Here is a 144,179-nt window from a genome sequence, read left to right as displayed (position 1 = left end):
CATTTGTAGCTCGGATTATATCGGTTGGCGCTAGCCCCCGCGGACCCACTTCTCCCCAACATACCGGAGTCCGACACTTTCGGCCATATAATAGCTCATACGGGGCCATTTTAATGCTCGCATGATAGCTATTGTTATATGCAAATTCGACCAAGGGTAAATGGACATCCCAACTACCCCCAAAGTCAATAATGCAAGCCCGTAGCATATCACCCAATGTTTGTATTGTTCTTTCGCTCTGCCCATCCGTTTGTGGATGGTAAGCAGTGCTAAGGAACAATTTAGTCCCCATCTGTTCTTGGAATTCACGCCAGAATTTCGAAGTAAACCGAGTATCTCTATCTGACACAATGGATATCGGTACCCCATACCTTGCTATGATTTCATTGGTGTAAACCTCCGACATTTTCTCGGACGTATAAGTCTCACGAATCGGAATAAAGTGAGCACTCTTAGTTAACCTATCCACGACTACCCAAATAGCATCAAAGCCACGACTTGTTTTAGGCAGTTTGGTCAATAGGTCCATCGTAATTTGCTCCCATTTCCAAACCGGGATTTCTAACGGTTGAAGTTTACCATATGGTTTTTGGTGTTCTGCCTTGACTTGTAGGCACGTCAAACACTTCTCCACGTATTTCACCGTGTCCCGCTTCATTCCGGGCCACCAATAGTTTTGCTTCAAGTCATGATACATCTTGGTCGCTCCCGGGTGAATGGAATAACGGGATTTATGAGCTTCATCAAGTAGAAGCTTTTTAACCCCACATGTGTTAGGGACCCAGATTCTATTAAAGCGAGTCTTCAGGCCGTGACTGCCTACCTCTAGGTCCTTAACTTGGCCGATAATTCTTTCCTTTTTCCAGTTTTCCGCCTTTACAGCTTCATCTTGTGCTTCTCGAATTCGTTCTAGCAAGCTTGAAGTCACAACCAGTTGCATTGATCGTACTCGTATTGGGGTATAATCTGTTTTGCGGCTCAGCGCATCGGCCACTACATTAGCCCTTCCTGGGTGATAACGTATTTCACAATCGTAATCCTTCACCGTTTCCAGCCACCGCCTTTGTCGCATATTTAACTCCTTCTGATCGAAGAAGTATTTCAAACTCTTGTGGTCGGTGAATATGATGCACTTTACTCCGTACAAGTAGTGCCTCCATATTTTTAATGCAAACACTACCGCCGCCAACTCGAGATCGTGCGTAGGATATTTCTGTTCGTGTATCTTTAATTGCCTCGAGGCATAGGCTATGACCTTGCCCCGTTGCATCAATACACATCCGAGCCCCGATAGTGAAGCATCCGAATAAACCTCCATGTCTTCAACTCCGTCCGGTAGTGTTAGTACCGGAGCTTGAGTTAACCTTTCTTTTAGCGTTTGAAACGCTTTCTCTTGTTCAACACCCCAAATGAATCTTTCTGTCTTTCGGGTCAGCTTGGTTAATGGTGACGCAATCTTGGAGAAATCTTGAATAAATCTTCTATAGTATCCCGCAAGTCCCAAAAAGCTTCTAATTTCAGAAGGGTTCTTTGGGGGATTCCATTTTGACACCACCTCAATCTTTGACGGATCCACCAGTACTCCGTCAGCACTTATAATGTGGCCAAGAAATTGTACCTCTCGTAACCAAAAGGCACATTTAGAGAATTTTGCGTATAGCTTTTCTCGTCTAAGGGTTTCTAACACTTCCTGTAGGTGATGTACGTGTTCAGCTTCACTTTTCGAATATACCAATATATCATCGATAAACACGATGACCGACTTATCCAGCATTGGTTTGCAAACCCGGTTCATGAGGTCCATGAAAGCCGCGGGTGCGTTTGTCAGCCCGAATGGCATCACGAGGAATTCGTAATGTCCGTATCTCGTGCGGAAAGCCGTTTTCGGCACATCTTCTTCTTTGACCTTTAATTGATGATACCCCGATCTAAGGTCAATTTTAGAAAACCAACTCGCACCTTGTAGTTGGTCGAATAAATCGTCTATCCTCGGGAGCGGGTATCGGTTCTTTACCGTGAGTTTGTTTAACTCCCGGTAATCGATACACATGCGCATACTCCCGTCTTTCTTTCTCACGAACAATACCGGTGCGCCCCAAGGAGACACACTCGGCCTTATGAATCTCTTGTCAAGCAGGTCTTGGATTTGGGACATCAGTTCTTGCAATTCTGACGGCGCAAGTCGGTACGGGGCTTTTGCTACGGGTTTCGCGCCCGGAATCAATTCGATCCCGAACTCTACTTCCCGTTCGAGCGGTATCCCCGGCAAATCTTCCGGAAAAACATCTTCATAATCTCGTACTACCGGTACATCTCCAATTTTTCGTGATTCTTTTTCGGGTTCATTAGCGTATATCATAAATGCTTTGCATCCTTGCTTCATTAGCTTGTGTGCTTTCAACATTGAGCATACAATGGGATTGCCTCCTTTCTCGCCATAGATGGTGACGTGTTTCCCGCTCGGAGATGTCAGTTTTATCTCTTTACGGAAACACACGACCTTTGCATGGTGTCGAGATAGCCAATCCATCCCAACGACGACTTGAAATTCTCCCATCGACATCGGGATTAGATTTATCAAATATTCTTCATCATCAATGCTCAATTTGCAATTTTCACATACATCGCAAACAATAAAACTTTTATTATTACCTATCTCTACTTCTAAGGGCACAGGTAATTTAGTTAGAACAAATGAAGGATGTCGAATAAATCCATATGAAACAAAGGATTTATTCGCACCCGTATCAAATAACACACGTGCAGGAATCGAGTTTACAGTAAATATACCTGAGACCACGTCAGGTTCAATCTTTGCTTCAGCGGCTGTTAGTTGAAAAGACCTTGCCTTGGCTTTAGGGGCTTCACCCTTCGATTCCGGCCCATCCTTCTTTTCAACCAATTCCGGGCATTCAGACTTCTTATGACCCGTTCGATAACAATTATAACAAACCGTCACCTTCTCTGGGCACGATATGGCTATATGTCCCGTTTTCTTGCATATAGGACAAGGCTTATCCTTGTAACGACATTCGCCTCTATGGCCCTTCCCGCAAATTTTGCAACTTGGTGACCCGCCTTTCGTATCAGATTTCCTTGAGCTCTCACTTGTTCGTGCCTTTTTAGTAGGGCTGGGATTTACATCATGTGCTCTCCGTTCACCCCTTTCGATACTCTTTTTCAGCTCAATTTCCCTTTCCCGAGCAGCATTAATAATCTCGGTAAGGTCTCGTATTTGGAAGGGGTGATAAACTCCCTATACTCGGCACTCAACATGTTATGATAGTAGTATATCTTTTGTTCTTCGTTTGTCACTAGATCGTCACAAAACTTCATTTTGTCCATAAACGTTGCCGTGATCTTGTCTATGGTCTCGTTTTTGTGCCTGAGCTGCATGAATTCTTCCTTGATTTTATTCATAACCGCTTTAGGGCTATGATGCTTCAGAAATGGCGTCTTGAATTCATCCCAAGTCATGACCTTAACAGCTTCAATACCGATCTCTCTCTTCTTGTTATCCCACCAGTCTTTTGCTTGATTTCTTAGTTGACCCGTACCATAGGCTACATAGTCATCTACATCACAATGGGTCCTCTCGAACACCCCTTCGATATCACTTAGCCATCTTTGGCACACTATCGGGTCAACCTCCCCATTGTATATTGGTGGTTTACAGGCCATGAATTCCTTGTATGAACAAGGTTTCCGTCCTCCATGTTTTTCCTTTTCAAGTTTTGAGTCATCTTCTAATTTCTTGATTCTATCTTCTACCATTGATAGAACTGTGTTTTGAATTCTATCAATGAAGCTTGTCAGACTGTTTTCGATTGCCTTTCCAACCTCTTCGGCAATCACTTCTCTCACTTGTTCGGTGACTCTTGGCACCGCATCATCATTACCTTTATCAGCCATCTCTATTTCTGAAATGTTTACACAAGTTGTTAAAACATTTCATTTATAACACATGATGTTCTTGTTTGATTCAATCAAGTTCATAACTTGATTTAATTGCTCTTGCTTTATTTCAATCAAGTCCACGACTTGATTTGATCGTTCTTGTTTTTGATTCAATCAAGTTCACAACTTGATTTGATCGTTCTTGTTTTTGATTCAATCAAGTTCACAACTTGATTTGATCGTTCTTGCTTTTGATTCAATCAAGTTCATAACTTGATTTGATCGTTCTTGCTTTTGATTTCTTGTATTTAAATGGGCTTACTTGCTCTTTTCATGCATATTTGTTCATTTCTCATTCTTTACGTAATATAAAATTTATTAACAGAAATTAGTTCTTACCGGATGGTCGATCAAGCTTGAACCGAACACTTATTGACAACCTGTGGCTCTGATTACCAACTTGTTACACCCTCATATTTATACTAGAATTAATAGCTAATTTATACCAAAAGATAATAGTGTAACATAAGTTTCAAAAAAAGTTACACTTCTTAGTCCACTAAGGACTAAGATAGAACGTACTAAGTGTGTTTAAGAATTTGTTTACAACCAAAGAACGACAATTTAACAAGTTCAAACATAGCGGAAGCTTCGAAGTGGAGTGTTCGGTTCATCATCAAGTCGTTTGATCGCCATCCATGTGACCACCTAATTACCTAAGAATCAACAAATAAGTCATTAGCTATGACGTTTATGAATGATAAGATTTCAAGGTTTAACTTCACTTTGAAACAACAAAAATATAAAAGTTTTCCAGGCTTCACCGTAATTTACGGTGCCACCGTAAATTACGGTGAGTGCTGGAAATTCCTGGATCCACCGTAACACAGTAGAAAACCACCGTAAATCATTGGTCTCTACCGTAATTTACGGTGACACCGTAAATTACGGTAGCACCTGGGAATCCATGTTTTTGTTTGGTTTGAGCAATTCAACCAAAATCCCAACTCTCGGGTTTCAACATTCTGCATTATCAATGTAGTAAAAATCTGATATTTCTAGTACGTCATAATATATCCACTACATACATCAATTTATCATGTTTGGAATGTAAATCATGTTTTATTTGATTATTTGACCCGTTTGGCTTGTCTATGGAATTCCTTCCTTTATGACAACTACCAACGAGTTTAATTCGTTATTCAAACAAGTATTCAATACAACAATGCCTTCGCTTCAATTCAAAATAACTAGAAACTTTGATAATCAACTACCATGATCTAATCTCACATAATGTAACGAGTCATGTTACATACCTTGGCGCACGCCCTTCAAACGAGAATCACCACCGGCTTGCCCGCTCGATGTCCCGGTATCTTGTCCTATAGAGTTCATTTACAAGACACGTTTAGAACCCTCTTTAGACATCATTTCACATAATGTACCGAAACATCTTAATTAGGCGTTAAGGCTTCAAATTTCTATTTATCAGCCTTCTTTGAGGCATTTCTACAAACACCTTGAGGGCAGAATTTTTATATCATTACATTTCAAGTTCTTAGCTCACTTTTTGGCTAACTCATCATCAACGAAACTCTCACAAAGCATGTATATATCCTACTCTTACTGGAGTTTATCTTCTATGATCAATTTACACTAGGATAGCCAACTAAACCCTAGTGTTCATCATTATCATGTAAAACCCATAACCCACCTTCAAGGTGTTCATGGAATTTTCCTGAATTTGGTCATGGTTTAGCATGAAATCAGTTAGGTTTCACTTCTAATCACCTTATCAATTCTAATTAAACCCAATAACACACATGCAACATAAATTTTCAGATTTTCTAAAATCATGAGAAATTCAAACAAGGAATTAACACAAGTTTTTACATACCTTGGAATCCTCTCATGATGAGGATCACTAATCTATGTTTAGATTTCGTTTTTGATCAGATTTGAGCTTTCAATTTGATGGTTTTGTGAGTTTAGGGTTTTGGAATGGGGGTGTCGCCCCCTACTGCTTTCTGAGCGACCAACACTCCAAATTTTGGAGTGTTTGGTTACTAATTGTAATTTAGTTTTAACTTTTGACAATTCCAGCCCCTCTACTATGTTCTACACATTATTTAGTAGGCTTTAACCTTTCATGAGCTATTTCTAGTCTATCAACTAACTAGATTAAAAGTTTCTAGTTAGTAAACTCCCGTTTATTTATAATTTATAATTTTAACATAAAGCTTTATATTTTCGGGGTGTTACAGTTTTGCAGACCTATTTAGACTTAATGCAACTTTAAACAGCTCGCAATCGCGTTATATCCGATTATCCACGACGAGACCTCATTCTTAACACATCGCTTTCGTCTATCCTGTACTCATGATATTCTTACACGCGCAATTGTGTATTTAAAATCAATCGTTCGATTTTATACTCCCATTATTCTCCTTTATTCTTTGTCTTATTCAAACCCCGTTCGCGATCTAGTCTCATCTATTCTCTCTGTTGAATCTTTGGATGTCGTCTTTTCAAGAGTCTTCCTATTAGATTTCGAGGACGAAATCTCCTAAAGTAGGGGAGACTGTAACATCCGTCAAAAAGGATTCATGAAATCCGGCCCTTTTTGAAATTCGAATCCTAACCTTGAACCAACGGAAATTCTTCGCGAAGTAAATAACCGTCGAAAGTGTTTTTTTTATAATTATTATCTGTGTAATTAATTATTTATTTGTCAAAAGAAATATAATAATAATTCAATATAGTAAGTAATTAGTTAATTTAACTAACTTAAAAGGTTATTTAGATAACCTATTTAGTTATAGGAAATCAAAATATCAAGTTAAGTTAGTTATTTAATTAACTCTTAAGTTGAGGGGCTATTGGTGTAATTATTTGAAAGTATAAACAAAATCTAACCCTAACCTTATTTGTATCAGCCGTTACATACTTCTACCCCACCCATCTTCATCTTTTCAAACTAGACATACACACTAAAAATAAAAACCAGGTTCACACACCCCCTTGTCTCTACTGGTTCGATCTCTGCTACCGGCGACACCCCTTCCTTTCCGGCAAGCTCGATCAACACACACACACACTTACCTATCTCCCTCGCTGATGTCCGACGGTTGGCGAACCAGGGGCGTCGACGCTTTTACAGTGGTGTCGGCCACCACCCCGGCTACAATCACAACCACAGCCCCTTCCCCCTCTCGCGACGACGTAGGTGATAAACGACGGCGGCAGTGGTGGCGTGCTTGGTTCCGGCAGTTCGGGTCTTGATTTGGGCTCCGGGTTGAGTCTCGCAACACAGTCCGTTCAGGTTTCGGTTCAGCCGTGATTCAAGCTTGGTTCGGTTCATTTTAGTTCGAATTCTAGTTTGGGTTTTTACTTCGGGTTCATGCTCGGTTCAGGTCAACAGCCTTGGGTCGGGTCAGCGACTCAGTCAACGGATCAGCCCAGTTTATTTCTGGTCTCGGGTCTGGTTCGACTCAGGTACAGGGGTCGGGTCGGTTGCAGATGGCTTCGGTTCACCCGGTTCGGTTCGAGGTTCAGACTCGAGTGCAGCCTCGGTTCAGATTCGATGTTCGGCTCTCTTCTTCAGTCAACTCCAGTCAACTGTGGTCAAACACAGTCAACACCGTTTCGGTATACCTTTCTTATTTCTTGATCTCTCGTTTGATTCCTCTATTACAAATAGTGTAGTTTCTGATGTTTTAATCATCCAACTGAACTGAAAATCTAATAATTTACTGTTGAACCCTTTTTTTTATATAACTTCAGCATAGGCTTTGATCATTTTCATGATAAAATTTATCGAATTTATACAAAATACACCGTAAACATGATGTTTGATTATTACTGTTAACTTAAAGTTGGAAAGAAAATTATTACAGTGGACATTTCTTTTTATTTGTCTATATTCTTTTCTATCTAATTAAAACCATAAGCTTAAATCGAAATAGTTAGCAAATTATTTTTATATAAATCATTAATCTATAATCAAAATACTAAAAACTTCAAACCTAAATATTAATAAGTCCGTTACGCGTTATTGTAATTATCTAGAATAATCGCTCCCGTTCGTTCGATTCCTTATTTTTTTTACTCGTGCGATATGTTACAAGGAATCGCAAACGCAACCACTTGTAATCTCAAGACTTCGTCAATTCCACTCTCGGTTTTCGTGGAACCTTACGCAAAACAGTGAGTATACTCGATCCCTTTTTCCCCTTTACACTTTGGGATGCAACATGTATGCCTATTCAAAACAACTTTTATGCTTAAACAAAACATACTCTATCTATGAACGAGACATGAAACTATTGTGAATATTTGCTATGCTTGTATGCTCTATGAACGATTTGGAACGTTATATGCTCATTAACTTTGCTAGCCCACCTTAACAATTATAGCGCTATAGGATTGACGCCCCGCCCGTTATTCTTGTGGGTATTGTTAAGTTAAACTTTACCATCCCGCTAAACCTTTGGGATTAGGCTTGTTATGCGTTGTATTCTTGGGTTTGATCATATTGTACGCCAAAAATTGCATTGCTAGTAAATTTATTCATTATGTAACATGTTGGATATGAGTTTTTATTCTATTATGCTATGTAGTCAAACGTGTATACTCGCCTTTGCTTTTGCATTGAACTCTATTTAATACATGTTGCAGGTTAAATGTTGAGGTGATATTCAAGATGAAACAAGATTTAGGGTGGACTAGATACACACCTAGATTAATTTATCTTTTATTGTTATGATTTATGTTGAAACAATGTTGTTATCTTTATTTGAATTTTGTATGACATTAGTATTGGAAATGAAAGTTGAATTTAATTAAATATTGTCACATAGTGTTATGAAGTCTCTTGCAATCTATACACACTTCGTCTCATCCCGATGTTTCCGCCATCGGTTGGGGTGTGACATTCGGGGACCCTAACTAGCTCAGAAAAGTAAAAACAATGTGTTTGACAATATTTTTATGTTTCGGGTAAAGTCCGGTTGTTCGGTTGGATGTTGATCCGTTAAAGTGCTAAATTAGTCTTTAAAGTGTCTTTTATATTACTTTTAGTGACACATTTAATTTCCCAACACTTTGGAAAGTATCTAGGACTATTTTGCCAAGTTTTTGCACTTTACTAATATTGTTAAATGTTGAATTTTGGTTATTTAGTGCAGAATTCTGCACTTAAAGTATGTTTTAGGCACTTTCCGGCACTATAATTATCACCTAGTGACGCAGTTTTATGGTCCTCACCTCCCTACACTCACTATTAGTGTAGTATTCTATTTCTGGCTCATACTGGCCTAAAAAACAATGTCTATTTAGGTGCTGGCATTGTCAGCATGTCTCTGGGTTATCCGCTCACTGTGCTAACTGTGCTTTGTGCATCAAGTTTGTCACTAATGTTTGTGTGTAAATAATAGAGTGACAGTATAAAATGTGATGCATGGGTATGTATGTATTGGAAAACAGAAAGCAGTTTAATCACAGTTGTAATTAAGCACAGTCATTAAGCATAAATTAATTATTAATTAATTGTACGGATACCTGTAAATGTGAGGGTTGTCACATTCTCCCCCCGTTAAGAAAATTTCGTCCCGAAATTTTAAGTTTTGCTTCTGGTTGTAGGGGTCTTGGGAAATAAATGGGGGTACTTTTCTTTCATACGATCCTCACGTTCCCACGTGAATTCTGGACCATGTCTTGCATTCTATCGAACTTTGACGAGCTTGACACTACTCCTGCGTGTCTTGTTTATCTTCCAATCGGTAACCCCAACTGGTTCTTCAACAAAGTGGAGCGCGTCGTCGATATGAACCTCGTCAGCAGGAATGACAACTGTCTCTTGAGTTGGACTCTTCTTTAGGTTTGATACATGGAATGTATCATGAACACTTGTATGCTACTAAACCAACCCTCTTCAGAATCTTGAATGGACCAATGTAACGCGGATTCAACTTTCCACGCTTCCCAAAGCATGCTACACCCTTCCAGGGTGAAACCTTCAATAATACCATATCTCCCTCCTCAAACTCTAGAGGTTTACTTCTTCGGTCCGCACAACACTTTTGTTGATCGCGAGCCGCCTTGATGCGCTCTCGGATCTGTGCAATCTTGTCTGTCGTCTCCTGGACCAATTCCGGACCAACCAGTTGCCTATCACCCGCATCAGCCCAACAAATCGGTGATCGACATTTGCGTCCATAAAGAGCTTCGAACGGTGCGGCTTGAATACTTGCATGGTAACTGTTATTGTATGAAAATTCAACCAATGGTAGGTGAGTGTCCTAACTTCCACCTAAATCCATTACGCAAGCTCGCAGCATATCTTCTAAAGTCTGGATCGATCGTTCGTTCACTCTGTCCGTCTGTTTGCGGGTGAAATGCTGTACTCAGATTCAGTTGAGATCCGAATGCTTCTTGAAAGGATTGCCAAATCCTTGACACAAATCTTCCATCCCTATCAGAGATGATTGAGAGAGGCACTCCATGACGTGCAACGATCTCTCTCATGTATATCTCAGCAAGTTTGCTCGTGTTATCTTTCTCCCTGATGGGCAGGAAGTGCGCCGATTTTGTTAGACGGTCCACTATTACCCAAATCGTATCGTGACCTTTGGGCGTCCTTGGCAATTTCATTATAAAATCCATTGAAATCTGTTCCCATTTCCATTTGGGTATTTAAGGTTGCTGCAGTAGACCTGAAGGCTTCTGGTATTCGACTTTCACTTTGGCACACGTTAAACATTTACCAACGTATACGGCAACATCACCTTTCATCCTTGGCCACCAATAGAGATCCTTAAGATCTTGGTACATCTTATCCGCTCCTGGATGAATTGAGTACTGTGACTTGTGGGCTTCATCGAAAATGACCTTTCTCAATCCACCAAATAGAGGGACCCAAATTCGTTTCATGAAGCACAAAGTTCCTTCCTTGTTTGGCGCCAACTGCTTCTCCATCCCATGGAGATACTTATCCTCAATATTCCTTTCCTTGAGAGCTTCTTATTGCGCGGCACGAATGCGCAGTGAGAGATCCGTCTGTACAATCATCTCTATAGCCCTAACCCTTATGGGCTTGATCATTTCCTTTCGACTTAGGGCATCGGCGACCACATTCGCCTTCCCTGGATGATACTTGATCTCACAGTCATAGTCGTTCAACAGCTCGACCCAGCGTCTTTGTCTCATGTTAAGCTCCTTTTGGTCGAATATGTGTTGCAGGCTCTTATGATTAGTGAAGATTGTACATCGCTTACCGTACAAATAATGTCGCCAAATCTTCAGCGCAAATACCACCGCGCCTAATTCGAAGTCGTGCGTGGTATAATTCTTTTCGTGAACCTTCAACTGGCGTGACGCGTACGCTATAACTTTTTGTCGCTGCATCAACACACATCCCAAACCTTGACGCGAGGTGTCACAATATACCACGAAGTCATCCGTTCCTTCGGGTAGCGATAAGATCGGTGCATTGCAAAGCTTGTCCTTCAACAACTGAAACGCTTCTTCTTGTTTGTCTCCCCAATCGAACTTCTTGTCTTTCTGGGTAAGGGAAGTTAAAGGTTGAGCGATTTTTGAGAAATCCTCAATGAACCTTCGACAATAGCCAGCCAAACCTAAGAACTGTCGGATCTCGGTTGGCGTCTTTGGAGTTTCCCAGTTCTTTATCGCTTCGATCTTTGTTGGATCCACATGGATTCCATTTCCATTAACCACATGTCCAAGAAATTGGACTTCGCGTAACCAAAACTCGCACTTCGAGAACTTGGCATACAACTTTTCCTTTTTAAGTAGCTCCAAGATAGCTCTTAAATGCTGTTCGTGCTCATCGTTCGTCTTCGAGTAGATCAAAATATCATCGATGAACACAATCACGAACTTGTCGAGGTACGGCTTACAAACTCTGTTCATCAAATCTATGAAAACGGCTGCGCGTTTGTCAACCCAAACGGCATTACCAGAAACTCATAATGTCCATAACGAGTTCTAAAAGCAGTCTTAGGAATACTTTCCTCTTGTATTCTCAGCTGATGATAACCTGATCGCAAATCGATCTTTGAGTAGAAACTTGAACCTTGCAGCTGATAAAATAGGTCATCAATTCTTGGCAGAGGATATCTATTCTTGATTGTCAACTTGTTCAGTTCCCGGTAGTCGATTCACATGCGGAAACTACCATCCTTCTTCTTGACAAACAATACTGGAGCTCCCCAAGGTGAGAATCTTGGTCTGATAAATCCCTTGTCTAACAACTCTTGAAGTTGTGTCGACAACTCCTGCATCTCCGAAGGCGCAAGTCGGTAGGGTGACTTAGCCACAGGCGCGACGCCTGGAACTAAGTTGATGTGGAACTCGACTTGTCTTTGGGGCGGTAATCCTGGCAAGTCTTCTGGGAAAACTTCAGGATATTCCTTTACAACTGCGATGTCTTCGATCTTCGGCTCAGCAGCTTCCTTATCCACGATGTGTGCCAAGAAGGCAACACATCCCTTCTGTAAACACTTTCTAGCTTTCAGATAGTTAATGATTCTTAGAGGCGTATCGCGCTTCTCTCCATGGACTATGATCGTCTCTCCATCTTCTATTGGGATGCGAATGGTCTTTTCGTGACAAACAATCTCGGCTTTGTTGCTTGACAACCAATCCATCCCTACCACCACGTCGAAGCTTCCCAACTCGACTGGTAATAGATCCAAAGTGAACTCGCGTTCTCCCAGCTCAATTATGCATCCTCGGACAACTTCATTCGCTTCAACTAGCTTTCCATTAGCCAGTTCAATTGAGTATGAAATATCTAACTTACTAGCAGTTAGCCCAAGCATATTCTTAAATTCTAATGATACAAAGCTATAATCGGCACCAGTATCAAACAGAACAGATGCAAAGCGCTGATTTATAGGGAACATACCAGTGACAACGTTTGGATCCTGGCGCGCCTCCCTTGCGCCTATGTTGAACACTCTTCCACGGGCTTGATTCAACTTTGGGCATTCCCTCTTAAAGTGTCCAATATCCCCATAATTAAAGCATCCCGGTCCTCGACCATTTCCATTTCCATTTCCATTTCCAGCTTGGGTGTTGTTTTGGTTGCGATTTCCATTCCCAGCTTGATTCGCAACATTTCCACGGTTTCCATTTCCGCCATTTCCTCCTTGTTGGCGGTTTCCATTACCATTCCCATAACCTCGATTACCAACACGCCCAGCACCAGTCCCGGCTCAACACGTATCCTTCGTGTGACCGTTCCTTCCACATGACTCGCACTTTCTCAGTCTGTACTGACCAGAATGATGGCGCTGGCACGTATCACACTTGGGCAGCGTACCCATGTAACCCTTTCCTTTGTTCTCAACACCGGTTGCAGCTCTGGCCGATGTGCTTGATTCACCCTTCTTGTTCACATTACTTGTACCTTGCTTGAAGTTGGAAAATTTTCGTTTGTTTTCACCAGACGACTCCACATGAGTCTCTTTCTTCTTCTGCTTAGTAACTGAAAACTTGTTCAATCGAATGGCTTCCTCAGTAAGAGCCACACTGAGATCAATGGCTTCTGTGATCGTTGCAGGCTTGGATGTAGTAACCATACTCATGATCTGAGGTGCCAATCCCCAGATAAAGCGCTCAACTCATTTGAACTCGGGTGTGACCATGTACGGCACTACATGGGACAAATCATGAAATCTCTGAACATAGTCTGCAATCTTGGGGCCTTCCATTTTTAGGTGCCAGAACTCAGTCTCTAGCTTCTGAATTTCAGCACGTGAGCAGTACTTCCTTCTCATGAGCTCCTTCAGCTCATTCCATGATAACGCATAAGCAGCAGCTTCACCTAAAGTTTGCACTTGCAGATTCCACCACGATAGGGCTCCATCCAGAAACAGCCCTGAGATGTAGGTCACTTGTTGCTCGGGAGCACACTTGCTCATCCTTAGGACAGAGTCAGTCTTTTCAGTCCACCTAACAAACGCAACAGCACCTCCTGTGCCGTCGAAAATCACGGGCTTGCAATCGAGAAATTGCTTGTAAGTGCACCCTGCACAAATGTTAGAATTTACAAATGGTATTAGCGGACGTGTGATGTGCACAAAATTCAACATATAAATTACATCAATTGTGGCATAAAACTAACCCTTTTTAGTACTAATGTTGGAAAAAGTGTGCTTTTGTCTTCCTTTTGTATTTTCAGGATTAAATGAGCTCAAATGAACAAAAGAAGCAAAAATACAACTAAATCTAACATAAATACAAGAAAAGGAACAAACGTGGCATGCACGATCTCCCGACAGCATCTTCCCAAAGCAAAACAAGATGGCAGAAGACTGAACACGCCCCGTGCTCAGTGAGCACGGGGGCGTGCCCAAGTGTCAGCAGAAAAGACAAAGTGATAGAAGCTTCTACTACCCACCACGGGGCCGTGTTCAGCGGGCACGGGGGCGTGGTCAACTGTTGCAGACGCATTTAATGAAATTGCGAATTGCAATTAATGAAGAGAGAGAGTCGGATGGACACGGGGCCGTGCCCAGTGGACACGAGGCTGTGCCCAAGCTTCTGTTCAGCCTATAAATAGGAGTGCTTGGAGCTCTTGCAACTCATCCCTTGGCACACCACCTCTCTCACACTTCACCCACCACCCACCACCATCACAATACCATCATCCACCACCATCATCCATTGTCCATCATAGAGTGTGTGAGTCGTCTCGGGATCCAAGATTGATCGTAAGAGTTCTTGACAATCAAAGGCCATGTGTCACACCCCGATTTCCACGTGTCTCACCGGTGGGCCCGGTAGGGGATTACCGTGACGTAGTTGGCAACATTATAGTCAAACCAGACAATATATATGAATGCACAACGGAAGCATAAAGATAAATATGTCTACGCAGAGGTTTATTGAAAAATAAGTCCACGCAGGGACCAATACAAGATAGATATCCGCGCAGGGACTAAAAAGATAAGTCCACGTAGGGACGGAAATACGATAAATGTCCACGCAGGGACTAAATTGCAATACAACATTACATAAGGAGACTAATGGTCTCGTTTCTTCCTTCCCTTCAGTAGGTTTGCAAGGCCCTTGAGAAATCCACGATTACTCTTTCGTTCTTGTTCGAAGTCTCGTTCCACTCGGTTTAAACGGTGGAGTATTTCTTCTTGCTCCGGGGGAGAAAAACGTGGCTGCTGTGCCGGTTGCTGAACCGGGGGTCTAGGAGGTATTGGATACCCATGAGCTGAGTAATCTGGTCTCCAAGAGGTTCCATGAAGGGCATTATAATTAGCCGCTACCACATATGGATCGGCATCATAGTTATAGTTGTAGTGCGTGTGGGTCGGCTGCTCAAACGGATTGTATGCCGTGGAAGCGCCGTACACTGGTATCGGATTGTCATATCCGAATGGTGGCGGAGGTGGTGCAACTGGTGCAGAATTCACCTCTGCAGGGTGACCAGAAGGTTCCCCTAATTGTGGTTCTTCCTCAGGTACTGACGGAAAGTGACTAGCACTCGAGTGGCGAGGGGTGCTGAAATGGAATTCCCCTCCTCGGGTAGACATCCGTGCTCCTGATCTTCTACGCCTTGGCGGATCTGGAATTACTGGTTGAACCGGTGGCGGTGGCGGTGGCGTAACTGCCACAAACCGCGAATCCTCAGAAGGATCCTGTTGTTGCTGTTGATCGTGAGGCGAGAAATGATGTGAAGGTGTAAAGTACCAATTATACTGGTCAAACCTCGCCTGGTAGCTGTCGGGACCTTGATAGGGCGTTCCATGAAAGGATGACCCATCCGAGATCTCGATTGGATGATTGGGAGTACCCCTTGCAGGCTCGACGGGGTCTGTATCCTCGTCCATATCCACTGCATTATCTTCAAAAAAGTGATCCTCTGGTCCTAAAGGGTTATACCCTATTGGCTCTTGGACATAATCCGCCGGGTTAAACTGTCCTATGAAGAAAGGTGAAGGATCGCCATAAGATCGGTGCGAAGCAGATCGCGGTAGAGGTATAAAGGATGGTTGAGGGTTATTGGGATTGTTTTCCGAATCTGGTCCGAATGAATGGCGGTATGAGGGTGTTGAGCTATGCGAGGTAGAATGTCTCGCAGGTTCAAATAGGTTTCTTCTTCGTCTCTGTGGTTCCTCACTCCTTGTACTGGAAGGAGCTCGCATGTTCGAAGGTCCAGCTTCGTGATCATTGTGAGTAATGATCGTTCCTCTGCCTCTTCCTCCTCTTCCTCGTCTGATTGCAGGTGGCATATTTCCTGCTTTCAAAACTTTAAATAACAATAAACAATAAAAGACAAACTGGAATAACAATTCGAATTTTCCCTATGTTCTTGTCTAGACTCAAGTATGTGCAATTGTGTAACTGAGATTAAACACAAAGGCTAGTGTTTAATTCACTCAGTGTTGGCTCTCTCGAATTTGCCCTATGCTCTGATACCAACCTGTCACACCCCGATTTCCACGTGTCTCACCGGTGGGCCCAGTGGGGGATTACCGTGACGTAGTTGGCAACATTATAGTCAAACCACACAATATATATGAATGCACAGCGGAAGCATAAAGAATATGTTTCAACATTAAGTGTAATATCAATGTATCACCATTGTTGAAATAATATTCCACAGGGGATCAATGAAAATAACAAAAGTATTGTTCAACAGACTTCAGGCATCTTAAGCTTGCGAGACTTCTAATGATGCTAAGGAGAAATCCCAGCCAATTAAGCATAGTACCTGCATTTAGTCTTTTTGGGGAAAATACGTCAGTTTACACTGGTAAATACATTCAACTGACACTTTTGTAAAATGTTTAATAAATTTGGTTTAAATGCACAAGGCACAAACTCTTTATAACTTGGGATAATTTATAATTAAATCTTGTAAAGAATAACATGTTACTATGCGTTCGGTCGCCCGAGTCGTATCGGGTTAAAGTTTAATAGACACACCACATAGTATAAAACCGTGGCGGGTAACCAACGGCTACACTTTTATAGTTATGGACATAATGCCGGGTGTACGCCTACACCGGGATGTCAAGGTCGTGGCCATTCGTAAATGCTGCCAAGGATATCCGGGACATGGTTATTAAGCCCCCAAAGGCGTAAAGCCAACAAAACAAGTTTTTAAACGGGTCACATTGATAATACCCAACTACTAATGAGTTGGGGTCAATCGCCCGACCAAGCGGTATTTTAAATACCGTAACCCAAGCCCGTATAACGGAAAATAAGTTAAAAGTATTTACCTTTGCAAGTATAATTCCTTAAATTGAAATAAATTGCAGATAGCTTTTACTGGTCCCCTAATCTGGAACGAAGGTTTAAATTAACCTATTAGAATCCTAACGGGTCTTTAATTTAGCCGTAGCCTAGACCGGTCAGTTTCTAAGGATAGTTACGGTTTAATTGCGTGAAAGGCGAAAACTGTGAATGGAGTGTGATTTTGACCCAACAAGTTTGAAGACTTGTTTTATATGGGTATAATAATCATACTCTGGATTTTGGGGTCCAAACAATATGGTTTGACCCGTTTCGGCTAACTTATGTAAACTAGTTACATAAGTCGAACCGTGCGCGCTAAAGGCGCAACGGGTAACCGTAGGAGTCCTACACTGTTTTCCTAAGTCAATATGCTTTAAAGAGGTTATGGTATCAGTAGGATACCTTCCATAATGCCCGTAACGAGATTAAGTTCATAATATTCCCCGTAGGGGTATTTCGGTCTTTTTAAAGATTATAAAAGAGGTTTATGAGTTCTACAAGAAATCTGAGTTTCCCGAACAGTTTATAAAGTCTAAAATACTTTATTTATTAATTAAAATCAGTAGCAACTGGAATCGGGTCAAAAGACCTTGTAGAACTCAAGTTATGGCCGAAAAGGGTATATTCGGTATTTACCGAACCGTTGCCATAACCGCAGGTTATGAGCAGGTTAAAAATAATTAAAAATCTTTAAAAGTCCCAAAATATTATTTTACATCAGTGAGTAAAAGGTTTGGTGTTGAAATCTGGGTTTAGATAGGCGTTATGATAATTGCGCTATTTAATTACTAAAGTTTCGCAATTTGCGCTATTTAGCATAACTCCTATTCTGGACCTCGGATTGATATGAAATTTTAGGGACATGCTTAGAAATTAGTAACCAAGGTTATGATCCTTTCACATGTCCGAAATTCTCGTTTTAATTTAAAAAGGGCGTTACGGTCAACTTTTAAGCACTTAACGGAAATGTGTAAAAGACTCGGACAAACAACGAACCGGTCACAGAGGGTTATACCATCATATAACCTGGTCCTAAGAGAGTCCTAAGGCATATCTAAACCAAACTTTAACGGGTCAGAACTAGAGTCAATGCAAAAGTCAAACTTTTGCGACTTTCGGCTCCGAACCGGGTCTAAACAGAAAATGATCGGATCAAACAAGCTTAGACTAGTTTATATACTTATTATCATGTTTTATGAGTGTTCAAACAGGTTACATATCATCTACATTACAGATTATGCAAGAAATCGCAAAATGACATTTCTGTTGACTTTTTCTAAGCACCTTTGACTCGACATTCGGACTAGTTAGAGTGGGAATCAGAGGGTGCCCTTTTAGGGGTTTAATGCCCACATGATTACCATGATAAAACTATCTTTTATTCGATAAACCACTGGACCATTCGTAATTTATCACAAAGTCAATCATTAGTTACGACGGATTGACTTTTAGACTAAAACTAAGGAAAAACGAAACCACAAAGGGTTAGGCAACTTACAGAAGTTTGGTGCACGACTAAGAATGATAGAGGAATGCTTGAGAGCTCCAAGAATGATCAGAAGGCAGGTTTTGAGGTGTGATTCAATTGTGCACAATGCATTGGCTTTTATAGTGAAAAATGAGGCTTAGGATCATCACAACTCACCCTACATTGAGTCATGGATGATCAGCAGGTGGCCCTTGGTGCTAGGGGGCAAGTAGAGGGCGCCCATGCTTCAATTAATGCTCACAAGTTCGTTCACAAGCCAAATCATTGAATCTGTCCAAAGTTTCTGCATCTGGGACTCGTACGCGGCCCGCATTAGATTTAGGCCATATGAACGCGGGCCGCCTGGATCTTCATGTCAGGAAACGTATCTACAGGTGGCTCGCGGTCCGCATTGACTTGCTTGTTCCACTCAGGCGGGCCGCCTGAGGCCTGATTTCCAAGATTTTCAAATCTTTTGTAATCATTAACCTGACTTTTCGGTTTCGAAGGGGTAACTTTGCGATTTGGCCCTCGATTATTTACCGTTAAGGGCCTCGTGCCTTTTACCCGCACTATTAAGTCCCCAGTTAGTTTAATTACTATCCGAAAAGCCTTAACTTTTATTGTTGACGCTTTTAACCCCTCTCATACGAATTTGATCATAACTTTCTCGTTTTAAAACGGAACTTCGCAAAATTTATATAGTATATTCTAGTGAGTATATTTTCTGTTACAAAGCCTCAGGTTCGTCAAAGGGTCACTCAGAGGTATAATTAAACATGTTGACATAGTTAACCCCTGTAGCTTGTAATCTCTCACTTTCTTCCGCGTTTCGCTCCGTACGATCCATGATTTATTCGTTTGAAGGTACGAGCATCGTTTAGGGTTACTATACAGTATATTTACCCTTTGTTGACATTTATAACCCTCGAATTTACATACTTTCAAGGTTTGTCAACTTTAGTCCTTTATTTAATATTTAAGGCCACGTGTAAACTCATGACACGTGTTAATACATTATTGGACACAAAATTTCGAGGTGTTACATCCTCACCCCCTTAAAATAAATCTCGACCCGAGATTTACTCAAACAAATAAGGGTATTTTTCTTTCATCGTGGCTTCAACCTCCCACGTGAATTCGGGACCTCTACGGGCATCCCACTTGACCTTCACTATAGGTACATGCTTCCTTCGAAGCTTCTTTACCTATCGATCTTCAATCGACAAAGGTTTCTCCACAAATTTCAAGCTCTCATCTATATGCACATCTGTGTGTGGGATCACCAATGATTCATCAGCGAAGCACTTCTTTAGATTGCAGATGTGGAACACATTGTGAATTCCATTGAGCTCCTCCGGTAAGTTTAGCTTATAGACAACCGACCCGACCCGTTCAATAACCTCGAAAGGTCCTATGTATCTCGGGCTTAGTTTGCCTTTCTTACCGAAACGCATCACCCCCTTCCAGGGTGATACTTTTAGTAACACTTTTTCACCTACTTCAAAGTGAAAATCTTTACGCTTTGGATCCGCGTAACTCTTCTGCCTATCCCGGGCAGCTTTGAGACGGTCTCGAATCTGGACAATCTTGTCCGTCGTCTCGAAGACTATCTCTGGTCCTGATAATTGGACATCTCCAACTTCCGCCCAACAAACAGGCGATCTACACTTTCTACCGTATAATGCCTCGAAAGGCGCAGCCTTAATGCTGGTATGGTAGCTATTGTTGTAGGAGAATTCGATTAATGGTAGGTTCTTATCCCAACTACCACCCAAATCGATAGCACATGCACGTAGCATGTCTTCCAACGTCTGAATAGTACGCTCACTCTGACCGTCTGTCTGAGGATGGTAAGCCGTACTAAAATTCAAACGTGTGCCCAAAGATTGCTGGAAACTCTTCCAGAAATGCGACGTGTATCTAGTATCCCGGTCAGAGATAATAGACACAGGTATGCCATGCAAGGCTACAATCTTATCAACGTATAACTGGGCTAACATGTCGGAGCTATAGGTCTCCTTGATGGGTAAGAAATGAGTTGACTTAGTCAGTCTGTCGACTATAACCCATATTGTGTCATTTCCTTTCCTTGTCTTGGGTAACTTGGTAATAAAATCCATAGTTACGCATTCCCACTTCCATTCAGGAAGTTTAGGCTGTTGTAGCAAGCCAGATGGCTTTTGATGCTCAGCCTTGACTTGCGCACAAGTTAAGCATTTTGCTACATAAGCGGCTACAGACTTTTTCAAGCCTATCCACCAATAATTTGCCTTTAGATCCTGATACATCTTATCAGCTCCTGGGTGAACAGAATATTTGGAACTATGGGCTTCCTGGAGGATAACATCCCGTAGTCCTCCATAAATCGGAACCCATATTCGTCCATTCAATCGTAAAATTCCGTCCTTGCTAAGAGTTAACTGCTCCTCAGTTACTCCTAACTTTTCTTTAGGATAGTTAGCTTCCAACACAGCTTCTCTCTGTGCAGCTAACAACCTTTCAATCAAATTATTCTTGACTTCAATGCTCTTGGCATTGATTCGAATTGGTTTCACCCTTTCCTTTCTACTCAAGGCATCAGCGACTACATTCGCCTTGCCGGGATGATATCTGATTTCACAATCATAATCATTTAAAGTTTCCATCCAACGGCGTTGCCTCATGTTTAACTCCTTCTGATTAAACAGGTGTTGAAGGCTCTTATGATCAGAATAGATCACAAACTTGATACCATACAGGTAATGCCTCCACAGTTTTAGTGCGAACACAACGGCACCCAGCTCCAAGTCATGGGTGGTGTAATTCTTCTCGTGCACCTTTAACTGTCTCGAAGCATAGGTAATAACCTTGCCTTTTTGCATGAGCACACACCCCATTCCAGTGTGTGACGCGTCGCAGTAAACTACGAACTCTTCGGTACCTTCAGGTAATGTCAGCACAGGAGCGTTGCTCAGCTTTTGCTTCAGAATATCAAAGGACTCTTGCTGCTTAGGGCCCCAAACAAATTTTATCTTCTTCTTGGTCAGGGAAGTTAAGGGCGCAGCAATCCTTGAAAAATTTTCAATGAATCGCCTGTAGTATCCTGCTAATCCCAGGAAACTACGAATCTCAGTAGGCGTCTTTGGCTCTTGCCAATTCATGACAGCCTCTACTTTAGCGGGATCCACCTGGATACCACGCTCACTGACAACGTGTCCTAGAAATTGGACTTCTCGTAGCCAGAATTCACACTTGGAGAATTTGACATAGAGTTTCTCATGATGTAGAAGTTTGAGAATACAGCGAAGGTGTTTCTCATGGTCAGCTTGGTTCTTCGAGTATATAAGAATCTCGTCGATGAAAACGATGACGAATTTGTCCAAGTACGGCTTGCAGACGCGATTCATGAGATCCATGAACGCAGCCGGTGCATTTGTGAGCCCAAAAGGCATCACTAGGAGCTCGTAGTGACCGTAACGAGTCCTAAATGCGGTTTTATGTACGTCTTCATCTCTGACTCTCAGTTGATGGTAGCCTGACTTCAAGTTAATCTTCGAGAAATAACTTGCCCCTTGTAGCTGATCGAACAAATCGTCGATCCTCGGCAAAGGATATCTATTCTTTATCGTGACCTTATTAAGATCGCGATAATCGATGCACAGACGCATCGATCCGTCCTTCTTCTTAACAAACAGGACAGGTGCTCCCCAGGGAGACGAAATAGGTTTGATGAAACCTTTAGTTAGTAGTTCATCCAGATGGGTCCTCAACTCCTTCATTTCGGTTGGTGCTAACCTGTAAGGTGCTCTAGCAATAGGTGCCGCTCTAAGGATGATATCGTTCCTGAATTCCACTTGCCTATCTGGTGGTAAACCAGGTAGATCTTCAGGGAAAACTTCTGGATACTCCGCAATGACAGGAATGTCTTCTATCTTCGGTTTAGGCTCTTCAATAATCACCTGTGCCATGTAGATGACACAACCCTTCTTTAGACATTTTGAAGCCTTGAGCATAGTCACTTGCTCAGGCAATCCGTACTGGGTATCTCCCCGAATGGTAAGCGATTCACCAGACGGAGTCTTTATCACTACCTGCTTTCTGTTGCAGACGATTTGGGCCTGGTTGTGAGATAACCAGTCCATACCCAATACTAGGTCAAAACCGGCCAATTTAAAGGGAAGTAGAGATAGAGGAAAAGAGTGGTTCTTAATGGATATCACACATCCATCTAACACAGTGGAGACGGTTTCTATGGTGCCATTTGCTAGCTCTACCTCATAATTCACATTTAAGGTTTTGACATGTATATTCAGCAATTTGCAGAATTTATGATCTACGAAAGACTTATCAGCGCCCGAATCAAAAAGTACTCTTGCAAAGATATCATTTACGAGAAAAGTACCTGTGATCACGTTATCATCCAGCACTGCTTCTTTCGCCTCCATCCTGAAGACTCTAGCATTGTTCTTCTTGGCCTCTTCCGGCTTCTTGGCATATTTAGGGCAGTTGCTTTTAATGTGCCCCTTCTCATTGCAGTTATAGCAGGTTGCATCTTTTATCTTCTTGCAGTCCACGGTCTTATGGTCCTTGGACTTGCACAACCCGCAGGAATACGACTTCGACTGAGTCTGCGAGTTCGATTCAAGCCTACACTTTCCAAAGTGATGTCTTTTGCAAGTCTTGCACTTGGGCTTCTCACCAGACTGTTGCCCATCCTTCCTTGACTCCGAACCCCTCTTGTTATCACCGTTTCCACGGTGTTTCTTGCTCAACCTCCGTGAAGTTTCATCTTCACGCTTTCTCTTTTCAGCTTCTTTGTTCCTTAGCGATCTTTGTCGGATCGCATCCAGAGTAAGGGACAAAGATATATCGGCTACAGATCGAAAGGTCGCTGGCCGAGAGGCCTTCACGCTTGCCTTTATTTCGGGGGCTAACCCACCGATGAAACGAGCGATTCTTTTTGGCTCGGGGGTTACCAGATATGGAACCAACCGGGACATCGTGTTGAAGCTCGTTAGGTAAGCTAAGGTTTGTCATCACCAAGGTCAGGAAGTCAGTCTCTATCTTTTCAACCTCATGTTGAGGACAGTAATCTCCTTGATGAGAGAAACGAATTCCTCCCATGTCATGCTGTATAGAACAGCCTTTCCCGAGGCCTGAACCAACGACCTCCACCAAGCCAGGGCCTCGCCCTTGAATGATTGAGACACAAACTTTACCACGTCTCTTTCTGCACAGCCGCTGATGTCCACCACGGTGTCCATCTCGTCAAGCCACGTCATACAATCGACCACTCCTTTCTCCCCAGTGAAGTCCCAGGGTTTGCATGATACAAAGTACTTGTAGGTGCAGCCTCTGGCGCGAGATGCGTCAGTATATACTCTTTCTTGACGGACACTGTTTTCATTGGACGAATGATTATCATCGTCCTTTTTAGGCTTGGACAGCGGTTTGCTGTGAGATTTTATGTGGGTTTTTGGCTTTGAGTGAGGTTTGGATATGGTTCTGCTCCGAGATTCAGTATATTCCTCATATTGTCGATCCAGAGCTGCCTTGACAACATTATCGACAAGAGCTTTCAACTCTGCGCCCGTCAGATGAACCTGGGCGTTATCATATTCGTCTTCTTTCGAGTGGCTATTTTCTCCACTAGGGTCAGCCATGGTAACTTGAATCTGTTACAGAAGATAACGAAAATTTTATTTAGGAGTTTATTATGGAATTGTCTTTTATGGCAATTCATTAACCATGGTAAACAGAGACCATATCTGGTTAATTTGTTACTCACTTTTATTTAGGATTTGAATATAACTTATCCTAATTACAAACAATATTGCTAGTGGCATAAAAGCCTAGTCACGAGGACGTTTTTATAATATTAGCCGAGATTACAGAGAATCAAGGTATGAAGGTTTGAACCGTAGTCCTTTTACCCTTTCTGACAGGGAGTCATAGACCACCACTGTCCTTTGTCTTATATGACAATAATTATGGCCCGTAGGCACTACATCACTAATGGATGTTTAATAAGTTTGGCCCGTAGGCACTACATCACTAATGGATGTTTAATAATTGATCATCTTTATTGACGATTTAACCCATGATTTTCAAATCATCAATTTGGGCTTTGGAATCCTTAAAAGGATTCTTATACAAGAATAACGCGTGCGATTTCAACGAATCACATCTGCCATGATCGTTAACATGATTACAGAGGTTAACTTGCAATTTGAATCTTTTAATCAGGTCTTACCATCTTGGCCGGATCTTAAAAAGACACCTGGCTAGGTTTCACTCTTAAGAGTCTTTATTTAGGCAGATTTAAATTTAAAAGGAATGATTTTTGATTTATTTCATATATAGTAATAACAAAAATGAAATTTATAACATAACATTCCATAAACTTCAAATACGATTACACGCTGCCCTAAACGGGACTTTATAATTAAATAACTACCTACACAGAGGTTTATTGAAAAATAAGTCCATGCAGGGACCAATACAAGATAGATGTCTGCGCAGGGACTAAAAAGATAAGTCCACGTAGGGACGGAAATACGATAAATGTCCACGCAGGGACTAAATTGCAATCCAACATTACATAAGGAGACTAATGGTCTCGTTTCTTCCTTCCCTTTAGTAGGTTTGCAAGGACCTTGAGAAATCCACGATTACTCTTTCGTTCTTGTTCGAAGTCTCGTTCCACTCGGTTTAAACGGTGGAGTATTTCTTCTTGCTCCGGGGGAGAAAAACGTGGCTGCTGCGCCGGTTGCTGAACCGGAGGTCTAGGAGGTATTGGATACCCATGAGCTGAGTAATCTGGTATCCAAGAGGTTCCATGAAGGGCATTATAATTAGCCGCTACCACATATGGATTGGCATCATAGTTATAGTTGTAGTGCGTGTGGGTCGGCTGCTCAAACGGATTGTATGCCGTGGAAGCGCCGTACACTGGTATCGGTTTGTCATATCCGAATGGTGGCGGAGGTGGTGCAACTGGTGCAGAATTCACCTCTGCAGGGTGACCAGAAGGTTCCCCTAATTGTGGTTCTTCATCAGGTACTGACGGAAAGTGACTAGCACTCGAGTGGCGAGGGGTGCTGAAATGGAATTCCCCTCCTCGGGTAGACATCCGTGCTCCTGATCTTCTACGCCTTGGCGGATCTGGAATTACTGGTTGAACCGGTGGCGGTGGCGGTGGCGTAACTGCCACAAACCGCGAATCCTCAGAAGGATCCTGTTGTTGCTGTTGATCGTGAGGCGAGAAATGATGTGAAGGTGTAAAGTACCAATTATACTGGTCAAACCTCGCCTGGTAGCTGTCGGGACCTTGATAGGGCGTTCCATGAAAGGATGACCCATCCAAGATCTCGATTGGATGATTGGGAGTACCCCTTGCAGGCTCGACGGGGTCTGTATCCTCGTCCATATCCACTGCATTATCTTCAGAAAAGTGATCCTCTGGTCCTAAAGGGTTATACCCTATTGGCTCTTGGACATAATCCGCCGGGTTAAACTGTCCTATGAAGAAAGGTGAAGGATCGCCATAAGATCGGTGCGAAGCAGATCGCGGTAGAGGTATAAAGGATGGTTGAGGGTTATTGGGATTGTTTTCCGAATCTGGTCCGAATGAATGGCGGTATGAGGGTGTTGAGCTATGCGAGGTAGAATGTCTCGCAGGTTCAAATAGGTTTCTTCTTCGTCTCTGTGGTTCCTCACTCCTTGTACTGGAAGGAGCTCGCATGTTCGAAGGTCCAGCTTCGTGATCATTGTGAGTAATGATCGTTCCTCTGCCTCTTCCTCCTCTTCCTCGTCTGATTGCAGGTGGCATATTTCCTGCTTTCAAAACTTTAAATAACAATAAACAATAAAAGACAAACTGGAATAACAATTCGAATTTGCCCTATGTTCTTGTCTAGACTCAAGTATGTGCAATTGTGTAACTGAGATTAAACACAAAGGCTAGTGTTTAATTCACTCAGTGTTGGCTCTCTCGAATTTGCCCTATGCTCTGATACCAACCTGTCACACCCCGATTTCCACGTGTCTCACCGGTGGGCCCGGTGGGGGATTACCGTGACGTAGTTAGCAACATTATAGTCAAACCACACAATATATATGAATGCACAGCGGAAGCATAAAGATAAATATGTTTCAACATTAAGTGTAATATCAATGTATCACCATTGTTGAAATAATATTCCACAGGGGATCAATGAAAATAACAAAAGTATTGTTCAACAGACTTCAGGCATCTTAAGCTTGCGAGACTTCTAATGATGCTAAGGAGAAATCCCAGCCAATTACGCATAGTACCTGCATTTAGTCTTTTTGGGGAAAATACGTCAGTCTACACTGGTAAATACATTCAACTGACACTTTTGTAAAATGTTTAATAAATTTGGTTTAAATGCACAATGCACAAACTCTTTATAACTTGGGATAATTTATAATTAAATCTTGTAAAGAATTACATGTTACTATGCGTTCAGTCGCCCGAGTCGTATCGGGTTAAAGTTTAATAGACACACCACATAGTATAAAACCATGGCGGGTAACCAACGGCGACACTTTTATAGTTATGGACATAATGTTGGGTGTACGCCTACACCGGGATGTCAAGGTCGTGGCCATTCGTAAATGCTGCCAAGGATATCCGGGACATGGTCATTAAGCCCCCAAAGGCGTAAAGTCAACAAAACAAGTTTTTAAACGGGTCACATTGATAATACCCAACTACTAATGAGTTGGGGTCAATCGCCCGACCAAGCGGTATTTTAAATACCGTAACCCAAGCCTGTATAACGGAAAATAAGTTAAAAGTATTTACCTTTGCAAGTATAATTCCTTAAATTGAAATAAATTGCAGATAGCTTTTACTGGTCCCCTAATCTGGAACGAAGGTTTAAATTAACCTATTAGAATCCTAACGGGTCTTTAATTTAGCCGTAGCCTAGACCGGTCAGTTTCTAAGGATAGTTACGGTTTAATCGCGTGAAAGGCGAAAACCGTGAATGGAGTGTGATTTTGACCTAACAAGTTTGAAGACTTGTTTTATATGGGTATAATAATCATACTCTGGATTTTGGGGTCCAAACAATATGGTTTGACCCGTTTCGGCTAACTTATGTAAACTAGTTACATAAGTCGAACCGTGCGCGCTAAAGGCGCAACGGGTAACCGTAGGAGTCCTACACTGTTTTCCTAAGTCAATATGCTTTAAAGAGGTTGTGGTATCAGTAGGATACCTTCCATAATTCCCGTAACGAGTTTAAGTTCATAATATGCCCCGTAGGGGTATTTCGGTCTTTTTAAAGATTATAAAAGAGGTTTATGAGTTCTACAGGAAATCTGAGTTTCCCGAACAGTTTATAAAGTCTAAAATACTTTATTTATTAATTAAAATCAGTAGCAACTGGAATCGGGTCAAAAGACCTTGTAGAACTCAAGTTATGGCCGAAAAGGGTATATTCGGTATTTACCGAACCGTTGCCATAACCGCAGGTTATGAACAGGTTAAAAATAATTAAAAATCTTTAAAAATCCCAAAATATTATTTTACATCAGTGAGTAAAAGGTTTGGTGTTGAAATCCGGGTTTAGATAGGCGATATGCTAATTGCGCTATTTAATTACTAAAGTTTCGCAATTTGCGCTATTTAGCATAACTCCTATTCTGGACCTCGGATTGATATGAAATTTTAGGGACATGCTTAGAAATTAGTAACCACGGTTATGATCCTTTCACATGTCCGAAATTCTCGTTTTAATTTAAAAAGGGCGTTACGGTCAACTTTTAAGCACTTAACGGAAATGTGTAAAAGACTCGGACAAACAACGAACCGGTCACAGAGGGTTATACCATCATGTAACCTGGTCCTAAGAGAGTCCTAAGGCATATCTAAACCAAACTTTAACGGGTCAGAACTGGAGTCAATGCAAAAGTCAAACTTTTGCGACTTTCGGCTCCGAACCGGGTTTAAACAGAAAATGATCGGATCAAACAAGCTTAGACTAGTTTATATACTTATTATCATGTTTTATGAGTGTTCAAACAGGTTACATATCATCTACATTACAGATTATGCAAGAAATCGCAAAATGACATTTCTGTTGACTTTTTCTAAGCACGTTTGACTCGACATTCGGACTAGTTAGAGTGGGAATCAGAGGGTGCCCTTTTAGGGGTTTAATGCCCACATGATTACCATCATAAAACTATCTTTGATTTGACAAACCACTGGACCATTCGTAATTTATCACAAAGTCAATTGTTAGTTACGACGGATTGACTTTTAGACTAAAACTAAGGAAAAACGAAACCACAAAGGGTTAGGCAACTTACAGAAGTTTGGTGCACGACTAAGAATGATAGAGGAATGCTTGAGAGCTCCAAGAATGATCAGAAGGCAGGTTTTGAGGTGTGATTCAATTGTGCACAATGCATTGGCTTTTATAGTGAAAAATGAGGCTTAGGATCATCACAACTCACCCTACATTGAGTCATGGATGATCAGCAGGTGGCCCTTGGTGCTAGGGGGCAAGTAGAGGGCGCCCATGCTTCAATTAATGCTCACAAGTTCGTTCACAAGCTAAATCATTGAATCTGTCCAAAGTTTCTGCATCTGGGACTCGTACGCGGCCCGCATTAGATTTAGGCCATATGAACACGGGCCGCCTGGATCTTCATGTCAGGAAATGTATCTATAGGTGGCTCGCGGCCCGCATTGACTTGCTTGTTCCACTCAGGCGGGCCGCCTGAGGCCTGATTTCCAAGATTTTCAAATCTTTTGTAATCATTAACCTGACCTTTCGGTTTCGAAGGGGTAACTTTGCGATTTGGCCCTCGATTATTTACCGTTAAGGGCCTCGTGCCTTTTACCCGCACTGTTAAGTCCCCGGTTAGTTTAATTACTATCCGAAAAGCCTTAACTTTTATTGTTGACGCTTTTAACCCCTTTCATACGAATTTGATCATAACTTTCTCGTTTTAAAACGGAACTTCGCGAAATTTATATAGTATATTCTAGTGAGTATATTTTACTGTTACAAAGCCTCAGGTTCGTCAATGGGTCAATCAGAGGTATAATTAATCATGTTGGCATAGTTAACCCCTGTAGCTTGTAATCTCTCACTTTCTTCCGCGTTTCGCTCCGTACGATCCATGATTTATTCGTTTGAAGGTACGAGCATCGTTTAGGGTTACTATACAGTATATTTACCCTTTGTTGACATTTATAACCCTTGAATTTACATACTTTCAAGGTTTGTCAACTTTAGTCCTTTATTTAATATTTAAGGCCACGTGTAAACTCATGACACGTGTTAATACATTATTGGACACAAAATTTCGAGGTGTTACACCATCTTTGCCTAAGCTCTTACATCACTTGGTGAAGACAAGTGTTTAGTGTAATACTTTTTATTTTTAATCTTTTGCACTTTTTAATTGGTTTTGTATTAATGACTTTAATTACTAGTTTCTTATGTTGAAGGTGATTCTTCCTTATTGTTTGTCCGTGGTGTCTTGGCATTATTTTACTGTCTATATAAAATAAAAGATTTTCACCATTCATATCTCCACAGTCTATATGGAGGTATGTTGGCTACCTGGTCGGGGGTTAAGGGAACGGTTTGGTAAGAGTCTTGCCATTGTTCAGTGTATAGATCCTGCAAAGGACCTGGATCAAATTTAGTAGGACCTCCTTCAATACCAAACAATATTGGATGGCGGGGGTCCAAACTCTTTGATCCCCTCATAAGTTAAACTACTATTAAAACTTTAACCCGGCTACTTAGGACTGTATCTCTGCTGACTCAGACTACTTAGCCGAGGGTAACGTCGCCTTCAAAAGAGGGGCCTACCACGTTATGCATTAATAACTTAATTAATTATCTTTCAATAATCCGACCCTTTAGGATTGTATCCTTGCTGACTCAAACTACTGGGTTGAGGGTAACGTCACCTTCAAAAGAGGGGCCTACTACAATAACTAAGATAATCTCTTAAACAAGTGCAAAAGTGCGAAAATAATCAAAGGTTATACTACACACGAGTCGGATCCAAGTGATTCATCTTGTCTATCTGTTTTTACTTTTATTTTCTTTTTTCAGCATTTTAGTTAGTTTTATTTTTCTAGTTTAAAAATCTTTTTCTAACATTTTGATTTGATTAGACGTTGAGGATAAACCGGTACTAAAAGCTCTTGTGTCCTTGGACGACCTCGGTATCTTACCAACACTATACTACGTCCACGATGGGTGCACTTGCCTATATGTGTGTTTAGTGTTAGTGAGTATCGTGTTTATAAATTTAAAACTTGGCTAAAAAGTGTAAAAGGGCGTAAAATATACACCTAATATATATAACACTTCACACGCATCAACGTGCTATAAATATCCAAATGTATCATAGTATATCTCAAACGACTTAACATTACCATTGGATGGATTGTTATTGCCCGTTGTTGTTTGAGACATTTCCACTCGTCTCTGCATGAGAGGCAGCGTATTGTGCGATAGCTGCGGCAATGATCCCTTGGAGTTCCGCCTCAGTAGTGGGCATGCGCGGGTCACGTCTTGGAGGCATCTTCTAAAAGATGATCATGTTGGTCAGGTCATAGTAAGTAAATAATATGCGTACGTAATAACATTCAACAATCACATAACATCACATGTTATAAAATTAAAACAATTAATCCAACAACGCATATAATGAGAATACTGCGATTGTGCTATCATAAAATCAAGACCACAATACAATATTTACAAGTTTTATAACTGTATCGTACATCAAAAGTGACTAAGGGCCACATCACCCTTGTCTGAACTATCTAGCCATCTACAACAACCAAAAGCTAAATATCAAAAGTCATGAAATCAAAATGCGGTCTTCAAGGTGCTGTATAGTTGGCACAATCGCGGTCTTCTCACCAAAAGTCTACCTGCATCGAACCAAAATGCCTATGCTGATGGCGGAGGAGGAGGAGGAAAACGAGAGAAAAGCAAGCGATGCATGTGTAACCAGTCCTCCTCTAAGGCACGACAGACGCGCAGCAAATATGCAATCTGCTGCTCAGATGTCAAGAAAGGAACGTCTGAATTAGGGGAAAGTGGATGAGGAGTGTGCGGTGCTGCAAAGGGGGTCTAACAATGGCAAGGTGGTCGTGGAGCTCTCTCCAACTCCTGAATACGACGTGTCAATGCATCCTGTTGCATCATCAAGGATGTAAGTATGTCCTCCGTAGTGTACCCAACATGGTACGGGTGGTACGGATCAGACAATGGCATGCTACGGATCAGACAATGGCATGATAGGGGGCGTAGTCCATAAAAATGGCTCGCTCGATGGTATGAAAGATGGTGCAGTAGGTGGTGCAACATGAGGAAACTGAGATGTGAACGGTAAAGATGATGACAACACGGGTGGAACAGAAACAGGCGGCTGCCTCGATAACCCCTCTCCAGGACGAGGTGGCGGTATGTCCTGGAGGAACGTAATGGGAAGATCAGTGCGATGAACATCCGTGGTGTGTGCGGGAAACAATGGAATGTCAGTGGGTGCAGAAATAGGTGCTACTGGAGGAGTAACAGGTAGCACAAACGGTGGGTAATCGTCATCATCATCGATCCACCCGTTGCGGGTGTCGGCGTAACGAGGATTTGTGTGAGCAGCAAAAGGTGCACGGTCAACCAATACCGGCACGGGATCAGGTAACGGTGCATCAACAACAGGATCATCCACCAACGGTGGAGCAACAACGGGAAGATCAGTGATGTGCGTTAGGTGTAATATGTTTAAGGTATATATTTTAAGCCCTTTTTAGCCAAGTTTTAAATTTATAAAACACGATATTTACTAACACTAAACACACATATGGGCAAGTGCACCCATCGTGGACGTAGTATAGTGTTGGTAAGATACCAAGGTCGTCCAAGGACACAAGAGCTTTTAGTACCGGTTTATCCTCAACGTCTAATCAAATCAAAATGTTAGAAAAAGGTTTTAAACTAAGAAAAATAAAACTAACTAAAATGCTGAAAAATAAAATAAAAATAAAACAGATAGACAAGATAAATCACTTGGATCCGACTCGTGTGTAGTATAACCTTTGATTATTTTCGCACTTTTGCACTTGTTTAAGAGATTATCTTAATTATTGTAGTAGGCCCCTCTTTTGAAGGTGACGTTACCCTCAACCCAGTAGTTTGAGTCAGCAAGGATACAATCCTAAAGGGTCGGATTATTGAAAGATAATTAATTAAGTTATTAATGCATAATGTGGTAGGCCCCTCTTTTGAAGGTGACGTTACCCTCGGCTAAGTAGTCTGAGTCAGCAGGGATACAGTCCTAAGTAGCCGGGTTAAAGTTTTAATAGTAGTTTAACTTATGAGGGGATCAAAGAGTTTGGACCCCCGCCATCCAATACCTTTGGGTATTGAAGGAGGTCCTACTAAATTTGACCCAGGTCCTTTGCATGATCTATACACTGAACAATGGCAAGCTCTTACCAAACCGTTCCCTTAACCCCCGACCAGGTAGCCAACATACCTCCATATAGACTGTGGAGATATGAATGGTGAAAATCTTTTATTTTATATAGACAGTAAAATAATGCCAAGACACCACGGACAAACGATAAGGAAGAATCACCTTCAACATAAGAAACTAGTAATTAAAGTCATTAATACAAAACCAATTAAAAAGTGCAAAAGATTAAAAATAAAAAGTATTACACTAAACACTTGTCTTCACCAAGTGATGTAAGAGACTTAGGCAAACATGGCCTTTGATTTTCAAGAACTCTTACGATCAATCTTGGATCCTGAGACGACTCACACACTCTATGATGGACAATGGATGATGGTGGTGGATGATGGTGTTGTGATGGTGGTGGGTGAAGTGTGAGAGAGGTGGTGTGCCAAGGGATGAGTTGCAAGAGCTCCAAACACTCCTATTTATATGCTGAACAAAAGCTCGGGCACGGCCCCGTGTCCATCTGACACTCTCTCTCTTCATTAATTGTAATTCGCAATTACAATAAATGCGCCTGAAGCAAGTTGACCACGCCCCCGTGTCCGCTGGGCACGGCCCCGTGGTGGGCAGTAGAAGCTTCTATAGGTTTGTCTTTTCTGCTGCTTCTTGGGCACGGCCCCGTGCTCGCTGAGCACGGGGCGTGTTCAGTCTTCTGTTTTCTTTGTTTTGCTTAGGAAGATGTTGTCGGGGGGTCGGGCATATCACTTTTGTTTCTTTTCTTGTATTTATGTTAGATTTTGCTGTCTTTTTGCTTCTTTTGTTATTTTGAGCTCATTTAATCCTGAAAATATAAAAGGAAGACAAAAGCACACTTTTTCCAACATTAGTACTAAAAAGGGTTAGTTTTAAGCCACAATTGATGAAATTTATATGTTGCATTTTGTGCACATCAATCCGCAATGGGTATATCATCAACAAGAGGTGCAATGGCTGGTGCACCCATATCAGGCGGTGTAACAGCTGGGGCATCATCAAGAACAGGGTCATGGTTAACATCAGGCTCGGGGGCCAAGATGGGCTCAGGATCAACAAGATCCTTGACAAAATCAGCAGGAATGTCAAACAAAGGATCAATAGGAGCTACGGGCACCTCTAAGGGCTGGTCCATGTGAATAAACTCCATATCATGATCAGGATCGAAGTCAGGGGAAAGACTGGATCAAAATCATCATCGACCTCATGGTCAAAGTCGAACTCATGTGACGGACCAGGTGCAGCTGACATCGCCATGTCGAGGTCGGCGTCAGAAGAGTGATGCTGCACACTATGGTCGTGCAAAGACGCAGATGCCACAGACTCCAATGAATCTGGGACAGGTGAACCAACAGGAAGCTCCTCTACAGGTGCCTCAGCAATAGGAAGGATAATGTCGGCATCAATCGGGGCCCCGCCCTCATAGTCGTCCTCAGGCGGACCCTCCTCGAACAGATCAATGTCGTCATCAGATACGACATCAGTGGTGCATCCACCACGGGGAAAGCAGCAAGCGGAATGGGAGCAGGGATCACCGCAAGAGGTAAATTCCCAGCAGGAATGCCATCAGCAGGCTCAACTCTGACGTCTGGCAGCGCGAATGGCTGGAAATCATCGTCATCAGTGCTGGTGGTGTCTGATGTGTAGACCTCTCGCTCTGACGGAATCTCGTCATCTGAAACGATCGACATAGGATCCAAGGTGTCCGATACTCCTGTGTCTGAAGATGATGGCATGGTGTCTGTAACACAACCACACATATGCACAAATATCAACATGAAATCAAATAAATATGTAAGTCACAATAATGCAAACAAGTAATCCTCCTGGTCTCTCTAGACTACCCTCCCAGCCTCTCAGACTGAACTTCCTAGCCTCTCAGACTAACTCCCTGGCCTCTAAGACCAACCTCCCAGTCTCTAAGACTAAACCTCCCCAATCTCTAAGATTGAACCCTTCAGTCTCTAAGACCGAACCTCCCCAGCCTCTAAGGCTGAACCTCCCTCAGTCTCTAAGACTGAAATATAATTTTTGAAAAAGTGTTTTGTGCCTTTTATTTGTAAAAATGTTTTGTGCACTGGATCTGGACGTTTTAGTGTATGCAATGTAAAAATGTTTTTGTGAGAGCCCTAGTGATCATAGTCTAGACTCGAGAAAGAATCCTAGTTCGCTATGATCGATGCTCTGATACCAAGCTGTCACACCCTGGCTTTTGCGGAAGCGTGAGTTTATTTGGTGTGACTTCTTAATACCATAGCAATTATCATAACCATGCTATATGAAAATAACCATTCATAAAGTTTTAAAAGTTACCACGACAACATTGTTTTAAAAAGTCGACACATAAAAAGAAATACAACCATGACATAAGTTAAAAACATGTTCATATGATACGACAAAAGACTTGACTGAAAACAAGGTTTAAGACTTGTAACCCGTCCAGGCAAGGGTCACACTTCCTAAACCCAGATGACATCATTATTCCTTACGCAGCTTGACGTGATTGCATACCTTGCCAGATTCACTAATTTCCTGAAATACATGTAGTTTGAAAAATCAACAAAAAGTTGAGCGAGTTCATGTAAAAGTGAGTATGTATAAACCTTTAAAGTATGTATAAAAGTCCTTGGTATGTAGCAATAAGGAAAAAGAGATCACCAATTGGTTGCAAAGCCACTGGTATGTGTGAGAAAGTGCAGGAAACTCAAACCTAGCAAATTTGTTACCGGGCTTCGGCTGGAAGACACAGTCACCTCTATGGGCCGCCCCGGCCTCACGGGTGTGGGCTCGCTACACCCAAATAGATCTATCACTCTTGTGTCCCTCGGTCCTAACAACGAGGATTAATGGCCTCAAGCGTTGTACCCACCCCAAACATGATCTAGTAGTATAAACCCTCCCTACGCTAACCATACCATGTAAATAAATGTTTGTAATAATTGTCGCATGTATTTCACCCCCGAAGTATAAAACTGAAAACAGTAAAGAGAAAAGGGGGACATGAACTCACAGAAGTGCGTATCCTGAAACGTCAATCTCAAACTCGATCCGCTGCGTGACGACCTACACGTACTAATGCCTATTAGACGGATGGCCGTGCCTTGGCTTAGGGTTTAACGTTCTTGGAAAAATAGTTAGGCAACTATTTCATATTCACACTTCTTAATTATTTAATAAGTGTATTTTTTTCCTTCCCAAGGATGGGGGATTTTATACATGTACACTTGTAATTTTCGAAAAACATATTTTAAGTCCCACTTGGAAAATATATTTAATTTACTTGTCTAAAACAGTTTAATTCAAAAATATATATATTTATCCCAAAAATATTATATTTTACCTCATACATTTTCCAAAATAATACTTTATCAAAATATACGTATGAGAGTATTTTCCGAAATATACATAAGTTACGTTTTCGCGTGTCGTAAAGCAACAATACCTGTGTAACTTAAATATTTATTTTGTGAGAGCGTTGGTATTATTTTGGAGTCGTAATTTCATGGTATTTTCAAGTTATATTATTTTTACCCTAAAAATAATATATCTAGTGCACAGAATAACAAACAATCACACAAGCGTTTTATTATAAAATATATATATTCTAAATATATAATTATCAAATTTTATTTACGAAAATCCACCTCCGGTACTTGGTCTTTTTGTAATAAAAATTTATGGCGAAGTTTATTTTGAAAACCAAGTTAAAAGTATATTTGTAACCATTTGTTAGAAAAATATTTCTAAGTGTTGAAATTCTAGAAAAATTTCGCCAGAGTTCCCTTTGTAAATGGAGGCGTCCATGCTTACTAGCATATCATTTTCTTTTGTAAAATCATTCAATCAATCATCATCCAACAACATACAATTTCTAATCATCAATCTTGACAAAAATAAGCAGAAATCATAAACTTATGAACTTGATATATTTATAAAAGCAAGTAGTAACTTACTAGCATGATTAGTGAGTCTTGTTACTTTTAAAAATGTGATTAGTTTCTTAAAAACTTTATTTTTAAAGGATTTGAACATTTACAACTTCTAGTCATGATTTCCAAAAATATTTCTTTGTGAAATTTTCTTGTTACACAAGTGTTTATACACTTGTTTACTTACTAAAAATGTGTTTAGTTCATACAAGATCAAAGTTTTAACAAAACTTATATCTTTCGCTTGGTTTTTTCGAAAAACCACTCATAGATCTTTAGATCTACAAGTTTACAACCCATTTTGATTCTTTATTTTTCAAGAAACATGTATGTAATCAAGTTCATAGCTTATGTGTGGATGATTTCATCATCCACAATATTTTTAACCTTCACATCTTGCTAGTTCATGTCTTTAAACATGATCTAGCAAGTCTATGTGATGAACCATATTATTCTATCTAACAAACAACATACACTAAGCATAACAACACAAGATCAACATGATTTCATCATTACTTTAACCATTTTTCATCTCTAGTTAGTTTATACTTCAAGACTTTGATTATGTTCTTTAGAGTTCTTACATTTTCACCATTCTTTTTACTATTAACCACCAAGAATATGAACAAGATGAAGATCTAAAGCACTTACTATTAGCACAAGGCTAGGGGAGAAACAAGGTGAAAAAGTGATGGATAAAAGGAAACAAGAGCGGTCCTTGAGCTTCCGAGTACACCAATCTTACTTGTTCGATCTCTAGCACCCTTGGATATATATGGATTGCTTGAAAAAGACTTGAAGGTGGTGGTATGATGGTGTGGTGGTGGCGGCCGAACTCAAGGGAAGAAAAAGGAGAAGAGAGCTTTGTTTGATGTGTGTTTGTGAATGAAATGCTCAAGACTTTAAGTGCTTATTTATAATCCAATTTCATGTTTATCCATCATGCATTATGCTCTTTATCCTCCAACATTATCAAATAAAATAATGAAAAGAATGGTGGGGATGTCCCCACATCCCATGACCGTCGAGGGGGGGGGGGGCTATAGGGTTGGGATTCAATTGATCTAGTTACCAAGTCTAGTTAGGATTTTAAAGGTTAAGTTACTATATTAAGGTGTGTTAGGGTGTTCGGGGACCCTAACTAGCTCAGAAAAGTAAAAACAATATGTTTGACAATATTTTTATGTTTCGGGTAAAGTCCGGTTGTTTGGTTGGATGTTGATCCGTTAAAGTGCTAAATTAGTCTTTAAAGTGTCTTTTATATTACTTTTAGTGACACATTTAATTCCCAACACTTTTGAAAGTATCTAGGACTATTTTGCCAAGTTTTTGCACTTTACTAATATTGTTAAATGCTGAATTTTGGTTATTTAGTGCAGAATTCTGCACTTAGAGTATCTTTTAGGCACTTTCCGGCACTATAATTATCACCTAGTAACACAGTTTTATGGTCCTCACCTCCCTACACTCCCTATTAGTGTAGTATTCTATTTCTGGCTCATACTGCAAAATATGTTATTGCTATGGGAGCATGTACAATTACAGGGGGGATGTTCAGTACCGATTCTTATAGTACTGTTCGTGGAGTCTGTTTAGGTGCTGGCATTGTCAGCATGTCTTTGGGTTATCCGCTCACTGTGTTAACTGTGCTTTGTGCATCAAGTTTGTCACTAATGTTTGTGTGTAAATAATAGAGTGACAGTATAAAATGTGATGCATGGGTATGTATGTATTGGAAAACAGAAAGCAGTTTAATCACAGTTGTAATCAAGCACAGTCATTAAGCATAAATTAATTATTAATTAATTGTACGGATACCTGTAAATGTGAGGGTTGTCACAGTTTTATTGCAGGATGATGGTGATAAAAGTGTTGATATTATTTCTTATGGTGCAATGTTTAGTCCATACAAGTCTAATCTTCAACGTGAATTTAGTGAAGATATAATTTTAAGGGTTATTTAATCTTTTTTTTAACTTTTGTATTCAATTTTTGTCCTTTTTAAGGATCAAAAGTTTGAGACTCAAAGGAAGAGATCCAAGAGACTCTCTGAATGGAAATGACGTGAGGTTATTAATTTAGACGATCTGAAGACAATGATAAAGAAGAGGAATTAGAAGATACTCCCGATTCAAGCACAAACCAGAAAACCCGATTAAAAATACCTCGAGTGTCAATTCAGAAGCGGAACAAATTTCATGCGGTCTAATATGAAATATATCAAGTGTTTTTATGTTTTTTTTTCCATTTTCAGCTGTTATGTTTGATCTAGACGTATGAATAAAGTTTATTTTATATTTGAACTTTATTTTTGATGTTAATATAATGCAGTTATTGACCATATTAATAAATTCAAAATAAAGTTAGTATCCTAAATTTACAAGTCAGCTAAACTTATATAAGTTAATATCCTAAAGTTGCAACAAATAAAAATTGCAGTTAGATATAGTCAAGCTGAAATTATAAAATATTGCAGTTATTCTTGGATATTAATCTAATAATTTGTAATTCAAAATTAGAAAATAATAAAGTAATAAACTTTAAAGCTAAAAAAATGAACTTACTATGATATGAAGTTAACAAAGATATAAACTCTTAACATCCTATTTTTTACAAAAATTGTTTTTAAAATTTTGTAGAAATATAATTTTTTATATATATAAAAATGAAATTTAACAATTAAAGTTAAAGGTGTAAAACGTATTTACGAGTCAACGACTATTTTTTTTTTATAAAAACAAAAATTTTAAACTTTAAGTTTATTGGATGAGTACCATGTGGATATTTAAAAAATGTTATGAACTTTAAAGAATAATATTATAAACTTTATCATTTAACCAACAAAATAAACTTACTTTACAACTATAACAACTTATCTTTTATTTTTTTGTCATTTGATTATCATTTTTTTTTATAAAAAGACGAAACTCTACATGTGTAAAAGAATTTTTACTTTATTTATAAACAAACGTTTTGTTTATATAAAAAATAATTATTTTATAAACATTTTTTGTAAGAAGTTATATAAATAAAATACTCCAGAAATTTACAATCTTTACTAAATAAATACTAAATTGTGTTGCAAGTTTTTAGGAATTATAAGTTCAACTATATTGTTATAGATAATATTAGTCAATTTTAAAAGAATTCTTTACCAACTTGACTAGATACAGTAGATTGTGTTGCATATTTTTAGGGATTATAAGTTAAAAGTAGACTCATATAGATAAGATTAGTTAGTAACTAAAAATCTAAACATAGTATGATACAAAGTTAATAAAAATATAAACTCTTAACTTCCTATTTTTTATAAAAACATTTCTTAAAATTTTATAAAAATATAATTTTTTTATATTTGTAAAAAATAGAAAATTCACAATTTAAGTTAAAGCTCTAAAACGTACTTACGAGTCAAATACTATTTTTTATTTTTATAAAAAAAAATTTAAACTTAAAGTGTGTTGGATGAGTACTATGTGTATATTTAAAAAAAGTTATGAACTTTAAAGAATAAAATTATACTTTATAATTTAACCAATAAAATAAACATACTTTACAGTTATAACAACCTAATTTTTTTTTGTCTTTGATTATTAATTTTTACAAATAAAACAATATTTTTTGTCTTTTGATTATTCATTTTTATAAAAAAAACAAAACTTTACATATGTGTAACGCTAATGACTTATATCCACCACAAAAATGTTATCATAAATATTATACGAATAAGAAAACTACGAGAAACGAATGCCGCAATCCAAAGTGTCGCCTGCCGCATCGCGCAGGCACCCTACTAGTAATTACAAACATATGACCACATCCCCGTACAATCCTTGTTCTCCAACTCGATCCCCGTTGATTTGTCCATCATGATAATCCAATTATCTGCGGTCACCATACATAATCAACACGTTAAATAGTAACATCATATACTTTTAAATAAATACTTAATAATAAATAACCGCATATCCATCTATCAATGTATAAAACTTCAAATGGGAAGTTCTTCGTATTCATTCCTTACATCGAGCCTCAAATCTTCGAGAGCCCAATACTTACATACCTGCATTTCTAATTTCATTCTCAATAACAAAACAGTTAGTAACACATACCCTCCAACGTATTGAAGAATTCGCATCCTCACATGAACACGTAACATTGATCTATTTCATTAGAACACATCACGTGAAAAACACTACCATGTATCAACAAATTTCAGTACCGATATTTGAAGGTAAAAACAGGTACCGAAACCCCAAATTTCAGTACCGAAGATATTTTGGTTCGAGAAATTTGGTACTGGTATTAAACTGGTACCGATTCCGAACTGGTAATCGGTGCCATTTATTCATCCCTACTTGAATTTATATACAAAAGATTAGTTTTATTTAAATTGTAACATGCAACTTAATTCCCACATATTAGTGGTTTTATTTAAAATAACTGGTAACTAATTTGCCTTATATTTCTGATTTTATTTTGATATATTAAAAAACCTAATGTAAATATTATATTTAATTAAACAAGCCGAATCAGAGGCCACAACCGCCCTCCTACACCAATGATAGCACATGAATACGATTCACATCGTTGTGTTTTAAATAGACATTATAATAAGAGTAACTAATAATTAAATTTCCCACCAAAGTAGTTACTCCCCACTTTTCATTCTAACAAAAAAAAAATTGTCATTTATTCATATATAAGTTACTCTCTCTGCAAATCAAGTACTTATTAAAGGGGTATGTTCGGTATTAGGAATAAATACAAAATGAAAAATAAATAAGAAGGGTGAGAAAGATTTTAGTCTATTGGTCATGTATTTAGAGGGTTGTGATTAGTGTCCGGGGAAAAATAGTGAAAAAGCATAAGGGAGATATCCTATATTTATTAACTTTCTATATCAACATGTCAATTTCCCCCATCATTTTAAAACCTCTATAGCTTTGGAAAAAATAGTGAAAAAGCATAAAGGAGATATCCTATATTTATTAACTTTCTATATCAACATGCCAATTCCCCCCATTATTTTAAAACCTCTATAGCTTTTCATATGATATTTAAAAAAAATATTCACCATAGCGTTTTTTTACATTAATATGAGTATGATATTGCTATATAAAAATGAAATTAAAATTTTAATTTTTATTGGTTTTCCTTTATATTGTGTTAAAGGTTCTGTCAGTGTTTTTTTAACTGGTTTTGGTCATTATGTTTTTTTACTAGGGTTTCTATACATTGTGTTATCAAAACCTATAACACAATGTTAATTTGGGTTATGTGCATTATGTTTTTATCAAAACCTATAACGCAATGTATGACACAATGAAGATGGTGTCATATTTGGGTTTTCTATATATTGTGTTACTGGTTCTGATTATTTTGTTTTTCAACTGGGAGAGTTTTTTATACATTGTGTAATAGGATTCGGTTATTGTGTTTAGTCTGATATCCACTGTGTTTTAGTATGTTGTCAATTGTGTTTTTGTTTTGTTGTCCATTATGTTTTAATCTGTTGTTTATTGTGTTTTTGTTCTGTTGGCCATTATCTTTTAGTTTGTTGTTCATTGTATTTTTAGTCTGTTGTTAATTGTGTTTTAGTTTACTGTCCATTATATCTTTTATTTGTAGTTAACTCAAGTGGTTATTATTTACATGGGGTATTTAGGTAAATATATACGAAACTACACGGTATTGTGTTTTTTACAAGGAATTGTGTTTTTACAAAGGCATTTAGTTTTTTTATAATGTTGTGTTTTTGAATAAGATTGTATTTTTATGTAACATTGTGTTATTGCCATTGTGATTTTATATGTGACACTTCGGGTTTTCCCGAACAACCTTCTTGTACTAGCACGGTGTGTGCATATATTATTAAATGGAATTTTGTAAATTATATGGGTGTGTTATGTGATCCTTGTATTAAACTATGTGCATGTAATACACACACACATATATATATATACGGCTATAATAGAGAGCCGAGACCAACGAACCCGACTCGAGACCACTCGGTCTCGAGTAAACAGTAAAGGTTGGGCCGGATTAGGCCATACACCCCTTTGAGCCCACTCGAAACCCTTGTAGGGTGCACCACCCAAACTGAATATAAAGCCCCTCATCCACCTTCTCCATTACACTCTCACACACTTTCTCCCTCACTAAAACCCTAGAAACTACAAGACCTCCTCTCCTTTCTCTCGGATTCAACCGGCAACAACAAGGAACCTCGGTCAAGCTCGTCATCATCACTCGGACACCTCATTTTCTCACCTTCTTTCTTGACTCGGTACCTTTTCATCAACCGGTTAGCATCTTTGACTTTCACTAGGTGTTTATGTGTATAATAGTGCTATTTGCTTTGAATGATTGAAATGAGGGATGATATGTGTGAGCTCTTGATAGTTGAACAATGAATGATTGATAGGGTAGAGTGTTTATGATCATCCGATTTATGTTGTTAGTATAGGTCATAGTGTTTAAAACAAATGTTACATGATTGTTGCTTGTGAAATGCATGTTTGAATGTGTTGAAGGTTTATTGATTTGCTTCTATGTCCACGTGAATAAATCAGTGAATCATAGTGAATGTGTTGGTTGAATAATCAAGTTATGAAAACCCTAAAATGATGAACATATGATGAATATGTGTTGAATGTGTTTGAATGTTGTTACAAATATTTGAAAAACTTGTTGTTTGATCCATTTTGGTTAAGTGTTAGACAAGGGAACATGTTTGTGAAACCTTATTGGATAGTACTTAATGGCATGAAATCAGAATTCTGTTGCATAGTACAATTCGGGCAGATGCATCAGAATCAGCAGGTAAACGACTCGAGACCAACGGTTGCGACTTGAGACCATGGAGCTACAACTCGAGACCGCAACGGTTACGACTCGAGACCTGGGCCAAGCAACTTCAAAACGGACTTCAGGGACTCGAGACCGTCAAGGTCTCGACTCGAGACCACATCGTGACAACTCGAGACGGGACTCGAGACCTCCGAAGTTGCGAGTCATGCCTGCACCACTCGAGACCAGCCATTACAAGTCGAGACCTCCTGGTTGCGACTCGAGACCGCACGTTCTCGAGTCGAGACCACCTTGTCTCGACTGGGCTGCTCACTTTAGTTATTGGGCCACAACGTGATTTGTTTGGGCTGTCTGTTTAACTGAACTATGTGTTAGTTGTTACTGTTGACTGATCCAATAGTAGAGCAGGCCCAATAACTCAACATGTAACTGTGTGTATGCATGCTATGTGTTAGATTCTGCGTAAAATATACGTGACATTCTCTGTACCCAAACCTGACCTATACTGGTAACCATGTTAGGACGTGGTGACCAGCGTGTTTGACAAGTAACCTAATCTGCCGAGCAACCCAAGGTGAGTTCACACACTAAAAGCATGCGTCCCAAGTAGGGACACGGACAAACTGCCAACTTTGGGAAAAATACTTTTGAACTATTATTTCCGGGGGAAATCCGAATGGGTATTTACTATCTCCGGGGGAGATACGTTTGGATATTATTTATAAATCACAACTAGCCAAGCTAAACGAAACTCTATCACCTTAAGTCCCTGCTTACAGTACCGATTAATCGCCGGGGGTGAACGGGTTATTAGTTGATAGCGCTATTAGGTTTGACAACCTCACACCGTGACCGGGGGAGATCGGGCGTGAACTAGTAGACCTTGCATCTTGGTCAATGACGATAGACATTGACTCGGGGCACAACAACTTTCCATCAACAGTTTTGGTATCTACAGTTTAGTGAGCTTACAGATGGGGTAGCTCCCCACAACGTGATTATAAATGCTTTATCTAAACAACTTACGTTTTCGAAAACTAAAACTTGACACCTCGTGGACTCGCCAACATTATGTTGATACCCTACTGCATGCTTTGTAGGTACCCAGTGATTCAGGAGCTTGCAGCTTGCGGATGTGTAGTGGTCGTCTAACCCTTGTGTTGGGTTCTAAACAAACTTGAACTAAGAATCTTGTTCTAAACTATTTTGCCTATGCTTCCGCTACTTATCTGAACTATTATTTAAACTTAAAACTTTTGAACTTTGACTATGATATTTGCTGACCTTGTGGTTGGTGAGTATTACTTATGTTATTTAATTATATTGCTCAGTATAATTGGTGGCTGGATCCTGGTCAGTCACGCCCCAAGCGGTGGTGTTCCGCAGGTGGATTTTGGGGGTGTGACATTATATGAAACTGATTTTTGTAGTTGTTTGTGTTTTATATATAGCATTGTGCTCTACTATAGCATCCTGTTTTTGTATAAACCTTATGTTTTACGCAAAAAAAAAACACAATGTAATTATTAATACAATGATAATAACACAATATTATACAAAAAATACAAGCATTTGTAAAATCAAAATTCATTGTAAAAAACACAATATGAGATGAGCTCCATATGATGGTTAGTATCAAAATTTTTTGCGTGGATGTTGAATTGTCGAAATTGCAAAATGAAACCTGGTCGAAAGTGATATCTTTTCTGCCCGGTGTGTCTATGTCTTTGTGTAACACCTCGAATTTTTGCGTCCAATAATGTGTTAACACGTGTCATTTGATTACACGTGGCATTTATATTAAATAAAGGACAAATTTTGACAAACCTTAAAAGTATATAAATTCGAGGGTTATAAATGTCAACAAGGGTAAATATACTGTATAGTAACCCTAAATAATGCTTGAACCTTCAAACGAATAAATCATAGATCGTACAGAAGCGAAACGCGAAAGAAAGTGAGAGATTACAAGCTACAGGGGTTAACCGTGTCAACATGTTTAACTATACCTCTGAGTGACCCTTTGACGTTCCCAAGGCTTTGTAACGGTATTGTACACTCACTAAAATATAATATATAAATTTCGCGAAGTTTCGTTATGAAACAAGAAAGTTACGATCGAATTCGTAGGAGAAGGGTTAAAAGCGTCAATAATGAAAGTTAAGGCTTTCTGAATAATTAATAAACTAACCAGGGATTTAATAACGCGGGTAAATATCACGAGGTCCTTAGTTGTAATTAACCGAGGGCCAAACCGCAAAGTTACCCCTTCAAACCCGAAAGGTCAGGTAAATCATTACGAAAGATTTCGTTATTAATTACCAGGATTTCGTAATCATTACAAAAGATTTAAAAGTTCTGAAAATATAACCTCTCGCGGCCCGCGTGAGGTTTTGGCTTAAGTTGAGGCGGGCCGCGAGCCTCCTCTTTTGCACGCCTGAAGTTTGAATCTCAGGCGGCCCGCGTAAAAGTAGCATGGATTCTCCATGCGGGCCGCGTGGGACGCCCAGATGCAGAAACTTTGTATTTTCTTGCCTTTTGAGCATTATGAACGATCAAACATCAATAAATGAGGCATGGGCACCCTATACTTGACCCATAGCTCTAAGGGACACATGCCCATCATCCATGATCAGCTGTAGGCTGTTGTGTGATGATCTTGAGTGCATTGTTTCACTATAAATAGGCTAGTTTGGGTTCATAACATTCACACAACTCAAACACTCCTATCTGATCATTCTAAGAAGCTCTCTAGCATTCTCTTCTGCTCTCTAAGCAAGATACAACTTCTGTAAGTCGTTCACACCCATTTTGGTCATATATTTCCATAGTTTTAGCTTATAAACTCAACCGTCGTAACTAACGGTTGTCATAGCGATAAATCACAAATGGTCCAGTGAATTGTCGGATCAAAAGTAGTTTTGAGTTGGTATTTATGTGGGTAATAAACCCCTAAAAGGGTTCCCTCTGATCATCATTCTAACTATGTCAAATGTCGAGTCAAACGTGCACTTAAAAAGTCAACAGAAAGCTATTTTGCCGTTTTGTACATAATCTGTAATGTATATGTTATGAAACCTGTTTTGATGATCATAAAACATGATATTAAGAATATAAACTTGTTTACGCTCGTTTGAATCGACCATTTGCTATATTGACCCGGTTCGGAGCCGAAGGTCGCAAAAGTTTGACTTTTGCATTGACTTCAATTCTGACCCGTTTTAGTGAGGTATAGATATACCTTAGGACTCTCTTAGGACCAGGTTACATGATGGTATAAACCTCTGTGATCGGTTCATGAGTTATCCGAGTCTTTTGCGCATTTCCGTTAATCGCCTAAAAGTTGACCGTAACGCCATTTTGAAAATAAAACGAGTATTTCGGACACGTGAACGGACCAGAACCTTGCTTATTAAATTATAAGCATGTCCTTAAAGTTTCACGTCAATCCGATGTCTAGAATGAGAGTTATGCTAAATAGCGCAATTAAAGTAAACTTTTGTAATAAACGGCGCAATTAGCATAACACCTATCTAAACCAAGATTTCGTCACCAAAACTTTTACCCACTGTTATAAAATAATATTTTGGGAATTTTAGAGATTTTTAATAAATTTTTACCTTGCTCATAACCTGCGGTTATGGCTACGGTTCGGTAAATACCGAATATGCCCTTTTTTGCCAAAACATGAGTTCTACAAGGTCTTTTGACCCGATTCCAGTTGCTACTGATTTTAAATAATAAATAAAGTATTTTATACTTTATAAACTGTTCGGGAAACTCAGATTTCCTGTAGAACTCGAAAAGCCCTTTAAAAGTCTTTAAAATGACCGAAAAACCCCTACGGGGCATAATATTAACTTAAACTCGTTACGGGCATCACGGAAGGTATCCTACTGATACCACAACCTCTTTAAGGCATATTGACTCAGGAAATAAGCGTAAGACTCTCATGGTTAACCGTTTCGCCTATTGCGCGCACGGTTCGGCTTATGAAACTAGTTTTCATAAATTAGCCGATACGGGTCAAATTATATCATTTGAACCCCAAAATCCAGAGTGTGAACCTTGAACCCATATAAAACAAGTCTCTGAACTTGTTTGGGGCAGAATCACATTCCATTCTCGGTTTTCGCCTTTCACGCGATTAAACCATATTTATACTCCGGAACCAACCAGTCTAGGCTACGGCCAATATAAAGACCCGTTAGGATTCTAAGAGGTTAATTAAAACCTTCGTTCCAGATTAGGAGCACAGTAAAAGCTATCGGCGATTTAATCAAATTAAGGAATAATACTTGCAAAGGTAAATACTTTAACTTATTTCCCCTATATGGGCTTGGGTTACGGTATGTTAATACCGCTTGATTGAGCATTATATTTTTCCATCGCTTAGGTGGTTAATTAAATAATATGATCGGCTCATTTAAACAGTTTTGTTTCTTAAAAGCCTTTGGGGGGTTTAATGACCGTTGTCCCGGATATCCTTGGCATCATTTTACGAAATGGCCACGACCATCGACATCCCGGTGTAGGCGTACACCCGGTATATATTGTCGACATTAAATTAAAAGACGTAGCCGTTGGTTTTTATACTACGGTTTTACGCAATGTGGTGTGTCTATAAATCTTTAACCCGGCACGACCCGGGCTACTGAACGCATAAAAGAACATGTAAAACGTTCACAAGATTTTAATAATTTTCCCAAGTTATAAAAGAGTTTGTGCCTTGTGCATTCAAATCAATTTTAATAAACATTTTCAAATGTGTCAGTTGAATGTATTTACCAGTGTAAACTGACGTATTTTCCCCAAAATGATTAAGTGCAGGTACTATACGAAATGGGCTGGTATTAGCTTCCTAAGCATCACGAATAGTCTCGCAAACTCGATGCCGTATCTGAATGAACAATATTTTATTATATTTTGATCCGCTGTGGATATATTCGACTTCTGTAATACATTTGATATTACAACCAGAGGTTGAAGTATATATTTATCTTTAAGCTTCCGCTGTGCATTTATATAATTGTGTGGTTTGACTATATTGTTGCCAACATCGTCACGGTAATCCCCCACCGGGCCCACCGGTGAGACACGTGGAAATCGGGGTGTGACACTTTGATGATTGGGTCATCTGTGCACTATATCAATAATGGATATAACAAGTTCATTATAGTTCAAGAATGTGGTGAGATTGCTGAGAAAAACGTAAGGATAAAGGAGATGTATTACATTAAACTTATAATAAAATACTATATGTTCATTGTTATCATAGACATGTAATATGTATATATCTTTTTTTTGTTAATTTTATGGTGATAACAACTCCTATGTTAATCAACTTACCAATAACGAAGCGAAGATGTTAAATTGCGTTAACTAAATAACAAAACTTGAGTTAACATGCTTAAACCACTGTTGCACCTCCTAATCCCAGTTGAATAAGAAGTTATCATGATCATAAATGTAAACATAGTTTGGATGTTCTTAATCTTAAAAACCCATCCCAGCGAGTTTGGATGGTGTTAATCAAATTACAAATAAGTAATTAAATATAGAGAGTAAACTGCCATTTTGGTCCTTGAGGTTTGGTCACTTTTGCCACTTTAGTCCAAAACTCAAACTTCTTGAATCTGGGTCCATATGGTTTCAGTTTTATTGTCATTTTGGTCCAAAAGTAAAATCTGGTCATATTTGTCTAAGAAAATTATGGTGCTTTGTCCTTTTCCTCAGGGCAAAATGGTCATTATAATTTGTATTATTGATGCGTGTGTAGTGTAATATATTTTTGATGTATATTTAAGCCCTTTTTACACTTTTAGCCAAGTTTTAAATTTATAAAACACGATATTCACTAACACTAAACACACATATGGGCAAGTGCACCCATCGTGGACGTAGTATAGTGTTGGTAAGATACCGAGGTCGTCCAAGGACACAAGAGCTTTTAATACCGGTTTATCCTCAACGTCTAATCAAATCAAAAAGTGAGAAAAATGTTTTAAACTAAGAAAAATAAAAACTAACTAAATGCTGAAAATAAAAATAAAATAAAAACAGATAGACAAGATGAATCACTTGGATCCGACACGTGTATTAGTATAACCTTTGATTATTTTCGCACTTTTGCACTTGTTTAAGAATTATCTTAGTTATTGTGGTAGGCCCCTCTTTTGAAGGCGACGTTACCCTCAACCCAGTAGTTTGAGTCAGCAAGGATACAATCCTAAAGGGTCGGATTATTGAAAGATAATGAATTAAGTTATTAATGCAAATTGTGGTAGGCCCCGCTTTTGGCGGTGACGTTACCCTCGGCTAAGTAGTCTGAGTCAGCAGGATACAGTCCTAAATAGCCGGGTTATAGTATTAATAGTAGTTAACTTATGAGGGGGTCAAAGAGTTTGGATCCCCGCCATCCAATACCTATGGGCATTGAAGGAGATCCTACTAAATTTGACCCAGGTCCCAAGCAGGACCTCTAAACGCTGAACAAGGGCAAGACCCTTACCAAACCGTTCCCTTAACCCCCGACCAGGTAGCCAACATACCTCCATATAGACCGTGGAGATATGAATGGTGAAAATCTTTTATTTTATATAGACAGTAAAATAATGCCAAGACACCACGGACAAACGATAAGGAAAGATCACCTTCAACATAAGTAACTAGTTATTAAAGTCATTAATACAAAACCAAATAAAAAGTGCAAAAGATTAAAAATAAAAAGTATTATACTAAACACTTGTCTTCACCAAGTGATGTAAGAGACTTAGGCAAACATGGCCTTGATTGTCAAGAACTCTTACGATCAATCTTGGATCCCGAGACGACTCACACACTCTACGATGGACAATGGATGATGGTGGTGGATGATGGTGTTATGGTGGTGGTGGGTGGTGGATGAGGTGTGAGAGAGGTGGTGTGCCAAGGGATGAGAGAGAATGAAGCCAAGCTCCTCTATTTATAGGCTGAACAGAAGGCTGGACACGGCCCCGTGTCCGCTGGACACGGCCCCGTGCCCGTCTGACATTCTCTCACTTCATTAATTGTAATTGCGAATTACAATTAATGCGCCTGCTGTACTTTCACCACGCCCCCGTGCTCGCTGGACACGGCCCCGTGGTGGGCAATGGAAGCTTCTACTGGTTTGTCTTTTCTGCTGCTTCCTGGGCACGCCCCCGTGTTCGCTGGACACGGGGCGTGTTCAGACTCTGTTTCTTCTCTTTTGCCTTGGGAGGTGCCGTTGAGGGTCCGGGCAGTCCACTTTTGTTCCTTTTCTGTATTTATGGTAGAATTAGTTGTCTTTTTTGCTTCTTTTGTGATTTTGAGCTCATTTCATCCTGAAAATACAAAAGGAAGACAAAAACACTCTTTTTCCAACATTAGTACTTAAAAAGGGTTAGTTTTATGCCTTAATTGATGTGATTTATATGTTGCATTTTACACACATCAAATACCCCCACACTTGAACTTTTGCTTGTCCTCAAGCAAAACTCTTTAAATGTGGCTTACACTCCCAAATGGAATAGGTAGAAGAGAAGTTTTTTAGCTTGTCCTAGAGTGTCGGGAATCCAAGGTTTTTATAGGTTTTATTTTTATTTATTTACAATCCTATTCGTTATGATTTATTTTGAACGTTTCATAAGATGAATTACTTATTTGGGCATAGCATGCCTTATTAAAATTCCATTTATATACAAGTTCACATACCTCACGGGAGATCACTCAACACTCGGCCGAAGGTGTATATTTTAGTGAGTCACTCGAGAGCGGCACGGAACTTACGTATTCCATAGGCTTGCCAAGCAATCAATCCTCCTCCTTTTTAACTTTTTACCTTTGTAAATATCAAGAGGACTTTTTGGGTGAAGGCTTGGGTTTAAAGGTGGGTGGTTGGTTAGTGGTTAGTAAAAAGGGCGAAAATCGTAACAAGCGTCAGTTTTCGTGAAGTACCTTTTTTTTTTTTTTTGAAGTATTTCTCCAAACAAGCTTTTATAGCTTTTGTTTGTTTTTGACTTCATCATCATTTTTTTTTTCGATCGTCACAAAAAAAAGGTGAGTTTACGAAAAAGCGAGCTTGTTACTAAAATAAATAGAAAAAAAATAAAAAGGTTTTTTTTTTTTTTTGGTGGGTAAAAAGGGTTTTGGGGTAATGAAATGAAAGGTTTAGGCTCAAAGGGGCTATCTAGGGGGATTTTGGGTAGGTAAAAAAAATGAAAAATAATGGTTTTGAAAGAAAAATGGTTAGTCCTAATGCCTCCATCATTTACTTACTTGGGTTTAAGTTGGTAAGGACCGGGAATGTATCGTCGTGGCAAGTTCTAGATTTGTAAGGACCGAGCGGCTATTCACACAAGAAACGAAAAATGAGCATTTAATCTAAATGTGTGTATTTTTATGCTCAATAAAGGCTCAAAACTCACTTTTGTGAGAATGGGTTTTTAATGTGACCAAGCATATATAATCGAATTTTTAACTAGACTTGTTATACCGTTTCATAATTTTCTTATGTTGGTTCTTTTTTTATCACGACGCTATCGGTTGTAAACTTGTAAAAATATAACCTTTTTAGAACTTGTTATTCCCAACTTAAACTAAGACAAGTAAATAAAAAAATGAAAAAGTTTTTGAAAAAATTTGGGGTGTTTAGCGGTTCCAATAGAGTTTTGTGTAAGGCTTGTGTTTAGGATTTTGCAAAATTTCAAGGGTTTTAGCATCCCCCCACACTTAAATTACACATTGTCCTCAATGTGCCCAAAAATAATGTTTTTGGTTGATTAGAATGTATAAAAGTGGGTTAAAAAGCAAAGATTTATGTTACTGGCATCCTGGACACGGCCCCGTGGTGACCGGGCACGGCCCCGTGGTCAAGTGCCAGTAACAAAAATTACAGAATTGAAACAGAAGCCTGGACACGGGGGCGTGTCCGCTGAACACGGCCCGTGTCCAGTTACCTGAACTGGGTGATTTTCTGCAGGGGCTCAGCACGGGGCCGTGTTGGTTGAGCACGGCCCGTGTTGAGCCTTCTGTGATGGAGATTTTTGTCGGGTTGCTCTGTTCTTCGTGCATGGTTCCATTTTTCTCGTTCCCTTTTTCATCCATTACCACCATGAGTGTGTTTTATTCTCAAAACAACCATCAATCTTAAAAACCATCATAACATTGCTAATAGAGAGACATTACATAAAGATAAAAATTACATAAATATTAAACTTATGGAGTTCTAGCCCTATGTTTTATTTTAATTTAGCAAAATTTCCAAGAAGCTACTAATCTTGGTTAGATAAGGCTTTGTAGAACTCCTCCTTTCGGGTGCGGTTCTCCTCATATGTCGGCAAGCCACTCCTCTACCTCCCTTGGAAGGAGAAAAGAGGGCTCGTTCGCATTGGTTTGAGGAGTTTCAACTTCCGCTGGAACTTCTTGTGGGTTTTCCATAGGAGGTTCTGCGGGAAAGTCTCCCCACCCGGTAGGGTTGTTAACACCGAGTGCCAAGTTCCAGTCTTGTTGTGGAAGGACTGGTTCCATAGGGGGTGCTACCAAAATGTTTAACCTTTGGTGCAAAAGGTTAATCTCTTGGAAGCTGCTTTCAAGTCCCATTGTAAGATCGTTAATACGGTCAATGAGGACCTCCTCTACTGACGTCATTTCGTCGAGAGCTTCCCTTAGCGCTATCACGTAGTGCACAAGTGTAGCTTCAACGGAGGGCCTCCTTCCCCTTCGGCTGTTTGAGGAATGAACGGATGATGTTTCGCTGTTTTCACTCGCCATTCTACGAAAAATAAACCAAAAGCAGTTTATATGACGAAACAGTTTCTGGACACGGCCCCGTGCTCATTGAGCACGGCCCCGTGTTCATCTTTCTGCAGAATTTTGGAGCAAGGAATCTTGGGTTTTTAAGTTATTTTCTGAGTTTATGCAAGCTTTTTGACAGTAAATAACTTTAAACAATGTTACATAACATGTTTTTACCAAGATTCTATGATCAAAACTCATTGTTCCCTACCACAAAGATTGAAAATTCAAACTTTTCATGGTAGTTCTTGAAGAAAGATGAAGAAGAAGGAAATGTCTAGAAGAGGAAAGGACAAGATGGGTTGTTGGAAACTTCTTTTAGACTTACCTAGGATTGTTTGAGAGAAGATTCCTTCAAATCTCTGTCCCCAAGTTGGTCCAAATGTGCAGGATTTTTGGCTGCATTTATAGAAAACGACAGCCTGCTGGACACGGCCCCGTGTGCAGATGAAATTCTGACACAGTTTGTCCGTATTCTGACGTTCTGATCAGAGGGGAATCTTTTGGTGGACACGGGGGCGTGTTGGCCGGGCACGGCCCCGTGTCGGAAAGCTGTCTTATGAAGTTTTGTCTTTACTAAGGAGCTAATCTATATCGGGTGGCTCTTGACTTGTTGGAACAACCCCAAAGTGCCTAAGATACCTTAATTGTCCTATACTAAGGCGAGAACGCAAGAGGTTGTCGGTGAGGGTAATTCCTATTTTCATTCTAGGTGGACAAGTCCAACCCTTTCCCGGGCTCTCGTTAAAGAAGGTGTATGCCGAATCGCTCAGGTCTATGTATGCATCGAACGAAGTCGATGGGGAGTCCTTCACGGCACAATCGGCACAGGGACGACTATCGTCCGCGTCTTTTCTAGGTAAGAAGGTATTTTCGGGAGCAACGAGGTTGTCGGAATGCGGTTCCAACATTTCCTCATGGTCATCATCTTGGGATGGATCTAAAAAATCCTTCTTGAGTTCTTTTGACCAATTGAGAAGTAGTTCTTCTAGTTGAAATAGCTCGTCAAGGAGCATTTCTCCTAGAATATCTGGCTGGGCGCATTCGAGGGAGAAATAGTGCTTATTTTTACTTTCGCCTCTCTTAAGGTTAAAAGGAATCGGTGGGTCTATATAGTGGGGCCTATAAGTGAGGAAAAAACATTTTAATTCCTCATGTTCGCCTCCACATATTCGACACCACAAACCATAAGAGTGCCGAAAGTAAAAAGAATTACTATCACTCATGTTTGTGTCAGAAATTACCAACCGCCGGGATCTAACGGTTCTGTTTTCAGTAACTGAATCTTGGGCACGGGGGCGTGTTGAGTAGACACGGCCCCGTGTTCAGCCTACTGTCTGACTTAAAACAGGATTGCCAGTTCCAATGATTGAGCACGGGGCGTGTTCAGCGGGCACGGCCCCGTGTTGAGCTCTGCAGAAGCTAAAAATCTAAGAAAAATCCTAAAAAAATTAAAGAAAAATAAAAATATGATTAGGCCGTTGATTCCTAACTTTCTTAAAATCCTTGTGTCCCCGGCAGCGGCGCCAAAAACTTGATGCGTGTGTAGTGTAATATATTTTTGATGTATATTTAAGCCCTTTTTACACTTTTAGCCAAGTTTTAAATTTATAAAACACGATATTCACTAACACTAAACACACATATGGGCAAGTGCACCCATCGTGGACGTAGTATAGTGTTGGTAAGATACCGAGGTCGTCCAAGGACACAAGAGCTTTTAATACCGGTTTATCCTCAACGTCTAATCAAATCAAAAAGTGAGAAAAATGTTTTAAACTAAGAAAAATAAAAACTAACTAAATGCTGAAAATAAAAATAAAATAAAAACAGATAGACAAGATGAATCACTTGGATCCGACACGTGTATTAGTATAACCTTTGATTATTTTCGCACTTTTGCACTTGTTTAAGAATTATCTTAGTTATTGTGGTAGGCCCCTCTTTTGAAGGCGACGTTACCCTCAACCCAGTAGTTTGAGTCAGCAAGGATACAATCCTAAAGGGTCGGATTATTGAAAGATAATGAATTAAGTTATTAATGCAAATTGTGGTAGGCCCCGCTTTTGGCGGTGACGTTACCCTCGGCTAAGTAGTCTGAGTCAGCAGGATACAGTCCTAAATAGCCGGGTTATAGTATTAATAGTAGTTAACTTATGAGGGGGTCAAAGAGTTTGGATCCCCGCCATCCAATACCTATGGGCATTGAAGGAGATCCTACTAAATTTGACCCAGGTCCCAAGCAGGACCTCTAAACGCTGAACAAGGGCAAGACCCTTACCAAACCGTTCCCTTAACCCCCGACCAGGTAGCCAACATACCTCCATATAGACCGTGGAGATATGAATGGTGAAAATCTTTTATTTTATATAGACAGTAAAATAATGCCAAGACACCACGGACAAACGATAAGGAAAGATCACCTTCAACATAAGTAACTAGTTATTAAAGTCATTAATACAAAACCAAATAAAAAGTGCAAAAGATTAAAAATAAAAAGTATTATACTAAACACTTGTCTTCACCAAGTGATGTAAGAGACTTAGGCAAACATGGCCTTGATTGTCAAGAACTCTTACGATCAATCTTGGATCTCGAGACGACTCACACACTCTACGATGGACAATGGATGATGGTGGTGGATGATGGTGTTATGGTGGTGGTGGGTGGTGGATGAGGTGTGAGAGAGGTGGTGTGCCAAGGGATGAGAGAGAATGAAGCCAAGCTCCTCTATTTATAGGCTGAACAGAAGGCTGGACACGGCCCCGTGTCCGCTGGACACGGCCCCGTGCCCGTCTGACATTCTCTCACTTCATTAATTGTAATTGCGAATTACAATTAATGCGCCTGCTGTACTTTCACCACGCCCCCGTGCTCGCTGGACACGGCCCCGTGGTGGGCAATGGAAGCTTCTACTGGTTTGTCTTTTCTGCTGCTTCCTGGGCACGCCCCCGTGTTCGCTGGACACGGGGCGTGTTCAGACTCTGTTTCTTCTCTTTTGCCTTGGGAGGTGCCGTTGAGGGTCCGGGCAGTCCACTTTTGTTCCTTTTCTTGTATTTATGGTAGAATTAGTTGTCTTTTTTGCTTCTTTTGTGATTTTGAGCTCATTTCATCCTGAAAATACAAAAGGAAGACAAAAACACTCTTTTTCCAACATTAGTACTTAAAAAGGGTTAGTTTTATGCCTTAATTGATGTGATTTATATGTTGCATTTTACACACATCAATTATAACACATAATTAATTAAAATAATAAAATTAAATTAACCCCTTTGATCATATAAAAGCACAGGCTTATCGTACGGTCAAAGGGATTATTTAATTTATTATTTTAATTAATAATGTGGTATAATAAAAATTATAATGACCATTTTGCCCCTGAGGAAAAGACAAAATACCATGATTTTATTAGACAAATATGATCTGATTTTACTTTTGGACAAAGAGGGCAATAAAACTGAAACCACAGGGACCCGGATTCAAAAGGTTTGAGTTTTGGAATAATGTGGCAAAAATGACCAAAACTCAAGGACCAATGTGGCAGTTTACTCTTAAATATATTAAATTTTACGAATTAAATATGAGAATTTAAGTTAGTATGTATGACAATTCAAAAACTGTTGTACTTGCTAATCACAGTTAGATAAGAAGTCATCGTGAAATTTACAATGAGTTTGGATGGTGTTAAACATATATACCTGGCCCGCGGACAGGTAAACTACTAGTTATTGAAGTTAAATTCTATCCGTTGTAATCCGATACAAACATAAAGGACGAAAAGTGTAATTTACCCAAAACAAAACCTTTAACCACCTGAGTTTGGGAGAGATATGTCTTGAACTCAAATCCCACAAACGACATGGATTTTAAAAATTGTCGTTAAAAATATACGAGTTTCGAACCTAATATATACAAACACCTTACTTATAATATTCTAACCTAATATATACAAACACCTTACTTATAATAAAAAATATTCGATTTACGTTTCGTTATTTATGTTGTAAATATACCAATGGTATCCTAATCAAAATACAATAGTGTATGAAACCATGAGTTAAGTTCAAGTACAAAGTGTCTTATCGTACAAAACGTACAAAAGACATGAAAAAAAACGCGGTGGCATTTTCATAATTATTTGCTCGTAGGGTAATTATCAAAATTACTCTACAAATAATCTTGTAGGGTAATTTTGATATTGTAGGGTAATTTTGTAAAATGTGCTTGTAGGGTAATTATCAAAATTACTCTACAAGTGTATCAAAATTACTCTACTACTTTATCAAACAACATACAATTCAAAATTACCCTATAAGATCATTTGTAGAGTAATTATGATACTCTACAAAATTACCATACAATATCAAAATCAACTTACAAGATCATGAGTTTTTCCAAAATTAGTGTTGGTGGATAAAATATTTACCAAAATGGCGTTCCTTGAAAACTATTTACCAAAATAGTGTTTTCCATTTAGTTTTGTATTTGCATTTTGTTTTTAACCTACATATAAACTTCTTTTTATATTTTTCTTGCTAAATAATCGATTCTCTCTTTTTTTTAAATATATATTTTCTTTTATATTTTTTTTCTCAATCAATACATTTTTTTTGTTTCTTTGATTTACAATTTTTTACCAGTAATTCTTTTCTTTTTGGTATTTTCTCAATCAACAATAGCTCTATACGTGAACCGAACAATCCATAAATCGTTTGATGAAATTTCATTCACATTCCATTCATTTAATAAATGAACGAACATGACCATATTTTATTCATTTGATTAAACGAACGCATATGAACATGTATCTTGTTCGTTCAGTTACATTCGTAATTTACGTTCATTTGCATTCGTCTATGTCCATTCCATTAAACAAATCAATATGAAACGAATGATTAGACACAAATTTCCATTTAACCGACCGTCAGACATTTTATTTCTCCTATTCTAATTTTTTCCCATTTCAATTTCAATTAATTATGGGCGTGTGAATTTAATTATTAAATCATTTGTAAACATGAATATATAATATCGTGTTTTTTGTGATACTTTTAAAAACCCAAACCCTTTGTGTTATGTATTGTTGGTGTTATGTTTGTGTTTGTTGGATTAGTTCTCCAGGATTTGTTAAAGGTGAAGAGAAACAAGAGATCTTATTTTGTCAAAGAAAACAATATTGAATTGATTGATTAATAAAAACAAAAGAAAGTTTAAAATATGGATAACTAAATAGACATTGAGTTGTTTAAATAAGGATAATACAAAAGAAGGTTAATATGCTGGTTTAAAAAGAGAATGCAAATAAAAGATTAAATAGAAAACACTAGTTTGGTAAATAGTTTTCAAGAAACACCATTTTGGTAAACATGTTCTCCACCAACACTAGTTTGGTTAAAAACTCCAAGATCATTTGTAGAGTAATTATCATACTCTACAAAATTACCCTACAAATATCAAAGTTACCCTAAAAGACAATTTTACAAAATTACCCTATAAGATTATTATAGAGTAATTTTGATAAGGGATTTTTACATATTTCCCCCTCCTAAGAAGCTTTATTACATATTTCCCCAACCCATAAATTTAATTACATATTTCCCCTTCCTAAAGAAGCCTTATAACATATTTCCCCAATCTCTAAATCTTTATTACATATTTCCCCAATCTCTAAATTTAATTACATATTTCACCTTCCTAAACCTCATATATATTATTACATATTTATCAATTTCATTAAAAATACTCTTATAGAATTACTATTTTACCCCTAATGAGTTTATTGAATAAATAACTACAATATATTTCCTAGCTTCACCTTTAAACCCGGATATTTTTTTATTTATTTTCTCCTTCATAAAACTAAGGATACGGGAACTCCACCAATACCTGCACAATCCCCTAAACTTCCAAATCCATCAACCAGAAGCCTAAACGAAAGTCCCGTAAGGCCGGACTTGTAAAATGGCACAGGTTGTTGTGGTGACTGGTGGTTGACCAAAGCTCCGGTGACCGGAGTTCTGAGAGTAGCTGCTGCTGCCGAAAAATGAGAACCATAAGGATTTAATTCATACCTTTGGCTACTTTTATTAATATTGATTATTATGATTTTTTGGCTTACATTCATGTGCATAGTGTGACAAAATTGTTAACGGATTTTTTGTTTCTTTGTCAATTTTTAGCTCTAACTTTTGGCATTTATGTATTTATTTTTTCTTCTTCAGATATTAGATTTGAAATATTACTGTCACTGTTCAAATAATTATTAAAATTGCTTTTTTTGAACTTACAAAATCAAACAATTTTACGAACACGCAAATCGCAAAGCCTATATTTTTTTCACTCCGTCATTGTTAATTCTTTTAAAGTTTTATATAATTTTTTTCAAGTTTTGGTAATATTACTATTTAATTATTTTTTCCAAAATCATTGATTATATTAGTTGTTCATTTAAATTATTGTCTATTTAGTAATATGCATTTTAGATTTAACCTGAATGGTTTGATTAATATTATTTATTTTATCTTTTTAATTTAAAAATAAATAAAAATATCCGGTTCAAAGGTAAAGTTAGAAAATATATTAGGGGTAAAATAGTAATTCTATAAGAGTATTTTTAATGAAATGGATAAGTATGTAATATATGAGGTTTAGGAAGGTGAAATATGTAATTAAATTTAGAGATTGGGGAAATATGTAATAAAAATTTAGAGATTGGAGAAATCTAATCTAAATATTAATAAAAGACTACAAATAATGCCACATGACATTCTCTCCTTCAACCACATAAATTTTATTTATATTTATTTAATTAAAATATTTCTTTTAATAATAATAACTAATATATATATATAAATATCACTTATCTTTATCTTTATCCTTATCTTTTTTTTAATATTAATAAATCCAATTAATAATATTATAAATATCTAAATCTAATATCTAATAAATTATTAATATCCTTTGTTTAGACCCTTTGTTTTTTTACTTATTAATAATATTACCCAAAACTTTTATACTTTTGCAATTTAGACCCTTTGTTTTTTTACTTATTAATCTAAAGCTTTTCATCTTTTCCAATTTAACCCCAACTCTTTTTAATTTTCAATTTTTTTCCACCATACTTTTCATCATTCCCAAGCTTTTCGTTTCGTTCTAAATTTTGTGAGTTAACGCACCGCAACGTTCGTGTGGGGTTCAACATTTTTTCGTATATTTTTCCCGTTTGGCCCGTCAAAACACATCTATTTTTCTCCGTTTGACACGTTTGTCGCAACGCACGGATCCTGGATTAACTTAGTTATTTTTTCTATGTTTTATGTTTCGATTTAATTTCTCTACAACGAGCGTGCGTAATTCAAAGATTTTACGTCTGCTTTTCGCTCGGCTTTATTTTTTTTCCGTTTTCATTTATTTTGCTTTTACGAGTTTTCCGGTGTTGGTGATCGCTGATAATGGTATAGCATTGATACTACTTGACACAGTTTTACGACAACCGCTGCAACGCAGGGGCTTAATACTAGTATGTAATAAGATTTCTTTAGAAAGGGGAAATATGTAATTAAATTTATGGGTTAGAGAAATATGTAATAAAACTTCTTAAAATGGGGAAATATGTAAAAATCCCTTTTGATAATTATGTAAATGACAACTGTTTTTTCGGTAAAACCTTTAATTAAAAGGTATTTGTATTTGATTTTTTTTCATGAAACCATTCGCATATGGCCAGCATCAGCCATTATATAGCTAGTCAATATCATGTGGCTTTGCTAACCCATGACGTCATATTTACACCAACCCACCATCTTTTCCCTTCAGTATTCAGAATTGCCATATGCTAGCCTTCTAGGTCCTTGTGTTTATGCTATTGTCTTAACAAGGCATCACACTTTTAAAAGTGCCAATACCACCCCTTCAAGTTACAAGAAGAGTAGAAGACATTTTGATTTAGAACAATGCTTTGACACTAGACAGGAAAAATGCTTTGACACTAGAACAATGCTATTCAAGAGTGTCTTAACTATTAAGAAAGATGCGTGCCACAACTCCATATGTGACTACCCTTCTTAGTACTCTAATGTTTAGAAGTTGGGACCATTCCTCTTACAAATGCATGATAAAAAAACCTAGTGGCCTATGATTATAAGCGAGATAAAACGGTCAATCTCAGGATTCAAGAGCCCCACAGGATGTTCGCATAACGAGTTTGTGACGTATGACACCAACACGATTTACAAAAATGTATAGGCCAACAACCTAACCGTAAAGAAATGTTAAAACAATTTAACTTGTCATACCATACCATACCATACCATACCATACACATACTCTATTGAAAATATGCGCCTATAATACATCATCCATAAAAAAATATTTTTTTTTTCATAAAAAAATCTACTTATGTCTATAAAAAAAAAAGAAAAAAAATAAGAAGGATTGAAAGAAAAAAAGAATATAATAACAACAATAATAATAAAGTGAAGGGTAATATTATGTCTATCATTTCCAGGGCCGATCCAACATTTTTGGAGCCCCTAAGCGAAATACAAAGTTGGAGCCCTTTCGAGACTTGAACCTAAAAAATATCAAATGGCAACAACAAAGCGCAATATCAAGTCGTAAAATCGCGAATATCAAATCATAAAATTATTTTTTTATGGTTGCTGATCAATCGCAAACCACATCATAGGCAACACTCGATTACCCATTGTTTCTCCCCCATCGACAGAGGATGCATAATTGCATTCAACAAAAAATGAACCAGGTAACTTATGCAATATATGAAAAAAAAATTGGAGTCCCTTATTTTTTTAGTGGCCCTAGGCCTTCGCCTAAAATGTTAAATCTATCGGTCCGGCCCTGATCATTTCAAATTGACAAGGAATCACTTGAAGGTCATACGATACATCCTTGTAAAAAATAAAACATAGTCGTAACTGTAACATGCCCATGGTAACTATATAACTGAATACAAAAGGCAGCAACAATGTTAGGGTGTTTTTACTAGTTAACAAATATAAAAGGACTGGTTTAGAAAATACAACCTACAACCGGTTTTCTCAGCCCATTGGAATTAAAATATCCAAGAAATTTCTAGGAACTCACGTTTTCTCGCCTATAAAAGCACGCTCAGAATTCATTGTAAACCTTCTTTCGCCAATCTTTTGGTTCCACACCTACCATTTAACTCTCTCTCATCAGGTATGTTTCTATTCCTCTCTCCTCTTTTCATTCTTATTTTATCATATTTTATTATTATATTTATTTATTTTCCGCTTTTTGTTCATAGTTAGGTATAACAATCGATTGCTTTTCAATCGTCCTAATTCAATTGTATTTACGTTTGTATTTCTGAATCTTTGCAGATCGTTTGAATCACTTTCTTGCTGAATTGTTAGCTTTCCATAATCCGATTGTACCTTTTGTCATCAGATCTAGGGTTTTCTTAAGGTTTGAATCGCGATTTCGATTTAATTTCTGGTGTATGTTACACTAATCGTTTGGATGAGTCTTTCTTATTCATGACGTATGCTGTATTGATGCATCGGATCCGAATTCTTCACTCGTTTTCCGTCGTTTTTCTCTACTGGTTTCACGAGCTTTCATGAATTTGCCTTAGATATATATTCTCTTTAATTTTTCATTATTTGATACACCTATTGTTTTTAGTAATTTACAAACCCTAATTTCCTAAATTTTTCAAAAATCGGAATATTCCGTTTTGATACTCGATGACGTCACCAAAACAACCACAATCTGCAAATTTGGTGTCTGATGGAGACCTAAGGTATGCAAACCTTGATGAAAGGAAAAGAAAACGGATGATATCGAACCGAGAATCCGCTCGCAGGTCTCGTGCGAAGAAGCAGCAGCGATTGGATGAGTTGCTTGGTGAAATTAACAAGTTGCAGAGTGATAACAATGCAATAATGAAGAAGATTGATGGGGCAACACAGATGTTTGTTGGTGCTGAGTCTCAGAACAATGTTTTGAGGGCTCAATTGACTGAGTTGACTGATAGGTTGCATTCTTTGAACTCTGTTTTGCATATTGCTCAAGAAGTTAGTGGTTTGGCTATGGATATTCCTGAGATTCCTGATACTTTGCTTGAACCATGGAAGCTTCCTTGCTCTGTTCAGCCGATTACGACGTCGTTTAATATGAATATGTTCTAGCATCTGTCAAGTGCTCTCTACTCAAGTTTGCAGCTTATCTTGTGATCCTAATTATGTCAAGTTTGTGTTTTTGGTTAAATGTGTTTTATAGGCAGATTTGTCTGCCTCTGATGTTTATTTAGGTTTTATGTGTGTTTATTAGGCTGGTTTGTTATGCTATATGGTGTGTAAAGATGTTGGTTTATTATGTGGTTTTGCTCTTATTTTCTGGTTGTTGGTATTATGTAATGTTTAGTAATTTATAGAGGTTCTAGCTATGATGAATTGAAATTATGTCTTATTCGTATGTTTGCATGTGGGTTTTTTTTTTTTTTTTCTTTCTGGATGTTAATCTTGCATAATCTACCAAAATATTGAATCACACCTCCCTTCCAAATGACCCTTTTGTTGACAACACATTATAACAGGTGATAACAAAACTAACCCGGGTACCTTAAAATAATAAAAAGTAGTTTATGAATTATAATTTACAAAATTCCTTCAACCTGCAAGTTCAAAGTGCAAATCAAAGATTTCAAGCACGTAAAACATGTTTGGATATTTTTTTTACAAGTTTTAGACATGAAAATGAAAAGCAACAAATAAGAAATACAAAACAAAAACCCTCTCTATAACGAGGCTAACTGCGTTGCTCAATTGACATCTTAAAGTCAATATACTAGGGGACTTCGTTATATAAACATGAATCAAATTTTCCTATGCAATAAAAAAAATATCCAAATTTTCCTATGCAATTACTATTTTTTTTGAAAATATTAGAAAAATATCACATGAATATGAGCAATATTAACCCAACATTTTTCAAACATAACCACCTAATCAACTTAGATTGTAACCAGATTCAAACGTATATAGACATAATAAACAGGGTTGAGGAAAAACCATAACTAGACTCATGTTCGAACCGAATAAACAATTAAACACTAAAAACAATCTCTGTAAGTTTTAGAGTAAATTACACAGATTGTCCTTTATTTACACCCCAAAATTCAGTCCCTATCCTTTGTCTTTAATTTGTGCATTGTATGTCCTTCAAAAACAATTTTCTTCATCCGTTGTTATTTTCTCTAAACCCCATCCACCTACTCGCTTAAATGCACCCAAAGCATTTAAAACCACCAGCCGCTTCATTCTCACAACCATTCAATTGATCAAACCCTTCTTCACACACTGAAACCCTTAACAACAATGAGAGAATTAAATCGAACAGAATACGAATCCGATTGCGATGATTGACAGAGAAAGGCTAAGAAGGTGGTCTATTCGTGAAAACATTCAACAAGTAGTGGTTGACAAGTATCATGGTAAGTTGCAATTGTACATCTTGTTTAAAAAAATCAAACCAAACTAGACCAACTAAACTTCACTTCACATTAAGAAAAATCCAGCAAAATACAATGAGAAACACCCAACTCATGATCAAAAGCACCCAACTCATGATCAACGTCCTGTCCAGGTTCATGTTTGCAGCTTGTGATGTTTCGAGTTGAAAAACTAAGTCTTGGTTATCACATTCAGCCCATTCCTTGACCTCAACAATCCATGTATAATCTTGTTTGATCTTTGACACACCTCGGTATCAAACCAACAAAGGAATCCACATCTTGGGCAACCGTAATACCTTATCTCTGGGTTCTTTGGAGTTGAAGATGTTTTAAGAAGTGCTACCTTTCCTCATCTGTAGTATACCATGATTTCGTGCTTTAGCTTGATGAACAAACCCTATTTTTTGTGAGAATGAAGAGGCTGGAGGTTTTTAAATGCTTCGGGGTTGGGTTATTGACAATTTTGCCCCTCAAGTGAGGGGCACATGGGTGCATTTAACTGAGTAGGTGGATAGGGTTTAGAGAAAAGAACAAGGTTTGAACAAAATTAGTTTTTAAAGAACATACAATGCACAAATTAAAGACAAGATAAAGACTGAATTTTGAGGTGTAAATAAAGGACAATCTGTTTAATTTACTCTAATTATTATAAATATGTCTCGAAAACTTCTGTTAGGTTCCATAATAAATATCGAATCAATAAGAGTTGTAATTTATTATTGTTTATTGATAAAATTAAAACTTCTAATAATATTTTGTCTTGTTACTTGTTAGTATCCTTTGCCCATAGAGTTCCTCAAACGATGTTGCAACAACTTGACCACTTTTAATAACATTTTATTCGACATCACACTTGTTAGTGATCCTTGACCCTAAAGGATGAATACATTATTTTTAATATTTTGACCATTTTTACAAAATTCTTTGCATCTAAAACGCAATGACTTATAGTGATTTAGGTGAATGTTAGCTAACTCATCTTACATATACTCTTTAGCCTCTTGTCAAAAGCTCTAAACTCATAGAGCACGGTTTAGAAATCGTCTCACTATGTGAGTAGTGTTCACCCCTTGAACGTCTAACTAAAAAGATAGGGATCAATCTTATAATCGTCTCACTCACCTTAAACTTCTCAATAACATTGGTTTTCCAGTACGACGACAATATCATAAACAGGGCTAGCAAGACGGTAATACAATTCAGTACAAGTTACAAAAAGTAAGCTGGAGAACACCAACCTAACCAAAACAAATTACATGTGCAAAACCAATTACAAACAGCCACGGAAAATTTACATCCGAAGAAAATGTGATCTACTTCCCTTGTCAACTATGGCACAAAAGAAAAAAAAAAAAAAACTATGGCACAAAAGAGACAAAAGGTGGCCAAAAAGTATGATGAAAGGTTGTTTCTATAGTCCAGAAAGACTTCCATCACTTTTTCTAATTAACCTGCTATAATGAGTTAAAAACTAATTTTTAAATATTTTGTCAGATCTTAATCGATTAAAATTAAATGATGCTTTATTAAGGAAGATTCTGTTCATCACATTTTGACTCCTTTTTATAAACACTTAACTATTTTTTTTTGTAGGACTTTGACACAAATAATTTGGTTTTATACAAACGTTTGAAGTCTTTATATTATTTTGAATCGTGTATTTTAGGAAGTATTATCTTAGTTTGTTTGAATTTCCCTTTGTAAAATTACTTTAATCTCTAAAAGTTTTACCTGAAATGAATTTTTGCTTTTGCTTCTTTGTTTTTCTTTTATTTGATGATTTTGGTAGTGTAAGGTGCACTTTGTTTTTTAAAAGGTAAAATGTATGTAGTCTTTGAAGCACATCTGCAGACATCTGTAGAAGAAAAAAATTGGACAAAACCTCTGCAGTCTGCAAGAAGAAGACTGTTTGTTTTTTTAACGTATGTAGACTTTTAAAATAAACTGGTAGTGGTGTACGGACAGTGGTGGTGAGTGGTGGACGTGGACGGTCGTGGTATTAAACCCTCGGCAGACCTTAGAAGATCTTAGAAGTGGTTGGGTCAAGTCTGCACCAAGAAGAGCTCGCTCAGACATTTTTTAATGAAACATCTTCGTAAAAACAAACAGTCTGCAGATGACAATGGATGCGCGTGATCTGCGTTGCATAGACGGAACAGCCTGCGCAGATCTTTTTTACAAAAACAAACACCACTTAAGGGGGTTTATTGTTTGTGTTTACACTAGTTCTCAAGTTCTCTCCTTAAATCTAGTTCTCACATGAATATATATATATATATATATATATATATATATATAGGGAGATATAGAAAGAAAACCCATGTGAGTTACCAAAACTCTAGAAATCTTATCTCTACCATCCATTTAAAACATCAAGGGTTGAGATTGGTCACGCTACGCTTTTAGCTTTTTTTAGAAAAAAGCTGAAAATCTGCAAAAGCTGTTACACGTAACACATGGTAGTCTCTCAGGGGTTACACGTAACATGTCTACAAAAAATGTAACATGTGGTATAAGGAGGTCCATTCATTTGGGTTTAATAGTTTTCTTAACTAATATGAGATTTCTTCTTACAAATGGCGCATATATATATATATATATATAGGTCAAATATACCAAGTAATCCCATGTGAGTTCAAAAAACTCGGGAAACCCAATGCATGGACGCCATTTTGCCACATGTTACAACATTTTTCAGAATTCTGACATGTAACAACTTTTGTCAGGAGAGAGAAAATTAATTAGTATGTTACACTTTTTTTACCCGTTTATATAGATGTAACATCACATGTGACCCTTTTTTTCCAACAGCAGGTTTTGTAAGTTTTACAAAGTGTTACATTTCTGAACTTCATAAAAAGCCATGTCATAAAGCGACAACGGTTCATAATAATATCGGGTGTACTAAATCATTCGGGTGAGTTGATTAACATTGTAGATGTTTACGCCTATAATGATCCTATTGAAAGGAGGGCACTGTGGTTAGAACTTTTATTCTTCAGAAGATCTTTGGAGGGGTTATGGATTTTTGTTGGAGATTTTAATGATGTTCGAGACCCGTCCAAGCGTTTTAACTCGAAATTTGTGGCCTTGAACGCCTATTATCTTAACCACTTTATTGAGTCGGCTGAGTTGGTAGAGTATCAAATGGAAGGGCGTAAACTTGATAGATACTTGGTGTGCCGAGATTTTAAATCAAAATGGTCGATGGCATCGCTTGTAGCAGTTTTGAATGTTGTTTTGGATCATTGTCCCATCTTATTGTCCGTGCGGTCAACCGACTACGGGCCAATTCCTTGTAGAATCCTTAACTCATGGTTATGCCTAGGCTACTTGATTATGTTGAACATTTATGCATAGGGTTCCGATTTGATGGCGTCGCGGCTTTGGGGTTGGCTACAAAACTGAAATGGGTTAAGTTCAAGATAAGGGATTGGGTTTTGGATTATAAGAAGTCTAGGGAATGAGAATATTGAGCAAAAATGGCTGAATTGGAAGCCTTAGAGGTCGAAGCTGAGGCTAGGTAGTTAATCACTGAAGAGTTGGGGTTGAGAGCGGCTTGCAAAACTTTTATCTTAGAGGCGGATAGATTAAAAGCCTTAGACCTGCAACAAAAATCCAGAATTAGGTAAGCGGTTGAGGGAGATGAAAACACGACGTACTTTCATCGGGTTATAAATACCAACACGAGCAACATAATAATAAATGGGCTCCTAATTTATGGGATGTAGACGAATACTCCACCACTTGTCAAAGATTATATTTGCTCTTCTTTTGCAGGAAAATTCATAGAACCAAGAATGGCGAGACCTGGCGTGAATTTCCCAAATCTAGCCAGTGTATCAAATATGGAAGTGGAGGAATTGGTCAGTACCTTTATGGTTGCCGAAATCCGGAAGGTAGTCTGGGATTGTGGCGGGGATAAAGCCCTCGGCCCCGATGGCGTCAATTTTAGATTTTTGAAAAAGTGTTGGAATTGGCTCCAAAAAGATTTTGTGAAAGTGATGGAATAATTTTATCATGAGGCCACGATTAATCAGGGTTGTTCGTCATCATTCTTAGCGCTTATTCCTAAGTGCAATGATCTTGACGGCCTTGCAGACTATAGTGTTACACCCCAACCGATGTCGGAATCATCGGGGCGCGACACTAGGCGAACCAGGTTGCTCAAGAGAATCCATAACAACTATTAAAATGACAATATTTAAAAGGTTCATTGTCCCATACCAATAAACAAATATTTCACAAACAGTCATCACAGAGTTCAAATCTCTTAAACAAAACCAATCCGACAACCTAGATTTTTATTTGCGGGTTTCTAGACTTCCTAATCCATTGCAGCAAACAGACCATCAACTTGTCACATACGTTAAAATAAAAGTCAATACATAAAGTAAAGGTGAGTACACAAGTTTGCATAGATATAGTATAAAAAGCGTTTACGCATAACCAACATGTAACACGTAACGGGCGATGCATGTAACTACCAACAATGATACAACCTAACCACGTGACTGCGATGTAGAGTATGCGCGACACATGTTCACCGATGTAAACACGTGAAGTAAAGTAATGTGATCCTTGGCAACCCCTGTCACAACAGGTGCTGAGTCCAAACTATAGTACTATCGTTGCTAAAAGCGGTCTGGCATAACATTGTGTGAGCATAGTAACAAGCATTCAACAAATCACGTATAGCATGCGGGAGTGGTTAGCATTTATAAAGTGTTTGCATTGTGTGTTATGTTTTGATAGAGAACGTATATAACACCTAAAAGTGCGTTAAACGAAAATAGGTTCGAGTATACTCACAGAGCGTGTACTAATTAAGAAACACGATCCTCAATGGATTGAAGGGACCGCCGGGTCAGCTTGCGTATGGGAACAGAAGCATAAGTCCTCCAAAGTGCTGAAACGGTCGAAAATCGGAGTGTCGGTGGGAAACAGAAGCTTCGTACGAAGCTGGTGCCTTTGTACGAAGGTGTGCCTTCGTTCGAAGGTGGGTCTTCACACACGTGGGGCTTCCGTTGTCCAAAATCGAGTGTCTTCGCGTCTGTCTTCGGAAAATCGAGGGTTCATCCCTCCAACCTTAAGCTACTGATTAAACTTAAAGTCGGAGAGGTCTTTGATTATGTCACGAGTAGGAATCAGGATGTTAGGTGTAAAAACAGTGCCTTCGTACGAAGGTAGCGCCTTCGTACGAGGCCATGTGCCTTCGTACGAAGCTAGCTTCACACATAACAGTCCAGTTCACAAACGTGGCTGTTTTTGGCATTCAGTGATGTGTTTTCGCCTGAATCGAATGTATTTCCGAGTCCTTTTCAAACTGGTTTCGACATTACCTCATTTCACTATTCAGTGAACGAGATACATGTCGTTTTTGGTCCGGTTTGGTGTAAAAATCAAGTTTAAGAAAGTTTTGAAAGGTTTTTACTTAGATCTAGCTCTTGGTGAGTGAGAAACCAACAGATTTCTAACTTGGGAAGCCGTAGCTAGTCCCAATACCCTCGGTTAAGTGTGAAGCTATTGTAAAAGAAGAAGGTTTGATGAAAAAGATGAAGATTTTTGTAAAAACATGAATTTATGAAGAAAAGAAGAAGTTTAAGTATGAAGAAGATGAAGTTCCAAATGAAAACCTTGATGTTTTGATGAAATCGAAGTGATTCTTGTGGAAAATCGAAGTGGAAATCGTTGTGTAATTGAATAAAACTGTTAAATTTACTTGAAAATGGTCAGACAAAAAATTCGGCAGAGTTTCAGAATGAAATCAGCAAGTGAGAATGAATAAGGAGTGTGGCTGGGTATTTATAGAGAGAGTGGGTTTGCACAAACAGACCTTGTTCGAAGCAGCTGCCTTCGTACGAGGCCAGTTGGCTTCGTTCGAAGGGCATGTTTTGTGCGGAAATTCCACATTTTCGCGTATAGGAAGCTTGTTTAATGCATTTTGTTGCGTTAGTTAGTATTGATACTTTAAGTATTTTAGCGTGACACTGAGTTTCGGTCACGTTGCGTTTTAGGGTGATACATTGAGTTGTGCGAGTAGCGTTGAGTTTGCATTGCGATAGCGTTTGCGAGTAAACAATACACATAATAAGCACACACAAGTAAAGCATATAAGAACACACAACATAACATTACTACTACTAATAACAGTGTTTGCGATTTAGCGTGTTAGTCGTGATAAGCGTATGCGGAGGCGTATGGTAACCAAACAAACACACTCGGCAATTTATATAGCACAATTCTCTGTAATTCGTGTTGCGTAAGCGTTGCGAATATAAAGCGTTAAAACATATAGCGGTACGGTGTGATGAAAATGTATTTAGTATAACATAACCCTTTATTTATATCGAATCTCGGAATACAAGACGGTTATAAGTCGAAGCAAAAGCAAATGGGTAACGATCCGAAAAGTCGGGTTGTTACATATAGGCCTATCAGCCTAATTGGGTGCGTCAACAAAGTTATATAAAAAATGTTCGCAAATTGTCTAAAATCAATCATCCCGGGGTTGATTTCAAACAAATAAGCTGCATTTTTGGCGAATAGAAGTATACTTGACGGCCCACTTGTGCTGAATGAAGTTATCTCGTGGATGAAAAAATTAAGAAAGAAGGGTTTATTTTCAAGGTGGATATCGAAAAGGCATATTACTTGGTTAGTTGGCAGTTTTTAGACTCGATAATGGTACAAATGAACTTCCCACCGCTTTGGAGAAAATGAGTAAAGGCGACTATAACATCAGCTTGTGCATCAGTCTTGGTGAACGGATCATGCTATATAGGAATTCTCATGCTATAGGGGTCTGCGACAGTGTAACGCTTCGCATTTCGTACTTTCCTTATTTAGAAAGTGTAATCTTATTTTTAGTTTGGAAACTTGTATTCGTATCATGTTCATATTTCACTTTCAGTTTCGTAATTCGAGACTTTGATCGTAATGAAATTCATATTTTTATACATACTTGTTATTCGTTCAATCAGTCATTTAAATACGTGTTTCGATACTCTTTATACGTGCAAATACTTATACATCCATTCACGACACTCAAATTATGGTTGCATACATGTTACATACTTGAAAATGTGCTAAAAATGGAAGTTGTGGCTTAAAATAATAAGAATATCAAAGTTCAGGGGCCAAAATGCAATAAATCAAACTTGGGGCTGGTAAAATGGGATGCCACGGGGCGTGATACCCTAAGTTATATCTGTCGCGGCCCATGAAACCCTTTGATCCGCAGATTATTGTTTCTTGGTCATGGATGGGCCACCTTTTTACTCCCTAATCATCTTTAATCTTCACTAAACACTAAACCCTAACTAACCACTATATAAGCAAGATCCCTATCACTCATTTTCACTTTCCCAACTCATCTACACTCTCAGTCTCTCTCAAATCAGTTGTAAACACAAGATATGGCAGAATTATTCCAAGTCCAAATGTAAGTTCAAGTTCACTTTTCTTCATCATTTCTTAATCTTTTCTTCCATTTCAAGGCTTGGAACACATAGTATGAGTGTATCCGCAAGTTTAACATGGTAAACTAAGGTGGAACATCACGATTTTGAGGTCCAAACTTTCTGTTTTGGAAGATTATCTTCTTAGCTTTTATAAAACTTATGATTTCTTATGCAATCTTATACCTACCTTGCTTCTAATCAAGTCTATGGTTAGCGAGCTAGTGTATGGTTGATTCGTATGAGTTTAGAGGTGCAAACACCCTCTAAACTTTCTGTTTTGATGGGGTTTAAGACAAACCACAAGTGTTGAAATCATCCAAGTCTACCATAGTTCATATGGCAAGACTTGTGTTTGCTGAAAGTGTGAACTTTGAAAGCCATGGCTATACTAACTTGTTCTACACCTCACTTGATGTTTTATCTTGCTATTCCAAGTAGCTTATTAGTCCTAAAGTTACACAACCCCGTCTAGCCTCAAATACTTGGTTCATTCCTTCCATGTTGAGACGGCACACCCGAGTTGATCTTACTTGGCTACTTGATGAAATGTTAGATAGTTGTATGTTTCCTTTTTCATTCATGACCATCCGAATCAACCTTGTGATGATTTGTGCATTGGTGAATTCATACAATGAGGTTAAATTTACCTCCATGCTTGACTTATATGACATCCATGACAATCATTATGGACTTAGTTTTAGGACTACTATATAAAATATATAAATATACATACATATAGCTGAACTCATGATACTAATCGGTTTATGATTATGTGTCATGAACTTAGGTTACTTTATTTGATGTTTTAAGTTTCTCGTTTTCGATTCTAATAGGCAAACTAGGACCCATGATATCACATACAAACTTAGTGTCAAAATGAGTACTTAGACAAGATATATCTTATGAATACATACTTTTTGTAACTTAAATTCTAATCCGAATCCTTCGTTCAACTCCGAATGACCATACACCTTCGTTTCCCTATTCTCAACAACTCGTCAATTCGCAGATAATCGGAAAGCTTTGCAAAATTATGAGTATACATGACCCTTTTACTTTTACACTTTTGGGTGTAATACATTTATTACTATTAAACACACGCAGTCACATACTTTATGCTTAAATCACAAACAAACAATCCAACATACATGCTTAATACGTTATGCTTGAGTTCATATACATTGGAACATTCTTATGCTTTATACTTGTCAATAACTTCGATCAAGTCTCCTTTAACATGTATAGTGCTATAGGAGTAATGCACCGCCCGTATTCTTGGGTCATGTTAAGTTAAACACAGAATGATCTTATCGTTGCTACGATAAAGTTACGCTAGCGGTAAAATTTGAGTTGACATTTATAATTGCATGCCAATTATACGTTAATTCTTGATAACAATTTTGTCATGTGGATTTGTTCAAACTTTTATACATATGCTAGTATTCAAACTTGTATGCTCGCCAATACTTTTAGTATTGAACTATACTTTAATACGTGTTGAAGGATTTTGATGATGATGCACAGAATCTAGTAGGATGCCTAGAAATGCACCTTAAACTTTAATACCTGTTGTATTTTATTTTGTTTCAAACTTGTTGTAATTCTATTTCGAACAATGTACTTGATGTTAGCAATTAAATTACCATCTTTAATGTTCAAGAGAATCCACAACAACTATTAAATTACCAATCTTTAATGTTAATATCCCATACTACTAACAGATAAAGTAAAAATAGTTATTACAGATAAATGTCTCAAAAACAAGCAAACTGTTCCGACAACTCAGATTTTATTAGGTTTGTTTCTAGACTCCATCCTAGCTTGATTCCAGCAAGTAACAAGCAAAGCATCCTAAACACGTGTCACATACATTAAAATAACGGTCAATACACATAGTATAAAGGCGAGCATACAAGTTTAATAGCATAATAGATAGCGAAAATCATTTACGCATAACCAACATGTAACATGTAGCAAAGATGCGAGGTAAACCGACCATCGCGGTCAGAGATGATGTCGCGAGGCGTCCCACGTCGACAAATGATCTCATCGTTGTAAATTCGGGCTAATTTTTCTACCTTAAAGTCTTCTCGTATCGGCAGAAAATGAGCCGATTTGGTCAAACGGTCAACGACAACCCAGATGTTGTCGTGACCTGATGGCGTGCGCATGAGTTTCGTTATGAAGTCCATAGCTATACTCTCCCATTTCCACATAGGGATCTCGGGTTGGACGAGTAAGCCAGAGGGTCTTTGGTGCTCGGCCTTGACTTTCGAGCAAGTCAGGCACTTCGAAACATAGAGAGCGATATCTTTCTTCATGCCCGGCCACCAGTACTTGTAGCGAAGGTCCTGGTACATTTTATCGGCACCGGGATGAATAGAATATTGAGACTTGTGGGCTTCGTCCAGCAGAATTTGTCGTAAGTTAGTGCGCTTGGGGATCCAAATTCGGTCTAGATAATGGAATATACCATTCGATTTATTCACCAACTGTTCACCATTGTTGGGAATCCTTTCCTTCTTTAAAGTGTGTTCGGTAAAACAAGCATGCTGAGCGTCACGTATAAGAGCTTCGAGATTATGCTGGGCTTGGATATTACGAACGTTATGCAAATAGCTTCGTCGGCTTAGAGCATCGGCTACGACATTTGCTTTTCCAGGGTGATAACGAATCTCACGGTCGTAATCATTAAGAAGTTCAACCCATCGGCGTTGGCGCATATTTAGTTCTTTCTGACTCAAGATGTGTTGCAGGCTCTTATGGTCTGTGAAGATCGTACACTTGGTACCGTAAAGGTAGTGCCGCCAAATCTTTAATGCAAAAACAACTGCGCCTAGTTCGAGATCGTGGGTTGTATAGTTCTTCTCGCGGATTTTGAGCTGACGAGATGCGTAAGCGATAACCTTGTCCTGTTGCATAAGAACACAACCATGATCAAGGTTCGAGGCATCGCAATAGACTATGAAGTCATCGTTTCCGTCGGGTAAAGTGAGAACATGAGCATTGCAGAGCATATGCTTGAGAGTTTGAAAGGCAGTCTCTTGTTTAGTTCCCCAAACAAAAGGCTTGTCTTTGTGCGTGAGAGAGGTAAGCGGCACAACGATTTTTGAGAATCCTTCGATAAACCGGCGATAATAGCCCACTAGTCCGAGAAAAGAACGGACTTCAGACGGGTTCTTGGGTGTAACCCAACTCTTAACAGCTTCAATCTTCGCGGGGTCGACGTGAATACCTTGACTATTGACAATTGTGACCGAGGAATTGAACCTACTCCAACCAAAATTTACACTTGGAGAACTTGGCATAGAGTCGATTCCCTTGGAGTAATTTGAGAACCAAACGTAGATGTTGCGCGTGTTCGGCTTTCGACTTGGAATAGATCAGGATATCATCGATGAACACGATGACGAAGCGATCAAGAAAGGGTTTACACACGCGATTCATCAGATCCATGAAAACCGCTGGTGCGTTGGTTAACCCAAAGGGCTTAACAACGAACTCATAGTGGTCGTAACGAGTGCGAAAATCGGTTTTCGGTATATCTTCCTCCTGAATGCGTAACTGGTGGTAGCCTAAGCGTAAATCAATCTTCGAGAAACACGTAGCGCCTTGTAATTGGTCAAACAAATCATCGATTCGAGGTAGGGGATATCGATTCTTTATAGTCAGCTTATTCAACTCCCTATAGTCGATGCACATCCGGAACGACCCATCCTTCTTTTTGACGAAAAGAACTAGTGCGCCCCAAGGAGAGGTGCTGGGGAGAATGAAGCCTTTGTCAAGCAATTCCTGGAGTTGACTCGAGAGTTTGAGCATTTCGGACGGAGCGAGGCGATAAGGAGCTCTAGCAACAGGATTTGCTTCAGGAATGAGATCAATACGGAAGTCGATATCACGACTCGGAGGTAAGCCAGGTAAATCATCAGGAAAGACGTTAGGAAAATCACGAACCACATGCACCTTGTCTATTTCCTTAACTTCCTTTTTCTCCGCTACTACAATGTGCGCCAAGAAAGCTTGGTATTCCTTACCGAGATACTTGCTAGCCTGGACACATGACATGAGTTGGAGTTTCTTCGAGGCGACTTCACCGTAAACACACAATTGATCACCATTAGCGAGTGAGAAACGAATCATCTTATCAAAGCAAATAACTTCAGCACGGTTTTGGTGAAGAAAATCCATGCCTACTATGACGTCAAAACTACCGAGCTGCATTGGAATCAGGGCGATAGGGAAGACCTAACTGTTGAGTTCAAGCGTACAATCACATAGAACCGAATCGACAGCGACGGTTCTTCCTGTGGTAACTTCAACATCGAACGTCGAGGGGAGATGGGTGCGCTTACGATTAAGGAGCTTTTCGAATTCAAACGATATAAAACAGTTATCGGCTCCAGTATCAAATAAACACGAAGTATATATACCATTCACTAGGAACGTACCATTAACCACGTTGTTGTCTGCTTGAGCCTGGCATGCATTGATGTTGAAAGCACGTCCACGGGCTGCTGGCTGTTGCTGCTGCTGCTGAGGCTGCTGCTGTTGATGTTGTTGCGGCTCCTGCTGTGGCTCTTGCTTCACCACTCTGTTGGGGCACATGTTTGCAAAGTGGTTGGGATCACCACATACAAAGCAAGCTCTAGCGTGAGCAGCGAGTGCAGGAGCTGCTTGTTGGCCCTGTGGAGCAGCAAGGAGAGCTTGTTGTGCAGGAGCTTGACCTTGAGCTGGAGTTGAAGCTTGACGTGGTCCGGTACGGCGGTTAGCAGTAAAGTGGCCATACAGGTTGCAGTGAACACAAAATCTGCAAGCAATCCCCACGGGATGGTGGTAGGTACAAGTAGGGCAGAACGGGTGAGGACCAGTATACGCACGCTTGGCTGGCGGTGCAGTGGTCACTGGGGCCGCTACTTGGCGGTTCTGAGGTTGCGATTGGGCAGAGATAGCTTGAAGCGGAGCGGCGGTTGTGACAGCGCAATTTTTGCTACTGTTGTTGTTGTTGTTCTTCCCCTTGCGACGGGAGGACTTTGAAGCTTGCGGTGCGGTGGCAGTTTCAGCGGTGGAAGCAGCAGTAACTTGATGCAGATTCTTGGAGGCCTTATCAAAGTAACCAACACGAACTCGCTTGTCATTAATCTCGGCAGCGAGCATGAAGGTTTTCTCAATAGTTGTCGTCTTCGCGGCTTGCACGAAATCTGCCACACAATCCGGTAGAGCACAGATGTATTTCTTGATGGTGATTTCGGGGGTAGTAACTTGGCCATGGCAAATGATACTCAGCTACTTGAAGTGGGCAGTTAAACCAGCGTTGTCGTTTGATATGCCGGAACTCATCCTCCAGCTTCTGAAGCTCGTGGGGAGGGCAGAACTCTTTCATCATGATGTCCTTCAACTCATCCGACGTTAGCCCATAGGCTGTATCATTTCCACGCTTGTTTCTCTCGGTAGTCCACCAGTCCAGAGCCCTGGACTGGAAAACGCCAGTGGCGTTAACAACGCAGAGATTATCAGGACAATTGCTTTGGCGCAGGGTGACTTCGATAGAATCGAACCATTGAAACATGGCCGTAGGTCCATCTTCTCCGGTGAATTCTTTGGAACCGCAGGCTTTAAACTACTTGAACCTAAAAGTAGTGATGGGAGAATCAGTCCTGGACTCGTCAGAAGACTTGCTAGCATTCTCATTAAGCTCACTGACGATTTGCGGGATAACTTTCGCCATTTGCTTAGCGACGAGAGCAGCTATACGCTTGTCCTCTAGGTTTCGACGGGCGGAGCGAGCAGTGTGAGATCCGAATGACGACGTTGTCTGCAACACACATCGCCACAGGACTCAAACACAATTTCGATTAATCCTAACATAGTCTAGCGAATCTCCAAAAGCTACTTTATAAAGCACAGGAACACGTCCAATCACATAATCACGTAGTCACGTAGGCGCATAATCCACATAAGCACAAAAGCACATAGTCCACATAAGCACAGATGCATATAATCCACAGAAACCACACTATATTTATTATGTATTTACCTACATATATTGCACGTATTCACCTATCTATCGCAGCTACGTAAAGTGATCGAGAGTTGCGAGTGCGATTGGCGAGTAACATAGTAAGCAATTTGTTAGCATGTTGAGATAGATGTGCAGTGCGAGTCGTGTGTGTCGATCAAAGCGAACAACGTAAAGCGTATAAATCACCATAAATCGAAACGCATAAATAGATAAAACCACATAAAACACGTAAAATTCCACTCAAAAGCGAGAAATATCAGAGTTGGCAGCGGCGAAATCCAGAATCGAAACACATAAAATCGAGAATAGATTGTCTGTATGCGTAGACATCGACTACCCAAAGTGATTCGACTATTCACAAGGACCCTAAGTGCACACTTCGGCCTTCTGGACTGTGCTCTCGCCTCGATTTGGGAGAACGGCACGCATCCTTCTGGTTTCAGTGTGACTTCGAGTCGTTGTAGTCCGTCGAGGCTTTGGTGAGAGTTTTGTAAAACTAAAATAAGGAGCGGAACAAGTCATCGAGGTTCGGGTTTCACTTTCACCCCTAACTTAACGACCTCTTTCCTGTTTTGTTGAGTGATAGAGAAGGAAAATCTGCGTTGAAGTATGGATTTCACTCCTGATTCAACGCAAATTCTCTTGTTTATAGTAAAAAGCTGCGGGTCGAACAAGCGATCCGATCGAGAGTTTGCGGTTTCCACACCTAGTCTCGACCTAATCACTCGTTCATTTTCTAAATTAGTGCAGTGATAGTGTTCAGTGAGTGCGAGCGAGAATAGCAAGTAAGCTCGTACAAAACCCCTACAGGGTATGCACAAGTCGGTCAGTTGGTACTTAGACTATAGACTAGATCGTTTCTAAGACATCGGCCCGGACTAGGTCGAGTCTTTCCTAATTCCCTATAGTTACGGCTCTGATACCAATCTGTCACACCCCAACCGATGGTGGAATCATCGGGGCGCGGCACTGAGCGAAACAGATTGTTCAAGAGAATCCACAACAACTATTAAATTACCAATCTTTAATGTTAATATCCAATACTACTAACAGATAAAGTAAAAATAGTTATTACAGATAAATGTCTCAAAAACAAGCAAACTATTCCGACAACTCAGATCTTGTTTGGTTTGTTTCTAGACTCCATCCTAGCTTGATTCCAGCAAGTAACAAGTAAAGCATCCTAAACACGTGTCACATACGTTAAAATAACGGTCAATACACATAGGGTAAAGGTGAGCATACAAGTTTATTAGCATAATAGATAGCGAAAATCGTTTACGCATAACCAGCATGTAACATGTAGCAAAGTGAAGCATGTAAGTTATCGAAAATGAAATATGCACAGACGTGACTGCGAGTTGTAGAATGCGCAACACATATCACCACTGTGACATGTGAAGAAAAGCCCTTAACAACCCCTGTCCACGACAGGTGCTGAGTACAAACTATAGTACTATCGTTGCTAAGGTGTCAGGCAACAATCACTGTGTAAACATAACATACAGGCATTCATCGAGTAACACGTATAACATGCAGTAACAATTAGCGTATAAAAGTGTTTGCGTTGTGTGTTCGATGTGATACCCAAAAGTGCGTAAAGCAAAAAGGGATCGAGTATACTCACAGATCGTGTTTAGTAAATAAACACTCTCTTGGATTGAAGGGAGCGCTGAGAGATTAGCCTGAACAGTTAACGATAGCATAAGCGAAGAACGACGCGTAAAACGGTGCAAGTGAAACAAGTGACGAATGGTCATCCGAACGGATGACAATCCGAACGGATGGTCATTCGATCGGATGTCAATCCGTTCGGATGGTCATCCGTTCGGACGGCCATTCGGTTGGATTGACATTCGTCTGGGATGGATGTGTTTGTGTATGATGGCTTTGAAGTTTTCGCTGTAGCATTTTAAAATCAGAGAATTATCTCTACCTTTCAAGTCGCTAGATCGAACGGCCGTTTGATCGAATAGCGATCCGTCCGGCGAGGTATTTCTTAGAGAACAAGTTCACAGCAGGATTGTCATTCGATCGGATGGTCTATTGATCAGATGGCAATCCGTTAGTAACTAATGATCTTTGAAAATTGTAAAAGTTTAAGTGTTGAAGTCCAAGTGCAATCCGATCAGATTGTCATTCGATCGGATGGCAATCCAATCGGACGGCAATCCGATCGGACGACAATCCGTCCCATAATCTGATCGTTTTGAGACTTGAAAATTTGTTAAGTTTTTGGAAGTTTTGTGGTTTGATCGGGACGGTATGACAACGTGTTAAACAACGGGAACTCCATAAGGCCCAAGTTATCCGATCGAACGGGAATCACCCCAATCCGATCAGTAAGCTTTTCGTGACGGTGTTCATGTTCAGCCCGAAGTCGGTTGTCTCGTTGATAGGAATCAACTCTCAAACCGACACATCATTTAGAGAAGAGCGGAAGGCCTGAATTAGCTCCGATTTTATCGGTTTTGAGTGCATTGGGTGTAAAAGAGTTGAAAGAAAGTTATGAAACCATCTTTCAATCCTTTTCTCTGAAAATGTTTAGATCTATGCGAAATCCTTGTTAAATCATGTGGAAATCCTTTAGATCTGAGTTGTTCTTGATGGAATGAGGCTAAAACTTGAAGTTCATAAGAACTCCATGATGACATCATCCTAGAACACCTCAAATCTACTGATTTCACGGTTAAAAGTTAAGATTCAAAGGTGAAAATGATGAAGAAGTGTGTTTAGATCATAGAAGTACAAGATTTGGGGAAGAAACTTACAAGAATCGCGAGAAATCGAAGGAAAAGTGGGTTGGAGCACGCTGGTCGGAAGAGAGAGCTGTCACGTCACCAGGGGTATTTATAGGTTGCCAAAAGAGGAAAGAGGAGCACATGCGACGGATCGGATGGCACTTCGATCGGATGGCCATCCGATCGGATGGTCATCCGTACGGATGACCATTCGATCGAATGGTCATTCGATCGAAGTGGTCCGACGAGTTGAGTTTCGGCGTTTCGTTTTGCATTTTGAACGTTGCGATGCATTTAAGCGAGTATCGATTAAGCGATGCGATAGATTAACAATAGCCACATAAATACTATATCTAACATACAATTATCCTAAGTAACTTGCGTTTAGCGTTGCAATTGGGTTGCGTTGCGATAGAGTTGCGACTGCATTTTGATTAATCACCACAAACATAAAGTAAACATACACAAGTAACACATAAATAACAAACACACACGTAAAACAATATCCAGAACACATAATTCGAGTTGCGAATGCGATTAGCGATAAAACATGCGATTAAACCTCAATTATTAATAGATACTCCACATAATACAACTAAAGTAAACAGATAACAGAATTCGATTATAAGTCAAGAAGCACAAATCAGTAGTCAAGCAAGGAGCGACATATCGCAATTAGCAATCTTTTCTTCCTTTGACTTTGACTTGTACTTTGACTTTCGAAACACGGGGTGTTACATCCACCATCGGTTGGGGTGTGACAGGCAGGGGGATCCCCTATCTCTATTCATTTTCCTTATTGTCATAGAGGTACTGACCGGGTGTAATGCCTCGTATTTCCACATTTATATTTTTAGGAAATACATGTTCGCTTTTATTTATTTATCTATTTATTTATTTATTTATTTACTTTAATCGCCGTCGAAATCTGAGCGAGAAACGACAACGACACACTTACGCGACTAAAAACGATTACCGACACTATTTTTTTTACATGTTTATGACCCTAAAATAGCAAATTACTACATTACGCGACGTCTGTAGCGATAACGGGTCTCGTAGAGGGTCGCGGGCCACTTAAACATAGCGTTTGGGCTTGTAGGCTTTGGGCCCAAGCCCAAAGCCCACTAACTAAAACCCTATATACATAATATGTACACTTATTATCTGTTATCTTGTTAGAAAACCCTAACTTTGTTTTAAAACAATTCAGCCGCACGATGACCAGACACACTCCCCTCAAATACCAGCTCATCCCCTTCCATCTTCACCATTTCAAAATCACTGGCCCATTCTAACACTCACCCTGTCCCTATCGATCTATCTCTGCTACACAAAAATAAAGGTTTACACCTTCAACCTCAGCCATACCCCTCTCCTACCTTTCTATGAAGACCGGCCGACCACCGCTAGTGGTGGCGGCGTTTGGCGACTGCAACAGCGACGGGAGACGCCACAGGCGGCGGTGGTCTTTCCCAGTGCCGATTAACCAACGACATCACGGCCCCCTCTCTCCGATAAGCTCCAGCGACAGGACTAGAATCCGCCGCGGCGGCAGACGAGCGGCGATGGGCTTGGTCTTGTTGTTTCAGTTCCTGATTTGGGTTTGTTTCGGGTCTTGCTCGGTTCAGGTTCTTGTTCGGGTCACGTCTCTCCGTCGCCGGCATCGGTTTGGTTAGAGTTTTGTTTCGACTTCGGTTCGAGTTACGCCGGATAACCTCCTCCGCTCCCACTGTTTCGGTATAAATTTTCTTGCCTTTTGTTCTTCATTTTATACAGTTGAAACACACTTCGTTTGCTTGGTTCAAACAACAAAAAAAAAAAGGAAGAGAAAAACTATGAGTTTATAACCAACAGTAGTTCACGTATGTCATTTTCAAATGAAGGGGAAGACCTTGTTATGACTTGATTAAACAAAATGAAAACCAAACGAAACAACACGTTTATTTACTATAATAATAATGGGGCATTAAGTGGCTTCACATAATTTGTGCATTTACTCTTTTAATTAAAAAAAATAAAAGCTATTGAATTGTTTTGAATAATGTTGGCATGCCTACGACATGTTTCAACCAAGAAGGTGAAAGGAACAATTAACTTTGATAATAGTTACATAATCACCCCCTGAACTTCTTGATGTTTTACAAAAAAAAATTAGAATATGTATTTTACTTAAAGTATATTGTGACATTTAATTATAACGGATTAATCATTTAGAAAAAAAATCAGTTTTTTTTATACAAAATAAATCAGTCTAGAATTATATTTTTAAGAATGCTTCTTTTTATTAATCCCTAAAAACACATTATTATTTTTCTTTAAACTGTTGACAGTTGTTTCTTTTTAAAGTTCATATCTTTTCTTTTTATTTCCTTTCTTTTAACAATCTTATTCCGTTAAGGAAATTCACTTTCGTTCTTATTTAACTTTAAGATTAGATAATAACAATTTTTTTTTAATATTAAAGGTTTAGATGAAATACCTAAATAATTAATCTATTTAACTCATAAATATTAACGAGTTCATTATGTGTTATTCTAAATATTTAGGATAATCGCTCTCATTCTCTTGGATTTTTCCCAATCTTACTCGTGTGTTACTTACAAGAAATCGTAATGCAACCAATGTGAGTACACTCGACCCATACAAAAACTACACTTACACACACTTAAACATACTTTGTGAACTCAATCCGTTATAAATGCTACTTGTTATGCTAGATAATACATGCTTTATGCCATTACTATGTTATACCCTCGCTTAACAATTATAGCGCTATAGGAGTAGCACACCACCCGACGGGGGATTGTTAGGTCTTTATACTATACGGTCTCGTCACTTTTGTGGCGAGGGATGCTAAATACTAGTGGACACTTTGGGTTTAGATGTAATGATATGCATGCTAATTACCTTGCTTACAAATTGCCATGTGGATTCGAGTAAAATGTTTTTATACTTATGTTATACTATTTAAACCTTGTGTACTCGCCTTTGCTTTTGCATTGAATTTTATTTTAACATGTTACAGGTTGATGATGACGATGCTATGAAATGAAGTAGCAATGATGCCTAGATACACATATAGACGTTTAGGTTTAATATGTTGTATCAATTTTGTTATGTTGTTATGTTATTTCGTTAAACTTGTCGTATTTGAATTTCTTGCAATGTTGACAGTTTATCTTATGAAATGAAATCGGATTATTTAAATACTTGTCACAATTATTAGCGTTATGATGCCTCGAGCAATCTTCACACTTCGTCTCATCCCAATGTTTCCGCCATTGGTTGGGGTGTGACAGATTGGTATCAGAGCCATAACTATAGGGAATTAGGAAAAGTAGGAATGCTTGAGCCTAGTCTATAGTTTTAGAGCCTTATTCTTATGTTTTACTTGAAACTACTTGCATGCTACCTTATTTGCTCTTATTCATTCTCTTTTGATCTTTTAAGCATATATGGCGCTTATGTGTTAACACTTGACATGCTATACTTGCTTTATTATGTGCTAATACATGTTTTATTATCCCACTCATTATGTGCTATTCTTAATATGCTTCATTGTGCGTTTATATTTGTTGTTTATTCCTTTAACATACTCTTTTCCTCTTACATTTTACTCGAGTAATCTAAATCCGACAACACTCATATTGTACAAAAGAGACAAGTTTACCAAAATGGGCGTAAAATCCACAATTTGGTAAACAACTCTCATCCCGCTCGATTTCATTTTGTTGCACGAAATTACACCATTAAGTTAGGAGTGAAATCCACATCTTAATGGAAATTTCAAATTTCAAATTTTAAATTCTAGTGGACCCTCGTCAAGGTGTTGAAATTAAATTTTGACCTGACGAGTACCAACCACACTTAGGATACGAAATCGCCAAGTTAGGGGTGAAACCCGCACCTTGTCGACTAGTTCCACTCCTTGATTTTTTTTTATAGATCCCGCCAAGTCTCGAATTGTCGATTGAATTGGAAAATGTAATAACCGGAAGGGTAAATACCGTTAACCGACATGTCGGCGAGAGTATTTCACCTATTAGGCCAAAGCATGCTCTCAAATTCAAAAGACTCTTCAACCACTTTGGTTAGTCAATGTTCCATTTTGGAACCATCCAAGTTTCTTTTATCAAACTCACGCTTTATTATTTTCGATCTTTTGTCAATTTTAAACCATTTTTGAGATTTCCCTTTTGCGCATGGATCATGCGATTCATACGATTATACATTATTTGCATGCATATTTTCACGTAATCTTATTTACACTTTTGTAACAATGAGTGGAGACATATCGTCGAGATAGGAGTGATTTCCTTACCTTGACGATTAACTTCGCTTTCTTTCTCATATTACAATGATCTCACCAACAGTTTGGGGTGATTCCCTTACCTAGGTGATCGTTACCAATACTTTCTTTTAATAGACTATATTATGTAAACACGGTCATGTTTATATCTAAATTGTTTATCATTAGTCAAATCTCTAATTATTTCAAAACACTGTTTATATAAACAAACTTCTTATCCTACAACCTATTTTCATATAGCTCACACACATGGAATTTTTTTTTCTTTTCCGTAGACTCTTGTTCTTCAACATTCAAAATTTCACGAAATGCTACTCGTCAGCTTAGTCGGTCTAACGAATCCATTGCCCACGAAATTTTGTATTCAACGTAACTATTGAAACAAGCTCATCACATATCATTAAACTAAAGATTTTCTATTTTAATTGGGAATCAAACCAACTTTTGCACACACCTATAAAAAAAATATTACAACCATTATTAAACATTTACTAAAACTTCTCTCGAAATCAATAAAACATTTTATTAAATGACGCTTTTCAACAATCACTAAGTTCCTATACCAAATTTCTTTTTTCTAAGGATCAAATTTTTTTCACAAGAATCTGCAAGTTTCAAAATTTTCCAATACAAAATTACTCAAAACGATGCAAACTTATTAATCCCTAGAACCTTTCAAAACCTCACTCGATACGCCACTTAAATTCAAAACACGTGGGCAAGGAGACTTCATAGGAACAATTAAATTTCAACTATATCAATTCTTCAGAAACCATAGTAGCATTTCCGTTCCTTTACAAAGTACCTTTTCGCATAACCGATAAACGTTTTATACTCTCTTTACATTCACAAACTAGAGTCTATATTTCGTGACAACTCAATCTATCTTAACTTCACGTTTTGCACAAACAACTATACACACATATCATTTTACACGTTTAGTCATTATTTCACAACAATCTCGCGCATCACTCGTTCCCCTTTTCTTTCATACTCGAAACTTTTAATCGTTTACGCGCATAAACTTGTGTAGTTCGACTTATACTATAAATAAAAATCATTATTTCCTACATCCATGTTTATACATTTTATGTCTTCACTAATGTTCACACTTACACATTTATGTTATACTCACGATTCAAAATTCATACGTCTTACGTTATACATATACCCACAATTATACATTTACGATGTACTTACATTCATGTTTATATCACATTCATATTCATGTTCATACATTTTATGTTCTCGTTTACGCATATACAACCTTGTTTGTACTTATATATATACACATATATTTTATCCATACTTAAACCTTCATGTTTTACTCATATATTCACGTTCATAACCATGCTCATACATCTTATGCTCACACTTATACTTGCATTCATACTCAAACGTTTTATGTTTATACTCATACTTACATGTATATTCATACTTAAACTTATACTTATGCTCATACTTTCATTCATACTTATGATTCATACGTTCGTACCCGTACGCGAGCGTAATCCGAGGGATTCACTTGCGTGGGTCCCATACATACTTAAGCATGGACTTGCTTACATACTACATTCTTATACATACATGTTCTTACTTTTTTCACATTTATGAATACCCTGATTCATACACAATTAGTACAAGCTATGCGGATCATGCGACGATCAACATAATCGCGGGTGCACACGGGATTATGGTGATAGGCGTATGAGAACCATAGAGTGTACTATTGTGTATGGTAAAACACGGAACGTAACATGACACGAATAACGAAACGGACGTAACATGGCCAAAACATGGTGGATACGCCGCTGGTACTTCCTATATATAAGTGTTTCCACCATGTTACCAAACTTTCGTAAAACGTGCCATGAGAAATTCAGTGTTTTGCAGACCTACTTAGACCTAATGCAAACTTTAAACAACTCACAAACGCATTATATCCGATTATCCATGATGAGATGTTCATTCTTAACGCGCTTCTTTCGTCTATCTGATACTTATGCTATCTTTATACCCTTAATCATCTATTAAATCAATCGGTCACCCTTATATCTCCATTATTCTTCGTTGCCCTTCATACAAGCCTCAACATTAAGCAAACCCCTTCTGTTCGCCAGAATCATTTCAAGCCTTCCTCTCGAATAAATTTCGGGACGAAATTTCCTAAAGGAGGGGAGACTGTAATGCCTCGTATTTCCACATTTATATTTTTAGGAAATACATGTTCGCTTTTATTTATTTATCTATTTATTTATTTATTTACTTTAATCGCCGTCGAAATCTGAGCGAGAAACGACAACGACACACTTACGCGACTAAAAACGATTACCGACACTATTTTTTTTTACATGTTTATGACCCTAAAATAGCAAATTACTACATTACGCGACGTCTGTAGCGATAACGGGTCTCGTAGAGGGTCGCGGGTCACTTAAACATAGCGTTTGGGCTTGTAGGCTTTGGGCCCAAGCCCAAAGCCCACTAACTAAAACCCTATATACATAATATGTACACTTATTATCTGTTATCTTGTTAGAAAACCCTAACTTTGTTTTAAAACAATTCAGCCGCACGATGACCAGACACACTCCCCTCAAATACCAGCTCATCCCCTTCCATCTTCACCATTTCAAAATCACTGGCCCACTCTAACACTCACCCTGTCCCTATCGATCTATCTCTGCTACACAAAAATAAAGGTTTACACCTTCAACCTCAGCCATACCCCTCTCCTACCTTTCTATGAAGACCGGCCGACCACCGCTAGTGGTGGTGGCGTTTGGCGACTGCAACAGCGACGGGAGACGCCGCAGGCGGCGGTGGTCTTTCCCAGTGCCGATTAACCAACGACATCACGGCCCCCTCTCTCCGATAAGCTCCAGCGACAGGACTAGAATCCGCCGCGGCGGCAGACGAGCGGCGATGGGCTTGGTCTTGTTGTTTCAGTTCCTGATTTGGGTTTGTTTCGGGTCTTGCTCGGTTCAGGTTCTTGTTTGGGTCACGTCTCTCCGTCGCCGGCATCGGTTTGGTTAGAGTTTTGTTTCGACTTCGGTTCGAGTTACGCCGGATAACCTCCTCCGCTCCCACTGTTTCGGTATAAATTTTCTTGCCTTTTGTTCTTCATTTTATACAGTTGAAACACACTTCGTTTGCTTGGTTCAAACAACAAAAAAAAAAGGAAGAGAAAAACTATGAGTTTATAACCAACAGTAGTTCACGTATGTCATTTTCAAATGAAGGGGAAGACCTTGTTATGACTTGATTAAACAAAATGAAAACCAAACGAAACAACACGTTTATTTACTATAATAATAATGGGGCATTAAGTGGCTTCACATAATTTGTGCATTTACTCTTTTAATTAAAAAAAATAAAAGCTATTGAATTGTTTTGAATAATGTTGGCATGCCTACGACATGTTTCAACCAAGAAGGTGAAAGGAACAATTAACTTTGATAATAGTTACATAATCACCCCCTGAACTTCTTGATGTTTTACAAAAAAAATTAGAATATGTATTTTACTTAAAGTATATTGTGACATTTAATTATAACGGATTAATCATTTAGAAAAAAAATCAGTTTTTTTATACAAAATAAATCAGTCTAGAATTATATTTTTAAGAATGCTTCTTTTTATTAATCCCTAAAAACGCATTATTATTTTTCTTTAAACTGTTGACAGTTGTTTCTTTTTAAAGTTCATATCTTTTCTTTTTATTTCCTTTCTTTTAACAATCTTATTCCGTTAAGGAAATTCACTTTCGTTCTTATTTAACTTTAAGATTAGATAATAACAATTTTTTTTTTTTAATATTAAAGGTTTAGATGAAATACCTAAATAATTAATCTATTTAACTCATAAATATTAACGAGTTCATTATGTGTTATTCTAAATATTTAGGATAATCGCTCTCATTCTCTTGGATTTTTCCCAATCTTACTCGTGTGTTACTTACAAGAAATCGTAATGCAACCAATGTGAGTACACTCGACCCATTTACATTTTAAACCACTTTTGGGTTGTAACATGTTACCATACAAAAACTACACTTACACACACTTAAACATACTTTGTGAACTCAATCCGTTATACATGCTACTTGTTATGCTAGATAATACATGCTTTATGCCATTACTATGTTATACCCTCGCTTAACAATTATAGCGCTATAGGAGTAGCACACCACCCGACGGGGGATTGTTAGGTCTTTATACTATACGGTCTCGTCACTTTTGTGGCGAGGGATGCTAAATACTAGTGGACACTTTGGGTTTAGATGTAATGATATGCATGCTAATTACCTTGCTTACAAATTGCCATGTGGATTCGAGTAAAATGTTTTTATACTTATGTTATACTATTTAAACCTTGTGTACTCGCCTTTGCTTTTGCATTGAATTTTATTTTAACATGTTACAGGTTGATGATGACGATGCTATGAAATGAAGTAGCAATGATGCCTAGATACACATATAGACGTTTAGGTTTAATATGTTGTATCAATTTTGTTATGTTGTTATGTTATTTCGTTAAACTTGTCGTATTTGAATTTCTTGCAATGTTGACAGTTTATCTTATGAAATGAAATCGGATTATTTAAATACTTGTCACAATTATTAGCGTTATGATGTCTCGAGCAATCTTCACACTTCATCTCATCCCGATGTTTCCGCCATTGGTTGGGGTGTGACACCGGGGTGCTGAAAGAGGCATGTTCGGGAGGGTTGTACAATGGCATTAAATGCACGCCACATGGTCCGACACTCTCACACTTTTTGTACGCAGATGATGTGGTCTTTTTGGGTGAGTGGTCTTTGACTAGTGCATGCAATCTAAATAGGATCCTTAGGTGCTTGTATCTAGCATCAGGATTACGGGTTAACTTAAAAAAGAGCAGCTTGTTTGGGGTTGGGGTTGATAACACACGGATACAAGAAATGGCTCGAATAGTAAGATGTAAAGTGAGTTCCATTCCATTTATTCATCTGGGATTCCAGGTTGGAGCAAATATGAACCTTGTAAAGCATTGGAAACCAGTGGTAGACATTTTCAAGAAGTGACTGTCATCTTGGAAGGCGAAAACGGCTTCCTTTCGGGGGCGAATCACATTAAGAAAATCTGTGCTAAACGCTCTTCCGACATATTTTTTCTCGCTATATAGAGCTCCAATGCAGGTTATAAATCAGTTGGAATAGATACGAAGGGAATTCTTAGGCCATGTGTAGTCATAAAGCCCTTTTGGGGGCGTTATGCGACATGTGGCATGACACGTCAGCAAGGGGCTTTATGGGGCGTTATGCAATTTGAGGCCGTAGTCATAAAGCCCCTTTGTCATCATTACTCAATTAATTTAATTTTCATTTTTTTAATTAATTTATAAGTTTTATATAATTAAGAAACATTCCATTAAATAAAAAACAATACATTAAAATTAAAAAAAAGTTAAAGAAAAAAAATTACACCTAAAAAATAAATTTATTCTTCGGTTTCATTTTCGTTCTCTCCTTCTTCCTCTTCGTTTTCTCCAGCATCCAAACCTACGTCTTCAAAGTTCCCGTCTTCGAATTCCTCAACCTCTTCTTCCTCGGAATCTTCGTCGTGATCACTGTTGAATCGAATTGGGCGAATCGCCCAAGCATGCTCAACCAAATCCGCCTTCAACGTGTTATGTATTTCTCTAGATCGCAATAGCTGAGCATTTGCGAGTCTCTCTTCCATTGTCGCTTGGGTTCCTTCGACTAAATCTTCGGGAATATAGTTTTGGCACATCGCTCTTCCATCATCCTCAATGATCATATTATGCAAAATGATGCAAGCATACATGGTCATTCGTATTCTATCCTTATGCCACATGCGACAAGGATTTCTGAGAAAATGCCATCGTTGCTGTAGAACCCCAAAACACCTCTCGATATCCTTTCTCGAAGACTCTTGTAATTTTTTAAAATACTTTCTTTTTTCATCGAACGTTTCAGAAAACGTTTTAACAATAATCGAATACTCCGGGTAGATACCATCGGCCAAGTAGTAGCCATGCTCGTAATCGTTCCCGTTTGCATGAAAACCGGCCTTTGGTATAGTTCCAGAAATGTAGCCCTCTAATAATGGTGAAGCCTCTAACGTATTAATATCGTTAAAACACCCGGCTACACCAAAGAAGGCCGACCAAACCCAAAGGTCGTATGACGCAACAACTTGTAATACCAAAGTTGGCCCTTTTTGATCACCCCGTGTATGTTGACCTCGCCATGCGGTTGGACAATTATACCAATGCCATTGACGATAATCCAAGCTACCAATCATGTCGGGTATTCCATGCTTTTCTAGATGCACCTCATATATTTTTTGAAGGTCGTTCCAAGTGGGGTGTCTCAAATAACGTTTTCCATATAACTGGCATATACCTAAAATATAATTTAATATACAAAAGTTTTACTAGTAAGCTACTAAAAAATAAATATATAAAAGTAAATAAATAAAAGACAATAAAAATTACCATAGCAAAAATGTTCCAAGCAATCTCGGGTTGTTTTCTCCGCCATCTTCAAATACTCGTTGTTGATGTCGTACGTGTTTCCGTATGATAATACGCGTAAGGCGGATGTGACCTTTTGAATTGAGGTGAAGCCTAGATATCCTCGCGCGTCCATTCTTTGCTTAAAGAAATCATACCTATTTTCCAAATCATTATTAATGCGCAAAAATAACCTTTGACTCATCCGAAAACGTCGTCTAAAAACATTCGGTCCGTGAACCGGTGTCGCATCAAAATAGCCGGTGTCGCATCAAAATAGTCTTTCATCAAACGCTCGTTCGCGGCTTCACGATCTCGCAAGATATAAGTGCGTCGCAAGATGGGTCGTGGAGGGGGAGTAGGCCGAATGTGCTCAAATGCTTGTATCACAAAAGTACATGCACTCGTAACCGCTTCTTCCTCGGCCGCGTCTTCGTCGGGCGAAAAAAATTTTCGGTAAATTTCGGTGAAAGAGTCTTCCGACGGGGAACCCATTTTTGTGAATAAGGTGAGACTAGCTTCAAAACTTTTTTAAAAATATATAGAGAATGAGAGTTGGAATGTTTGTAAAAAAAATGGAAGAGTAGGAATGTATTTATAGTGTGAAAATAAAAAAAAAATTGAATTTTTTTTTTTTAAAATGACCGTTTGACAACGGTCAAAAATTCAAACAAATCATCAAATGGCGCCGCGATAAACGTAGCGCTTGGAATTTTTTTTGGGCATAGCGCCCTTCGTCCCGGTGTGGCCAGCGCCATCTCGGCGATATGGGGGCATTTCGCGCCCCACTACGTATGCTCTTATGGGGTGTAACACCGAAGCACAATAAAGTGAATTGGGTAGCATGGAAAAATGTGATGACACTGAAATCATGTGGTGGGGCGGGGTTAGGGTCTTTAAGGGAGGCAAACCTTGTGATGCTCGCAAAATGGCGGTGGAGGTTTAAAACCGACACCAATGGGTTATGGAGAAAAGTTATATGGAGTATTCATCATAGCACTAGATGAGCCTTTGTACAAGAAATACCCCATTCTCTAGTCTGGAGCGGGAGAAGAATGTTTTGGTGGCGGAGGGGTTTGTAAATTCTAATGGGATTATAACAATAAAGTTTCATTAGAATCGCCAACCAAACATGGGAGATGAAATCATGAAATACTTCAGCTGGAAGATTTAACCACAACCTTAATGGGGGGTTCGTATTGGGGCTGCAAGGGACCGGTGGGATTGGGCGATGGAGGCGGGAGGATAGTTTTTCAGTACACAGTCTAAAACATCAGCTGTACAATTATCGCTTTCCCAGTCTCGGCTTTGAGTTCGAATGGAATAAGTGGACTCCTATCAAAGTCAACTTTCTTGCTTGGCTCAAACAAGATCGGCTTCTAACCATGGTTCCGTTACATACAAGAAAGATCCATCGAGAATCGAAGTCATGCAAATTCTGTGGACAGTGCAACGAAACAGCAGACTTGTTCGTTGCATGCCGTTTCGCTTCAACCGTTTGGTACTTTGTCAGGTCATGGTGCAGCTGGCCAAGGCTGTTTTTTTCAGCCTAAATGACCTATTTAAAGTCTATAAGCAGGCCTGGGGTTCGCAAAGTATTCCACAGTGCAAGTGGCAATCTGGTGCATCTGGCGGTGTCGGAACAGCCTTGTCTTCAACCAAAAGGCTACCCTAGTTGGAAGGAGTAAAGGAGCAGATTCACCATTTGAGGCTTTCTTGGATCTGTTATCGGGTTAAGGGTATAAATGTAACATGGAGTCAATGGTGTAATATTTAAATACTTGGTATGCGTCTGTAATGCTTAACATTTATTAGTACAAGTTGAAATAAAGTTCGTTGGCCTTTCAAAAAAAACCATGACTATAACCCGTAGTTCTACATTTTCACATTTATCTTTACATTTTTAGATCTATTTTTTCTACTTTGATAGGTTTAACGCAACAGGGGTCAAGATTTACTAAGCCATTTTTTTCCATGTTGGTAGTCGCCGATTTAGCACAGTTTTACACTCCAATAGTAAGGATTGGTTTAACTCTAGTTTTGATTTATTTAGCATGTGAGTGAAGTGACAATTATTACATGTGTAGATTTTTATAATGGTCACAACTAAGGGTGGCAAAATGGGTGGGTTAGGTAGGTTTGGGTAATGGGTTAGGATGGGCATGGGTTAGGATGGGTTTGGGTTAGAATGGGTTTATTAAGAAATGAGTTAGGATGGGTTTAAGTCAAGATGGGTTTTTGTTAAGATGGATTTGGGCATTAGTCTAAAAATATAAATAAATAAATAAAAAATCAAAAAAAAATAAAAAAAATAAAAAAAAAACTCAACAAAATTTAAAAAAATCAAAAAAAAAAATCGAAAAAATCGAAAAAAATCAAAAAAAATTAAAAAAAAATTAAAAAAGGTTCAGTCAAATAAAGATCTATCTTGATACATAATAATCAACCAGAACTATGTTTAATATTGGTCGTTATTGTCACCAATACAAACTGTCAAGTTACAGTCTTTTATCAACAGCCAAATCCATATAATTTATCATATAATTTGGATAAAACAGTCTACAACAACGCTAATGTCCGAAAAAAACCATATAATTTATCATCGCCAGTACTTCCAATTGCATATAACCATATAGATAGATATCGGATCAAATAACAGAAGCCTAATAAAGCTTAGTTCAGTTCAAACACTGCCTAGAGTTTCAAGATCAACAGGACATAACTTCTCGTTGCGCGACCAATTCAAGAAACAGTACTCAGCTTAGTTCAATCCAGCAACCATACAAACAGAACCCAGAAACATGTTCCAATCAAGTACATTCCAGTTTTGTTTAACTTGCAGAACAAAGGAACAAATCTTAACCTCAATGTCTAAACAAACAAAAACTAAAGGCACAACAAAAAGAGGGTAAATAGTAATACTTATGTTCCTGCAAACCTTTTTTCCATCAAGAATTTATATAGCAATTAGTCTATAACACAAAACAAAATCCCTCAAACTTTAAAACAAGTCGTTTGTGTGAATGAAAAAATCCCATTGATTATGTATCTAAGATTGAAAAACAAATGGTTTAATTGTTGGTAATTTAAACGGGTGAAACGTTTGGACCATTATGTGTTTCACACTCACTCAAGCATTTCATAAAACACCTGGTAGACATTCGTTCAACACCCCCTACCAAACAGCACAGAAACCCAACAATTAACACATCATTACAACCTATAAAAGCACAGAAACCCAACAATGTTTGCTAACAATAACATAAAAAAACTCATTGTTTCTGGTACGTATCAAACAGAGGGATCTGATGCTGAAGGTGTAGGCAAATTAGTGGTGAAAACAGGAAGAATTAGAAAGGATAATCACTGGTTTGAAATCAGATGATGATGGTGATTTAGGGATCTGATGCGTGTTTAGGGTTGAATCCACGATGAGGTTTGAAATCAGACTAAATCATCAGACATACCATTGGTGATTTAGGGATCTAATGCGTGTTTTGGGTTTAGAGAGTAAAAACCCATCCTGACCCATGTTAAAATTTAGATGGATATCTTAAAACCCATTCTAACTAGGGCTGCAAACGAACCGAACGAACACGAACGAGGCCTTGTTCGTGTTCGTTCGTTAAGGAAATAAATGTGTTCACGAACGTTTCATGAACACTTACTAAACGAGATTTTATGTTCATGTTCGTTCATTAAGAAAATGAGCGTGTTCACGAACGGTTCACGAACACAAGCGAACACAAATAAATTTGACGAACACGATGAAGGATAAAGGTGGATGACCCAGAGAGTAGCACTAGAACTTTAATCCCTTATTGTGGAACGGAGATAGATCATATTCGTCGATGTAAATAACGTTAAAAGAAAGGGAAATGGTGCATAAACAATGTGAACGAGGGTTTCCTGGTTTAATTGTTAGGGTAATGATATAAATAAAAATTTAATAGTATATAAAGTATAGATAAAATATATGAAAGTATAAAAATCTTTAATTAAAACACAAACATAAACGAATGTTCATGAACACCTTACCGAACGTTCACGAACACAATTGAACGAACGAGACCTTTGTTCATGTTCGTTCATTTAACTAATCGAACGGAATTTCTTGTTCATGTTCGTTCGTTTATTAAACGGACGAACATAAACGAACTTCCCGCCGAACGGTTCACGAACTGTTCGCTAAACATTCGGTTCGTTTACAGCCCTAATTCTAACCCATCTTGACTAAATTCTCAGCTCATTCTGACGTATTTTCTTTTTTAAAGAGGCCCAAAATAACCCAAAATATCATGGTTGGGTTATTATTGCCACCCCTAGTCACGACTAGAGTAATATTTGTTTATGTCTATATCTTAAAAATTGTCACATAAATTGTGACCATGCCTAGTTTAATTGCTCAATTCATTCAAGTTTAATATATAATTCAATTCAACTCTGTAATGTGAAAAAACTGATGGTAGAAAACATTTCAAAACATATTTTCTGTAAACAAATATTGTAATTTTTTTAAGTTTTATACACTTAACAATATTATAAATTTGAAGATTAATAATGAATCCCAATAGAGAAAAATGATAAAGCTCTAATGTGATTGTTGTGCTGTTATTTAACTCCACTCTCGTTAATATTACTAAAGATGAAGCTGATAGACAACACATTCATCTCTGAGTTTTTCCAGACTCCAAGCCCCTTGTATATTCACGGCAAAGAGTATAGTTTAAACTCATCAAGTCAAAATATAAATCTACAAACAAAACCTCAGTTAAATCCAGTAATATCATATGAAATACAGCTTCAAACAAGTGGTTCTCCCTGTTAAACAGGGTCTTGTATCCACCGTATCTCAAACATTTGGATTATTTCATCATTGGTAGTTTCAAATCCAAAAAAGACATTTAAAAAAAAATCTGATAAAATAAAATAATTAAAAAACTATTAAACCTCAGTTAAATCCAGAAATTTCATGTGTAATACAGCTTCAACCAAGTGGTTCTCCTTGTAAAACAAGGTCTTGGATCCACCGTATCTCGTACATACGGATTAATTCATCATTGGCAAATTAAAAACCGAAAAGTTGGAAAAATTCATCATGAAAACTAAATTTTAATAATGAGAGGCTCAGAGTAAATAACAGCTCTATCAATCAAGAATTTTCTGAAGCAGAACTGGCTTAAAGCTGTGTATTCAATCATCACTGCAGAAGCCTAAATCAAATAGGATTTGCTAATATAGAAAGCTTGAAACGAAATAGATCTAAAAGAAAACATGATTTGGTTAGAAAAAAAAGAGAGGCCTGCATATGGTTGTTGTAGATGGGGGCTGTGATTGTTGAAATATGCAAGATGATGTGTGGTTATATAGGCAAATATAGTGGATTTGGAACTCTCTAGAAGTAACGTTAGGGTTCTACGATTGGTTGCTATCTAGGGCCGGCTCACTCGGCAACGATGACATTTTAAGAGTTAAATTCCCTGATAGTCCTTGTTGTTTACTCTTTTTCACCTTTACCTCTTAACTTTCTAAAATTACAGCTATAATTCTCAACTTTTGCAAATTTGTTCCCGGATAGTTCCTGGCACGGATGGAGGTTAGTTTTTGGTATTAAGTGAGTGTGAAATGACCAAAATACCCTTATCAATAAAATATAACAATTAAAACATTATAATTATTTTTAGAGAAAAATGCCCGGATAGTCCCTGTGGTTTGCCCATTTTTCACCTTTAGTCTCTAACTTTCTAAAATTACAGCTATAGTCCCAAACTTTTGCAATTTCATTCCCGGATAGTCCCTGACGCGAATAGGGTTAGTTTTTGTTGTTAAGTGGATGTGAAATTACTAAAATGCCCTTGTTGCTAACACAAAAAAACATGTGGGCTCCACCCTCTTGTCTCCTTCCCCTTCCCCTTCCCCATTCTCCCTATCTACAAAAACCAACTTCTCTGTCATAACCATCAACCACTTACCTTCCACCTCCGGCTACCACCAACAGCCGTAACCACCACCACCACAACAAAGAATCACTCCAGATCGGCTCGAGCCACAACATCAGTGTTCCAAACTCATCAACCCAATCACAACTACAACTCAATCCAGTTCACTCATCAAGCAGCACTGAAACCTCAATCTATAGCTATGACGGCGACACCTTCGTTCAATGATGATGGGTGTCGGTACTGATGGTGATTAGAGGTATTGTTGTGGTGATGATCGATTCTGGTGTTTAACAGGAACGATGGTGATCGGTGGTTTGGCGTGATTGTTACGGAACCGTCGTTCAATCCCGGCGGCGCAGTCACCTCTTTTACCATGTTTGTCTAGACCATTCTAAGTAAATTAATCTATTAGAACTAAAGTTTCTTATCTGATGATGTTGAATAATGTGCTTTTGGTGAATTCCAATGGTCACAAGGTGGGGTAAGAAGATGAGGATGGTGTTATTATGGTGGTGGAATGGGGATTGTATGGTGGTGGAGTTTCTGTGGAGGTTGTTGCAGGCAAAAGAGAGAAAAGGTAGAGGGGGTAGGGTGGGGGTAGGAAAAAAGATGGGCCCCACTTTTTTAATATTATAATTTTATTGTATTTATTTTTATTTTTAACAGTGTTAATTTTTATTTTTAACATTAAGGGTGTTTTAGTCATTTTGTACCCACTTAACACAAAAAACTAACCCCCATCTGCGTTAGGGACTATCCAGGAACGAAATTGCAAAAGTTGGGGACTATAGCTGTAATTTTAGAAAGTTAAGGACTAAAGGTGAAAAATGGGCAACCCACAAGGACTATCCGAGCACTTTGCTCTTATTTTTAAAGATAAATTATTTTTAAAGATAAATGGGCCCACCATCAACGAGCCCACCCACCCCCTTTTCTCCCTCTCTATGTTTGATCTTAAACATAGCACACTGCGCACACACCATACAATCACCGATCCACACCACCATCACTGATGGAACACCACAATCACCATCATCACTTTCTCTAGGATACTTCCTCCCTGCTCCAAACTCAACAACTGCAGGAGAATCACTAGAATTTGTAGATGAAGACATGAAGTGTCACATTGAAGTTGTTCCTCAATACTAGACGACTTCAATGCTCCAAGCTTCTCCAAGTTTCCAAGAATTGATGCCTGCTGGATAACATGGTTTTCTTGAAATGGTATTTTCCTGAAACTCGATTAATTAAATAAAAAAAAAAGAACATATGGATTCCTATTTCCTACAATGAAAAAACATAACAGAAAGGTACTTCTGTATTTCATTAGATCAAATAATTCAAAGAAAGGAATGCACATAACAACTAATAAGTGACCAGTGAAAAGTTTGAAACAAATTAAAAGAAAATTAAAGTGAGAGAACATTTTTCCAAAGACTTCTCACTAAAGTGGGTATCACGTATATGCCTTAACTGTGTTAATGTAGCATCAAAGTTGTGGGTGATATGGTGACGGTGGGGTGATTGTGGAGGATGACGGTGGTTGTTGATTTAGGGTTGGGTGGTTGATTGTGGTTGTTGATTTAGGGATGGGTGGTTGATGGTGGATGCGGGTATGGGTTTAGGAGGCAGAGCAGTGGTGATGGAAGGGGATGGCGGCGGCGGCGGTGGGGAGTGATGGTGGCGGCGGATTGGGGTTGGTGATTGGTTTTATAAACTTCTTTTTCTCTCTTTGGATCATTCATGTGCTTAGAGGAATGGGGGTGGGCACGTGATGGAAGCCCATCACGCGTGCTCGACATTTGCACACCGCCGCCACCAACATATACAACACGTGGAAAATTACACACGTGGAAGACATCACACGCTGAACATTACAAAAATTCAACTGTTTGGCTTTTTTTGACCGTTTTTTAACGGTAATATTTAAAAAAAAAACTTTAAACCTTTTATATATACTTTTCAATTTTAACCATTTCACCCACACCCAAACACAAACACGTTTCACACAATCTACATCTTTCTCAAATGGAGTTTCCTACGGATTCGACGTTTCCGATGAACAGCGATAATGATACCCAGTCGTCTTCTGACAATGAGACGCTTAAATATTTTGTGTCGGTGTATAACGAACTTGAATCTAGTTCGTCCCTCCCAAAGAAGAAGATGGTAGATCGTGATCGTATACATGCCAACGAAGGGTTAATGAACGATTATTTTGTGGAGCATCCGCTCTACAATGCCGAAACGTTTAGAGATCGGTTTCGTTTACCAAAAGAATTATTTTTAAAGATTGTTGGAGACATCGAAGCAAGCGATGAATGGTTTCAAGAAGGTTACGATGCAAGGGGCAGACCAAGTTTCACGGCGATACAAAAATGCACGTCCGTCATTCGCAAACTAGCGACAGGTAACCCTCCCGATCAATTTGATGAAGACCTAGCTATGGCCTCCAGAACTTCCCGTGAATGTCAGCAATTTTTTTTGCAACACAGTCATTAAATTGTATGGTAAAGAGTTTTTACGTAAACCGACGAGACACGACATCTCACGTATATACGCTGCCCATGAGGCTAGATGGCATTTTCCAGGGATGCTCGGTAGCATCGATTGTACACATATCGAGTGGAAAAATCGTCCAAGAGAGTTGCGAGGGGCGTATGTTAGAGGTGACATCAAAAGACCAACCATCATACTTGAAGCGGTGGCGTCGAATGATTTATGGTTTTGTGTCACACCCTACCCGATGACGGAAACATCGGGGCGCGGCACTGAGCGAAACAGATTGTCCAGGAGAAATCCATAACAACTAATTTTACCAAATATTTAAAGTTACGTCCCATACCATAACATACTTAGCAAATCAGTTAATACAGACATAATATCTCACAGACAAATAAATTGTTTCGACAACTCAGATTCAAAATATAAATAAATTGTTTGTTTCTAGACTCCATCCTACTCGATTCCACAAAAGTAGGAAAAACACAGCTTCTTAGCAGATAGCATCCTAAACACATGTCACATATGTTAAAAATAAAGGTTAATGCACATGGTGTAAAGGTGAGCATACAAGTTTGATATAGCATAATAGAGTTCGAAATAGTTTACACATAACCAGCATGTAACATGTATAAAGTGAAGGCAAGTAGGTTATCGACAGAGAAATATGCACAGACGTGACTGCGAGTTGTAGAATGCGCAACACATATCCCCACTGGGACACGTGAAGTAAAGCCCTTAACAACCCCTGTCCACGACAGGTGCTGAGTCCAAACTATAGTACTATCGTTGCTAAGGTGTCAAGCAACAATCACTGTGTTAACATAACATACAAACATTCATCGAAAACACGTAGCATGCAATAACGGTCAGCGTATAAATAGTGTTTGCGTTGTGTGATTGATGTGATTTGAATATAGATAACGTATGTAACACCCAAAAGTGCGTAAAGCAAAAAGGGTTCGAGTATACTCACAGATAGCGTTTAACAAGTAAACATTGCCTTGGATTGAAGGGAGCGCTGAGAGATATTAGCCTGAACAGTTGACGATAGCAAAAACAATAATGTGACAACTGTCAAATTTGCATGCATCCGTACAATTATTAAATGATGATTAGTGCTAATGACTGTGCTGATTTACAATTTATGATTGGAATTGCTTTCTGATCACCGCATTATACTTACATGTGCATCACATTTCGTACTGTCACATCATTTTTACATACAAACTTTAGTGACATAGACGATGCACAAAGCACGGTTAGCACAGTTAGCGGATAACCCAGAAAAATGCTGACGATGTTCAGTACATAGACAGACAGTTTGAGACCTCGTAAGGGCCAGAGACAAGGTACTACACTAGTATGGTGTGTAGGGAAGTAAGGATCATAAAACTGCATCACTAGGTGATAGTTTAAGTGCCGGAAAGTGCCTAAACCCCACTAAAAGTGCAGAATTCTGTACATTTCAGCAGAATTCAGTTTTTTAACAAGCTAGTAATGTGCAAAAATATGGCAAAATGGTCCTGAATGCTTTCCTAAGTGTCGGGAATGAAAAGTGTCACAAAAGGGTACTTAAAGAACACTAAACGAAATAGCTTGACACTTTAACGAACCAGTATCTAACCGAACAAGCGGACATTACCCGAAACACCAAAATATTACTAGAAGCATTGTTTTATTATTTATGAACTAGTTATGGTTCCCGAACACCCTAACACACTATATAATGCATCATACACATAAACACTAGACTTTACCCTTAACCTCCAACTAATTAACATAATTTACCATCAAAACTTACACATAACCCCCCCCCCCTCATGTTTACGGTCACAAGAAGTGGCCCCACTCAAATCTTCTCTTGATTCCCCTAAAACTCAATTGATTTTGCTTAGATTGGCTAAAGATTATGATGTGTACTTGAGGGACATAAAACCCATTGGACAATAGCTTATGATGGTTATAAGAGGACTAGAGATCACCATAATCTTCCACACTTAACATCACCACCTCTCTCCTTCTCCCTCTTCTATTCTCGGCCGAGAATACGCAACACCACCATCACCACTTTCAATTCAATCCCCTCCATTCCAAGCTCATTTCAAGGTGTTAGAAGGTGATTAAGGAAGCTTGGTGCTCTTGGATCTTGAAGGACCTCCATCAATTGCTATTATCCTCCACTTTTGTCATCACCAACATCTTGTGTTCTTCCCTTGCCTTGTGCTAGTTGTAAGACTCTCATAACCCTTGTTCACTTCTATTTTTAGTTGGTTAAAAGATGTATTATGTTGTAAATCACAAGAACACTAAAAGACATGAACATGAATCTTGAACATAAGCTTAACATATGATGAAATATGGATGAAATAATGTTGTTTAGTATATGTATGATGTTTGATTGTTGTTTACTTGAGGTTGTGATGATGATCATCACAAGGAGCTTGCTAGATTGTGATTAAACACATGATCTAGCAAGTTAGAGGATGATTATGTGTTAGCACAAGAAGATCATCCTCACATATAAGCATGAACTTGAAAAATAGAATGATTTCTTGAAAAATAGTAATCAAGTGAGTTGATAATCTAATAAATCTAAGATTAATGAATGGTTTTCCAAAAGAACCAAGTTCAAAATGTGATTTTTAGAAGATCTTGGTTTTTACTTAAAAATACACTATTTTTAGTGGCAGAACAAGTGTATAAACACTTATGAAACAAGAAGATCTCACAAAGAAACATTTTTGTAAAATGTGTTTACAAGTTGTAAACACCTAAATTCTTTAAGAATGAGTTTTTAGAGAAATAAACACACTTTAAAGGATAACTAGATCTACTAAAAACATTACCAAGTTACTACAAGTTTTTGTAAAAGATCAAGTTCACGTTGTTATGTAAATTGTATAGTGATTGCACTTCGTAAGTGTAAGTTGTTTAGGGATTGTTTGTTGATTATGATGATTTTTTTGAAAAGAAAATGATATGCTTTGATAGCATGGACACCTCCATTTTTAGGGGAAACTATGACAAAATTTTCTAAAAATATAAACACTTAAAGAAATATTTTCTAACAAATATTTACAAGTGTATTTTGATCATAGGTTTTCAATATAAACTTTGCCATAATTTTTGTAACAAAAATACAAATATTGGAGGTTGGTTTTATAAATGAAAATTGGTAAATATATATTTAGAATATATATATATATATATACATACATACATATATATATATAGATATATATACATTAAGACATTTGTGTGAATATTTGTAAACTTGGTGAAATAGTTATATTATTTTAGGGTAGAATAATATAACTTAACCAAAATACCAAGAATATCAAGGAATAAATATATAAGTTACACACACAATATTGTGGAATCGAACGCAAGAACGTAACTTATAAAATAATCCGGAAAATACCGTTACAAATATATTTTTGTTAAATATTGTTTTGGATACAAGGAATGAAAATATGATTTTTGTAAATATTACAAAGTTATATCATATTTTGACAAGGAGAAAAATATATTATTTTTGAGAAGTAAAAATATATATTTTTCCTAGAATATTTAGAAGATATACGATTTTTGAGAAAAATATATATATTTTCTTGAAATGCATTATTTTGGACAAGATAAGTTTATATATATTTTCTAAGTAAGACTTGAAGATATATTGTTTTGGGAATATATTGGATATTTATTTAGAAAATACGTACGCACCGGAATACGACGCCAATACATGGCAAGATATACCAAAACAAGAATATGGATATACATGTATAAGATACCCCGTCCTTGGGAAGGAAATACTTGAGAAGTATTGTTACAAAATATCGTTTAACAATTATTCCAAAATTAAATATAATTTAAGGTTAAAATATTTATTATTTTAACTCGGAATTATAACGAAGACACTTTAAAACGTAACTGAAAGGCACTACGCAATACTAAAACAAGGCACTACCCGTCCGTCTAATAGACATCGGTACATTGTAGGTAGTCGTGTTTGCTGAGGAGATTTGAGTTACGAGTACCGAAGACGCAATACAGTGAGTTCATGTCCCCCTTTTCTTTAAACTATTTTGTTTATTAACTTCAGGGGTGAAATACATGTTACAAAAGTATTACATACAAATACAATTGGTATGGTTAGCCTAGGAAAAAACCATAGATCATGTGAATGGGTAGGCGGATACTTGAGACCATTAATCCTCGTATAAGGACCGAGGGACAGGAGTGATAGATCTATCTGGGTGTAGCGAGCCCCATCCATGAGTCCACCGTATAGGCCATGAGGTGACTATGTCTTATTTCCGGAAGCCCGATACAAAGTTTGCTAGGTTTGAGTCTTCCTGCATCACTTCACACATATCAATGGCCTTGCAAACTATTGGTGATCTTTTCCTTGTTGCTTTCATACCGGGACTTATAAACTTACAGACATACTCACAATGGTTTCAAAGGTTTACTCATACATACAAACAAACACATGAACTCGCTCAACTTTTGTTGATGTTTTCAAACTACATGTATTTCAGGGAATTAGTAAGTGGATCTGGCGGGCGTTGGAAGTTTTTATGCTGCGTTAGTGTCACACCGCGATCTCCACGTGTCACCGGTGGGCCCGGTGTGGGGTATGGTGACGTAGTTGGCATCGTCATAGACAAACAACACAATATAATAATGCACAGCGGAAGCAGAAATAGATTCATTTCAACTTTAAATAAAATGTAATATTAATATCACAAGTAGTTGAAACGGATCCACAGGCGGATCAAATAAAATAAGATAATTGTTCAACAGTTTTATTGTCGTCCGAGCTTGCGAGACTATTGTGGACGCTCTAGGAGACAGCCAGCCTAGTACGTGTAGTACCTGCACTTAACCTTTTGGGAAAATATGTCAGTTTACACTGGTAAATACAAATTAACTGACTCATTTTAAAAATGGTTGAAAATTGATTTAAATGCACAAGGCATAAATATTTTTATAACTTGGGATAATTATGCAATATAAACTTGTGAACGAATTACATGTTACTCGTGCGTTCAGTAGCCCGGGATCTTGTCCGGGTTAAAGATTAATAGACACACCACATTAAAGAGTTATACACGACGGGTGTACGCCTACACCCCGTGCTCTGGTCGTGGCCATCTCGTAAGATAATGCCAAGGATATCCGGGACACGGTCATTAACCCCCCAAAGGCTTAAAGTAAAACAAGACTGTTTAAACGAGCCGAACAAATTATTCCAATTGCATACCCAAGGGTGCAAGATTTGTACGCTCGATCAAGCGGTATTCTATATACCGTACCCCAAGCCCGTATAGGGAAAATAAGTCAAAATGTATTTACCTGAGTAAGTATGAATCACAATTGGCAAGTGAGGGTAGCTTTTACTGGGCCTCCTATTCTGGAACAGAGGTTTATAATAACCTATTAGATTCCTAACGGGTCTTTTATTTAAGCCTAAGCTTGACCGGTTAGTTTTAAGGACGATACGGTTCAAGCGCACGATTAAGCGAAGACCGGATAGAATGTGATTTAGACCCGACAAGTTTGAATACTTGTATAATATGGGTATACTAAATAAATTCTGGATTTTGAGACAAAAATGATAACGTTTGACCCGTTTCGGTCAATTTATGCAAACTAGTTACATAAACCGAACCGAACGCTAAAAGGGCGTTACGGGTAACCAAAAGAGTCATATGCAAGTTCCCTGAGATAATATGCTTTAAGTATGATATAATATCAGCAAGTTATGTTCTATTATGCCCCGAATTATTTTAAACTCAATTTATGCCTTAGAAGGGCATTTTGGTCATTTAAAAGATTATGAAATAGTCAAATTGAAGATCTGGGTTACAGGTCTGATTTATACAGTAAATGTGTTTAATTTGACATATTATAACAGTAGGGTATGACCCATATACAAAACTTATCATTTAAAATCAAACTATGCACCGTAGGGGTATTTTAGTAATTTCACAAGGGCTAAAACTGTCAAAACTGGAAATCTGAGTTCAAAAATTTATACTTACTGTTATTTTATAAAAATATGCTAAATACATCAGTAGGCATAATCCTTATATGTTTATTATGTGTATAACGCATACTATGCGCTAAAAACGTTTAAAAATGCGATTTAGAGCCGTTTCCGGGTTTTTAAAAGAAAGCTGAAATTTTTATATTTCCAGAATGCTCAAAATACTTTATTTAACAAATAAAATCAGTAGAAAAAGGTTCGGGGTCAAAAGGATGCATAAAACTCATTTTATGGCTTAAACGGTCAAAACCGGCATTTAACCGAATCAACCTAGCGACCTATGATACGATCAGCCAAAAATTAAATAAAAATCATCAAAAATCCCAAAATATTATATAACATCAGTGGGTAAAAAGTTTTATATCAAAAAGTGGCCTTAAATAGGTTATACGCTAAATGCGCCGTTTATTTAACATAAAGCTACAGTTTTACGATATTGGCCATAACTCAAAATCTGGACCACCAACTGATCTCAAATTTTTGGTGCAAGTCTATAAATCAGAAATAAAGATTTCTACTCTTTCACTTTTCCAAAAATCACGTGTTATAACAAAAAGGGCAAAATAGTCAACTTTAAGCATAAATCGGAAACATGCATATGAATCGGTTAAGCATAGACTCAAGATGTAAAAATTCCAGAGAGTTAAACTTAAATAAAAATGGTCAAAAATAAACTCTAATACAGATCTCAAACATGCATGCACGGATCCGAATCGAGAGTCAACGAAAAAGTCGTTTTACAAGACTTTCGGTTCCGATTCGTGTTTATACTAAAGATTGTCGAGTTGATTATGATAAAACACATTCTTACATTTATTATAAAGTTATTTTGATGATCAAACTGATTGCATGTCATCTACATTACCATTTACGCTATATTTCGCAAAAACACTTCCTGTTGACTTTTTAAGAGCAACTTTGACTCGACAAATAGCATGCTTAGAGTGGGAATCAGAGAATACCCTTTTGAGGGTTTGTTTCCCACATAAATACCAACTTATCAGTGGTTTCAATTTGAGAAATGACAGAGCCAAATTCGTTTAATCGAAAAGTCAAACTATATTTACTACGGATTTGACTTTTGGCTAATAATCAAGCTAGAACGAATTAAAGAATGATATGAATGCTTACAAGGGTCCTAATGAAGCCTAGATAACACTTGGAAGTTGCCTTGTCGATCAGATTGCTCCTAGAATGCCTTGAGAGTTCTTGCAAGTTTGCTAGTGTTCTTGGTTGTTACACAAGTCCTCAAAATGTGGTGAATTGATCAGATTTTATTGTGAATTCAGGTGTTATAGGAAGCTCACAGGTGTCCATACTTGCATGTAATATGATTGGTGAGTCTTAGAGGTGGAAATAGCTGTTATGCCCTCAAAATTCGGACCCAACAGCAGCTGATCGCGAAAACTGGAGCTGGGCGCTGGGTCGCGGCCCGCGTAAGGCCTCAGGCGGGCGCCTGGGGTCTGCAGCTCCAAACTTGGTTCATTTGTTGCAGTTTTGGTCCCTGTACTTTGGTTACCATGATTTGGCCATTTATCTTGACTCGTAAACCCTCAAATCTGGTTTTTAAGAACCTTGGGACTTTTACCAACATGGTAATGTCCTCGGTTAACTTTGCGCTCACCCGAAAGTCATGAAATTCGACGTTGACGCTTTTAACCCCTCAATTACGGTTTTGGCCATAACTTTCTCATACGATAACGAAACTTCATGAAATTTTTACCACATATTCTAGTGAGTATATTTTAGCATTACAAAGCTTCGGGTCTGGCAAAAGTTCACTCAGAGGTATAAATTCAACATGTTGACACTTTTAGCCCCTATAGTTTGTAATTCCTCACTTTCGGGCAATTTCCGCTTTGTATGATCCATGATCCATCCGTTTAGGGTTATAAACATTATGTAGGGTTATCATAGAGTCTATTTATCCCTTGTTGACACTTTGGACCCTTACGTTCCATAGTTTTCACCGTTTGTCAACTTTAGTCCCTCTAAAGTTTATTTTCACATACCGGAAGTCTATGACACGTGCCAATGCATTATTGGACGAAATTTTTCAAGGTGTTACAGTTAGGAATAAAGATGTCATCCATGGTCTTTGAGTTTGGTTAGTGTGTCTTATTCCTGGACGAGACACGCCTTCCAAACCTTGGTATTATTCAATATCTTTCGATGAGTCCTTAATGAACTCATAAACAATTTGTACGGTTTGTAAAATTTGAATTTGAAGTCTGCATTTCAAAACAATGTTGTTATGTTTCAAACTTATTTAATGGATGACAAATCTATGGTTTTATCATATAGTTGTTGTTATGATTGAATGCAATGGTATTAAGAAAGTCATACCATAATCATGCTTCCGCAAAATTCAGGGTGTGACAAATAAGCGGCGCGTAAAACGGTGAAATGATACCAAGTGTGGATGGTAATCCGACCGGATGGCAATCCGATCGGATGGCCAGTCGATCAGATGTCAATCCATTCGGATGGTCATCCGATCGGATGTCCATTCGATTGGATTGACACCTCATTTGGTGAGGATGTGTTTGTATATGATGGTTTACCTTTTGAAGTTTTCGTTGTAGCATTTTGAAAACAGAGAAGTATCTCTACCCTTCAGGTCGATCGATCGAACGGTCGTTCGATCGGGTAACGATCTGATTGGTTAGACACTTAGTGAGAACAAGTTCACAACAGGGTTATCACTCGATCGGATAGCAATCAGATCTTGAACCGATACATCACTAAGAAGGAGCAGAAGATCAGAACGAGTTCCGATTTTAGAAAACCATCTTTAAATCCTTTTCACTATGAATATGTTCAGATCTATGCAAGATCTTTGTTCATTCATATGGAAATTGGCCAGATCTAAGTTGTTCTTGGTGGATTGAAGCCAAAACATGAAGTTCATAAGAACTCCATGATGACATCACCCTAGAACACCTCAAATCCATTGATTTCATGGTTAAAAGTTTAGATTCAAAAGAGAATGATGGAGAAGTGTGTGTAGATTATAGAAGTACAAGATTTAGGTTGAAAACTTACAAGAATCGTGAGAAATCGAGAGAAATGAGGCTGAAGTGCGGCTGGGTCGAGTGAGGAGCTGTCACATCAAGTGATGTGACATGTGAGGGTATTTATAGGGTTTCCCAAAAAGGAAAGTGCAAAAGGGTCGAGTGGGTCACCGATCTGATGACTGTCCGATCGGGTGGTAATACGATTGAATGGCAATCCGATTGGATGGCCATCCGATCGAGTTGTCACTCGATCAAGTGGCTCCGACGATTTGAGTTTCGGTGATTCGTTTTGTGCGTTGAGTTTTGTGACGCGATTCTAACGAGCGATGCGATAGAATAACTCATTTGTTACACAAATAACCTAACTACTATATCTAACATACAATCACTATAAGTAACTTGCGTTTAGCGTTTACGATTCGATTGCGATAGAGTTACGATTGCGTTTCGATTAACCACCACAAGCATAAACATAAATAAACATGCACAAGTAACACATAAATAACACACGCATGTAAAACAATATCCAGAATGCATTGTAGGATCGGTGACCTGACCCGAATGAGTCATTCAGAGGTGTTCTACTCTGTTTCAGGTGCGGAATAACAAGAAACAAAGCTAGAAACAACTGATTCTTCACTTTAACTGTTGATTGTATTAATAAAATCACAAATACAAGCAGTCTTCACACTGGCAGCACTTCGGTATGGAATTCGTACAACTCTACTCCTGATTTCGCTCATGAACACTATATATAGTGTTGTGATTTCGCCCCAAGGACCACATGAGCGAAATTAATTGTATGACCCTATGAGCGAAAGCATCATCCTAAATACATACATTCTCCAATTTTCTCGTAAAACGTGCCCTATTCTATACAATTCAATCTAAGACTCGATACAAGACGAAGTCGACAGATGTAGTGCATCAACATGCATAATTCGGGTTGCGAATGAGATTGCGATGCGATAAGCGATAAAGCGATTAAACATGCGATAAATAGTGATTAAATCTCGATCATTAACAAGTACTCCACATAATACAACTAATGCGATAAAATAAATAGATTATCTACAAGTCAAAGAAGTCAAAACAGGAGTTGAGTAAGGAGTGACAGATCGCAATTAGCAATCTTTTCTTCCTTTGATTTTAATCTTGACTTTGACTTTCGAAACACGAGGTGTTACATTTTGGCATTCATATTTCGGTGTTTTAGGTTCAAACAACGACATCAATGTGTTGCACACATCGCCGTTGTTTCAAACCTTAACGGATGGTACCGCACCCTTCTGTCCATTCTATGTTAACAAACGATATTACAGACGAGGCTTTCTTCTTGTGGATGGTACCTACCCATCATGGTATGTTTTGTGAAAGCTCCTTCCTTTTCTGTCGAGGCTAAAGAAATCGTGTTCAAAAAGTTGCAAGAATCGGAAAGAAAATATGTTGAGAGGGCTTTTGGTGTTTTAAAGGGTGGATGGGGCATAATACACCGACCGTTTCGTGCGATGAACAAGAATTCAATACATAGCATAGTATATACACGTATCATATTGCACAATATGCTAATCAAAGAAGACGGACGTGCAATATCTCCGGATTGGGTGCCGGATCCCCCTACACAAGTTCAAGTTCCAGAAAATATCCAACAAGACTTGCGTGATGAAGAAACTCACTTTCGGTTGAGATACGATTTTATCGAACTAATACGTTCTTTAGGTTTGGAGTTTCATGAGTCGGACGAGGAGTAGAGTTTTTTTAGTATTTTTTTTTTAAATTGTAGCCTAAAATATTTCTAGTATGTTAAATTGAACTAGTATGTTTTAATTTTAATGAAATTTATAATTTTAGTTTTTATTGTTAATTTCTAATTTAAGAAAATAAAAAAAGTTGTGAGTGATGGAATTCCATCATTAGTGATGACCACTGCCACTAAAAAAAGGTTGTAGTGATGGAATAATGGTTGATGACATGGCGGAACTTGATTGGATGTTGTGAGTGATGAGTGATGACCACCCCCACTCCCCTTACTGAGTTTTCTTAGACCATGTGTAGTGGTACACATGAATAATGCCCCTACCCATGGGCATTATGTGACACGTGTTATCCTAGTCAGCAAAGGGGCATTATGGGCATTTTTCACAAATGGGCGTAGTGGGATAATGCCCAATAATGCCCCATCAATGATTACCCAATTATTATTTTCTTGTTTTTTAATTTAAAATTAATTGTATTTGACATGGAAAAAAGTCATTGGCCAAACAATTTGAAAAGAGGGAGAATTGAGCGTGTTTTAAAGAACCCCGGAGGGGGGATTTTGGTTCAATCACGCCGGAAAACGCCATGGGGTGGGGGACGGGCGTGTTTTGGCGTTTGGGGGGGGGGTGGGAATTTTATAAACAAATCCATTGGATTACTGATGCAACAACCCGCACTTTCATGCGTTGTTACTACTCGCTATACTCGTTACGCCTAGCACCGGAGATTCGGATCATAATGTAACTATATCAAATATATCGCTAAATCGAAGTATAATCGAATAATTACGCATATTCTATCGCTATTACAAACCTATTTTCATAAATTATAACACTCACGATGATGTTGAGTGAGGGCTTAATCTACCCTCCTCGATAACCGTGAGGTGTCAAAACGTAAACAAGCAACGCTAACAAAGACTATCGGGTGAGTACCATGTCTCCAGCCATCGTGATGATGACGGCAACACGAGCAAGTAGTGCCCCGATAATCATTGTGGCACATCACATCGAAGAACGCACTCGAAGGCACGCGTAAATCGATCACCGCACTGAATATTGGTTATATAGATACGTATATACGACCCTTTTGTGAGTAAATTATGATAAATAATTTAATGATAATATAAATATATGAAAATATGGCCCAAACAGTCGTAAACGCACCAAAAACGAGGATCGAAAGGCTTCCGTACGGACGGGCCAGCCGAACGGCTGGGCCGCCCGATCGAACGGGCCAGCCGATCGGCTGGGCCGGCCGATCTGACAGGACAGCCAACCGGCTGGGCCACCCAGTCAAACGGACCAGCCGATCGGCTGGGCCGCCCGATCGGACAGGCCAGCTGATCGGTTGGGCCGGCCGACCGAACGGGCCAACCGATCCGGGCCACCTTTCCTCCTTTTAGAACAGGTCCGAAATTGATGGGATTTCAGTTGTTCAACACGTCACAACAACGTCCCGACCAAACCACCGAAAATACGCGAAAATCGTCGAAAAACAGCTGGACAGGCTAGCCGATCGAGCGGCCCACCCGATCGAGCGGCCCAGCCGATCGAGCGGCCCAGCCGACCGAGCGGTCTAGCCGATCGGCCAGGCTAGCCGATCGGACGGGCTGGCCGATCGAGCAGCCCACTCGATCGAGCTGACCATCCGATCGAACAGCCTATCCGATCGGACGGCCTATCCGAATGGGCCAACTTTCGATCTAACTTTCGTCCAATTTCGTGTATTCCGATACCATTTAACGCGTAATCCAATCCTCATGTAATCAGTCTGAAGTCAGGGCATTCTCAGGCATCATTCCGTCAATCCAACCAAATACGCACTGTGAGTATACTTGACCCTTTTTATCGAATTTTGGGTGTAACATTCGTTCCTTATAAATGGAACTTATCAAACGAATGATTCAAATTGTCAATTTATCACTTGCGAATAATTGTTTGCATAGATATACGTGATGCTAGTTGCATGTATGCTAGGACTTATACTCGTGACGTCCCACCACGACTAGTATAGTACTATTGCGCCCGACGGGGTCTAGTTATGCCATCGAAGAGTCGAGCATCGAGGATTTAGTTGGTAGTATCAGTTTTGTGAGTATACATGTCGTGTATTACGTTTATGCATATGGAAATTCGCAGCACTTTTTAATCTATTATTCTATTACATATCAAACCTGTATACTCGCCAATACTTTTGTATTGACATTATTTTAACGTATGTTGCAGGACTAGTTGAAGCCTACATCAAATCAAGCTAGGAAGTCTAGAAACTCACCTAAAATCTAGGTTGTCGGATTTGAATTGTTCGAGAGGACAAGAAATTTGTGATGACTTATGAGATTGTATTATTTGTTAGTATGGGATAACGAATGTAATAATTATTATCGCAATATAGTTGTTATGGATTCTCTTGGACAATCTGATTCGCCTAGTGCCGCGCCCCGATGATTCCCCCATCGGTTGGGGTGTAACAGATTGGTATCAGAGCCATAACTATAGGGAATTAGCAAGACTCGACCTAGTCCGGGTCGATGTCTTAGAAATTGACCTAGTCTATAGTCTAAGCACCCACAGGCTGACTCGTACGAACCCGGTAGAGTTTGTATTGCGCCTACCTGATGCTTTCGATCGAAATTGCTAAGTCTACAACTTTGTGTCAACCCCGCATACTAGCTTCGCACGAAGAAGCCTTTCCTAAGGCTGAAATACCACTTAGCCTTTCCTAAGGCTGACACAATACACATGTTTTCGAAAATACTCGCATCTCGCAACCGAGTGATCCCGTCGAGACCAGGTGTGAAAACCAATAACTCTCGATAGGATTGCTCACTCAGCGCATTTTTCCAGCATGAGAAACTTTCGTTGAGTTAGGAGTGATATCCATACCTCGACAAAAGCCTCCGTTTCGAATTTCTAGTGGAGCTCGGATTCATTCGATGAGCACAACCACAATTGGGAACGAAACTGTTAAGTCAGGGGTGAAACCCATACCTTAATGAACCGTTCCACTCTCTAAAATAGTTTTCAAAAGCTCTCTCCAGGGACTCGACCATCACAATGACTCGAGCCACGCGATGACTAGGAGGACGAATGCCATGAGCTGCGTCCCAGTGGAAGCATAAGTCTCCAAAGTCAACGCGCGTGCACGAATTCGTTGGGTGTGATTGGGTTACCTTGGGTAGTCGACGCCTAAACACCCGAGGCACTCCGAGTACTTTACTAAGCCTACGACTCGCCGGATTTTACGTTTTGATGAACTTAGTTACGTTTTATTTGTTAAACTATGATTTTCGCTCCCTGTTTTACAAAACGCACAACTCGCACAGCCATCGCAATCCAAAACAAAGACCGAATGTTCGCAACAAAACTAATGTCTAATTGCCCGCTTTTCTCTCGCATTCTCTCTCTCAACGCGTCCTCGCGCATTCTAAGCCATAATATGTGTGTGTAATATAAACTACAACTAACTATATCTACGTACAACCAAATTATTGTGTGAGAGTCTAGGAAGTTTCGTGTCTCCTATGTGGCTCCTATGTGAAGTCTATTTATATTGCACGTTACAAGTCTCGATCGCGCTCAATCGCGTCGTAAACTCAAAATCATTATGATCGAATCTCATTCCAAATCTCTCTCTCTGTCTAGATGCCTTCCGACAACTCTATCTCGAGATGAATAGCTAGGAGAAGAGCCAAACGAAGCGCCGATAAGAGGATTGCCTCGCTTGTGACCAAGGAAGTGGTCAAGCTCATTCCTCAAATTGTCGCTCAAGTGCACTCTCTCAGTAACTCTCGAGCCACAAAGGACTCTAAGACGGAATCGCCGCAATCTACTTTCCTCTACAAACACTTCAAAGCCTGTGACCCGATGGAATTCACAGGTGAAGGAGGTGTGACCCAACTGCTCCAATGGTTCGATTCTATCGAAGTCACCTTCGACAAAGTGGGTGTCCCGATAGTTTCCGTACTACTTGTGCTACCAGGGTATTTCAATCACGAGCACTCGACTGGTGGACCGTCGAACGCAACAAACGTGGAATCTCCGCAGGTTACGCCCTCTCTTGGGACGAGCTGAGAACTCATGAAGAAAGAATATTGTCCTCCTCACTAAGTCTAGAAGCTAGAAAACGAATTTTGGGAAATCAAGCAAACCGAAGGTGACAATACCGGCTATACAACAAGTTTCAAGCAGCTTAGTACTATCTGCCCAAGTCAAGTCAACACTCCAGAGAAAGCCATCGCGAAGTACCTCCGCGGCTTACCTGAGAGTGTGGGTGATTTTGTCGAAGCTGCAAGACCTGCTACCATCGAAGAAGCCTACCGCTTAGCCGCAGAGATCAACAGTAAACGAGTCTTGGACGGGTTCTCCTCTAAGAAGCCTGTCAAACAAGCTCATCAAGCAATCATCATCAACTCATCCGACGATTCCTCTGACGAATCGGTCGATGGTTCATCTGACAACTCCTCGGAGGGTTCTTCTAAGGATTGCTCCGACAATGTCTCCGTCAAATCATCAGGCGAATCCGACAACGACACTGCATCATCTCAGGAAGCTCAACCTAACCACAAACGAAAGACCGTGAGCCCAGACTCTTCAACAACTGGGCTGCCGCAACCCGAACCTCTCCGATCAGTCCCAGTTCAACCGAAACGTGCTTACAATGGGCCTCATCCCCTGTGTTTCACGTGCACGTATCATCACCCGCCAGAAGCAAATTGTCGCTATTGCAGAAATTGCAACTGGTATGGTCATCATACACAAAACTGCCGCGCAGGACCGCAACTCTGAAGGGAGTCAGCAACAACTGCCGTCTCCGCAGGTGTCCTCCACAGCAACGTTATTTTGCTTCTAATGTTGTTGTAATAATACGACTTATCGCTATCGTCTTCTTTTATATGTGGAGCTTATTTCACCTATCGTCGCATGTGGACTCTATTTCTCTCATACTCGAGCACCATCTAAACGCTAGCACTATGTACTATATAATGTATTTTACCCTTACAACACTTTTAGAATGAGGTACGATGTACGTGCAAGGAACAACTAATCGCGGGTGCACACGGGATTACTTTGATCAGTGCACGGAGATCGTAGTGAAGTTCTAATGGTGCCATAACGTTTAAAAGCATGGTCAAGGGTCTTGGCCATGTCAACAAAGCGTGACACCAAAGCACGGGGCATAAGTAGTAAGGGTAACGCAAGGTGTGCTTTACCATACTACCGAAGCTTCGTGAAGAAAGTGCCATGTGGAGTTGAACGTTATTAGACCTATTATAATGTAATGGTTATTTTCGACACAATACAAATCGATCACAAGGCGTAACAAAACTAAATCGCATCACTGTGGGACTTCCCGTAAGTCTGCGTAAGCAACACAATTGCCACATCGATGGACTTGGGTAAGTTCACCCCGAAGAGCAATTGGAGCAACGCAAGACTGGTCGTAAGTCTACATCGTAACTCAATCGTAGTTTTGCTAGATCTACCTCGCAATCAAGATCACTCGATATGTGGCTCGAAATCGCAATCGCATCATGCGTTTATCTTGCAGTCTCTAACGCTGGCTATTGAACTATTGTGTGAACTTCTACCGCCTAGTGTGGATCGCTTATTGTGGATCGCTAGACGAGTATCGAAAATCACTCGCCGCTTTTCGCTTTAGCGCATTTCGCGCCTATTTCATCAACTCGATACTCTCATCGCATGTCGCTATCACTCATCGATACTCATGTTATCTGTGTTATGTTAGCACGCACGACCTCGCTTCACGAGACAAAACTAATAGGGTCGAAACATGGTGGTGTTTTAACCATATTAGCAGGCTTTCGTGGAAAAAGGGCCATGTGGGCTAGCATTAGTTACTGTTTGTGGTGTATTCAACTCAATCGAATCGCATATCGTTTACAACGCAACAATCATTACTTATCAACTATCAGGGTCTATTGCCTATCGATGTTCGGTTATCGCTTGGAAGTCAGCGCAGTTGTGTAGAATTAGGGTAGATGACATTGCTTCACGGGACAAAACTAATATGGGAAACGTGGTGTTTTCCATATTAGCAACTCCCGTGGAGACATGTTGTGTGGGTTTTATGTGGAATCAAATCGAAATCGCATCTAGTCAGATCAAATCGCGTACTTCGCTATCGCTTATCAATCGTCATCTAACCCTGTGTGCCATATCAATGTTTCGTATGATCAAACTACTCCCACTCGCTATCAACGCTTTGTATGCATCCAATTCGCTTCAATTCAAGACTCGGTCTAGCATTCTATCGCTTGGACCGAGGGATCGAAATTCTATCTGTGTCTTATCGGCGCGCGTGACACCGCCTCACGAAACAGAGGTAATATGGGCAAAACATGGTGGATACGCCGCTGGTACTTCCTATAAATAAGTGTTTTAATCATATTAACAAACTTTCGTGGGAAAGTGCCCCGTGGGGCTCGATGTAAATTATTTTTCCGTACTATTAAAGAAAACCAATTTTTATAAAATTTTGTTAAAACCATTGGACAAGTGAAATTTCCTTACAACATAGAGAAAACATCGAATCAGTTTAGCTCCGTGCCCAATGGAAGTTTCATAAGTCCAGTTTTTTCTTAAAACTTTTGCAATGACAAAAAGAAATCTTCCCGAAAACGATGGTTCGACAATCGAGTTTCAGCTCGAACTCACGTTGTAGGAAAAATTTTCTTAAAACTTATTTTGCCACCAAATTCTTTTAAAATGTATAACTCAAAATCTGTTATCAAAATAACAAAAACCCTCCCCATAGCGTTGGTGTGGACATCGATGCAGTTAGCGCCGCGCCATGAGGGGATTTTCCTAAATATCTTCGAAGATTAATCGATTATCGGCAAGTTTAAAACGATATGGAATCGCTTTTGTGTGTGTCATCGCTTTTGGTTATTCGAATCGTATCTTCACACCGCTCTCGCTCGTCGAATCTCAATCGATCGCTCGCTCATCTAGACGCTTTTAGTCGCTACACCCATTCGCATCAACTCTTACGACCCTACTAATGGATTAATTTTAGGACGAAATTTCCTAAAGCAGGGGAGACTGTAACAACCCGCACTTTCATGCGTTGTTACTACTCGCTATACTCGTTACGCCTAGCACCGGAGATTCGAATCATAATATAACTATATCAGATATATCGCTAAATCGAAGTATAATCGAATAATTACGCATATTCTATCGCTATTACAAACCTATTTTCATAATTATAACACTCACGATGATGTTGAGTGAGGGCTTAATCTACCCTCCTCGATAACCGTGAGGTGTCAAAACGTAAACAAGCAACGCTAACAAAGACTATCGAGTGAGTACCATGTCTCCAACCATCGTGACGATGACGGCAACACGAGCAAGTAGTGCACCGATAATCATTGTGGCACATCACATCAAAGAACGCACTCGAAGGCACGCGTAAATCGATCACCGCACCGAATATTGGTTATATAGATACGTATATACGACCCTTTTGTGAGTAAATTATGATAAATAATTTAATAATAATATAAATATATGAAAATATGGCCCAAACTGTCGTCAGGGCATTCTCAGGCATCATCCCGTCAATCCAACCAAATACGCACTGTGAGTATACTTGACCCCTTTTATCGAATTTTGGGTGTAACATACGTTCCTTATAAATCGAACTTATCAAACGAATGATTCAAATTGTCAATTTATCACTTGCGAATAACTGTTTGCATAGATATACGTGATGCTAGTTGCATGTATGCTAGGACTTATACTCGTGACGTCCCACCACGACTAGTATAGTACTATTGCGCTCGACGGGGTCTAGTTATGCCATCGAAGAGTCGAGCATCGAGGACTTAGCTGGTAGTATCAGTTTTGTGAGTATACATGTCGTGTATTACGTTTATGCATATGGAAATTCGCAGCACTTTTTAATCTATTATTCTATTACATATCAAACCTGTATACTCGCCAATACTTTTATATTGACATTATTTTAACGTATGTTGCAGGACTAGTTGAAGCCTACATCAAATCAAGCTAGGAAGTCTAGAAACTCACCTAAAATCTAGGTTGTCGGATTTGAATTGTTCAAGAGGACAAGAAATCTGTGATGACTTATGAGATTGTATTATTTGTTAGTATGGGATAACGATGTAATAAATATTATCGCAATATAGTTGTTATGGATTCTCTTGAACAATCTGATTCGCCTAGTGCCGCGCCCCGATGATTCCGCCATCGGTTGGGTTGTGACAACTGAAGTGTATTGATGTGCACAAAATGCAACATATAAATTACATCAATTGTGGCTTAAAACTAACCCTTTTTTAGTGCTAATGTTGGAAAAAAGTGTGCTTTTGTCTTCCTTTTGTATTCTCAGGATTAAATAAACTCAAAACAACAAAAGAAGCAAAAAGACAGCCAAATCTAACATAAATACAAGAAAAGGAACAAAAGTGATATGCCCGACCCCCCGACAGCATCTTCCCAAGCAAAACAAAGAAGACAGAAGACTGAACACGCCCCGTGCTCAGCGAGCACGGGGCCGTGCCCAAGAAGCAGCAGAAAAGACAAACCCAAAGAAGCTTCTACTACCCACCACGGGGCCGTGCCCAGCCGACACGGGGGCGTGGTCAACTTCCTGCAGGCGCATTTATTGTAATTGCGAATTACAATTAATGAAGAGAGAGAGTGTCAGATGGACACGGGGCCGTGCCCAGTGGGCACAGGGCCGTGTCCGAGCTTCTGTTCAGCCTATAAATAGGAGTGTTTGGAGCTCTTGCAACTCATCCCTTGGCACACCACCTCTCTCATACTTCACCCACCACCCACCACCATCACAACACCATCATCCATTGTCCATCATAGAGTGTGTGAGTCGTCTCGGGATCCAAGATTGATCGTAAGAGTTCTTGACAATCAAAGGCCATGTTTGCCTAAGTCTCTTACATCACTTGGTGAAGACAAGTGCTTAGTGTAATACTTTTTATTTTTGATCTTTTGCACTTTTTAATTGGTTTTGTATTAATGACTTTAATTACTAGTTTCTTATGTTGAAGGTGATTCTTCCTTATCGTTTGTCCATGGTGTCTTGGCATTATTTTACTGTCTATATAAAATAAAAGATTTTCACCATTCATATCTCCACAGTCTATATGGAGGTATGTTGGCTACCTGGTCGGGGGTTAAGGGAACGGTTTGGTAAGAGTCTTGCCATTGTTCAGTGTATAGATCATGCAAAGGACCTGGGTCAAATTTAGTAGGACCTCCTACAATACCCAAAGGTATTGGATGGCGGGGGTCCAAACTCTTTGACCCCCTCATAAGTTAAAATACTATTAAAACTTTAACCCAGCTACTTAGGACTGTATCCCTGCTGACTCAGACTACTTAGCTGAGGGTAACGTCGCCTTCAAAAGAGGGGCCTACCACATTATGCATTAATAACTTAATTAATTATCTTTCAATAATACGACCCTTTAGGATTGTATCCTTGCTGACTCAAACTACTGGGTTGAGGGTAACGTCGCCTTCAAAAGAGGGGCCTACTACAACAACTAAGATAATCTCTTAAACAAGTGCAAAAGTGCGAAAATAATCAAAGGTTACACTACACACGAGTCAGATCCAAGTGATTCATCTTGTCTATCTGTTTTTACTTTTATTTTATTTTATTTTTCAGCATTTTAGTTAGTTTTATTTTCTTAGTTTAAAAACCTTTTTCTAACATTTTGATTTGATTAGACGTTGAGGATAAACCGGTACTAAAAGCTCTTGTGTCCTTGGACGACCTTGGTATCTTACCAACACTATACTACGTCCACGATGGGTGCACTTGCCCATATGTGTGTTTAGTGTTAGTAAATATCGTGTTTTATAAATTTAAAACTTGGCTAAAAAGTGTAAAAAAGGCTTAAAATATATACCTAAAACATATACACACTGACATGCATCAAGTTTTTGGCGCCGCTGCCGGGGACACAAGGATTTTAAGAAAGTTAGGAATCAACGGCCTAATCATTTTTTCTATTTTCTTTTTATTTTTTTAGGATTTTTTTAATTTTTCAGCTTCTGCAGAACTCAGCACGGGCCGTGCCCACTGAACACGCCCCCGTGCCCAATCATTGGAACTGGCAATCCTGTTTTAAGTCAGACAGTAAGCTGAACACGGGGCCGTGCCCACTCAACACGCCCCCGTTCCCAAGATTCAGTTACTGAAAACAGAACCCTAAGATCCCGACGGTTGGTAATTTCTGACACAAAAATGAGTGATAATGGTCTTTTTTACTTTTGGCACTCTTATGGTACGTGGTGTCAATTATGGGGAGGCGGTCATAAATAATTAGAATGTTATTTTCTAAATTATAAGCCCCACTATATAGACCCATCGTTTGCCTGTATCCTTAAGAGGGGCGAAAGTAAAAATAATCCTTATCTCTCCCTCGAAGGTGCCCAACCAGATATTCTAGGAGAAATGCTTCTTGATAAACTATTTCAACTAGAAGATCTAGTTCTTAATTGGTTAAGAGAACTTAAGATGGATTTCCTTAATTCATCTCAAGACGATTACCAAGAAGAAGTGTTGGGGTCGCATTCAAACAACCTCGCTGCTCCCGATAATACCTTCAACTCTAGCGAAGACTTGGACGATAGTCGTCCCTGTGCCGATTGTGCCATGAAGGACTCCCCATCGACTTCGTTCGATGCATACATAGACCTGAGCGACTCGGCATACACCTTCTTTAACCAGAGCCCGGGAAAGGGTTGGACTTGTCCACCTACATTTAGCATAGGAATCACCCTCACCGACAACCTCTTGTGTTCTCGTCTTAACCTAGATCAATTGAGGTATCTTAGGCACTTTGGGGTTGTTCCATCCAGTAAGGAACCGCCCGATCCAGATTAGTTCCTTGAAAATAGACAAACTTCATAATCAGCCTTTCGACACGGGGCCGTGCCCAGCCAACATGCCCCCGTGTCCACCAAAAGATTCCTTTCTGACCTTACGTCAGAATACGGACAAACTGTGTCAGGATCCTGCCTGCACACGGGACCGTGTCCAGCCGACACAGGGCCGTGTCCAGCATGCTGTCGTTTTCTATAAATGCAGCCAAGAATCCTGCACATTGGACCATCCAGGGACAGAGATTTGAAGGGATCTTCTCTCCTACCATCCTAGGTATGTTCTAAAAGAAGGTTCCAACAACCATCTTGTCCTTTCCTCTTTTATCCATTTCCTTCTTCTTCATCTTTCTCCAAAAACCTCCATTAAAGCTTGAGATTTCAAGCTTTATGGCAAGGATTATTGAGTTTTGTTCCAAGAATCTTGTTAAAAATAAGTTGTATAACATTGTTTTAAGTTGCTATTGTTCAAAAAGGCTTCACAAGTTAGAAAAATAACTTAAAACTTCAAGATTCCTTGTTTCAAAATTCTGCAGAAAGGTGAACACGGGGCCGTGCTCATTGAGCACGGGGCCGTGTCCAAGGTACTGTTTCACTAAAATAAGTTGTTTTCAGTTTATTTTCGTAGGATGTCAAGTGAAAACAGTGGAACATCGTCCGCGCATTCAAGAAACGGTAGAAGTGGAAGGAGGCCTTCCATTGAAGCTACCCTTGTACACTACGTCATGGCGCTACGGGAAGCTCTCGATGAAATGACTTCGGTAGAGGAGGTCCTAATAGACCGTATAAACTATCTTACGGTGGGGCTGGAAAATAGTTTTCAAGAGATTAACCTCTTGCACCAGAGGTTAAATATTCTTGTAACACCTCCCATGGAACCCGTCCTCCCTCAAGAGGATTGGAACCTAGCACTTGGAGTCAACAACCCTACTGGATGGGATGACATTCCAGCGGAACCTCCTCTTCAAAATCTACAAGAACTCCAGGTGGAAGTTGCACCTCCTCAAACCAACGCCAACGAGCCCTCCTTCCTCCTCCCGAGGGAGATAGAGGAGTGGCTCGCCGACATATGAGGAGTCCCTACCCGGAGGAAGGAGTTCTATGAAGCCGCATCCAACCGAGACTACTATCTTCTCGGAAATTTTGCTAATTAGAATAACTTGTAGGCTAGAACTCCTTGGTTTAAGCTTCTTGTGCTTACTTATCTAACTTACTAGTATTTTGGGACTATGTAATTCTCTCTATGACAGTTTTTAATGAAATGATGGTTTTAAGGTTTGGATAATGTCGTGATGGTCAAGGATAACAAGGGAAACGAGAAACATAGCCCCATGCACGGAAACAGGGCCATCCGACAACAATTTCTTCATTACAATAAGCTCAGCACGGGCAGTGTCCGCCCAAAACGGCCCTGTGCTGCACACTCTGCAGAGAATTGCCCAGTTCAGATAACTGGACACGGGCCGTGTTCGCTGAACACGCCCCCGTGTCCAGGCTTCTGTTTCTTTTCTTTAATTTTTGTCGCTGGCACCTGAACACGGGGCCGTGCCCGGTCCCCACGGGGCCGTGTCCAGGATGCCAGTAACATAAAATTTTGCTTTTAACACCATTTTACACATTCAATCAACCTAAAAACTTAAATTTGGGACACATTGAGGACAATGTGTAATTTAAGTGTGGGGGGGATGCTAAAACCTTGAATTTTGCAAGTCCTAATAACAAGTCTTACACAAAACTCTATTGGAACCGCTAATCACCCCAAATATTTTTCAAAAATTTTCATTTTTTTTACTTGTCTAAGTTTAAGTTGGAAATTCAAGTTCTAACAAGGTTATATTTTTACAAGTTTACAATCGATAGCGTCGTGATAAAAAGAACCAACATAAGAAAATTACAAAAAGGCATGACAAACTTAGTTAAAATTTGATTATATATACTTGATCACATAAAAAGCCCTTTCCCACAAAAGTGAGTTTTGAGCCTTTAAGAGCATACAAATATATATCTTTACACTAAATGCTCATTTTTCGTTTCTTGTGTGAATAGCCGCTTGGTTCGTACGACTCTAGAACTTGCCACAACAATGCATTCCCGGTCCTTACCAACTTAAACCCGAGTAAGTAAATGATGGAGGCATTAGGACTAACCCTTTTTTCATTCTACACCATTATTTTTCATTTTTGTTACCACCTACCCAAACTCCCCCTAGTTAACCCCTTTGAGCCTAAACCTTTTCAATTCTTAACCCCAAACCATCACCCTTTTTACCCACCTAAACCTTTTTATTTTTAACCCTTTCTTTTAGTAACAACGTTCGGTTTTCTTATGACTTATGTTGAAAAAAAAATAAAAATTTTATATTTCGATGAAACCAAACAAACAAACAAGTTCATCAAAAATAACTTTGTTTGAACAATTCATCAAAATAAAATAAAAATGTGAAAAATAAAAAGTCTTTCAAAGAAAACCAACGTTTGTTACGCTTTTCGCCTTTTACTAACCACTAACCCAACCACCCACCTTTAGCCCAAGCCTAACCCTTCACTAAAAGTCCTCTTGATATTTACAAAGGTATACAGTTAAAAAGGAGGAGGATTGATTGCTTGGCAAGCTTATGGTAGGAGTAAGTTCCATGCCGCTCTCGAGTGATTCACTAAAAATACACCTTCGGCCGAGTGTTGAGTGATTCCCCCGTGAGGTATGTGAACTTGTATATAAATTGAATTTTAAAAAGGTATGTTATGCCCTAATAAATAAATTATCTTATGAAACGTTTTAAATAAATCATGACGAATAGGATTGTAAATAAATAAAAATAAAACCTAAATAATCTTGGAATTCCCGACACTCTATGACAAGCCCAAAAACCTTCTCTTCTACCCATTCCATTTGTGAGTGAAAAAGCCACATTATAAAGAGTTTTGCTTGAGGACAAACAAAGAAATATTGTATTTCATACTTTGGACTTGTATAAATATGTGTATCGTTTGCACATATCAACTCTTGTTCGATTTCAAGCTTTACATCGCTTTCTGGGGAATTATACGCAAACTGGTGCGTAAACGTACTCAGTTTAATGCGACAAATACTCCAGAACAGCAACATATACTCAACATACCTTAAATAACCTTTACATAACTTAGAAATAAGTTTTGAAGGCTTTGGTATGGCAAAAACAACTTAATTCGCTTACAGGGACTAAACTTGACAAACTGCGAAAGTATGCCAATTCGAACTGTAACGAACATTCCGGAACATGTCCATAAGTTAAACATACCATAAATATCCTTTACATAGCTTAGAAATAGGCTTTGAGGGGTTTGGTATGCTAAAATAAACTTTTGGGTCATTCAGGGACTAAAAGTGTCAAAAAGTGCACAAGTTTGCACTTTTGCGCATAACTTACGTTCTGAATACATCCGGACATCCAAAAATTTATGTAAGCATCCTTATATTATGCCTTAGTGTATGGCATGAGAAAAATCCATTCGTCGCACAATTTGGATCGTCTTCCGCGCTTATGCGTATTCCGTCGTAATTAACCGAACACCGCGACCGTACGGCCAAACGAACCGACATCCGACATATTTTTGAGCACATTTTAAGTTCCCTATACTTTAACTTCATTTTAGAGCTTTGAAATGAGGTTAACAAGGCTTAAACGTGTCAAAAATGCATCAAATACCAAGTTTAGGGGCTGCAGGGACCAAAACTGTAAATCTGCCAAAGTGAGGGCTTACGGACCGTAAGCCATAAGCCATACGGTCCGTAAGGGGTCCCCAGTATAGTAGATTCATTGAACCCACTTGCAGTTGGCCTTTCATTCGTTCAAGGGGCAATGCCCTTTCACCCAATCAAGAGCCAAGGGCCATTATTCAGTAACCACAATAATTCGACAAGTGTACGGGCGAGATCGTGGCACGTTATTCGATAAATGATCCTAACGGTTATGCTTTTCCTATAAATACCCCCCCCCCCATTCTTGCAAAAACCCACAAGAATCTGATCTAAAAAGCTCTAAGTTGAAGTATTGCTTCATACCTGAGTTTCTTTGATCTAGATTAGCATTCGGGGACCCTCCGTAAGTGTTCTTTCGTTCTTTTATTCGCTTTTCGAGTCCGAAAGTCAACGTTTTGTTGACTTTCTGCATTGACCAGCCTATGGTCAACCCGAAGTTCATGGAACTTCATAACGTGAGTGTGATCACGATGGTTATAGTCCGTAGTGACTATACCTACTGATTACCACGTTATCTAGGCTCAGTGACGAGTCGTAGTTTCGGCCAAAATGTGCATTCTTGCATATTTTGTAACCAAACTACTCATGAGCATCAAAGCCGTTTGTTTTGATGCCAAACCTGTTTTCTAATCTTAGTTAAGCATGTTCTAACATGCTTAGCTCGTCACTTTTAGTTTAGTGCTTATATAGGGTCGTAAGGTAAGCGATCTAAACCATCGCTTATACTTTCGAACCTGACCCATTTGGTCGATCATTAGGATCCGACCAAACACATTAGGTGACCATAGCTATAACCACCCGAGGTTATGCCTTGTGGTCACGTTGTTAGGCGTTCCAAACGCGTTCTACGCGAACGACGCGTTAAGGTAGCATAAGCTACCTAAACGGGTCGTGATGGGTCGCAAGCACTTAGGTTAGGTTTCATTTTAGTATGTAGGCTTTGTTAAACCATATTACACGAGTCTCCATACTCGTTTGGTTTACGAACCCGCATACTATCCGATCCTTCTGATTTGGTCCGGTATATTAACATAGCTACCTATTAGGTGCCGTTTGATATTCCGTGATCTCTAGAATTATTTGGTTATTATTCAAGAACTCCAAAGCAATCTCAGGTGAGTACATAGAACCCCATCTTTTACTGTTTTCCAAACTGTTTTGGGGTGAAACACATGTGCCTATCTGTTACTTTCATGCTTTCCATGTTTTCACATCATATACCTGCTATGTTGTTAGTACATTATAGTACACGATTTCATTACATCTCATGCTATGTATGCCCATTGTGTGCGTACTTAGTACATTGATTTACATTACATTTCTGTTGCATATGTTTACTCAGCAATATGGACACATTGATTTACATGAACATTTCTGTTGCATATGTTTACTCAGCATATGGACATATTGATTTACATGAACATTTCTGTTGCATATGTTTACTCAGCATATGGACACACTGATTTACATGAACATTTCTGCTGCATATGTTTACTCAGCATATGGGCACATTGATTTACATGAACATTTCTGCTTCGTATGTTTACTTAGCATACTTAGTACAATTGTTTACATCACATGCCTTCATTTTGTTATGACATTTGGTTTGTTTAACATGGGACAATACATTCATTAACATTAGCTACGCCGTTCGTTAGTAGGTAGTGGTACCATAGGAATTGACAACTCCGGTTCCTGAAGTCCTGGGTTTGATAGGATTGTAAGGAATGACCGAATTCGATATACATAACTTAGATAAACCTTTAATTTGTTTAAGGGTTTATCGCCACAGTCTCAAGGCTTGGATGTATGCATATTTCACAATACCGCATAAATGTTAATATCAATAGAGCATGCATTTTTCCACAGAACATAACGTTGATTTAAACCACGTTTTACTTCAACGACTTGTTTTGTGCATTTTACATATGGTTTAAGTTGATACATTTCGCTTACCATACATGATACATTTTGGGATACACATTACATGATTTACATTGAACATAAACACGTTGACATTAACATACACATTTGGTGATTTACATTGAACATATACATTTGACATGGTTTACACAATAAACAATTGAGTTATATAAGAACAATCTTACATGGTGGATGGTTTGGGTAAATGGTTTGAGTAACGTGGAGTATGTAACATGATGCAAACATGGTGGATACGCCGCTGGTACTTCCTATATATAAATGTTTGTATAATATTACATATCTTAGCGTTATCTAAATCATTTCAGTTTAGACAGATGACATTTTATACAAATAACACACTTTTCACGAGACATTGTTTTACAAACGACTTATCTTATACAAACACGTTTTACATGGTTATCCGTTTAACCATACAGTGTCTTCTTATTTATACATATCATCTGATTTTATCGTTTTTCAAATGATTTACAAGACAAAGCAAATTACAAGGTTCATGACCAAACATTTTCTCAAACATAAGTCATGAATTCCGTTTTCATAAAACCAATGTATCTCACAGGCATTTTTATGCTGACGTACCTATTTTCACATGTGTTTTCAGGAAATGATGCATAGGACTTATCAAGACATACTTAGGCGGACCTGTGCCTTAGTGACCTAAAACGAGACAAGAACTAGTTAATTAATGTTATGTACTCTTTAGTTCTTGTTTAAACAATGTATACTTTCATATTTGATTAATAAAACGAAACTTCATTTGCCATGGATTTGAAACAATTGATTCTGTTACAACACTCCTCGACGTTTCCGCCATGTTTTGTATGTTCTACGTGGTCGGGGTGTGACAGAAAAGTTGGTATCAGAGCCAATGGTTATAGGGAATTAGGTTATTAGTAATGCTTTGACCTAGTCTATAACCTTCCTAGGACCCTGACGCGAGTTCACTTGCGTTTAGTCATAAAACAATACCGTCACCTATCCTTAGGCGACGACCACAACAAGAACATAAATTTCAAAACCGCTTTGAAAACCAATCATCTGTTCTAGAATGATTGATTACTAGGTTTAGAACCCTCTGTTATAAGGTTTTGAACCCCTTTGAATTTTCAAAACTCTCGTCAAAGTTTTGGGTCCTAAATAGTGTGAACACGTGCGAACTGGAAGAGTGAATGCCTGTACCCTGGGTTTTCTGTCTAAGGTTAGAGTGTTCGTACAAATCCACATAATCGACCAGTCACTCTTACCTGGGAACTCTTGGGGTGAGTGTCCACTTATAGGCAAGCATGTCTTCGCGATACACTATGAGGATCTATTTGCTTTGATTCAGCCTTGGTGTTGTTTGTTTGATTCATGATTCAAACAAATGACCATCAACCGTGATAACGGTCGGTGATTGTAACATCCTATTCTTACCCAATACCAATTTATTTGTTTCCTTTCATGTTTTCCTCTTTTAGAATGCCTCCTCGACGCGAACACCAGATAGCAACTGCCGAGCTGGCAGAAATTATTGCGCAGCAGATGGCTGCTCAATTCCCAAATCTCTTTGCTCAATGGAACCAAGCCAACAACAACAACAATGGTACATGCAATTTCAAGAACTTTAACTCGGCTAAACCACTCAAGTTTAGTGGTTCTGAGGGAGCAACTGGGCTTCTTCAATGGTTCGAGAGCATCGAGAATACCTTTCGCCATGTACAGTGTCCGGATAATCGCAAGGTCGAGTTTTCTTCGAGTGTGTTTCAGAAGAGGGCTCTTACATGGTGGAACGGGGTAATGAGAGACCGTGGTGCAGATGTTGCTCTAGCACAAACATGGGCTGAACTGAGAGCTCTTATGATGAGGGAGTTTTGTCCTCGTCATGAACAACGAGCGTTGGAGAAGGAGTTTGATGATTTGAAACAAGATAGTGGCGAACACAGGGCATATACTGATAGGTTTGAGGAGTTAAGTCTACTTTGCCCGACTATGGTCGCCCCACTCGACAAGGCTATCGAAAGGTACATCGACGGCCTGCCTGACTCGGTACAAGACATTGTCACTGGTAGCAACCCTACCACACTCCGTCAGGCCATTGAGCTATCTGCAACTTTGACTGAATCGCAGATCAGAAAGCATAAACTTTTTCGAAAGGGTGACAAGAAGCCAATCGAGGAATCAAAGACCATGGATGAACAGACTGGATCCCCTGAGAAGTCTAAGAAGCGTAAGGCTTTGCAGAATTTTGCGATTGCTGCTCAACCCAACCAAAACACCCGCAACCAACCAACTCAACCTCCTGCAAAGAAACCTTATGCCGGTACTGCACCGATATGCGACAGATGTAAGCACACCACTTAGCTCACTTACAGTGTCGTTTATGTCCATCGTGTGGGCGACTCGGTCACCTGGCAAATGCTTGTCGATTTACCCCAAACCAAGGTGGTCTAAACCAACCTCAAGTAAATCTTGCTCAAGCTCGTCTTCCACTAGGTCCTTGCTTCAACTGTGACGAAATGGGCCATTTCCGGAGAAATTGCCCAAAGATTGCTAATGCGAATCCAGCGCAAGGATGAGCATCGGACCAACTAGAAGACAATGTTGTTTAGAGATAATCAAACCTTATGTATTATTTTCTTTTGTTGTCAAGGTCCATGAAACAGTTGTTGTTGTTTATAAATAAATCTTTTATTCTACATTGCAATGTACAAATGTGATGTCATGTATAAACAACGTATCCTCTACAATACCAACAATCAAGGAACCGTATTCCTTGGAGAACAGACTACCCCGTAATTTCTTCCATTTTATTATCTCTTGTGTTTCCCGCGAATACCCAAAGTACCACTATAAATTCTTAATAGGGTACCTAAGGATATTTCCGTATATTCAAAAATTATTGTACCTTAATTCGAAAATTGCGTTTTCTTGAAAACGAAATCGAATTTATAGGAGATCTTTCTATCTTCATAGTTAGATTCTTGCTAATGTTTAAAGTACCGAATGAAATCCATGAAATAGATTCCTAGTGTGCTTTAAATTCATGTACGTAATCAACAAAACAAATTTACAAATTTGAGATCTAGATAAACAATTTTGTGGTTATGTGACTATGTGTTTATACATCTTGTCTTTCCATATATGCATTTTGTGTTTCTGTATACTCTGGGTATTCGCTATCCAAATCCTCATAGAATCTTTCATACCTTCATATGAGGGATTCGTAGAAGGATATTCAAAAAGGTACTATCTTAAATCCTAAATGGACTTCTACGTTGTAGTTAAGTCCCTTGGATTATAATGTACTATTCCAAAGTTTAAGGACAATATGTGTTGATTTAGTTAAAGACATCCTACATCGATGTAGTTAAATATTCCCCATGGGTAGTTTAGTTAAATATTCCCCGTGGGTGGTTTAGTTAAAAAGATCATTCGTTGATCTAAGTTAAAGAGATTGGTTCGACAATCTAGTTGAATATATCATGCGTTGATATAGTTAAAAAGGCCCTCGGGTGGTCTAGTTAAAGAGATCCTACGTCGATCTAAGTTAAATAGATTGGTTCGACAATCTAGTTAAAGAGATCCTACGTCGATCTAAGTTAAATAGATTGGTTCGACAATCTAGTTAAAGAGATCCTACGTCGATCTAAGTTAAATAGATTGGTTCGACAATCTAGTTAAAGACATCCTACGTTGATGTAGTTAAATATTTCTCTTGGGTAGTTTAGCTGAAGAGATTATTCGTTTAATTTTTTTTCCATACGCATTATGAAATGAACTGTGCGGACTGTGCAAGGAAGTATGTAATTATGGAGGCCTACATAATTATGGAATTCAGTGCACAGAAACCACAAGAAGTTTTGTCATGTGTTAAGACCTGCAGTGACAAGAGTAATGATACGGGAGAAGTCTTGGATTTTGACCAATGTCATTTATCCACACACTCCCCAATTCTGATTTCAAGCACACACAAGTTTCCTATGATAACTCTTCACGGGAAACGTTCTCCTGCCCGTAGTTCGAAACTCCATGTTTTGTTACTACAAGGACTTCACTTTATGGGTTGAAATTTTCGCTATGGACCCTAACATGGCCCAGAGTTTTACCTAAGGGTTCAATGGATTTGTCTGAAAGCGAAACCGTCACAGCTGTCTTCACAAGTTTCCTCTAAAACTAAATTTCGGGACGAAATTTCCTAAAGTAGGGGAGACTGTGACACCTGTGTCACTTCAACCATCAAACAAACGCCAAACCAATGAAATATTGTATTTCATACTTTGGACTTGTATAAATATGTGTATCGTTTGCACATATCAACTCTTGTTCGATTTCAAGCTTTACATCGCTTTCTGGGGAATTATACGCAAACTGGTGCGTAAACGTACTTAGTTTAATGCGACAAATACTCCAGAACAGCAACATATACTCAACATACCTTAAATAACCTTTACATAACTTAGAAATAAGTTTTGAAGGCTTTGGTATGGCAAAAACAAGTTAATTCGCTTACAGGGACTAAACTTGACAAACTGCGAAAGTATGCCAATTCGAACTGTAACGAACATTCCGGAACATGTCCATAAGTTAAACATACCATAAATATCCTTTACATAGCTTAGAAATAGGCTTTGAGGGGTTTGGTATGCTAAAATAAACTTTTGGGTCATTCAGGGACTAAAAGTGTCAAAAAGTGCACAAGTTTGCACTTTTGCGCATAACTTACGTTCTGAATACATCCGGACATCCAAAAATTTATGTAAGCATCCTTATATTATGCCTTAGTGTATGGCATGAGAAAAATCCATTCGTCGCACAATTTGGATCGTCTTTCGCGCTTATGCGCATTCTGTCGTAATTAACCGAACACTGCGACCGTACGGCCAAACAAACCGACATCCGACATATTTTTGAGCACATTTTAAGTTCCCTATACTTTAACTTCATTTTAGAGCTTTGAAATGAGGTTAACAGGGCTTAAACGTGTCAAAAATGCATCAAATACCAAGTTTAGGGGCTGCAGGGACCAAAACTGTAAATCTGCCAAAGTGAGGGCTTACGGACCGTAAGCCATAAGCCATATGGTCCGTAAGGGGTCCCCAGTATAGCAGATTCATTGAACCCACTTGCAGTTGGCCTTTCATTCGTTCAAGGGGCAATGCCCTTTCACCCAATCAAGAGCCAAGGGCCATTATTCAGTAACCACAATAATTCGACAAGTGTACGGGCGAGATCGTGGCACGTTATTCGATAAATGATCCTAACGGTTATGCTTTTCCAATAAATACCCCCCCATTCTTGCAAAAACCCACAAGAATCTGATCTAAAAAGCTCTAAGTTGAAATATTGCTTCATACCTGAGTTTCTTTGATCTAGATTAGCATTCGGGGACCCTCCGTAAGTGTTCTTTCGTTCTTTTATTCGCTTTTCGAGTCCGAAAGTCAACGTTTTGTTGACTTTCTGCATTGACCAGCCTATGGTCAACCCGAAGTTCATGGAACTTCATAACGTGAGTGTGATCACGATGGTTATAGTCCGTAGTGACTATACCTACTGATTACCACGTTATCTAGGCTCAGTGACGAGTCGTAGTTTCGGCCAAAATGTGCATTCTTGCATATTTTGTAACCAAACTACTCATGAGCATCAAAGCCGTTTGTTTTGATGCCAAACCTGTTTTCTAAACTTAGTTAAGCATGTTCTAACATGCTTAGCTCGTCACTTTTAGTTTAGTGCTTATATAGGGTCGTAAGGTAAGCGATCTAAACCATCGCTTATACTTTCGAACCCGACCCATTTGGTCGATCATTAGGATCCGACCAAACACATTAGGTGACCATAGCTATAACCTCCCAAGGTTATGCCTTGTGGTCACGTTGTTAGGCGTTCCAAACGCGTTCTACGCGAACGACGCGTTAAGGTAGCATAAGCTACCTAAACGGGTCGTGATGGGTCGCAAGCACTTAGGTTAGGTTTCATTTTAGTATGTAGGCTTTGTTAAACCATATTACACGAGTCTCCATACTCGTTTGGTTTACGAACCCGCATACTATCCGATCCTTCCGATTTGGTCCGGTATATTAACATAGCTACCTATTAGGTGCCGTTTGATATTCCGCGATCTCTAGAATTATTTGGTTATTATTCAAGAACTCCAAAGCAATCTCAGGTGAGTACATAGAACCCCATCTTTTACTGTTTTCCAAACTGTTTTGGGGTGAAACACATGTGCCTATCTGTTACTTTCATGCTTTCCATGTTTTCACATCATATGCCTGCTATGTTGTTAGTACATTATAGTACACGATTTCATTACATTTTATGCTATGTATGCCCATTGTGTGCGTACTTAGTACATTGATTTACATTACATTTCTGTTGCATATGTTTACTCAGCAATATGGACACATTATTTACATGAACATTTCTGTTGCATATGTTTACTCAGCATATGGACATATTGATTTACATGAACATTTCTGTTGCATATGTTTACTCAGCATATGGACACATTGATTTACATGAACATTTCTGCTGCATATGTTTACTCAGCATATGGGCACATTGATTTACATGAACATTTCTGCTTCGTATGTTTACTTAGCATACTTAGTACAATTGTTTACATCACATGCCTTCATTTTGTTATGACATTTGGTTTGTTTAACATGGGACAATACATTCATTAACATTAGCTACGCCGTTCGTTAGTAGGTAGTGGTACCATAGGAATTGACAACTCCGGTTCCTGAAGTCCTGGGTTTGATAGGATTGTAAGGAATGACCGAATTCGATATACATAACTTAGATAAACCTTTAATTTGTTTAAGGGTTTATCGCCACAGTCTCAAGGCTTGGATGTATGCATATTTCACAATACCGCATAAATGTTAATATCAATAGAGCATGCATTTTTCCACAGAACATAACGTTGATTTAAACCACGTTTTACTTCAACGACTTGTTTTGTGCATTTTACATATGGTTTAAGTTGATACATTTCGCTTACCATACATGATACATTTTGGGATACACATTACATGATTTACATTGAACATAAACACGTTGACATTAACATACACATTTGGTGATTTACATTGAACATATACATTTGACATGGTTTACACAATAAACAATTGAGTTATATAAGAACAATCTTACATGGTGGATGGTTTGGGTAAATGGTTTGAGTAACGTGGAGTATGTAACATGATGCAAACATGGTGGATACGCCGCTGGTACTTCCTATATATAAATGTTTGTATAATATTACATATCTTAGCGTTATCTAAATCATTTCAGTTTAGACAGATGACATTTTATACAAATAACACACTTTTCACGAGACATTGTTTTACAAACGACTTATCTTATACAAACACGTTTTACATGGTTATCCGTTTAACCATACAGTGTCTTCTTATTTATACATATCATCTGATTTTATCGTTTTTCAAATGATTTACAAGACAAAGCAAATTACAAGGTTCATGACCAAACATTTTCTCAAACATAAGTCATGAATTCCGTTTTCATAAAACCAATGTATCTCACAGGCATTTTTATGCTGACGTACCTATTTTCACATGTGTTTTCAGGAAATGATGCATAGGACTTATCAAGACATACTTAGGCGGACCTGTGCCTTAGTGACCTAAAACGAGACAAGAACTAGTTAATTAATGTTATGTACTCTTTAGTTCTTGTTTAAACAATGTATACTTTCATATTTGATTAATAAAACGAAACTTCATTTGCCATGGATTTGAAACAATTGATTCTGTTACAACACTCCCCGACGTTTCCGCCATGTTTTGTATGTTCTACGTGGTCGGGGTGTGACAACAAAATGCAACATATAAATTACATCAATTGTGGCTTAAAACTAACCCTTTTTTAGTACTAATGTTGGAAAAAGTGTGCTTTTGTCTTCCTTTTGTATTTTCAGGAATTAATGAGCTCAAAATAACAAAAGGAGCAAAAAGACAGCCAAATCTAACATAAATACAAGAAAAGGAACAAAAGTGATATGCCCGATGTAACACCCCGTGTTTTCGAATGTCAAAGTCAAAGTCAAAGTCCAAGTCAACTTTGACTTTCTTTGACTGTAGTTAGTCTATTTTGTGTTTTAGTTGTATTATGTGGAGCAAGTGTTGTAATCAGCAAGAATCGAAGTAATCGAATGAGTTTTAACGCGCACCGATCTACGACTGTGAATGATAGGAAGTAACAATGCGATAAAGTTAACTAATCAGTAATCAAACCGATCTAACAATCATCGAACTCGAGACTCGAATTATGCGAATTGTGGTATTGTTATACGTGTGTGTGTGCCTTATGTGTTACTTGTGCATGTTTACTTTATGTTTGGTGGGGTATTCAAGCAAAACAATCGAAGATCGAATCGAAACTCGAAAAGCAATCAAACACAATCGAAAACGACATCGAAACGTGACTTATAGAAGATTGTATGTTAGATATAGTGGTTGGGATTAAAAGTAATTTGACTAGGAACCCTATCGTATTCGTATCAGCGTCTATCGAAATCGAAACGTCGAAAACCGTCGCGAAATACTCAAAGTGTGCGCGGATCGAACAGGAAGCATCCTGATCGAACAGGCCAGCCGATCGGCTAGCATCTTGCCAGCCGATCGAGCAGCCCACTCGATCGGAGCTCCTGGCCGATCGACTGCCACTTTCCTCTTTTGGAAGCCTATAAATAGGGCTGTCCTTGTCTTCATTTCCACTTTTGGAAAGTTCTGACCGGCCATCTCCTATTCTTCATCTTTTCTCAGATTTCTCTCAATCCCGGTAAGTTTTCACTCTAATTATTGTACGTTTTTTATCATTACTTGATTCTACACTTTTCTATCTTTCAAAACTTGAATTTTAACCGTGAAATCACCAAGATCTAGGTGTTCTTGGGTGATGTCATCATGGTGTTCTTGAAGAACATCATGTTTTGGCCTCATTCAACTATGAATGGCTTAGATCTAACCGATTTCCACATAAACAAGCTAAGATCTATCAAAGATCTAAACATCCACATGTTGTGAAGAATTGAAAGAAGGAATCCCAACTTTCTTTCAACTCTTTTACACTCAATGCCTTCAAACCGGTAGAAACGGAGCCTGAGCCAACCCACCGATCATTCCAATGGTTGGATGGTTCAAGATTCGGGTTCTATCTACAAGGTTCACCGACAATGGGTTAAACTCTAAGCCGACGTTCCGAACCGCTCAACGGACGGATTTGGGTGATTCCTGTCCGAGCCGGAGAGACGGGTAAGAACGAAGGTATCATAGTTCAACTCGTTATCAAACTACCTCGATATAATGACAAGTAACCAAACGACCAAGTGTTAGACGAAAGGCCAACCAGGTCAGACTTGCTGGCTGAACGGCTAGGCTGATCGAACAGCCCAGCCGATCGGACACACCAGCCGATCGATCGGGCCAGCCGATCGGCTAGCACATGGCGTCTCACTTTTCCAAACTTTTGAGGTATAGTATTGACGAAGTAGTGTTCGATCGAATATGTCACTCGATTGGTGAACATTACTGTTCGGATCATGAGATACTATGCTTCAACACTTAGTCGTTTTCACAACTCGTTCGTAGTAGGGAATGCCAGCCGATCGAACAGAGTGACATTCAGTTGAGGACTAATTCTGAGGTTCCTAGCCGATCGAGTGAGCTAGCCGATCGAGTGAGCTAGCCGATCGAATGAACCGTTCGATCGATCGACTTGAAAGGTAGGAACACTTCAGTGTTCTCAAATGCTGCAACGAAAACTTCAAAAGTTCAAATCCTCAAACACAAACACACCAAAGGAAGAAACAATCCTCTTGAATGGCCCAGCCGATCGAGCCTACCGGCCGATCGAACAGGACTGTCCAACCGGACATACCAGCTGACCGAACAGCCCGTTCGATCGAACCTGCCGTTCGATCGACCAGCCCATTCGATCCATCCACACTTGTCTTATTTTTCCGCGTTACTTATCGTTATGCTATCAAACTATTCAGGCTAATCCTACTCTCAGCGCTCCCTTCAATCCACAATCAATCACTGTGAGTATACTCGATCCCTTTTCGCTTTTAGCACTTTTGGGTGTTACATACGTTACCTATCAAATCACAATCAAACACAAACTATTTGTACGCTGACCATTTGCATGTGCTACTTGACTAAATGAATGCTGTTTATTATGTTTACACGTGGAATGCTATCTACCTGCCTTAGCAACATAGTACTATAGTTTGGACTCAGCACCCGTTCACACGGGGGTTGTTAAGGACAATTACTTGCATGGATTACGGTGGTAATCATGTATTGCGAACCGTCCCGGACGGTCAACCCACAGTCGTTGGTATCGATGGTCCCATGTCGATAATTAACATGCATCGTTTTCCTCTGTGTACGTGCCTGGTTATGCGTAAACTATTCGAACTCTATATGCTATTATCAAACTTGTGTGCTCACCTTTACATTTTATGTATTGACTTTATTTTTAACGTATGTGACAGGTGCTTAAGTTGCTAGGATGCTTAGGCGCGTGGTGATGAAATCGAGGCTAGGGAGCCTAGAAATAATAAACAATTGTCTGTAATAATAATTGAATCTGAGTTGTCGGAACGGAATTATTTGCCTCGTTGCTTTCTATGATAACTTGTTATTTATTTGGGACACGGTATGGGACGTGTCATTTAAACTGAATTTATATAATAGTTGTTGTGGAAACTTCTGGACAATCTGTTTCGCTCAGTGCTGCGCCCCGATGATTCCGCCATCGGTTGGGGTGTGACACCCGACCCCCCGACAACATCTTCCCAAGCAAAACAAAGAAGCCAGAAGACTGAACACGCCCCGTGCTCAGCGAGCACGGGGCCATGCCCAAGAAGCAGCAGAAAAGACAAACCCACAGAAGCTTCTGCTGCCCACCACGGGGCCGTGCCCAGCGGACACGGGGGCGTGGTCAACTTCCTGCAGGCGCATTTATTGTAATTGCGAATTACAATTAATGAAGAGAGAGAGTGTTAGATGGACACGGGGCCGTGCCCAGCGGGCACGGGGCCGTGTCCGAGCTTCTGTTCAGCCTATAAATAAGAGTGTTTGGAGCTCTTGCAACTCATCCCTTGGCACACCACCTCTCTCACACTTCACCCACCACCCACCACCATCACAACACCATCATCCACCACCATCATCCATTGTCCATCATAGAGTGTGTGAGTCGTCTCGGGATCCAAGATTGATCGTAAGTGTTCTTGACAATCAAAACCCATGTTTGCCTAAGTCTCTTACATCACTTGGTGAAGACAAGTGTTTAGTGTAATACTTTTTATTTTTAATTTTTTGCACTTTTTAATTGGTTTTGTATTAATGACTTTAATTACTAGTTTCTTATGTTGAAGGTGATTCTTCCTTATCGTTTGTCCGTGGTGTCTTGGCATTATTTTACTGTCTATATAAAATAAAAGATTTTCACCATTCATATCTCCACGGTCTATATGGAGGTATGTTGGCTACCTGGTCGGGGGTTAAGGGAACGGTTTGGTAAGAGTCTTGCCATTGTTCAGTGTATAGATCCTGCAAAGGACCTGGGTCAAATTTAGTAGGACCTCCTTCAATACCCAAAGGTATTGGATGGCGGGGGTCCAAACTCTTTGACCCCCTCATAAGTTAAACTACTATTAAAACTTTAACCCAGCTACTTAGGACTGTATCCCTGCTGACTCAGACTACTTAGCTGAGGGTAACGTCGCCTTCAAAAGAGGGGCCTACCACATTATGCATTAATAACTTAATTAATTATCTTTCAATAATCCGACCCTTTAGGATTGTATCCTTGCTGACTCAAACTACTGGGTTGAGTGTAACGTCGCCTTCAAAAGAGGGGCCTGCTACAATAACTAAGATAATCTCTTAAACAAGTGCAAAAGTGCGAAAATAATCAAAGGTTACACTACACACGAGTCGGATCCAAGTGATTCATCTTATCTATCTGTTTTTTACTTTTATTTTATTTTATTTTTCAGCATTTTAGTTAGTTTTATTTTCTTAGTTTAAAAACATTTTTCTAACATTTTGATTTGATTAGACGTTGAGGATAAACAGGTACTAAAAGCTCTTGTGTCCTTGGACGACCTCGGTATCTTACCAACACTATACTACGCCCACGATGGGTGCACTTGCCCATATGTGTGTTTAGCGTTAGTAAATATCGTGTTTTATAAATTTAAAACTTGGCTAAAAAGTGTAAAAAGGGCTTAAAATATATACCTAAAACATATACACACTGACACGCATCAGTATTATAATCAAGCACAGCCTACAGGGGCGGACCTAGTGTACTCGGAGGCGTAGCCCGGGCTACAGCTCAACTTTTAACTGGTAGTGTAAAATTTTTTTTTCCCTATTTTTATACTAAGGATACCCCTCAATAACTACTAGGACACCCCTCAAAAAAAAAATTAGAAACTGATATTAAGCCCAAATAATTCTGAATATATTGGCCCAAATAACCAAATGGTAGCCGAATATTAGTTAGTCCAAATACTTAAAAAAATAACCCAACAGTGTATTGGGCATTTGGGCGGCACCAGATTGAATTATGCAGGGAGCCAGGGATATCAATAGTCGATCACAATTGTCGACAATTGCTGTCGAAGTCGAACACAGGGATATCACATATCAGTATCACGAAGACACGAACAGTCGAAGTCTTGAACAGAATCACAGATTGTCATAAGCTCATTATCGCAGAATTGTTGTCGAACTCGAACACACGATTACCGGCTCATCACAGGAGGTTTGTCATCGGCTCATCATCACAGATTGACACCGGCTTGCTGTTATCGGATCAGCTCATCGCAGGAGGTTTGTTTCAGACTTTCAGTTTGATTTATTAGATAAAAAGTTTGATTTTTTTGTTAATATTAATCATTCACAGTCACACGAACAGGACTACAGGAGGTTTTGTTTCAGTTTGCTTAGTTTTTTTTTATTGTTTTCAGACTTCAGTTTGATATGTTGTTGTTACTTATAGTTTTTTTTATTGTTTTTTATTGTTTTCAGACTTCAGATTGGATTTATTAGATAAAAAGTTTGATTTTTGTTAATATGTTGTTGTTACTTATTGTCAATGTTGTAGAAGGCGCTAGGCGCTAGTCGGGCGGTGAGGTACAGCCTAGGGATTAATCGGAATGGGATTTTATATGTATTTTTTCAAAATTATATATATATACCCAATAATATAAAAATAATACTTCAAAATTCACATAAATACTTCAAGTTTCAGATAGTATGGTTCGATTTTGACCGATTTTGACCAATTTTGACCGCCTAGGACCGCCTAGAACCGACTAGGACCGATTTTTATCGATTTTGACCGACTAATATTGTCCGATTAATCCGATTTTTGACCGCCTAGGACCGATTTTGACCGCCTAGGACCGATTTTGACCGATTTTTGACCATGACCGATTAATTGACCGCCTAGCTCAAAATTAGGCAGTAGATGACCGCCTAGCGCCTAGGCGCCGATTAATCGGCCGCCTAGGCTGATTTCTGCAACCATGCTTATTGTTGGCAGTAGCATATCGATAATCGAGTCATCAAACAGAGTTGAACAGAAGATTAGTTCATTATTGGTTAGTTTCTTTATTTTTATTCTTTTTACTTGTTTTTGTTGGCTGATTATTAGTTGTCTTTGAATTGTTGGAAGTGATGACGAAACCAAATTCCAAAAAACAAGCTTTTAATTGGGAACTTTTTCAAAAGAAAACACGAGGAAATTAATGATACAATTCCGAATGAAACAACTCATCCGAACGTTGACGTTGATTTAAGTCCGAATGTTGATAATGATAACATCCAACCAAATGATGACGTTGATGCAAGTCCGAATGTTGATAATGATAACATTCCAAAAAAGGTAAAGATTTATTAGAAGCGGCCAACTTGATAAATGGTACAAAACGAGCATTAAATGCTTTAAGACAAAATGGGTTTGAGCCGATGTTGGAAAAAGTGACTTCCTTTTGTAAAAAATATGACATTACAATGTTGGACATGACGGAAAGTTATGGTAATCCAAGAAACCGAAAGAATATCATTACAAATCGACATCATTTCGAAGTAGACATTTTTAGTGAGGTTTTGGACATGCAAATTCAAGAATTAGGAAATCGATTTAGTGAGGTAACAACTAGTTTGATAAAAATATGTCGGGTTTAAATCCTTCTAACGGTTTTTCTAAGTTTGACCCATCGAAGATATTGGCCTTTGCTAAGATGTACCCGGATGATTTTACTACACAAGAAATAGGGAGTCTTTTGGGCGATATTGAGTCATTTCGTCACACAATAAGCGATGATGATAACTTTGAAGACTTGAATGGAATAAGTGATCTAGCGCGTGTTATGGTTGAAACGGGAACGCATAGTTCTTGTCCTACAGTTTATCGGGTAGTTAAGCTAGCTTTGCTTTTACCGGTTGCAACCGCAACAGTTGAAAGATGTTTTTCGAAACTGAAGCTTGTGAAGACGGATTTACGCAATCGAATCGGCCCGGAATTCTTGAACAATACTATGGTTTGTGAGGTCGAAAAGGATTTTTTACGTGAAGTAAAAGACAACGATGTGATGGAACGATTTCAAGCTATGAAAAAACGAAGAGGACAAATCTATTAGGTATTTGTTTTACTTTATTTATGTATTGTTGTTTTTTTAATATTGTATGATTGTACGGTAATTTTTTTTTTTTGGGATATCTCTGAGTTAATGTTCTAGTTCCGCCACTGACAACCTATCCCCGAACGAAATTCAAAAACTTGGGGACAATAGGGGTAATTTTAGAAAGTTGGGGACTAAAGGTGAAAAATGAACAAACCACAGGGACTATCCAAGCATTTTTCTGTTTTGATTAAAAGTAAAACTTTTTATAAAAGAACCTAATCATGACTTGCAACACAGTCGTACATAAAAAACAAATTGCAAGTTAATATGGTGTAAATTTATTTACACATAACTACAACATAATCTTACACTTAAGGATTTGAACTCACACTACTTTTACGGGGACAGATACGGCTAGCCACACATCATGGGTGAATTGGTTGTTTTTGACATGTTCTAAAACTATCCATTCATTAGGCCGTGGGGTATGGGGCGGGACTTTTGGCGTGGGTTGGAGTAAAACGTCCAAGTTACCACCCCGGGTGGGCTTGGGTTTGTGGCGTGGCCCTTGGGGCTTGGGTTTCAAGCCGGGCGTGGGACGGTTTGGCCAAGCGAGCTGGCGGACCCTGATTTGCTCACCCCGCCACGTCAGGCGGGTGTTTGTTTTAAATTTTGAAATTTAAAATTCAAATTGGTCCCCCCATCCCCCCATATTCTATAACCGCCACCCGGGTCACCCAAAGGCCCTATATATTGCAACCCCAACCCCACCGGTCCCCCATCCCACGAACCAAACACCCATTGTCGGTAACCCGCTACCCCGCTGGTCCCCCCCCATCCCACGAACCCAAGAAGAAATGGCATCCTGGACCCGTCAAGAGGAAATTGCACTCGTAACAAGCGTCGTCGACGCTATGAAGGGCCGGCCACCGGGCTAAACAAAATATTGGGCGGAAGCGTTTGCGGCCTACCGACAAAACGTCGGTAACGACCGCCACAACCTCAACGCGTGCCAACATAAATGGCGCGAGCTACGGCCCAAGCTCGAGCGTTTCAAAGCTTACTACGATGCGGTTCCCGGTGGCGAGTTAAGCCACGAGGACCGGGTGGCGGTGGCGAACATAGAGTTTCGAGGCAAGGAAAACAAGGCGTTCGACAAGATCGACCTTTTTGAAATTTTTTTAACGCTTTAGGTTTTTTTATTTTGTAATTTTTAGAAATTATGTAATTTTTAGGATTATGTAATTTTTAAAATTTTAATAAAGTTGTAGGTTTTTTATAAATGTTGTGTGATTTTTTATAAATTTTTTGTATTTTTTTTTAAAAACCATTTATGCCACGCGGTTCACCCAACCCAAGCCCAACCCACGCCCTGCCATACCCCGCGGACACGTAACCCGGCAATGGGCTGGCTCCGCGGACACGTGTCACCAAATGC

The 144,179-nt window shown here is 38.9% G+C and overlaps 2 protein-coding genes, 2 long non-coding RNA genes and 4 other non-coding genes across 8 annotated transcripts; 3 read left to right on the top strand and 5 right to left on the bottom strand.

Moving 5' to 3' along the window:
• Positions 1 to 62,732: 62,732 nt before the first annotated feature.
• Positions 62,733 to 64,123, top strand: LOC110936355 (bZIP transcription factor 53). Its single transcript, XM_022178722.2, has 2 exons — positions 62,733 to 62,871; positions 63,036 to 64,123. Exon 2 carries the CDS (start codon positions 63,402 to 63,404, stop codon positions 63,843 to 63,845), a length of 444 nt encoding a protein of 147 aa, XP_022034414.1. The 5' UTR covers positions 62,733 to 62,871; positions 63,036 to 63,401; the 3' UTR covers positions 63,846 to 64,123.
• An 18,173-nt stretch (positions 64,124 to 82,296) lies between these two features.
• LOC110934637 lies at positions 82,297 to 84,467 on the top strand. The gene is made up of 3 exons (XR_002588512.2): positions 82,297 to 83,133; positions 83,943 to 84,019; positions 84,422 to 84,467. It is a non-coding gene; the product is annotated as an uncharacterized LOC110934637 (long non-coding RNA).
• Positions 84,468 to 87,605: 3,138 nt separating this feature from the next.
• On the top strand, positions 87,606 to 90,176 carry LOC110934638. Its single transcript, XR_002588513.2, has 3 exons — positions 87,606 to 88,802; positions 89,612 to 89,688; positions 90,131 to 90,176. It is a non-coding gene; the product is annotated as an uncharacterized LOC110934638 (long non-coding RNA).
• An 876-nt stretch (positions 90,177 to 91,052) lies between these two features.
• LOC110936356 lies at positions 91,053 to 97,594 on the bottom strand. The gene is made up of 2 exons (XM_022178723.2): positions 92,208 to 97,594; positions 91,053 to 92,115 (listed from the first exon to the last, which is right to left on the bottom strand). Exons 1-2 carry the CDS (start codon positions 92,428 to 92,430, stop codon positions 91,187 to 91,189), a joined length of 1,152 nt encoding a protein of 383 aa, XP_022034415.1. The 5' UTR covers positions 92,431 to 97,594; the 3' UTR covers positions 91,053 to 91,186.
• Positions 96,824 to 96,933, bottom strand: LOC118492011. Its single transcript, XR_004892455.1, has one exon. It is a non-coding gene; the product is annotated as a small nucleolar RNA snoR97 (small nucleolar RNA).
• LOC118492001 lies at positions 96,990 to 97,106 on the bottom strand. The gene has a single exon (XR_004892445.1). It is a non-coding gene; the product is annotated as a small nucleolar RNA Z278 (small nucleolar RNA).
• Positions 97,174 to 97,290, bottom strand: LOC118492002. Its single transcript, XR_004892446.1, has one exon. It is a non-coding gene; the product is annotated as a small nucleolar RNA Z278 (small nucleolar RNA).
• LOC118491999 lies at positions 97,351 to 97,432 on the bottom strand. Its single transcript, XR_004892443.1, has one exon. It is a non-coding gene; the product is annotated as a small nucleolar RNA Z223 (small nucleolar RNA).
• Positions 97,595 to 144,179: the final 46,585 nt, after the last annotated feature.

This window comes from Helianthus annuus, chromosome 4 (assembly GCF_002127325.2).
Source record: "Helianthus annuus cultivar XRQ/B chromosome 4, HanXRQr2.0-SUNRISE, whole genome shotgun sequence".
NCBI classification, from domain to species: Eukaryota; Viridiplantae; Streptophyta; class Magnoliopsida; order Asterales; family Asteraceae; genus Helianthus; species Helianthus annuus.
This window is presented reverse-complemented; position numbering and strand designations above follow the sequence as displayed.

What these genes read in the sequence shown, in the direction of transcription:
- LOC110936355 (XM_022178722.2), top strand. Translation starts at nt 63,402, where the DNA reads ATGACGTCACCAAAACAACCACAATCTGCAAATTTGGTGTCTGATGGA.
- LOC110936356 (XM_022178723.2), bottom strand. Translation starts at nt 92,430, where the DNA reads ATGAGTCAAAGGTTATTTTTGCGCATTAATAATGATTTGGAAAATAGG. An exon ending in CTTGGAACATTTTTGCTATG is followed by an intron (nt 92,116 to 92,207) that starts GTAATTTTTATT and finishes ATTATATTTTAG; the next exon opens with GTATATGCCAGTTATATGGA.